The sequence below is a fragment of the Drosophila suzukii genome, chromosome 3 (assembly GCF_043229965.1).
Source record: "Drosophila suzukii chromosome 3, CBGP_Dsuzu_IsoJpt1.0, whole genome shotgun sequence".
Classification (NCBI taxonomy): domain Eukaryota; kingdom Metazoa; phylum Arthropoda; class Insecta; order Diptera; family Drosophilidae; genus Drosophila; species Drosophila suzukii.
This window is the reverse complement of record NC_092082.1, coordinates 61,950,739-62,093,057: the sequence shown is the minus strand read 5'-3', so window position 1 is coordinate 62,093,057 and position 142,319 is coordinate 61,950,739. Positions and strand designations below refer to the sequence as shown.

Below are 142,319 nucleotides of genomic sequence, written 5' to 3'. Positions count from 1 at the left end.
CCCATTCTTAAACTTTTTCATTTGTCTATCTCATCATCTGTTTTTCCTACTATCTGGAAAGATTCTTTTATTATTCCACTCCACAAAAAGGGTGCGAAGGTTAATGCTCAGAACTATAGAGGAATCTCCAAATTGTCTGCAATTCCTAAAACATTTGAACGCATTATTACCCCTCAGTTGCAACATTTGTGCTCCTCTTTAATATCGCCGTGTCAACATGGTTTTGTTAAGCGTAGATCGACCACCACTAACCTGCTCAAATTGACATCTTTTGTACTAGATGGATTTAACAAAAAATTGCAGACGGACGTTATATATAGAGATTTTAGTAAAGCCTTTGACTCTGTAAACCACTCTCTTCTTTTATTCAAATTAGATCAGCTCGGGTTTCCGAATAATCTGTTAACTTGGATTTGAAGTTATTTGAATAATAGATCTCAGAGGCTTTTATTCAAAAACGTTGTTTTCAAGATGATCAGCGTGACATCTGGAGTGCCCCAGGGCAGTCATTTAGGCCCTATGCTGTTTACTCTGTTTATAAATGATCTTCCTTATATCGTAAATCACTCTCGTGTACTAATGTATGCTGATGATGTTAAACTTTGTTTTTCATATAATAATATTGAATCTGGTTTCTGCTTGCAGTCAGACATTAATAGATTCCAGGAATGGTGTCAGTACAACCTTTTGAATTTAAACTATCTTAAATGCAACGTTATGACTTTGAATAGGGGTACGCCACATAACTCCACTTAACCTCTACTGTAAATAAAGCTATGAGTGTTCTTGGGTTTATAAATCGTTGGTCTAAAGAATTTGATGATCCATACACTACCAAATTATTATTTACCTCACTTGTCCGTCCTAATTTAGAATACTGTTCTTCCGTTTGGAGTCCTCAGTATCAAGTGCACATTGACCGTATAGAGTCCGTACAGAAACAATTTCTTCTTTTTGCCTTACGGGGTTTGAACTGGGATCAAAACGTCAGGTTGCCTTCTTACTCGAGTAGATTGCTATTAATTAATTTGCCTAGTCTAGTAAGCCGTAGAATTATGCTTGGTACTATTTTTATACCCGTTACTCGTAGAGTAAAAGGGTATACTAGATTCGTCGGGAAGTATGTAACAGGCAGAAGGAAGCGTTTCCGACCCCATAAAGTATATATATTCTTGATCAGGATCACTAGCCGAGTCGATCTAGCCATGTCCGTCTGTCCGTCTGTCCGGATGAACGCTGAGATCTCGGAAAAGATGAGAGCTAGGCTATTGAGATTTGGCGTACAGATTCCTGAGCTTCTTACGCAGCGCAAGTTTGTTTCAGTAGACTGCCACGACCACTCTAACGCCCACAAACCGCCCTAAAATGTAACTCCTACAGTTTTGATGCTAGATAGAAAATTTTAACTGAAATGTATTAGTCTTGTCAATACCTATCGATTGACCAAAAAAAAAATTTACGCCCACTCTAACGCCCACAAACCTCCAAAGAAAAAAGCTATGACGTCAGAGCCAGACAATGCGAAATGTTTTTACGCGTGTATGTGTGTGTATGTAAATAGTTGCCGGCCGAACTTAGCGGCAAAGAAAAAAGCCCTGCCGGCGCTCACAGAGAGCAAAGTGCGCGGCTATCTTATTCTATTGAATAATGAACGCTTTATCCATTTGTCCCATTGACGGGCAAAAGCCTTTAAAGATCTGTACATCTTTATTTATCTCTTTCAAAGAATATGAATTAGCTTAATAAATACCTATAGATTGTCCCAAAAAAACTTTTCCGTTTTCAGTCCAATGCTCTCAAACCAAAGTAGTTAGGACAAGCCTTGACACTAGAGCCAGAAAACGACATACATACATATGTACATATGTATTTATGCATGTGTGTGGACGTAAAAAATTGCAATCTAATATCCGCGGCAAATAGAATTCTTTTAAACAAAGCTATTCAACCAAATATTTTGAAATACAGAATGTGCCTTAAAATTGTGTATGTTTAGCAAGCATACATAAATATAAATGTTTTTTGTCTATTTTATGTGTTGCTTTCTCATTCTTGGCGCTGGCTGAAACAAAAGCAAAGCCGAGAACTGAGAGCAAGGGAGAGAGAACAAAGTGCGCGGCTAACTTATTTTAAAGTTTGTTATCTGAGTAACGAGTATCTGATAGTCGAGGTACTCGACTATAGCGTTCTTCCTTGTTATGAATAATCTTATCAGAGGCGATATTGATTCTGTAGATTTGGTAAGGCGCCTTTCAACGTTCCTGTTAGACTAATGCGAAACTACCATCCTATCAACTTGCCACGATGTTCATCTAATTTTAGTCAGCATGAGCCCTTTCGCGTTCTTTCTAATAATTATAACAACCTATATCATTTAATTTGTTCCTCAACTTCTATTCCAGTACTAAAAACTAAAATCTTAGCTCATTTGCTTTAGTCTTGTTGATCTATGTATGTTTTGTCCTGTCTTTATTTGTTCTATGTACCTTCCTCGCGAACCGTATTTGCCCGAAATAAAAATGGACCCGCGCGTAACAAGCACGTGCTTGGTGTCGTTTGGGCCATTTGTTTGTACTGCTCTTAGTGCATCAACGTTCAACAAATAGATAATGCACCAGAAGGCAGAGACCAGGAAAACGTTAGAATCAAGGCAGAACAAGGAAGAACGCTATAGTCGAGTACCCCGACTATCAGATACTCGCTACTCAGCTAAAGGGACCAAAGGCAAATGGAGATATGCAAGCAGCAAAGCGACATTAAAATGCGCCACCTACCGGCGGTAGACAGATTTAAGCGTTATGGGCGTTTGAGTGGGCGCGGCAAATTTTTTTTGGATCAATCGATAGGTATTGACGAGACCAATACATTTCAGTTAAAATTTTGTGGGCGTCACAGGCTTGGGCGGTTTGTGGGCAGGACAAACATTTTTTAGGTCAATCGATAGGTCTTGATGAGAACAATACATTTCAGTTAAAAGTTTTATTCTAGCGTCAAAACAGTAGGAGCCACAGTTTTGGGCGGTCTGTGGGCGTTAGACTGGGCGTGGCACATTGCTGAAACAAACTTGCGCTGCGTAAGAAGCTCAGGAATCTGCATGCCTAATCCCAGTATTGTAGCTTGTATAGTTTCCGAGATCTCAGCGTTCATACGGACAGACGGACATGGCTAGATCGACTCGGCTAGTGATCCTGATCAAGAATATATATACTTATAGTTTACGGGGTCGGAAACGCATCCTTCTGCTTGTTACATACTGTTGGGGCGGGGTGGCTTGATCGATAAAAATAGGTGAAGCATCAAGATCGAATGGTACCCAAAACACACGGGAGTACTTTGGGGTTTTTACGCGACGTGCGTAGATGTTTATTGGATCACTTTGAAATAAGAACTGCTTAAGCATAACTTAACTTAAGCGCTCCAGAGCAGAGCGGTGACTTAAGGGAGAGATGGAGAGGGAGAGCGGACGGCAGAGCGAGCGCGCGAGATGTAGACATCTGGATAATACTGCCGCTCGACACTGCCTCCTGAAATTAAACGCCCTTTTGACGTAAACACATACTTTCCGACGAATCTAGTATACCCTTTTACTCTACGAGTAACGGGTGTAAAAATCTAGATAAAATATGTTAAAAAATAAATATCATTACTTATAAGGAAAATTAATAAGAACTGCAACACATTTTGTAAATAAATAAACTTTAATTGATGTTCACAGTGATCAGGGGAGCATACAGTCAGGATGGCCTAGTTGTAGTATGACATATATTAATACGACACCCACTGTACTATAGAATAAGCGGGAAACCTAGTTTAAATTAACTGTAAACGTTATATTGTCATCCCTTTCTACCGAGTACTGCAGCGTAAGAGATCGCAGATACGTATACCTGCCTCGCTTACACAGATGAGCGAGAAGAAGGAAGAGGGAGAATCGTTGCGGCACTCTGTGTTATACGTTCAAGGAAAGCGGTTGTGAAATTACGAAATATAGAGTTTAAACTAAAGCTATCGCCGGAGTACATTTATTGCCTATTACACTGTTTCAATTTGTTTCCATTTATGTCACTGTTATTCAATTAGATATATTCATATTCACTTATTTTAGATTTTACCAACTTTTGAACCAATTTTGGTGCCACTTTCCGACCATGTCGCACTTTTTAATCTTTCTTTCACGTTTATGCCATTTTTATATTTTTAAGGTTTCACAGAAAAGAAAATTGAGATTCTTAACCCTTCTGGACTTCTTATGCCTACATATACATATAACTAATTTTTTTTTACACTACATTTTACATCGGCGTTACCCAATGTCACACATGGTTCACCGATTTTTGGGTATTTTTCTCCGCCGAACTCTTGATGCCGCTACTGCGCTTGGGGTTATACACGACTACGGCCTTTCGAAATTTCTGGCCCTGTAGCTCTCTCAATTAGATGTAGGAATGTATGAACAAAGCTCCGGTCACCTGTTCGCTCTAGCGTCGTTGGGGTGATGGATTTGGAGAAAGATGTAACTCGGAACATGGTTTCATTCTGTTTAGTGAGATTATTATTATGGATTAATTAATTACACTGGCACCAAAATAGATTGGTATATTTCCAAGCTCCGTGTTGCCAAAATGTAGGGGTTGTAAACGCACTGAAAATTATTTTAACTTTTATAGCAGCCATTTGGAAAAACACGCGAGAGCTGGATCTAACCTTTTACTATTTTTAAGAACTTTTGGAGCACGTCCGCCTTGATGGTAGTTCAAATTGAAAAGACGGGGTTGAGGATCTGGCGGGTATATATATCCCCCAAAGCCGGAAATTGGGGTCTCGTTGTTTTTTTGATTTCCCGTCTATAGCTTTCCAATATCGGATCCGACCCTGTTCGTCCCGATTGTTCCATTACATCCCCGGTCCAACAAAAACTAGCTAGACCATTATTATACCCGTTACTCGTAGAGCAAAAGGGTATACTAAATTCGTCGGAAAGTATGTAACAGGTAAGAGCAAGTGTTTCCGGCCCCATAAAGTAAATATCAAGCAGTAAATATCAAGCAGTCGTCTATGGGACGCAAGTTTCTTCTCTCCGGAACTTATCCAGGGGAGTGCCAAAGGGAACTGTGCTAGGCCCTTTATTGTTTTCTATATATGTGAATAATCTCCCTAGTATCCTGTCTGAGTGTGAAGTACATTTATATGCTGATGATGTCCAAATGTATGTTAGTAGGCCCGTAACTAAGTATAAGTAATAAAATTTTGTCACTAATGGAAAAATGGGCAAAGGAAAATGGCTTGGGTATAAATCCTGAGAAATCGAAGAGCTTCGTAATTGGTAAAAAGCAAATTTCAACACTTTCACTCCAAAAATTATTTATAAACCATACGCCGATAAGCTATGAAGTGAATGCTGTTAATCTGGGGATACCATTTAAAAATACCTTAGAAGGAGCAACCATATAGTCAAAGCGACAGGACGTACATATGCTCTGTTGAGAAAACTTTCATTCTCTAAATCGATACTAACTGAGGAAGTTAGATTATTAATCGCCAAAGTTGTCCTCATGCCCACTCTCTTTTACGGCGTAGACATTTTTGGAAATTGTGATGCGCTAGATATGCGCACATTAACTGTAGCTTTTAATTCAATGGTCCGTTATGTGTTGCATTTAATGCGTTTTGACCATGTATCACAACTGACATATAATACTTGACTTTAACTTGACCTCCTGGATCGATCTTAGAACTTTAATATTCTTTCACTAAACTTTCTTTTCAATAAACTTACCCCAGCCACATCTTTAAGAACCAAAAATTACATAAGCCCTCGAATACAAACACTTTGTTCGAGAAGGCAATTTTTCTAAATTGGTATCCGGTTATGAAACAATATACCGCACCAATACAAAACAATTAGAAGCGCATCTCAATTTTACAAAAAAAAAAAAAAATATTAAAAACAATAATTATAGTACCTAAGAAACTACGAAAATTTAATGTTGGTCATTAATATTAATTAAGAGAGTGAGAAAAATTGTTTTAATAATTTAAAAATAATAATAATTTAAAAATATCAACTCAATGTGACTAGCGCGATAATTATAAGTGTGCACTTGTAGCGCGGGGATATAAATATAATTAAAATTAAAATTAAATACAAACTATATATTGATGTCGGACCAAACCAAATAAAAATTGTATTGTTAATTATTATTTAATCATTTATTTAAGGTACTATTTTAAGAAAAATGAACTGAGCCGTATTATTACAAAATTGAACATTTTAGACCATATGTGCCCTAAAAGGTTGGTATTTTTTAAAAAATTTTAAATGTTTACCTTTGATATTAATACAATTAATTTAATTTAATTTATTTCCCTAATTTTCCCTAAATCTTAAAAAATCACTTTTGTTTTGTCCGCGGTGGGAATCGATCCGTGGTCTTCTGCGATGCGTTACTTATAAATCAATGCTTACTTGGCGCGATGCACTATGGGGACTACTTCTTTTGGCCAAAATCGATTTTTTAAAGTCGTTACAAATTGGTTTAGTTTCTCACAATGCATTACAATAACATCAATCTCCAATGTTATGTGGGAGTCAGTATATTCGGCTAAGTTGGCCTTCCTAGTTAGGACATTACCCATGGCAATTTACATAAATTGCCCAGAAGCAACCCTTCAGTTGCAGTTCGGGCAAAAATCGCACCGGCGTAATTTGGGCAAGACCGCGGGAGCACGATGACGCATCCCAATTAGAATTTGAGTTCCAATTCTGGTTTTCAGTTAATTTTGGCCGGAACTGTCAACTTGTTTTTGTATCGCTAAAGCGATTGTCGTTTAATTTTCTTATTCTAAATATTTGTAAGACAAGTTTCTAATTTAATTTACGATTCCTATTTAGCCATTATACTTGCGTGTGTGCTTACGACATAGTATGACATATATACACCTAAATTAAACTATTCTATAGCGCACATCGATCGCCGTCAGGCTTGCTGACTTCGTTGGAGAGTTCGTAAGTACTGCATAGCCGTAAATCATTTACATTCCTACATATATATATTAATTCTAGGCCGAGCCCACACACTTTTGGTACAAATATATACATGTACATTTTTAAATAAGAATCGTTTGCCTTTATATAATTTAACGTAATCCGCCTAAGTTCTTTTCTGTAACTTTTGAATAAGTTTAGTTTCGTAATAATTTAACGTAAACTAAATATCCATTTCTTTCCCTATTTGATAATCTTGTACTGACACACGATCATATAGAGAGTCGTTTGGCGTGAAGAATGCTTAGTTTTAAGGTTTTAGTGTTAGGACTTGTAGTATTAAGAACCATGAACCATATTTTCGCATTTGCCGTATAAAATGAAATTTAAGATGAATTAATTTGTGATCTTTTGAGGACACCTTAGAGGATGTAGCGCAGCGGTTGTTTTAAGGGTGGAGTCTAATGAGACTTCACAGGTAGGGTGGGTGTAGCAGGTGGCCAATATCATCTGGGCCTCCGTCTTTGATAGGTACAGTCTCTTATCCGAATCCTAATCGTTGAGTTAAAATCCTTATCGTTACCGTCTCTGTCTACTATTGTTAGTTCCGTGACACTCTTGTTTCATCTTAACACAAACTCACACCCATCTCCCTGAACAGGCCGGTCAAAGCGTAGACAGAGGTGTCGTTTCAGTTATTAACAGCAAAGTTTAACAGTCCGCATCACTGTTAAGTAATCAGCTGTGAAAGCCTGTTTTAATTTCAACGAGGTGGCAGCGCTAATAAATCGCAATGTTTTCTTAAAAGTTAAAAGTGGAAAAATGTGTACAATTGATCAATTTAAGGTTTGTATTAAGAGTTTGTGAACGTGAATTGTTGATATTGATTGTGGTGTCCCTATATTCTTGTGTAAGCTCTAATCTAAAAAAAAATGTAAAACCTTTAGCTTATTTTAATCTTTTAATAGAGCTACAAAGTGAGTCCATCTCTTTCTACCTCTAAAACTTGTTTTATGTTTATACCTTAATCTTTATGATTATAATCAATTTTTATTGTACCCTGTTTTTTATACTAACTGTTGTTTATACTACTAGGCGACAAAAAATGCTAATAAGATTGCCATCTTCAATTATATGAAATCGGCTGTACGCGGACCTCGTTTTGAGCACAATGAGGAACTTTAATCTGAAAAAGAAAATTATTTCGCTAAGGACCAAAAGAAACTTAAATCAATTCAAGCGAAGGCATTCTTCTTGGCAAACAAAAGTATCTCTTAAGAAACGTTTAGGATCTGTTGGATGGTTTTCTTTGTCTTACCTATTTAAAAGACATCGTTCATCGGGGAAAGAAGCGTCAGATCTAGCAGCATTCAAGGCAGGAATGCAAGTGCAGTTGATCGCCAGCGCGAACAACCTAACCTGGCATGTGTTAAAATTGCTAGCTTTGTCGCCGGAAAAAGCCAAGCCCATTCGTAAGGTTTTAAGTCACCCTATTGCAAAGCCAACAAAGGTTTCTGCTCTTCTTTTAGACCAGGGCCTAACAAAACAGCAATATGTCGCAATCAGGGAGCAAACGAAAAACCACATATATCCGCTGTACAAGGGGTAGCTGATCAGAAGAAAAATTTACGGCCCTTTGAACTGCAAATTTCCGAGACAAGGGCAGAGGTACCTCAACAAAACCTAATCGACCACACAGCAGCTCGCATTGCATCCTAGCAAGAATAAGTATTTCTAAGCATAATGAAAGAGCAAGGCACGGATGTTTTAGCAGCAGATTTAATTCTGAGCTACGGGCTTGATGGCAGCTCTGGGCAGTCAAACTACAAGCAAGGATACTTATCAGAGCAACCCTTCACTGCCGAATCGTATATTTTCGCTACTACAGTAACGCCCTGAGACTTATTGATGCCTTTAGTATCATATTGTGGAACAATAAGACAGTCTATTTGCTTTTGTAGCCCATTAAAATTAGCGTTTATGAAGGAAACTGAAGAGTCAATCCTTTATGAAAACGAATATTTAATGAGCCAGATAGGTAAATTACAATTGTGTAAAATTATTTTAAGTGACGGAAAACATTAAGTTCCGTCTATTCTATTTTAATATGTCTGTCAAGCCAGTTGCCAATAGACGTTACCAAATTTTAAAGTTTCTGCCACAAAACTGCGAAAATTATTGTGGATGAGTATTCTTGGTTACCGAGGACAGCGACGGTACACAAGATCCTTGTACACTCAGCTAATATCATTCAGAACACACTTCTTCCAGTTGGTTACTTTGGAGAAGAGGGTGCCGAGTCGCGGAACAAGATTTATAATTCCGACCGCCTGCACCATGCCAGAAAATGCTGCCGGTTATCAAATTTTACATACGTGTTCCAAAGAACAACCGATACGACAGATCCCATTATTTGCAGTGTTAACCTTAACAGGCGATTACAAAAAAAGCTGAACCTTCGGAGCGAGGTTATACACTTACCATCTTACGAACTCAAAAGACCAGGCGACTTGGAAGATGATGACGTGGAAAATAATATTCTTGGAAGCTCATGAGATATACAGCTGGAAAACGAGGACCACGATCAATAGGTGCGCAAAAAAAATGTATAAATCAAAACAAAATTCTAAACATCTATAGTTTATTACAGATTTGTTTTGCTCTGTGAATTTGTTCAGGAAAATGATCGTCATAATAAACAAAATTCGATTCCCAGTAAAAAAAATCGGTAGGATCACTCACATTTATTATTAAATGATATTATTTTACAAATCTAGTCACAATAAAAAGATGTTGTTCTCCTCAATACTAACCAAAAAAAAAAAAAAGTTTATTTTACCCCCACTTTTATTAAAATATATTCAATTTTTATTATTAACCAAATTCTAAAAACAGAACCCAAAAATATTGATCAATGGGTAAGGCGCCTCTGATGTGAGAGGACCCCGGTTCGGATACCCGCTAGGGGTAAAGTATTGAGCGATATATCAGATTTATATATTAAAAAAGAAAAAAAAATAAAGTGTGTTTTTTGGGCAGGACTCGAACTTTGAACCCCGAAAACAAATTCTACAGAATCCTCCTGGCTCTGCGGGGCTATCGATGCATTGATGCGCAGGCCCTGCCAGAAAATCTGCCAAGCCTGCGGACTAGCCTCCACGTCCGTGAGCCCGTCGTGGGTGATCGCCTGGTTCTGCGAGTTGGATCTGTCGATGGATTCCTTGGGCGATTGAGATGGCTGTGGCTGTTGCCGTTGCTGCATAGAGACTCTTGTCCGTTGTTGATCCTCGAGTGATGAACCAGGATCAGTACCTAAAAATTTTGAAAGAAAATTTGAAGCAGTTTGCCTAGAAAATGGTCATTGCCAACACTTTTAAGTTGTATCAGCACAACGACACGATGCACAGGGCCCCATTCTCTCACAAAGTTATGGTGCAGCACTCAAAAAAAATCACCCTTAATTCAAGAAACTCGCCGATGATTCAAGAAAATCGACTATGTTTTGATCCAACGGCGACTCGCCTTTATTTTAAGTATATACTTTTCTTGAATTTATGTAAGCACTTTCTGGAAATACCTACACACTTTTTTCTTAAATTCACGGCAAAGTACCTTATAAGTTGGAACAAGTTTCTAGAGTTAAGAAAGCTGTTCTGAAAAATAAGGAATTTTTTCTAAGGAACAATTACTACTTTTGTAATCATTAGGGAATTTCTTTCTTAAAATATAGATTGTTTTTCTATATATTACGCTCTTTTTTCGTATTTCAAGAAATTTGTTTCTATATTTAAGGTCAATTTCTTCTAAATCGAATAACTAATTTTTTCTTGTTTCTATATTTAAAGGCTATTTTTTCTAATTTGAATAACCAGTTACCAATCGTTAATCAATTAACCCATTTTCTTTATTTAAAGGCCAATTTTTCAATATTAAGAACTAATTTTATTGAAAATTAAATTTTGGTACATTATGGTTTTGAAATCGGCCAATATCTGTTGATTTAACAAATAAGTCAATAAATAAACATAAAAAATAAATAAATTGTATTTACTAGCTCAAACCCAAACGACTGCTTAAGGATTGGTAGGGTATCAAAAATATTTTCCAAGGACTCAGCGGTTTCAAAAAAGTTATTTCTATATTCGTAAGTCCTTTCCCATACTTCAACAACTGTCTTTATCGGCTCGACATTGAATTTTAACCAACATATATCAATATTATCGTCTATACTTTCCACTAACTCCCTTTTAGGAGCAGTTTGATTTTTGAAAACAGTTGAGGAATCTTTTTATTTCGATTGAAAATTATAATAATTGTTGTAAAGTAATCCTTTAGGCTTTTTTCCTTTTACTTGTATATAAAAAGAATCCTAAAACCATTTCAAATAAAAAAGGTAAATTTATGTATGTTCATGGTCAGAAATATTACCTTAATATCACACTCAAATAACAAGACAATTGTTTCGGAAATTTTTTTTAAACAGATTTTGTTTTGGTTGTATAATGCTAGCCACCAAATGCTCAATTATTATTTGGCTTAAAAGTTTTCTATATTTTGGGATCAATCGTTTCTCCTTAGACAAATAATTTAAAAGAACTTTTCCTTTTGAGCTGTTCAGTAGAATTTTGTTTAAATCAAATTTATCATCGGATCGGCAAATTCTCTGAAAAAATATAAATTTTAGTAAAAATTACACAAATAAAAATGGACTCGAATATCACCAACTAAATACAAATAACGCCATCGAAATTATTCGAAAAACCACGATGTCAAGTTAGCTACTCTATCTACAACTACATATGTACATTTTTAATTTTTAGTTTAAAGCTTTTTATGATAATCATGATGATGAGTAGTATTCTGACAATGTCATTTAGTTTTATTTTGTATTTTTGTTTAAGCTGCACGACCTCGTGTGTTTGTGCAATGTAAAACATTCCATAAATGCCTTGGCGTGTGCGCACGTCCATTAATGGATGTATAGCTGCGGTCAAAATAATAGTAGTGCCCACAGAGGCTTTTTAGTAACCTCGGCCTCCAAACAAAACTATTTTTGACTCATCCGACCACAAAATATTTAAACGTTTGGCGGCATGTATTTTTGTGAGTAAGGGCACTTTTCTTGGACTTCTTGATATGAGGTTATTATCTCTAAGTCGTCTTCTTACCGTTTCCAAACTTACATTTAAGTCTATTTTTATACCCGTTACTCGTAGAGTAAAAGGGTATACTAGATTCGTCGGAAAGTATGTAACAGGCAGAAGGAAGCGTTTCCGACCCCATAAAGTATATATATTCTTGATCAGGATCACTAGCCGAGTCGATCTAGCCATGTCCGTCTGTCCGTCTGTCCGTCTGTCCGTCTGACCGTCTGTCCGTCTGTCCGTCTGTCTGTCCGTCCGGATGAACGCTGAGATCTCGGAAACTATGAGAGCTAGGCTATTGAGATTTGGCGTACAGATTCCTGAGCTTCTTACGCAGCGCAAGTTTGTTTCAGTAGACTGCCACGCCCACTCTAACGCCCACAAACCGCCCAAAACTGTAACTCCTACAGTTTTGATGCTAGATAGAAAATTTTAACTGAAATGTATTGTTCTCATCAATACCTATCGATTGACCTAAAAAAAAGTTTGCCACGCCCACAAACCGCGAAAACCTGTGACGCCCACAATTTGCATGCTAGATAAAAAATTTTAACTGAAATGTATTGGTGTCGTCAATACCTATCGATTGATCCAAAAATAATTTTGCCACGCCCACTCTAACGCCCATAACGCTTAAATCTGTCTACCGCCGGTAGGTGGCGCATTTTAATTTCGCTTTGCTGCTTGCATATCTCCATTTTCCTTTGAGTAACGGGTATCTGATAGTCGAGGTACTCGACTCTAGCGTTCTTCCTTGTTTTTTTTGAGATGCAGCAGACGCGAAAGGCTCTATTCTTGCCTGTCTTGTTAAGCGATCCACTGATCTTTTGTCCAATAATTTGGGTCGACCACGCGTTTCATTTGCTGGCTAACCATTGTAGAAGAGCAGCCAATAATATTTTGCACTTCGATATAAGTCTTTCCAGCAGAAACCAATTTTTTAATCAGATCTCGCCTCTCGGCAGTACAGTGTTTGCCACGCCCCATGTAGCCAGAACTAACTTTAGAGAAAAAATCCAAAAATGCTGGGGACTATTAAATAACATCTAAATGTATTGTTAAACAACACAAACCTTGTTAAAAATGGAGTAAATTAAATTATTCTTGATAATTTCTCTGGCACTACTATTATTTTGACTGAGTCAAGCACGCGGGTCATTGCAAGTGAAGGCGAAAATAAATACAAAGAGGTATGAGAACCGAAATTAACTGCACATTCTTAGAGAGCAGATAATTACAGTTACTTAAGAGAAAAAATGAATTAGATTGGCGAAGACATAAAGAAAATAATGAGAAAAAACTCTCTGAACGAACGACACTACTATTATTTTGACCGCAACTGTACATCCATAGATATGTTTGAATGAAGAGGCATATCTACGCAAATCTACGCATTTACACACACAACACATATACACATACGTAAACTTGTGCGCAGGTGTAAAATTCCTGGAATGTTCTGGTGGGCAGCTCTTTGTAAGTATTTTAAAGCTTCAGTAACATACTTGAGACTGTCAATTCTCCAATTTCGAAAAAAATATAATTGCTGGCCCCACCATGCTTTGCGGAATAATTTTGATCATCTGATCCCATTTTAAAAATGGCAAACTTTCTTCATTTATACCATGCTCTGAAATAAATGTTTGTAAAGCACTTGCCAATATATAAACTCGAATATACATACATATAAAGGTACTTACCGATGAAAATTGATTTAAAAACTTCCACGTCCAATTGTTTTAAAACAACGTCCATTTTTCACAATTTTTTTTTCACTATTAAACACCAAGTTTTTCACGAGCCGAACATCAGAAGGACTGAAACCACGAAAAGCATTGTCATTGCCTTAGTGTGCCCGCTCACAGTATAAAAATGTACCAAAATTTTCCACCCTTTCTGTGATGAAAAATAATGTTTTGTCCAAAAACCAAGGGCGATTTCGCTATTATTTTAAGAAAAAAGTTAAAAAAATATTGTCATTAATCCAAGACAATATAGCCAATAATCCAAGAGAAAATGCTTATTCTTTTCTTCTTATTCATTATAAAAAAAATTAATAGCGAATTTTTCTTAGTTAAAAAAAATATTTCTATAACCAAGAAATATTTTCTTATTTTAATGGCGTTGTAAAATCACGGACTATTTTCTAGCATTTACGGTGAATTTTTTTTTTGAGTGAGGAAACAGTTAGTATTTGCGTGATTAAAGTCCTGGGAACAGTGGCAATGTCCGACTTCATCCTTTTTGTAAGGTATTTCCACTTAAACCCGCTGGCGACATACAACTTATTGAATTTCCTTGTTGGTTGCAGATGGCTCTTGTTCAGCGGTCGGCGTACACATACCATCAGAAGTTTGCCTTGCATTAGTGCCATGGCGCGCAGCGCGCTGAAGCGTGACGTTTCTTTGCTTTAAACTGAACAAAAACATTTTGCACAAAATAGAGGTATATTTTTTTTCAATTATTTTTAAAAGGTGGGAAAGAATATAAAACAAATAAAATACGAAATAACAAAAGAAAACCGAAAAATTTAAGACCATAGAATCAGAAAATATAATATAATTATAAAATAATATATAAAAATAATAATATGGAATTCATTTTTTTTTGTCATAAAATAAAAGATAGAAACAAAATAAAAATCCAAAAAAACATAAAAAACAACAAATTTAAAAACAAAAGGGAAGAAAATCAAATATTTTAGTTTTCTTCAGAACTTAAGAGTTGTTCAAAATTGACTTCCCCTTCCTTCTTTGATTCCGAATGTCCGAATGTTTAAGAGAATAATGTCTTTTTATATTAAATAATAAATAAAAAAATTAAATAAAAATAATAAAGCAAGCTGACAAGATTTCATATCAAACATAACATCGAAAAGTCTTCAAAAAAATAATATGACTGTAAATTCGTACTTTTTGGGTATATCCTGTATACAACGGTATAATAACGCTTTGTTTGTATTATTTACTGCATCAATTTTAGTTTCAGCATTAAAGCAGTTTAGCCAGAAGTATATTCACAAGAAGTCCTTGAAATTGTTAGTACTCTTAAGTTGTACAACAGAACTGAAGAAGATTGTGTAACTTTATGGGAAGCTACGACAAGTTATCGACAAAACTTCATCAAGCAGGGGTCAAACGACATTGAAGCAATCTTTAACGAGTTTCCAATATATAAGCAGTCTCTCGGACACACCTTTGTAAGCAAATTAGATGGTTTGGACGTAAACTCATGGACAATATAAAAGGTGTGTTTTTTTTCATTTTTAACTTTTTATTTCTAATTCTTATCATCTCTAATCTCAACAAAACAAACTTTTTTCAAAACTTATATTAATTGTCTTTAAACAAAAAGTAACAGAGGTTTCACAAACCCTTTCATAAACAACTAAATTAAATATTTCCTTAAATCCTCCAATTTTAGCTGGACACAATAATAGGTGTACAAAGATAAATGTTTAAATTAAATCAATATTTCACTATGTTTGGTCTTTTTTTATATTAAACTAAGTATCTGGCAGCTAATAGCCGGTATATCCTCCATTTTTTTGCAGGACTTTCTCCATTCGTCTTGGCATGGAGGATATTAGCTTGCGACAGGTTCCAATTGGAATATTGTACCATGCTCTTTGGACAATATGCCAAAGTTGACTTTTATTTTGACATAAAGTCTTTCCCATCTCTCTTTTGAGTTCACCCCAGAGATTCTCGGTGGGATTGAGGTCCGGGGATTGACTTGGCCACTCAAGAACATCCACATTTTGCTCTCGGGACCAATCCTTTACTACTCGAGAGGCGTGCTTCGGGTCATTATCCTGCTGGAAATTCCATAAAAGTGGCATATCATCCTCGGTATGGTAGCATCACCGTTTCCAATATATCTTTGTAAACAAATCTGTCCATTATTCCGTAAATGCGATGAATCGGACACCCAATAAAAAATCGTCATCAATATGCCATTATTTAGGTGTCAAAGTGATACTATTGAGTGTCAAAAAATCTCTGATACGAAGACACTATTTTGGTGTCATTTTAATATTTTCGAAAATATAAATTTGACACTTTTTGGTGTCAAATGGACATTACGCTTTGGCATTTTTTAGGTAGAATCTGTGGTCACACTGACACTATTTCGCAACAATTTGATACTCATTCATGTCCGTCAAATTAGCGTCGAAAAATATTAAATGCAAAATTGTTTAGAATAAAAATATCTATCGATCTAGATAGTTTGCAAACATATCCGACTTCTAGAAATTTATTAAAGATCTATTTGAAAAATCGGGTACTCACAATTTTGTTTATTGCTCCCCTCACAGAGGTTGTACCAATATGCACGGTAAACCTGGTTATTGGGCGTTAATTCAAGTTTCTTGTCAGGAAGTATCATTGAGCTAAAGCCGTCAGTTTTTGAGAAAATAGCTTAACAGTGAAGGCACCTCGGATTTTCCCCATACAAAAAAGGGGGGCAAATAGTAAATTGCAAAGGGCTCCACTCTCAGACGTTGTACCAATATGCACGGTATATTGGCAGATTGGGGATCGCCTAAAGCAAGTTCAGTGCAAAAATCATAACGATAAAGCCGTCAGTTTTTGAGAAAATCGCTTTACAGTGGGGGAAGATAATAATTAAAAGAAGTGGCGCCAGATTAAAATTTGAACCAGTAAGTTCCAAGACATGAACCACTATGTAAAAAATGTATTCAGGACACTAACCATATGGCAAAAAATTATGTTTCGACGCTATCTCTATTTGTAATAATTTTGACTTTCACAGACGTTGTACCAACATGCACCGTACCTCGTTGGAAAGGAAATTCATTTTACTAATTAACAAATGCGGTTCGGCGAACGAAAAGCCGTCAGTTTTTGAGAAAAAAGCATAGTGCGTTGTGGGCATCTCATTTGTAACAAAATTGTTCCACCCTGTTCTAAGCTCCCAAGACACTAACCATATGGGAAAAAAATAATGTTTCGACGCTATCTCTATTTTTAATTAATTTGACTTTCACAGACGTTTTATTAACATGCACGGTACCTTGTTGGAAAGGAAATTCATTTTACTAATTAACAAATGCGGTTCGGCGAACGAAAAGCCGTCAGTTTTTGAGAAAAAAGCATAGTGCGTTGTGGGCATCTCATTTGTTCCAAAATTGTAACTAGGAACAAATTAACCTTATATGGATACCCTATATCGATACTTCGATAAAGGCAAGCTGAAAGTGTGGCATCACTCCCGATTCGCGGGAACTTTTTATTTCCCAAGAAAGAAGAAAATGTCGAGGATGCTGCTGGTCAAGTGCGTAAGTAATTTATATGTATTAATTAAAATGAACTGTTAATAATATATTCTTCCCATTTACAGAACGTAGACAAGTTCATCGTTGGAGAGAATCGCGAGGGGGGGTTCCCCCAAAGGCCAAAAGGCCACAGAAGCGCCGCAAGACTGCGAAGGCGGCAAATCAGGAGGCGGCTAGCGAGGAGGCGGCTAGCCAGGAGGCGGCTATCCAGGAGACGGCTAGCCAGGAGGCGGCCGTCGATAAGGCTGATGTAATAAATATCTTAATAAATAAATATCAAGAAATAAAAACATCAAAAGTAAATGCGTCGAATTTTTAGATTCGTCGAAAAGTATGTAACAGGCAGAAGGAAGCGTTTCCGACCCCATAAAGTATATATATTCTTGATCAGGATCACTAGCCGAGTCGATCTAGCCATGTCCGTCTGTCCGGATGAACGCTGAGATCTCGGAAACTATGAGAGCTAGGCTATTGAGATTTGGCGTGCAGATTCCTGAGCTTCTTACGCCGCGCAAGTTTGTTTCAGTAGACTGCCACGCCCACTCTAACGCCCACAAACCGCCCAAAACTGTGGCTCCTACAGTTTTGATGCTAGAATAAAAATTTTAACTGAAATTTAATGTTCTCATCAATACCTATCGATTGACGTAAAAAAAAGTTTGCCACGCCCACTTTAACGCCCACAAACCGCAAAAACCTGTGACGCCCACAATTTAACTGAAATGTATTCGTCTCGTCATTACCTATCCATTGATCCAAAAAAAAATTTGACACGCCCACTCTAACGCCCATAACGCTTAAATCTGTATACCGCCGGTAGGTGGCGCATTTTAATCTCGCTTTGCTACTTGCATATCTCTATTTAGCTGAGTAACGGGTATCTGATAGTCGAGGTACTCGACTATAGCGTTCTTCCTTGGTTTTTTATAAAATACACTAATAAAATAAAAAAAAAGTCCGATAAATACGGACTTGTGTTAAAGAATATTTTTAATGTATTAAAGACATGCCTGATCAATTTGATATATTATTTATTGAAATAGTAGTTTACTAGTTTACTAGAAATTCACATTTTAAGAGTTTCAGTAAAATATATTAATTATTTCTTCTCCAGCCCTCGTGCATTTGAGGGAGCTGCCCTTGCGCTCTGGCAACGTCTTGGCGCCATAATATATAAAAACGAAATTATGTTTAATAATATTTTTAACGAAATAAAGACATGCCTTCGATTATACTCGCTCACCTGATCAATTTGATGTAATATTTATTAAAATCGGGTCCGTAGTTTATTAGAAATTCCCATTTTAAGGGGGGAAATACAATTAAAAGGCCTAAAATGAGGCCTATCTTTGGGAGTGGATTGCAAGTAGGGAATTAAATGAATCTTAGCGATTCTTTTTGCATATTATTAGGAAATTATTGGGCAATGAAAATCAGTCAAGTTTTTTTAAAAATATTGTAATTAAGCCCATTTATGATCAATAATGTGGAGTCGTGTTTTGAGGGATGAACTTTGCGCCGTGCAGTCTCCAGGCCCAGGATCACGTCTAAGACAAAAAACAGCAACTGGGCATTAATCTTAGAGGTACAGCGCACAACATGAATTATTTCATATGTAAAAAAATGGTTTTTCCATGAAAAAATGTGAAGTTGGAAAAAAAAATTTCAAAAAACACACTTTTTTTCGACTTTGTTCGTAAAAAAAACATGTTATAACAAACAAATATGAAAAATCCTTTTATTCATGTTGTGGAAAATTTCATTTCAAACATAAAGCAAAAAACCGCATTCGATTAAAATGAAATCTCTGATCTGTACATTGCACGGCGACTTTGAAAACACGACTTTTCAGTAGAAGCGTTTAAAGTTTACCTTTGTGAAAAGGGATTTTCCACTTACACAAATTGGATGAAACTTCAGTCAGCTAGGTTATGTTTCAAAGCTTCAAAATGCGGTAAGAATAATTCTAGGAACCTACGTTGCCCGCAGTAGGTTCATATTCCTACTGCAGATAAAGGTAGATGCAGTACGAGGCCGGAACATGGTAAGCGCGCCTCACGCGCATTTCAGCTATTTGACACGCACTCACTAAATTGCGTATTACTTTGAAAATAAGTACCGGATGGCTTTATGATTTTAAAGGCTTATTCCCAGACATATTTAGAGTACATTAGGACAAAAAAAATTTTTAGAAAAAAATTAATTTTCAATTGTATTTTCCCCCTTAAGAGTTTTAGTAAAATATATTAATTATTTCTTCTCCAGCCCTTGTGCACAAGACAGGAGTTACCACCCTGTCAAGCGATTTCCCCGTTACTTTGGAAAGGCGGCGCAGAACGACAACAAAGTTAAAGCAAAATTCTCAAAAACTGACGGCTTTATCGTTATGATTTTTGCACTGAACTTGCTTTAGGCGATCCCCAATCTGCCAATATACCGTGCATGTTGGTACAACGTCTGAGAGTGGAGCCCTGTGCAATTTACTATTTGCCCCCCTTTTTTGTATGGGGAAAATCCGAGGTGCCTTCACTGTTAAGCTATTTTCTCAAAAACTGACGGATTTAGCCCAATGATACTTTCTGACAAGAACCTTGAATTAACGCCCAATAACCAGGTTTACCGTGCATATTGGTACAACCGCTGTGAGGGGAGCAATAAACGAAATTGTGGGGGGAATTTCTAGAATTCGGATATGTTTGCAAACTATCTAGAGCGATAGATATTTTTATTCCAAACAATTTTGCATTTAATATTTTTCGATTCGGCCTCAAAAAGCCGAGAAAAACAAAACATAAAAATTGGCCCCATGTTCCAGATTCCACCGGTCCGCCAGCGCCGCTAAGTCACCGACGCTAATTTGACGGACATACTCATTCGGGGTATAAAAGGGACATTATTAGGGTCAACTTGATACGATTTTAGTATCAATATGACACGAATTAATTGTTGATTTCACACCCAAAAATAGACCAATAATTTCATTTGCATTTTATTTAAATTTTTTTATTGAATGCGTATGAATGTGTATTTTATAATTTTTTTCATCTTATAAATTTGCTGCCGTCGACCAGGTGTACATACGTGGATAGGCGGGGCATCTGCATAGAATCGTTGTCCTCCCTAAATGAAAAAAAAATAATGCATTCAAAAATTGCAAGCGATGTCACCGTCAGTGATTACATGCTTACATACATATATATGTGCAGTGTTTATTTATGAGTTGAAAGATCGCTGTAACGAATAGATACACATTCCTGCTTAAATATGTATGTATGTAACCGCAAACTACATTACATATTACATATTATATTATTAGGAATGTACTTACCTGATTCAATAAACACTAGCTCCTTGCACTGAAATATTTGGCGTCTTTTACAATGTCGAGCTCACAATGATTTATCGATAACTACGCTTGCTTGCACGATAGGCGCAGTTCGAATTTCGAAAATAGCATACAATTATTGGTATCGACGAGACCTTGGATTTGGTCAAAGTGACACTAATTAGGATCAAAATAGATTTTTCATACAATGTAGTATACTTTTGACACTCACTTAGGATCAAATTGATCCCAAAAATTTGATCCTAGGTGTAGTGTCATTTTCACCCACACTTATCAAATTGACACTCGAAGATTTTTTTTTGGGTGGACCAACACCATACCATGAAAAGCAGCCCCATACCATTAGGCTACCACCTCCATGTTTCACAGTCTTATATGTGTATTTAGGATCAAATTCTTTGCCTTTCGGACGACGAACATTCCTTTTGGCATCATTTCCAAAAAAATTTATTTCGGTTTCATCAATCCAGAGGATATTACGCAATTTTTTCTCACCCTCTGGTCCGCACCAGGTTCTACGATCTAATGAAAATTTTTTCCTCATCTGTAAATTTGCCGAACGAAGCAAAGGAACCCTGCGAGCAATCCTACCTGGTAGGTTTGCTATTGCCATTCGTCGCCTAACGGTCCGTGATGACACAATATTCCCAATTTCATTGGCAATCGTCCTGGAAGACTTGAACGGGTCGCGTTTAACCAATTGAACAATGCGATCGTCGGTCTTAGATGATGATTTTCTAGGTGCTCCCCGACTTTCACCTATTTTTTCCGGTTTTAAGGCATTGGTTACGAAGTTTTGAGAACGTTTCATTAGCATGGCAAAAGATTTATACGTTTTTCTTTCATCTCGGAGTCGTCGAATGAGCCTTCTCTCCTCCGCACTGCAGTGACGCCCACGGCCCATCTAATACAATTTTAATGGTCAATTAAGTCCTTATTTAGGTATATTTTCCAAATACCTTACCTTGTGCAACCAAAGAATTGTACTAATAAGTAACAGGTTAATGATTTGGTTAATACACCTATTTCATTGACCAGCCGAGATTGCACTCTCAGCAATAAAACATTCCACAATTTTTCCCAAAAGCTTATTAATTCCGGGAATTCACCAAATTCGTACCGAAACAGTGTGACCATATTAAAAAGTATCGCTTCCATATTAAATGTTATGTTTATATTGATTTAAATCGATATTGAAAAAAAAATCTTCACACCTATTATATTGTCCATGAGTTTATGTGATTGTTTGTGATGTCCTCGTAAACGTTTGTAATGTCCCTTGGAAATGTTTGTGATGTTCGTAGAAATTTTGTCATTTTCTATTAATTGTATATATAAGACTCTAACACTTAATTTGGATGTTGCAGATCAACACTGATTTCAAATCGATTCACCAAGACAAAGCTTTTAAACTTACATGTTTATGGGAATCATCCTTTGTAAAGTTTAAGGAATAAAAAAAGAAAGACAAATTCTTTCTACAGCTTCTTCGGAGTTGCACCGAATCGTTGAATGACAGCAAGTAAAGTAAAAGTTTAAATATGGCATAAACAGCTAATATTTCGTATTATCTTAAAGATTCGAAACCCTGCATACTGTTTATGTTGCCATTAAACCAACAGGAAGAAGCGTATTGATGGAAAACAATAAGAAATTCTTACGGCGGCATACCATCCAGGACTTCATAAGCATTAGTGTTCTCCATATTAAAACTATCAACGACTTGCAAGCCCATTTAAAAAATAAGTCTCTAAGCGCCATCAAAGAAAATACTACAATTCAACCCTTTATTGTAGTATTTGGAATAGATTTGACTAGCCTAACCGATTTCTACATTATCATTGAAAAGCAAACATTGAAATTTAAATCATTTTTAAAGGCATTAGATTGTTGCTTCAAGAATTTTCACGTCCTTAATATTAAACTTGCGCTGCGTAAGAAGCTCAGGAATCTGCATGCCAAATCCCAATAGCCTAGCTCTTATAGTTTCCAAGATTTCAGCGTTCATCCGGACGGACTTGGCTAGTGATCCTGATCAAGATTATATATACTTTATGGGGCCGAAAACTCTTCCTTCTGCCTGTTACATACTTTTCGACGAATCTAGTATACCCTTTTACTCTACGAGTAACGGGTATAAAAATAAAAATTCGACGCATTTACTTTTGATGTTTTTACTTCTTGATATTTATTTATTCAGATATTTATTACATCAGCTTATCGACGGCCGCCTCCTGATTTGCCGCCTTCGCAGTCTTGCGGCGCTTCTGTGGCCTTTTGGCCTTTGGGGGAACCCCCCCTCGCGATTCTCTCCAACGATGAACTTGTCTACGTTCTGTAAATGGGAAGAATAAATTATTAACAGTTCATTTTAATTAATACATATAAATTACTTACGCACTTGACCAGCAGCATCCTCGACATTTTCTTCTTTCTTGGGAAATAAAAAGTTCCCGCGAATCGGGAGTGATGCCACAAATAAAAACATCAAAAGTAAATGCGTCGAATTTTTAGATTCGTCGAAAAGTATGTAACAGGCAGAAGGAAGCGTTTCCGACCCCATAAAGTATATATATTCTTGATCAGGATCACTAGCCGAGTCGATCTAGCCATGTCCGTCTGTCCGGATGAACGCTGAGATCTCGGAAACTATGAGAGCTAGGCTATTGAGATTTGGCGTGCAGATTCCTGAGCTTCTTACGCCGCGCAAGTTTGTTTCAGTAGACTGCCACGCCCACTCTAACGCCCACAAACCGCCCAAAACTGTGGCTCCTACAGTTTTGATGCTAGAATAAAAATTTTAATTTAAATTTAATGTTCTCATCAATACCTATCGATTGACGTAAAAAAAAGTTTGCCACGCCCACTTTAACGCCCACAAACCGCAAAAACCTGTGACGCCCACAATTTAACTGAAATGTATTCGTCTCGTCATTACCTATCCATTGATCCAAAAAAAAATTTGACACGCCCACTCTAACGCCCATAACGCTTAAATCTGTATACCGCCGGTAGGTGGCGCATTTTAATCTCGCTTTGCTACTTGCATATCTCTATTTAGCTGAGTAACGGGTATCTGATAGTCGAGGTACTCGACTATAGCGTTCTTCCTTGGTTTTTTATAAAATACACTAATAAAATAAAAAAAAAGTCCGATAAATACGGACTTGTGTTAAAGAATATTTTTAATGTATTAAAGACATGCCTGATCAATTTGATATATTATTTATTGAAATAGTAGTTTACTAGTTTACTAGAAATTAACATTTTAAGAGTTTCAGTAAAATATATTAATTATTTCTTCTCCAGCCCTCGTGCATTTGAGGGAGCTGCCCTTGCGCTCTGGCAACGTCTTGGCGCCATAATATATAAAAACGAAATTATGTTTAATAGTATTTTTAACGAAATAAAGACATGCCTTCGATTATACTCGCTCACCTGATCAATTTGATGTAATATTTATTAAAATCGGGTCCGTAGTTTATTAGAAATTCCCATTTTAAGGGGGGAAATACAATTAAAAGGCCTAAAATGAGGCCTATCTTTGGGAGTGGATTGCAAGTAGGGAATTAAATGAATCTTAGCGATTCTTTTTGCATATTATTAGGAAATTATTGGGCAATGAAAATCAGTCAAGTTTTTTTAAAAATATTGTAATTAAGCCCATTTATGATCAATAATGTGGAGTCGTGTTTTGAGGGATGAACTTTGCGCCGTGCAGTCTCCAGGCCCAGGATCACGTCTAAGACAAAAAACAGCAACTGGGCATTAATCTTAGAGGTACAGCGCACAACATGAATTATTTCATATGTAAAAAAATGGTTTTTCCATGAAAAAATGTGAAGTTGGAAAAAAAAATTTCAAAAAACACACTTTTTTTTCGACTTTGTTCGTAAAAAAAACATGTTATAACAAACAAATATGAAAAATCCTTTTATTCATGTTGTGGAAAATTTCATTTCAAACATAAAGCAAAAAACCGCATTCGATTAAAATGAAATCTCTGATCTGTACATTGCACGGCGACTTTGAAAACACGACTTTTCAGTAGAAGCGTTTAAAGTTTACCTTTGTGAAAAGGGATTTTCCACTTACACAAATTGGATGAAACTTCAGTCAGCTAGGTTATGTTTCAAAGCTTCAAAATGCGGTAAGAATAATTCTAGGAACCTACGTTGCCCGCAGTAGGTTCATATTCCTACTGCAGATAAAGGTAGATGCAGTACGAGGCCGGAACATGGTAAGCGCGCCTCACGCGCATTTCAGCTATTTGACACGCACTCACTAAATTGCGTATTACTTTGAAAATAAGTACCGGATGGCTTTATGATTTTAAAGGCTTATTCCCAGACATATTTAGAGTACATTAGGACAAAAAAAATTTTTAGAAAAAAATTAATTTTCAATTGTATTTTCCCCCTTAAGAGTTTTAGTAAAATATATTAATTATTTCTTCTCCAGCCCTTGTGCACAAGACAGGAGTTACCACCCTGTCAAGCGATTTCCCCGTTACTTTGGAAAGGCGGCGCAGAACGACAACAAAGTTAAAGCAAAATAAGCAGCTAATTTATTTTTATTAAGCATAATAGAAGCGATCATCATGTGTAAGTATATTTTCGCTTGATACGTACATAAGCAGGATAAATGTTATTTACACGGATTTTTATTGCAGCTCAAAACGTAATTACAGTATCCAGCCGTTTAACAAGTGGAAAGTATACGCAAAAAAAGGAAGTCTGTAAGTCTTACATACATACATATGTATGTAAATATTGTAGTTATTTTATTAATATACAACGTCGGAATTTGCGGAATTTGTACAAAATACACGAATTTGTCATACCCTACAAAAAATGAAATTAAAAAAACTCGATATTTTCCTTAGTGTATTTTATAAAAAAATAATTATTATGAAAATCGGTGGGAAACAGCATTGTGTAGCTGACCCCGTTTAAGGAACTCGGAATTTGTACAAAATACACGAATTTGTCATACCCTACAAAAAATAATATTAAAAAAACTCGATATTTTCCTTAGTGTATTTTATAAATAATAATTGTTATGAAAATCGGTGGGAAACAGCATTGTGTAGCTGACCCCGTTTAAGGAACTCGGAATTTGTACAAAATACACAAATTTGTCATACCCTACAAAAAATAAAATTAAAAAATCTCGATATTTTCCTTACTTTTAATAAACGCTGCTGAAACAAACTTGCGCTGCGTAAGAAGCTCAGGAATCTGCATGCCAAATCCCAATAGCCTAGCTCTTATAGTTTCCACTACTACGCACTTGACCAGCAGCGCCCTCGACATATTCTTCTTTCTTGGGAAATAAAAAGTTCCCGCGAATCGGGAGTGATGCCACACTTTCAGCTTGCCTTTATCGAAGTATCGATATAGGGTATCGATATAAGGTTAATGTGTTCCTAGTTACAATTTTGGAACAAATTAGATGCCCACAACGCACTATGATTTTTTCTCAAAAACTGACGGCTTTTCGTTCGCCGAACCACATTTGTTAATTAGTAAAATGAATTTCCTTTCCAACGAGGTACCGTGCATGTTGGTACAACGTCTGTGAAAGTCAAAATTATTACAAATAGAGATAGCGTCGAAACATAATTTTTTGCCATATGGTTAGTGTCCTGAATAAATTTTTTACATAGTGGTTCATGTCTTGGAACTTACTGGTTCAAATTTTAATCTGGCGCCACTTCTTTTAATTATTATCTTCCCCCACTGTAAAGCGATTTTCTCAAAAACTGACGGCTTTATCGTTATGATTTTTGCACTGAACTTGCTTTAGGCGATCCCCAATCTGCCAATATACCGTGCATGTTGGTACAACGTCTGAGAGTGGAGCCCTGTGCAATTTACTATTTGCCCCCCTTTTTTGTATGGGGAAAATCCGAGGTGCCTTCACTGTTAAGCTATTTTCTCAAAAACTGACGGCTTTAGCCCAATGATACTTTCTGACAAGAACCTTGAATTAACGCCCAATAACCAGGTTTACCGTGCATATTGGTACAACCGCTGTGAGGGGAGCAATAAACGAAATTGTGGGGGGAATTTCTAGAATTCGGATATGTTTGCAAACTATCTAGAGCGATAGATATTTTTATTCCAAACAATTTTGCATTTAATATTTTTCGATTCGGCCTCAAAAAGCCGAGAAAAACAAAACATAAAAATTGGCCCCATGTTCCAGATTCCACCGGTCCGCCAGCGCCGCTAAGTCACCGACGCTAATTTGACGGACATACTCATTCGGGGTATAAAAGGGACATTATTAGGGTCAACTTGATACGATTTTAGTATCAATATGACACGAATTAATTGTTGATTTCACACCCAAAAATAGACCAATAATTTCATTTGCATTTTATTTAAATTTTTTTATTGAATGCGTATGAATGTGTATTTTATAATTTTTTTCATCTTATAAATTTGCTGCCGTCGACCAGGTGTACATACGTGGATAGGCGGGGCATCTGCATAGAATCGTTGTCCTCCCTAAATGAAAAAAAAATAATGCATTCAAAAATTGCAAGCGATGTCACCGTCAGTGATTACATGCTTACATACATATATATGTGCAGTGTTTATTTATGAGTTGAAAGATCGCTGTAACGAATAGATACACATTCCTGCTTAAATATGTATGTATGTAACCGCAAACTACATTACATATTACATATTATATTATTAGGAATGTACTTACCTGATTCAATAAACACTAGCTCCTTGCACTGAAATATTTGGCGTCTTTTACAATGTCGAGCTCACAATGATTTATCGATAACTACGCTTGCTTGCACGATAGGCGCAGTTCGAATTTCGAAAATAGCATACAATTATTGGTATCGACGAGACCTTGGATTTGGTCAAAGTGACACTAATTAGGATCAAAATAGATTTTTCATACAATGTAGTATACTTTTGACACTCACTTAGGATCAAATTGATCCCAAAAATTTGATCCTAGGTGTAGTGTCATTTTCACCCACACTTATCAAATTGACACTCGAAGATTTTTTTTTGGGTGGACCAACACCATACCATGAAAAGCAGCCCCATACCATTAGGCTACCACCTCCATGTTTCACAGTCTTATATGTGTATTTAGGATCAAATTCTTTGCCTTTCGGACGACGAACATTCCTTTTGGCATCATTTCCAAAAAAATTTATTTCGGTTTCATCAATCCAGAGGATATTACGCAATTTTTTCTCACCCTCTGGTCCGCACCAGGTTCTACGATCTAATGAAAATTTTTTCCTCATCTGTAAATTTGCCGAACGAAGCAAAGGAACCCTGCGAGCAATCCTACCTGGTAGGTTTGCTATTGCCATTCGTCGCCTAACGGTCCGTGATGACACAATATTCCCAATTTCATTGGCAATCGTCCTGGAAGACTTGAACGGGTCGCGTTTAACCAATTGAACAATGCGATCGTCGGTCTTAGATGATGATTTTCTAGGTGCTCCCCGACTTTCACCTATTTTTTCCGGTTTTAAGGCATTGGTTACGAAGTTTTGAGAACGTTTCATTAGCATGGCAAAAGATTTATACGTTTTTCTTTCATCTCGGAGTCGTCGAATGAGCCTTCTCTCCTCCGCACTGCAGTGACGCCCACGGCCCATCTAATACAATTTTAATGGTCAATTAAGTCCTTATTTAGGTATATTTTCCAAATACCTTACCTTGTGCAACCAAAGAATTGTACTAATAAGTAACAGGTTAATGATTTGGTTAATACACCTATTTCATTGACCAGCCGAGATTGCACTCTCAGCAATAAAACATTCCACAATTTTTCCCAAAAGCTTATTAATTCCGGGAATTCACCAAATTCGTACCGAAACAGTGTGACCATATTAAAAAGTATCGCTTCCATATTAAATGTTATGTTTATATTGATTTAAATCGATATTGAAAAAAAAAATCTTCACACCTATTATATTGTCCATGAGTTTATGTGATTGTTTGTGATGTCCTCGTAAACGTTTGTAATGTCCCTTGGAAATGTTTGTGATGTTCGTAGAAATTTTGTCATTTTCTATTAATTGTATATATAAGACTCTAACACTTAATTTGGATGTTGCAGATCAACACTGATTTCAAATCGATTCACCAAGACAAAGCTTTTAAACTTACATGTTTATGGGAATCATCCTTTGTAAAGTTTAAGGAATAAAAAAAGAAAGACAAATTCTTTCTACAGCTTCTTCGGAGTTGCACCGAATCGTTGAATGACAGCAAGTAAAGTAAAAGTTTAAATATGGCATAAACAGCTAATATTTCGTATTATCTTAAAGATTCGAAACCCTGCATACTGTTTATGTTGCCATTAAACCAACAGGAAGAAGCGTATTGATGGAAAACAATAAGAAATTCTTACGGCGGCATACCATCCAGGACTTCATAAGCATTAGTGTTCTCCATATTAAAACTATCAACGACTTGCAAGCCCATTTAAAAAATAAGTCTCTAAGCGCCATCAAAGAAAATACTACAATTCAACCCTTTATTGTAGTATTTGGAATAGATTTGACTAGCCTAACCGATTTCTACATTATCATTGAAAAGCAAACATTGAAATTTAAATCATTTTTAAAGGCATTAGATTGTTGCTTCAAGAATTTTCACGTCCTTAATATTAAGTACTCTAATGAATATATTTTTTGTTGGTCATTTTTACAAATTTATTTTTATAATATTACTACAAGCTACGATAAAAGAATGCCAATATTATCAAGTCTATTGAATATTTAAATCAGTAACACATACTCTTTAGTTAAATACATATTTTTTACCACTGTCCTTTGAATACACACATTTAAGCGTTAAGCTTCTTCTATATTGGAATATATTTTGTATCTTTTTTTCCTTTATAAGTTTGTTTTATTTAAATCGTGGAATGTTTTAAGTGCTGTAAACCCTTTGATGTGCTTACTGAATTATACCACCATGGTAAATATTTTCATGGACTTTGTGAGGCTGACATATACAAATGTGAACTTTCTAAATGTAACTAAGAGTTCACAAACTTTCCTAATTTTAAGAGACATGTTACGCGACAAAAACCCAAATAGTTCCCTGAATCGAAACCGGTTCAAAAAATAAGTGTTTTAGCTCACATAGAAAATTCAAATCAGTCATTCTAAGAAGAAGACAATATTTTTGAGGAAGCTTCAAATTCGTTACATAACTTACAACAACCGTCAAGGAAACAAGAAGTTAGCTTTTCAGATCTTGAGCGAAGGATAACATTATTATGTCAAAATATATTGTTAGAGTTCGCCTCAAAGAGTTCATTTTGTAGAAAAGATACAGCTTGTCAAATAATTCTTTGCATAAGGAAAAATGTCATTAAAATTCATTTTAAAGTTGTATTTTTATTAACAAGAATAGGACTTATTTAATTTTTTCTTTTATATTATGGTTAAGGTGCTTAATATCTACAACTATGAATAAAAAACAGAACATATTTCAGCATGAAACTTAGGAAAAAACAACAAAAACAAAAAGTCAGAACATAATCAGTTGTCAATTAATTCTTTGCAAAATGTAAACAGTAGCTAAAGAAAGACACAAAACAAAGTAACGGTAACTAAATTTCGAGAAAAATGAACACGTTCGTTTTTGTTATGTTCTTATCTCCCATGATCATTACGAATTCACTATTAACAAGTGCACAAGTGATCCTAATCCGCTGTTTAAACAATGCCTGGCAAAAGAGTTGATGAAAACCTTATTCAATTAGTTTATTACAACTATTACAATAATAAAACGGCAAAGGAATTATCAACTATGTTTGATATTAAACTAAGGACAATTTACAACATAATTAATAGAGCGGAAAAACAAAACCGTCTGCATTTAAACAATTCTCCAGGCAGGCCACCAAAGCTTACCAGACGAGACCATTCAAAAATTTTGAAAAATATTAATAATAATCCGCAAACTACACTTAGGCAGTTGGCTCTGGACTTAAAAAATGATTGCAACAAAACAGTGAGCCACAAGACCATCAGAAAAGTTCTCAACACACACAAATACTCTTCCCACGTAGCCAGAAAGAAACCTTTGCTTTCTGCTATTAACATCGATAGGCGGCTAAAATTTTCTATTGCCAATGCTAACAGGCCGGCGGAGTACTGGAATGACGTGATTTTTTGTGATGAGACCAAAATAATGTTGTACTATCATGATGGACCCAGCAAGGTTTGGAGAACAGCCTTAAAACAGAAGAATATCATACCAACAGTGAAGTTTGGAAAGCTATCCGTAATGGTTTGGGGATGTATTTCATCCAAGGGCGTCGGAGAACTCCGAATTTTTAACGACATTATGACCAAAGAATTTTATTTGGATATTTTGAAAAAAGAATTGACCAAAAGCGTCGTTGATTTTGGCTTCATTAACCCTCAAAACCCAAATAAGCTTCAGTACAAGCTTTATGAAGACAACGACCCCAAGCACAAATCGTGGATTTGCAGGAACTGGCTGCTGTATAACTGCAGCAAAGTAATTGACACTCCTGCCCAGAGTCCTGACTTGAACCCCATCGAAAACTTGTGGGCTTTATTAAAGAAGAAGGTGGCTAAACGCGGTCCGACCAATAAAAATGCTTTGATCAAAGAGATCCATGAGGAATGGAAGAAAATACCTGAGTATTATGACTTAAATCAACTTATTCAATCTATGCCTCGTCGCCTGAATGCTGTCTTGGATGCCAAAGGACACCACACTAAATATTAGAAAAATAACGGTTATATTTTATATGATTTTGTTTCGAATTTAACCAATGCTTACATTTTGCAAAGAATTAATTGACAACTGATTATGTTCTGACTTTTTGTTTTTGTTGTTTTTTCCTAAGTTTCATGCTGAAATATGTTCTGTTTTTTGTTCATAGTTGTAGATATTATGCACCTTAACCATAATATAAAAGAAAAATTAAATAAGTCCTATTCTTGTTAATAAAAATACAACTTTAAAATGAATTTTAATGACATTTTTCCTTTTGCAAAGAATTATTTGACAAACTGTATATTGTTTATTCAGGACAAAATTTCTAAAATAACTTCAGACATTATAGATGCAGTAAAACTTGCAATAATTCCCAAAAGTATAAACGAAGATGCTTAGCAATTTCTTGATTTTTGTTAAAAAACTGAAAAACATAGATAGTTTTGCCAATCCAGTTTCCTTTAATGTAAACAATGAGATTTCACCAGTTATAAAAAAAAAAAAAAAAAAGTTAATATTTGCTTGATGGACATTACCTTTTAAATTCGCAAGTTCTTTGAAATGCCAAATGTTTTGGATAACACCATACAAGAAATATCAAAACAAACATTAAGTCCTAAAACCGATCATTTCGTCAACTCGATTTCTTATAAAAATAAATTATCTTCCTACTTTCAAAATAAAATCGTTGTTCCAATTTTTTTGTACCTGGATGGTTTTGAAATCAATAACCCATTAGGCAGCCATGCTATTGTAGACAACATATGCGGTGTTTATTAGACGTTCCCCACAATACCGCAGCAAGTGCTTTCTAAGTTAGATTTTATATTCGTTGCTACCTATTTCAAAACGACTCTAGGTAACGATTTGGGATAGATTTATTTCATCAACCGCATTGGCACTGTCATTAGCACTGGTTAAGGTCCCAAACGGGTTATTTATGTAACATATTGAAAGACAACTTAGGTTTAAATGAAGTTCTTGGGAACTAAGCAAAACCTCATGAAAGATGCATCCCCTGACCAAGAGTGTACAAAACTATGAACAAGCCCTTTTGCAGGATGATCCTAAGTTAACAGGTGTCAAAAGAAGTTGCGTTTTTAACCAGTTAACGTACTTTACTGCAACTGAAAACTACATTGCTGACATAATGCATGACTTTTTCGAGGGCATTTGTAAATATGACATTTCTGAGATTTTACTTAATTTTAATACCGTTAACAAATTCTTCACACTTGAAAATTTTAATTTTAGAAAAGAAATGTTTAACTATGGCGAAATTGAGATCGGAAATATTACACAGCCTTTCCAAGTTAGCCATCTTAAATTAAAATCCATTCGTGCTTCGGCTCGAGAAATGATGAACATAACCCATTTTCTTACATTAATAATTGGAGACTTGGTTTTTCCAAACAATCAAATTTGGAAATTCTTTTACGTTTCTACGCAAAGTAGTCTATCATTGTTAAAGCTATCGGGCTAAAACTTTCCCAAAAGTATTATTTCTTTTGCAGGTAGTATATAAGTCGGAACCAGCCGGATCGGAAAACTATATCTTATAGCTCCCATAGGAATAATCGGGAAAACAAATTAAAACAAGGAAGAACGCTACAGTCGAGTACCTCGACTATCAGATACCCGTTACTCAGCTATATGAAGATATGCAAGATGCAAAGCGAGATTAAAATGCGCCACCTACCGGCGGTATACAGATTTAAGCGTTATGGGCGTTAGAGTGGGCGTGGAAAATTTATTTTTGGATCAATCGATAGGTATTGACGACACCAATACATTTCAGATAAAATTTCTTATCTAGCATGCAAATTGTGGGCGTCACAGGTTTTCGCAGTTTGTGGGCGTTAAAGTGGGCGTGGCAAACTTTTTTTTGGGTCAATCGATAGGTATTGATGAGAACAATACATTTCAGTTAAAATTTTTATTCTAGCATCAAAACTGTAGGAGCCACAGTTTTGGGCGGTTTGTGGGCGTTAGAGTGGGCGTGGCACTGTGCCGAAACAAACTTGCGCTGCGTAAGAAGCTCAGGAATCTGCACACCAAATCTCAATAGCCTAGCTCCCATAGTTTCCGAGATCTCAGCGTTCATCCGGACGGACAGACAGACGGACAGACGGACATGGCTAGATCGACTCGGCTAGTGATCCAGATCAAGAATATATATACTTTGTGGGGTCGGAAACGCTTCCTTCTGCCTGTTACATACTTTCCGACGAATCTAGTATACCCTTTTACTCTACGAGTAACGGGTATAACAAGGAAGAACGCTATAGTCGAGTACCTCGACTATCAGATACCCGTTACTCAGCTATATGGAGATATGCAAGCAGCAAAGCGAGATTAAAATGCGCCACCTACCGGCGGTATACAGATTTAAGCGTTATGGGCGTTAGAGTGGGCGTGGCAAATTTTTTTTTGGATCAATCGATAGGTATCGACGAGACCAATACATTTCAGTTAAAATTTCTTATCTAGCATGCAAATTGTGGGCGTCACAGGTTTTCGCAGTTTGTGGGCGTTAAAGTGGGCGTGGCAAACTTTTTTTTGGGTCAATCGATAGGTATCGACAAGACCAATACATTTCAGTTAAAATTTTTATTCTAGCATCAAAACTGTAGGAGCCACAGTTTTGGGCGGTTTGTGGGCGTTAGAGTGGGCGTGGCACTGTGCCGAAACAAACTTGCGCTGCGTAAGAAGCTCAGGAATCTGCACGCCAAATCTCAATAGCCTAGCTCCCATAGTTTCCGAGATCTCAGCGTTCATCCGGACGGACAGACAGACGGACAGACGGACATGGCTAGATCGACTCGGCTAGTGATCCTGATCAAGAATATATATACTTTGTGGGGTCGGAAACGCTTCCTTCTGCCTGTTACATACTTTCCAAAGAATCTAGTATACCCTTTTACTCTACGAGTAACGGGTATAAAAACTATACCTTTGGTGTTTTTTAACACATAACCTCCTAAGCTGGGAAATATCATTTTTATACCCGTTACTCGTAGAGTAAAAGGGTATACTAGATTCGTCGGAAAGTATGTAACAGGCAGAAGGAAGCGTTTCCGACCCCATAAAGTATATATATTCTTGATCAGGATCACTAGCCGAGTCGATCTAGCCATGTCCGTCTGTCCGTCTGTCCGTCTGTCTGTCCGTCCGGATGAACGCTGAGATCTCGGAAACTATGGGAGCTAGGCTATTGAGATTTGGCGTGCAGATTCCTGAGCTTCTTACGCAGCGCAAGTTTGTTTCAGCAGAGTGCCACGCCCACTCTAACGCCCACAAACAGCCCAAAACTGTGGCTCCTACAGTTTTGATGCTAGATAGAAAATTTTAACTGAAATGTATTGTTCTCATCAATACCTATCGATTGACCCAAAAAAAAGTTTGCCACGCCCACTTTAACGCCCACAAACCGCGAAAACCTGTGACGCCCACAATTTTCATGCTAGATAAAAAATTTCAACTGAAATGTATTGGTCTCGTCAATACCTATCGATTGATCCACGCCCACTCTAACGCCCATAACGCTTAAATCTGTATACCGCCGGTAGGTGGCGCATTTTAATCTCGCTTTGCTGCTTGCATATCTCTATTTAGCTGAGTAACGGGTATCTGATAGTCGAGGTACTCGACTATAGCGTTCTTCCTTGTTTTAATTAGTTTTGAATTTCTAATTTAATTTTATTAAAATCGGACGACTATATCATATAGCTGCCATAGGAACGATCGGAAAATTGGTTGGAAAGTAATATGAAACAAATTATAGCTTTGTTGTTTTTTTAACATATAACCTCCTACCCTTGGAAATAACATTTTTTAATTAGTTCTGAATTTTGAATTTAATTTTATCAAAATCGGACGACTATATCATAAAGCTGCCATAGGAACGATCGGAAAATTGGTCTTAAAATAATATGAAACAAATTATAGCTTCGGTGTTTTTTGACATATTATCTTATACTATTGGGAATATAATTTTTTGTATTTTTAAACTTAATAATTATAACTGCAAGGTATACATTTTTCCTTTCATACATAATTTCCTTTCTTGTTTTACTTTAAACTATGTCATTTTGGCAGAAAAGCTTTTTCGATTGTTAGCACATGCGATAGTCGCAATATCTTACTCAAGTATCGGTTAACTAAACAACCGCGGGAAACGTTGTGCGATAGACCAATTGGTAAGGTGTCTGTCTCTAATGCGGTTCAAGTACGCCTCGATGCAGAGTACGCTGTACGATTTTAAGAACAATATCTAACATCTTCTTGTACAAACTGCACTCGTTTTAGGAAAAACATGTGAAATGTGAACTGAAAGTGACTATTTTTTACTCAAAGTGAGAATTTATGTACATGATTAATTTTTGAGTACATTTCTTAATATAAGTTCAAATTATATGAATAATTATTTGAGCTTGTACTTACTTTTATTTTTTTTGAAGGTGACCAAAGAATTTGTATCTTGGTAAAGAAAAATAACTTATTTTTATCCGGTTCATATTTATTTAAAAAGTTTTAAGATTCTGGTTCTTGAACAGTTGTTAATTACTACGGAAAGACACAAAGTGTGAACTAAAAGAACACCAATGCACTATGGGGAATTTGACCACTTTTTTTGGCCAAAACCCCTTTTTTAAAAGTCGTTAAAAATTGATTTTGTTTATCAGAATGCATCAGGATAACATCAATATCTAATGCTTCTAACAGAAAAGTTTAACAGTGCGCACCACTGTTAAGGTATCTCCTGTGAAAGCCTGTTTTTATTTCAACGAGGCGGCAGCGCTGGTAAATCTCCTTTTATTCCTAATAGTTTAAATTGTTAAAAAGTGTAAAACTAATCAAAGCACTGCAGTTTTTGAACTACCATTCAATCAGAGGGATTAGTAACTTGTGTTTGTGACCTTGATATTGTATTTATTGATTGTGGTGCCCGTATATTCGTGTTCTAATTCTAACCTCAAAAAAAACCAAATTTTTAAGTTAATTTGTATTTTTAAATGGAGCTACAAAGTGATTTCAGCTGTTTTCACCTCTGAAACCTTTTATGTCTTGTAGAGTATTTAGTTCTTATTGAGCTCGGTTAGTATAAAAGTGCACTTTTGCACACTTTCTCTAAAATTTAGCTTTAAAGGCCTGCACCTAATATTCTAAATTTCTCGCATTTTTGTCTGGTAAATGCCAGTTTCGATGTTATCTTAAAAAAAACAGTGTGCATTTATATTTCTTATTAAATAACGATTCTTTTAACCCTTTCATGCCCACTGTTGCCTATAGGCAACATTGACTTTACATTTAAATATCGGTTACGATTCAAAATTTTTGTGGACTTTTTTTTATGGGGGATTCCCCCTATTAACGTTCTTTCATTTTTCGTATTTTTTGCGAACGCAGTTGCAGCGTGTGCTGAGTTATCGATAATTCTTCGAAGCGACCACAGCTGCCGAAAAATTTTACCAAAAAGTGTCCGTGAAAATAGTGCGATTAACTAAAACTAGTGACAAAGATTAGAAAAATAAGAACGCACAATTCTTTAAAATAGGTTAGACTATGATAAAAGTATAAAGTTGGGCTTGAAAATTGTTTTATAAAGAGTTTGAATTTTTTCAAAAGTTGATGTTGCCTACAGGCAACATTGGTCATAAGAGGTTCGCATGTAATAATTTCTTTTTGCTCATTTAGGCATGCGTCCGAAGGGACTAAACGAATTGGAAATTCAAAAAATTTGAATTTGATTGGGAAGATTCAAACGACGAAGATGAAAATGAAGAGCCAGAGAATAAAATTGATGTTTTGGAGGCATTCATAGAAGAAAGTCTGCAGGACATAATACAGCAAGGTGGAACTATTGAAGATGAGCTTATGAAAAGCACCGTGCTTAATTCGATGCAAAGCGACTTTGATGAAACAGTCCAACAAATTTATGAAAAAATCGATTTGAATAGTTTGAGATGGAGACATGCCTCAAAAGGAAATGAGATAGACACAGAATGGAAAAACCATGTGACTGCTGGCATCATAAAAAGTCCCGTTGAATATTTCAATTCATTTTTTGATGATGACATTTTGGAAAAGATATGCATGGAAACTAATAAGTGCGCATTTCAAAATAAAGAAGTGGAGCTGAAGTGTGAGGTATGGGAGTTGCGAAGATATATAGGCATACTGCTCTACCTAGGCGTAGTCAAAATTCCAACAATGCGTATGGCATGGTCAAATAATTTTAAATTATCCGCAATATCAGACGCATTGCCACGAAATAGATTTGAAAAAATAAAATCATATTTTCACATAAATGATAATTTGAAGCAACCCGGAAAAGGTGAAGATAACTATGACAAACTTTATAAGATCCGTCCCTTATTAAATAAATTAAAAGAGAAATTTAATGAAATATCATAAGAGGAATATCAAAGCTGTGATGAACAGATGATTTCCTTCAAAGGTAAAAGTAGTATAATTTATTTTGCAATATATGAGTTTTTAATTTAATTTATATTTCAGGTCATCATAGTTTAAAGCAGTATCTCCCTAAAAAGCCGCACAAGTGGGGCTTTAAAATGTTTTCTAGAGCTGGGGTGTCTGGCATTATATATGATTTTTGCCTTTACGTTGGAGACGGAACTTGTAAGTCTTATGGACTTGGATTGTCTTCAGATATTGTTTTGCATTTAGCTTCAAACATTCCTGACAATCAAAACTTTAAACTATTTTTTGATAACTGGTTTACTTCAGTAAGCCTAATGATAGCATTAAAGGAAAGGGGTATCTTAGCAGTTGGCACAATTCGCAACAACCGTCTAAAAATTGCAATCTTCTTAATGAAAAACAGTTAGCTGGCAAAGGCAGGGGATCTTTTGACATAAAGGTCGAAGCAACTTATAACTTGATCTCGTGTCGCTGGTATGATAATAAATGTGTTCAGCTTATTTCAAATTATATTGCTGATACACCAGTTTCTGAGTGCATGCGTTGGTGCCGCAAAGAGAAAATCATGGTTAAAATACCTCGTCCTGCTATTGTAGATAGGTATAATAGAAACGTGGGGGGTGTTGATCTATCAGATTTGCTATTAGAATTGTACAAAGTAAATCATCGCTCAAAAAAATGGTACATGCGAATCGTTTATTGGTGTATAAATGTGACAGTGGTGAATAGCTGGCTACTATACCACCGAGATCATAAGCAATTATTTGAGAGAACAAAACATATGCCACTTATAATTTTTCAACTAGATATTGCCAAAGAGCTACTTAATGCTAATGTGGTTCAATCCCGAAAAAGAGGTCGGCCTGCATTTGCTTTATTAAATTTTAACTCTTCAAGCTCATCAATAGGTATTGCAGAGCAAAGTTCTCCAGCTTCTTCCAAAGGGATTGATTCACCAAAATCTTCATTTCCAAAGAGGTCTTATATTATGACTCCAGCAAAGGCAATAAGATACGACCAAATTGGTCACTGGGTTCAGTGGGAATCAAAAGGTAGATGTAGAATGTGTACTACAGGCTTTCCCAGGTCAAAATGTTCAAAATGTAATATCCATTTGTGCTCAAACCCAAATAAAAATTGTTTTTTACTGTATCATACAAATACTAACACCGAAAAATAAAGATTGTTAGTAAAAATCTCATAATTGTATTTACTTGTAAAGGTAATATTACTCATACGTACGTACTTTTTTATATATATGGATGGAAAAATGTTGCCTATAGGCAACATTGCAGTAAGGACATACCAAAGGACTTAGAGTATCGAAAATCGGAATGAAAGTTACTTGGGGCTCCTATAAATCATTTATAGCATTAAATATTTTCCCAGTTTAATTTGGGCATGAAAGGGTTAAAATTATTTTACAACATCATTTCACTTACTTAACGTTGATATAAAGGATTTTAGGATTTTTGTTAAGAATTATAGTGGTAACAATATAAATATTGCAATTTGTGGGAGTCAGTATTTTCGGCCAAGTTGGCATTCCTAGTCAAGACATTACCCATGGTAATTAACATAAATAGCCCAGATGCAACCCTTCAGTAGCAAGAATTCGATCCTCGCTAGAATACCAAAAATACCAGTTTTATGCATCCTACATCCACTCTAGACGCCATGATTTCCTCCTCTTTGTCGCAAGCTTATCCCGAGATCGGTTCGTTCTCTGCAAAAAGTGCTATAATTTTCAAACCCGTCCGCATCCACACATCCGCGTGTGAAATTCTAGGAATTTTGGTTGAGCAGTACGACCTGTTATCATTCCCAATATTGGTGGTAAGATTATTCGACGATATATTGGAAAAATCTAATTGTAATTCCCGGAAAACAGCAGTGACCAGACCCACGTGCAAATTCTCGGAATTGACAGAAGTTTTACAGTCCTCCCTCTGCGCACAGCAAGGAGCAGATGCCGCGTGCAGCGATTCATCAGCGGAACCATACATTTCTTCAGCGCCAGGCCATAATCGCCATTTGGGATTCTTATACCGCACACCGCGTGAAAGGAATCTGTCTTCTTTGCCACACCTGGATTAATTTCATCATCGGCAAACCATAAGCGGCTTCAAGGATCGCCGCAGTCAACCCGCGGGAGGTTTTGACCTTGCCAAGCCCGCACCACGATCTACAAGTCAGATCAAGTTGCAGTTCTGGCGAAAAACGCACCGGCGCCGATTCGGCGTAATTCGGGCAAGACAGCGGAGGCGGACGCCGCATCCCAATTGGAATTTCAGTTCCAATTCTGCTTCCAGTTAATTTTGGCCGGGACTGCCAACTCGTTTTTGTATCGCTAAAGCGATTGTAGTTTAATTTTCTTATTCTAAATATTTGTACGACAAGTTTCTAATTTAATTTACGATTCCTATTTAGCTTTTATACTTGCGTGTGTGCTTACGACATAGTATGATATATATACACCTAAATTAAATTATCCTACAGCGCACATCGATCGTCATCAGGCCTGCTGACTTCGTTGGAGAGTTCGTAAGTACGGCATAGCCGTAAATCATTTACATTCCTACATATATATTCATTCTTGTCTGAGCCCGCACACTTTTGGTACCAACATATACATGTAATTTTTCCACATTCGCGTATTGATATAAATATTAAATAAGAATCGTTTGCACTTATATAATTTAACGTAATCCGCCTAAGTGATTTCCTGTAATTTTTGAATAAGCTTGCCGCATATCGATAAAATATGTAATCAGTTTCGTAATAATTTAACGTAAACAAAATATCCATTTCTTTTCTTATTTGATAATCTTGTACTGACACTCGATCATATAGAGAGTCTTTTGGCGTAAAGAACGCTTAGTCTTAAGGCTTTAGTGTTAGGATTTGTAGTATTAAGAACCATGAACCATATTATCGTGTTTGCCGTATTAAATGAAATTTAAGATGATCTAAGTTGTGATCTTTTGAGGGCACCTTAGAGGATGTAGCGCAGCGGTTGTTTTAAGGGTGGAGTCTAATGTGACTTCACAGGTAGGGTGGGTATAGAAGGTGGCCAATAACATCTGGGCCTCCGTCTTCGATAGGTACAGTCTCACGTCCGAATCTTAGCCGATGGGTTAAAAATCCTTATCGTTACCGTCTCTCTGTCTACTATTGTTAGTTCTGTGACACTCTTGTTTCATCTTAACACAAACCCACACCCATCTCCCTGAGCAGGCCGGTCAAAGCGTAGACAGAGGTGTTAGGATGGACAACGCTCATAGAGTGTTCGTTACAGAATTAAATGGCGCCCAACAATGGAGCAAGCCCGATGCCTGATCAGGCATCTGTCGTTTGACAGCCGAGCTTCCCGAAAATATTTCAATCCATCCATTTTTGTAAAATTGTAGTTTCAGTTAGTATTTCATTTTTGACTTGGATTTGATGGTACTCTGGATAGATTCGGAACCATACCAGCAGAAATGTTATACTTTTGTTACATGTTTTTCTATCAGTTCGGTCATACTCGGACATTATAGTTTAAAATATTCCATTTTGATTATTTGATACTTCGGAATTTTAGTTCTGATTTAAGGTCGGTTCTTTACCAAGTTTTCAGTTTTCAAACCACATCTTCTATCCAATTAAAATCGAGATTTGTTCTAGCTGGAAAAATTCGGCTAGTCCCTCTTTTGATTGGTTAGACCTCAAAATACTATTTTTATATAATTAATTCCGCAAACATTTTCAGTTAATAATTAGTACCTATCGAACGAAAATCAACCTGCTGCTACATTACTCCTCAGGATAAGCCCCTCGTATTTTTATGATACTACCGCATTCCGTATTTCTCAAGGATCTTTCTCGTCTTGTCATTGTTGAATGATTATCGTATACTTCTATCGCGTATCGTACATATCTATCGCATATCGTATATCTTCCATTTCTCTTTTTAAGTTTTTGAGATTAGTTGGTTGTTTAGTTAGGTTTTAAAAATGTCGGTTAGGCACAGCAACGAGAACCTAGTTTCTCTAGGTGATGATGACTCAGTGATGTGCACCCTCTGCAACGCCGTAGTTTTCGAATTGGATTTAATTGAAACTGCTTGTAAACATTGCTTTCATAAGGCTTGCCTACAAAACTGGCTGCAGGATAGCAACACTTGTCCAACATGCTCTCAACCATGTTCTCAGTCCCAGACGGTATCTAATCCGGTATGCAAAATCGAATGATGACCAGATCTAGGTCTCGTAACGCCGATAATCAGAACATTATTATCGTCCCTCAGAATGGCAACTTGAATCCCCAGCAAGACAATAGGCAAACTATTGACTCAGATGTAACCGAAGACCCAGATCAGCAAAGTCTTGCGAATCAAATGCGAGCATTTCAAAAAAGCATGTTAGAGAACCAGAGAACATTTCAAGTAACCATGACAGATTCAATCACAGAAAAAATGACTCAGATGTTTAGCCAATTGAATAGGTCTACGTTTGTGGATAACAATACGCAGCACGAATTCCGTAACAATTCAGGACAAGTCGGTTTCCAGAACAATCAAGGTCAAAACAGTCAGCGAGTTAGGAACTCTCCGGATGTGCGAAGCGATCGCAGCGATCTTTCTTTGGATCGTCCTGACAGAATTTCAAATGTGATTTCCAACTGGCGAATCAAATTCAGTGGGTCAGCTGACGACATCGCAATTGAGGATTTTATATACCGAGTAAACTGTCTCACTACACAAAGCCTAAACGGAAATTTCGATTTGTTGTCGCAGTTTGCAAATTTGCTATTTGCAGGTCCTGCTCTATCTTTTTACTGGCGTGTTCATAGGTCGGTAGATGACATGAACTGGCATGTATTATGCAGACGCTTAAAGGAGAGATACTCAGATCAGAGATCAGACCGTGAAATAAAAAGTGCCATGCGTCGTCGTAAGCAGGGTTCTTGACGCAATGCTTATCATAGCTAATTCCCTCCGAGAACCCATGCATGATAGTGAGCTAGCCAGCGAAGTGCGCCACAATCTTAAGCCAGACTTGAAACTTGAGTTACTGCATGTTGACACCCCTTCTTTGGAAGCTTTGCGTAAAGCGTGTCACCGCCACGAAGAATTTTATCGCGGCACTAAGTTTTAAAGAGTTGACTTCTCCTGACTTTTTTTTCAGTTTTTATTATTAGTCACAGGGACTAAAAATCCAAACTGTGGTTGTGGGAGTCAGTATTTTCGGCCAAGTTGGCATTCCTAGTCAAGACATTACCCATGGTAATTAACATAAATAGCCCAGATGCAACCCTTCAGTAGCAAGAATCCGATCCTCGCTAGAATACCAAAAATACCAGTTTTATGCATCCTACATCCACTCTAGACGCCATGATTTCCTCCTCTTTGTCGCAAGCTTATCCCGAGATCGGTTCGTTCTCTGCAAAAAGTGCTATAATTTTCAAACCCGTCCGCATCCACACATCCGCGTGTGAAATTCTAGGAATTTTGGTTGAGCAGTACGACCTGTTATCACTCCCAATATTGGTGGTAAGATTATTCGACGATATATTGGAAAAATCGAATTGTAATTCCCGGAAAACAGCAGTGACCAGACCCACGTGCAAATTCTCGGAATTGACAGAAGTTTTACAGTCCTCCTTCTGCGCACAGCAAGGAGCAGATGCCGCGTGCAGCGATTCATCAGCGGAACCATACATTTCTTCAGCGCCAGGCCATAATCGCCATTTGGGATTCTTATACCGCACACCGCGTGAAAGGAATCTGTCTTCTTTGCCACACCTGGATTAATTTCATCATCGGCAAACCATAAGCGGCTTCAAGGATCGCCGCAGTCAACCCGCGGGAGGTTTTGACCTTGCCAAGCCCGCACCACGATCTACAAGTCAGATCAAGTTGCAGTTCTGGCGAAAAACGCACCGGCGCCGATTCGGCGTAATTCGGGCAAGACAGCGGAGGCGGACGCCGCATCCCAATTGGAATTTCAGTTCCAATTCTGCTTCCAGTTAATTTTGGCCGGGACTGCCAACTCGTTTTTGTATCGCTAAAGCGATTGTAGTTTAATTTTCTTATTCTAAATATTTGTACGACAAGTTTCTAATTTAATTTACGATTCCTATTTAGCTTTTATACTTGCGTGTGTGCTTACGACATAGTATGACATATATACACCTAAATTAAATTATCCTACAGCGCACATCGATCGTCATCAGGCCTGCTGACTTCGTTGGAGAGTTCGTAAGTACGGCATAGCCGTAAATCATTTACATTCCTACATATATATTCATTCTTGTCTGAGCCCGCACACTTTTGGTACCAACATATACATGTAATTTTTCCACATTCGCGTATTGATATAAATATTAAATAAGAATCGTTTGCACTTATATAATTTAACGTAATCCGCCTAAGTGATTTCCTGTAATTTTTGAATAAGCTTGCCGCATATCGATAAAATATGTAATCAGTTTCGTAATAATTTAACGTAAACAAAATATCCATTTCTTTTCTTATTTGATAATCTTGTACTGACACTCGATCATATAGAGAGTCTTTTGGCGTAAAGAACGCTTAGTCTTAAGGCTTTAGTGTTAGGATTTGTAGTATTAAGAACCATGAACCATATTATCGTGTTTGCCGTATTAAATGAAATTTAAGATGATCTAAGTTGTGATCTTTTGAGGGCACCTTAGAGGATGTAGCGCAGCGGTTGTTTTAAGGGTGGAGTCTAATGTGACTTCACAGGTAGGGTGGGTATAGAAGGTGGCCAATAACATCTGGGCCTCCGTCTTCGATAGGTACAGTCTCTCGTCCGAATCTTAGCCGATGGGTTAAAAATCCTTATCGTTACCGTCTCTCTGTCTACTATTGTTAGTTCTGTGACACTCTTGTTTCATCTTAACACAAACCCACACCCATCTCCCTGAGCAGGCCGGTCAAAGCGTAGACAGAGGTGTTAGGGTGGACAACGCTCATAGAGTGTTCGTTACAAATTTCACTTAAAAAATAGAAAAAAAACAAACACCAAAATTTTTTTTTAATTCAGTTTGGTTTTCTTAAAAAAAAAATATGGAAACAAACATTTTATTTAATTAACAAGAAAAAAAATATTTTTTTTTTATAAGGCGGGATCACGCTCTCTTATTTATTGTATTCCCTTTTAATTTGATATACCTAATTTAAGAAACAAAAAATTTAAATGTTGCTTCGTTTTTAAGTTATTAATTAATGCCACAAAAAGTAGAAAAATTCCCCATAGTGCAACGCTGTCTGAGCAATGTAAATGAGATAAGGGGTAATTCCTTTCCAATCGAGTTTATTTTGGGGTTCGAGTGTTGTATTGGCTACCAAGCACAGTTTCAATAGTAAATTTCTCTAATTTTTTCGTGTAATTGATTATACCACTACTCATAGTTATACCGTTACTCGTAGAGTAAAATGTTGTATTAGGAAGCGTTTCCGACCTTATAAATTATAGGGGAGTGTTGGGAAATTGGAAGAGTAGGGTAAGGTGACGAACTCGTAAATTTTACATGATACGTCATGTCATAAATTCCATATAAATGTAGTCGATTTCATTTATCGTGACGTCAATCTATTTACAGTAAAATTAATACTAAGTCAAGTAATTTGCATTTGAGATAATTAAACCCGTTAATCGTAGAGAAAAAGGGTATGCTAGATTCGTCGGAAAGTATGTAACAAGTAAAAGGAAGAGTTTCTGACCCTATAAAGTATATACACTGCGCGTCATCAGATTAGCGCCCCCCTTTTGGTTTTACTTTATTGCATCTACCTCTGTTTCTATTGCACGCAACTTCAAAATTTTTGTTGTTGCTTTTAAAATGCACAAATTGTCGCTCTCTGAGAGAAATACCGTTAGGTGAGAGATTCCGTTATCCATTTTTTCTTTATTTTGTTTTACTTTCGCTGCAAAAGCTTGCAATGATTTTGCGTCATCAGATTAGCGCCTGTAAATTCAAATTTAGTTATCTCGCGTAATTTTTGGCGTACAGTTGTGAAATTTTTTGTGCTGATTAATTAAATAATTGTTTATAAACTGAGAATCAAAATGGGTAAAGGAACTGTCCTTTCTTTAGAAGAAAAATTTAAGATCGAAGCCTTTAGTGAAAGTGGCTTATCTTTACATAAAATTGCTGAAAAAATGGGAAGGCATCGAAAAACTATAGCCAGTTTTCTTAAAAATAAACAAGGCTATGGTAAAAATATGAAAGGCGGTAACAACAGAGTTCTTTCCGAAGCACACATTCGGTCTATAGTTAGACATGCGTCTAATTCACACGACTCTTCTACCAAAATTAAAGAAAAAAGCGGTGTGAAAGCTAGCAAGTCCACGGTATTACGAGTCATAAAAAAAGCAGAACACTTGAAAAGACTAAAACTAAAAAAAAAACCACAACTAAATAAGTTACGAAAGGAAATGCGCCTAAATTTTGCTCGCTCGCATATGACATGGTCGAAGGAGTGGCGCTTTGTAGTCTTTTCCGATGAAAAAAAATTTAATTTAGAAGGCCCTGACGGCTATAATTATTATTTCCATGACATGCGTAAAGAAGAGCATATTTTAGATCGTTTACATAGCCGGGTAGGTGGCGTAATGGTATGGGGAGCCATATCCTATTATGGCACCTATGAGTTACAATTTCTCACCCCGAAAATTGCGTATAATAATCTTTTAAAAAAAACTTCCTCTAATCTAAAAAAAAATTAAAACCTTAAGTTTATTTTAATCTTTGAATAGAGCTACAAAGTGAGTCCATCTCTTGTCACCTCTAAAACTTGTTTTTAAATTTATGATTATAATCAATTTTAATTGTACCCAGTTGTTTATACTAACTGGACTTTTGCGCACTTTCTCTGAAATTTAACTTTTTAGATCCTAACCTCACCCTTGCAATCAGCAATTTGTTTAAAAAGTGGGTGTCAGAGGCGACAAAAAATGCTAATAAGATTGTCATCTTCAATTATATGAAATCGGCTGTACGCGGACCTCGTTTTGAGCACGACGAGGAACTTTTATCTGAAAAAAGTAAAATCATTTGGCTAAAGACCAAAAGAAACTTAAATCAATTCAAGCGAAGGCATTTTTCTTGGCAAACAGAAGTATCTCTTAAGAAACGTTTAGGATCTGTTGGATGGTTTTCTTGGTCTTACCTATTTAAAAGACATCGTTCACCGGGGAAAGAAGTGTCAGATCTAGCAGCATTTAGGGGAGGAATGCAAGTGCAGCTGATCGCCAGCGCGAACATCCTAACCTGGCATGTGTTGAAATTTTTAGCTTTGTCGCCGGAAAAAGCCAAATCCATTCTTAAGGTTTTAAGCCAGCCTATTGCAAATCCAACAAAGGTTTCTGCTCTTCTCTTAGACCAGGGCCTAACAAAACAGCAATATGTCGCAATCAGGGAGCAAACGAAAAACCACATATATCCGCTGTACAAGGGGTAGCTGATCAGAAGAAAAATTTACGGCCCTCTGAACTGCAAATTTCCGAGACAAAGGCAGAGGTACCTCTACAAAACCTACTCGACCACACAGCAGCTCGCATTGCATCCAAGCAAGAATAAGTATTTCTGAGCATAATGAAAGAGCAAGGCACGGATTTTTTAGCAGCAGATTTAATTCTGAGCTACGGGTTTGATGGCAGCTCTGGGCAGTCAAACTACAAGCAAGGATACTCATCAGAGCAACCCTTCACTGCCGACTCGTATATTTTCGCTACTACGGTAACGCCACTGAGACTTATTGATGCCTTTAGTATCATACTGTGGAACAATAAGACAGTCTATTTGCTTTTGTCGCCCATTAAAATAGCGTTTATGAAGGAAACTAAAGAGTCATCCCTTAATGAAAACGAATATTTAATGAGCCAGATAGGTAAATTACAATCGTGTAAAATTATTTTAAGTGACGGAAAACATTAAGTTCCGTCTATTCTATTTTATGTCTGTCAAGCCAGTTGCCAATAGACGTTACCAAATTTTAAAGTTTCTGCCACAAAACTGCGAAAATTATTGTGGATGAGTATTCTTGGTTACCGACGACAGCGACGGTACACAAGATCCTTGTACACTCAGCTAATATCAATCAGAACACACTCCTTCCAGTTGGTTACTTTGGAGAAGAGGGTGCCGAGTCGCGGAACAAGATTTATAATTCAGACCGCCTGCACCATGCCAGAAAATGCTGCCGGTTATCAAATTTTACATACGTGTTCCAAAGAACAACCGATACGACAGATCCCATTATTTGCAGTGTTAACCTTAACAGGCGATTACAAAAAAAGCTGAACCTTCGGAGCGAGGTTATACACTTACCATCTTACGAACTCAAAAGACCAGGCGACTTGGAAGATGATGACGTGGAAAATAATATTCTTGGAAGCTCATGAGATATACAGCTGGAAAACGAGGACCACGATCAATAGGTGCGCAAAAAAAATGTAAAAATCAAAACAAAATTCTAAGCATCTATAGTGTATTACAGATTTGTTTTGCTCTGTGAACTTGTTCAGGAAAATGATCGTCAAAATAAACAAAATTCGATTTCCAATAAAAAAATCGGTAGGATCACTCACATTTTTTATTAAATGATATTATTTTACAAATCTAGTTACAACAAAAAAAATGTTCTCCTCAATACTAACCAAAAAAAAAAATTATTTTACGCCCACTTTTATTAAAATATATTCAATTTTTTATTATTAACCAAATTCTAAAAACAGAACCCAAAAATAATGATCAATGGGTAAGGCGCCTCTGATGTGAGAGGACCCCGGTTCGGATACCCGCTAGGGGTAAAGTATTGAGCGATATATCAGATTTATATATTAAAAAAGAAAAAAAAATAAAGTGTGTTTTTTGGGCAGGACTCGAACTTTGAACCCCGAAAACAAATTCTACAGAATCCTCCTGGCTCTGCGGGGCTATCGATGCATTGATGCGCAGGCCCTGCCAGAAAATCTGCCAAGCCTGCGGACTAGCCTCCACGTCCGTGAGCCCGTCGTGGGTGATCGCCTGGTTCTGCGAGTTGGATCTGTCGATGGATTCCTTGGGCGATTGAGATGGCTGTGGCTGTTGCCGTTGCTGCATAGAGACTCTTGTCCGTTGTTGATCCTCGAGTGATGAACCAGGACCAGTACCTAAAAATTTTGAAAGAAAATTTGAAGCAGTTTGCCTAGAAAATGGTCATTGCCAACACTTTTAAGTTGTATCAGCACAACGACACGATGCACAAAGCCCATAAAGTAAAGGTCCGGGTTGCTGCATAACTGCCCAAACGCTTGGAAACGCCTCCCCAATGCACAGTGATTGCTGCCATAGGTCAAAATTTAAAAAATTTGATACTCAGCCTTTCCAGGGAAAACTGATTCTATGATCAGCTGACTGTTGTGACACAATCGATTTTTTTAAATTTCTAACCGGACTTTTCAACACTGGAATGAAAAGAGCGAGGACGTGCTTACTTGCAATTTGGCCGCACTGCAGTGCAATGCAGTGAATTAAAAAAACTCAAATAAATTATAAAGCACTGTTTAACCCAATAAGGAAGGTTTCTGAGGTTGCAAATAGGACGAAACGCGGCTTTGTGGATGTCTGATTTCCAAGAAAATAAATCCATTTCCGAAATAAAAATTGAATAAGTTTAACCACTTTTCATGGAGTGTCGATTAACTAAACACTTAAATATATCGACCAATTATTGCCCAGCTATGATCAAGTTCTGTGTGCTAAACAAAAAAGCTATCCGTTCCACTGCAGCAGGCGGATCGGCCGGAACTGCACCACGTCGCAGCAGCCTTAGACTGTGGGCCCAGAACAACCAGGAGAACACCGAGCCAAGCAGCTCTCCATCTTAGACTGGCAGGCGTTCTTTGCGCTCCCGTCGCACAATGCCCGCCAGAATGCTAGATTCAGACGATGAATCTGATACACCCAGAAAAAAAGAACGAAAAAATCAAGAATATTTTTCATGAAATGCGAACAATCCGTTCTCCATTTTTAGTTCTCACATTTCGAACGGTTGTTCACGAAAATCGAACGGTGTTGGTAACAATTTCTACCGACGAACAACTTGGTTCCAAATTGCGAAAAATGTTCTCAGATATCGAACGCCGTTCATGAAAAAGCTGCGATAGACGCGTTAAAGTCTATCGAAATCGATAAATTATCAACATCGGTCATAAAAACATGTATGTAGGTCTAGTGTCCCGATTGTCCGCGCTCGAAAAATTCGCTCGGTGGTCCAGCTGCTAGACCGTCCGCCTTCGACACATGGTAGCACAGGTTTGAGTCCGCGAGAAGACGGTTGTGAATTGTAAGTTTTATTAAAATATTATTTCTAATGTTTATATGTACTTCTATTAATAAATAAATTCTTTGTCTTCAGCAAAATATCCAAAATACATTGAATTCTAGCAATAACAAAACATAAGGTGGGAAATTAAATAAATCTCTACCAGGCGTCCAGAAAGTCTAGCGTGTACACAAACCTCCTTTTTTTTTTAGATTTTTATGTTCTCAGGTTAAGCACGAAATGTTCTTAAACCGACACCATTCGTTCGGAGTCCGACCCTAAAGTTTCGGTCACATTTTACGAACGACCGTTCATGAACTGTCAACAAACGGGCTCACGCACTTTTTGACAACGTTTGGTCTTGATTTTTGAACGTTTCGAACGGATTTTTTTCTGGGTGTACTGATGCCGAAAAGAGGAACGAGCGCAAGCCGAAGAAGCGCGCCGTGTCGCCTTTCCACCTGCCATGCCAACTCGTAGGCGCTACTTCGGCACCATCACGCCGGAGCCTAGCATGAACGGCTCCATCACTCCGGAGGCCGCCGCCAGTCGTTCCAAGGGCCAATCGCCATCAGGCAGAAACTTGCGCCGCAGGACCATGGCCAGCTCAAATCCGACTCGCAACATGGATCTGTCTTGCGTGGCGAACAGAACTCGCAACCCTCTGCCTAGCTACAGGGCCCATCGCAAGTAGGGTTCGCAATCCTATACTCTACAGAAAACATTCCATGTACAGAACATTGACTATGCAGCGGATCCCAATGCGTGCGTTCCATCCGCTGCTGCTATTTTAGTTTATGTTTTTTTACATCGTTTACACTACACGTACCACAAAACGCTAGTGGTAGGTGAACCCTGATCTCGAAACGAAATGTATTACTAAGAATTGGGGATACTTTTTTTAAGTCATTCAAAAACGTATTTATTTGAAATTCATTTAAAAAATTTTTTTAAACTAAATTATCTGCATTTCAGTTAAAAACTAATGCTAAACAATGCTTACATCACATTAATTGCAACTTATAAAATACCTATTCGATTGGCTTATGGACAACATTCAACAAAATTTGTATGTTGCCCTTTTTTTTAAACTCACATTTTCGTGTTTCTGTCAGTCAACAAAATATCTATGTAACTAAATTATTTTCTGTTTGTATGAAACTTACATCACTTTTGAAACTGATAAAATACGTATCTAGATAGTTACGAAAATATATTCAAACATATTTGTATTCAACTAATTTTTTTTTTCCCTTGTATGAACTCTGTCCAATATTTTTATACCCGTTACTCGTAGAGTAAAAGGGTATACTAGATTCGTCGGAAAGTATGTAACAGGCAGAAGGAAGCGTTTCCGATTCCATAAAGTATATATATTCTTGATCAGGATCACTAGCCGAGTCGCTTTAGCCATGTCCGTCTGTCCGTATGTCTGTCCGTCCGTATGGACGCTTTGATCTCGGAAACTACAAAAGCTAGAAAGTTGGGATTAGGCATGCAGATTATTACGCAGCAGGTTATTACGCAGCGCAAGTTTGTTTCAGCAGAGTGCCACATCCCACAAACCAAAAACTGGCTCCTTTTATGCTAGACTACAAATTTTAACTGAAATACATTGCTCTCGTCACTCAGCCCCACAAACCGCCCACAAACTTCAAAAAATCGTAAATATGAACGCGGATATCTCGGAAACAATCAAATAGAGAATTGGGATTTCAGATTTAGATTCCGAATAGTCAATATTTTCATATACTAGCTGTGTAAATACATAAAATGTTCTAGTTCTTTTACACCAAAATAAAATCATTTTTCGTATTCTACAGAATCCTCCTGGCTCTGCGGGGCTATCGATGCATTGATGCGCAGGCCCTGCCAGAAAATCTGCCAAGCCTGCGGACTAGCCTCCTTCTGCGAGTTGGATCTGTCGATGGATTCCTTGGGCGATTGAGATGGCTGTGGCTGTTGCCGTTGCTGCATAGAGACTCTTGTCCGTTGTTGATCCTCGAGTGGTGCTTTGGGCGAGTGACCACTTGCGCCGTTACAAATTTCTTGCGTTGAGACCTCCGAGGACATGCATTTACGGTCACTATGTTCTGCATACCTGGGCCCGAAATCAGATTCATGACGAGATTCTCTGGTGTATCCGACCTTCAGATGCCAGCAGAAGTACACAATCTTTGAGCACCGCTAAGATATTGGATTCTTGCTTTCCTCATCGATGTAAAGTTCGATCATCTCGTTCGGACAGAGGTCCGTAACGAGATCGGGATCGCAAGGATCCACAGGGTTGCGATTAACGATGGTGTGTCGTTTTTTAGGGAAAAAGAACCACATATATCCGCTGTACAAGAGGTAGCTGATCAGAAGAAAAATTTACGGCCCTCTGAACTGCAAATTTCCGAGACAAAGGCAGAGGTACCTCAACAAAACCTACTCGACCACACAGCAGCTCGCATTGCATCCTAGCAAGAATAAGTATTTCTGAGCATAATATAAGAGGATTTTTTAGCAGCAGATTTAATTCTGAGCTACGGGTTTGATGGCAGCTCTGGGCAGTCAAACTACAAGCAAGGATACTCATCAGAGCAACCCTTCACTGCCGAATCGTATATTTTCGCTACTACAGTAACGCCCTGAGACTTATTGATGCCTTTAGTATCATATTGTGGAACAATAAGACAGTCTATTTGCTTTTGTAGCCCATTAAAATTAGCGTTTATGAAGGAAACTGAAGAGTCAATCCTTTATGAAAACGAATATTTAATGAGCCAGATAGGTAAATTACAATTGTGTAAAATTATTTTAAGTGACGGAAAACATTAAGTTCCGTCTATTCTATTTTAATATGTCTGTCAAGCCAGTTGCCAATAGACGTTACCAAATTTTAAAGTTTCTCCCACAAAACTGCGGAAATTATTGTGGATGAGTATTCTTGGTTACCGACGACAGCGACGGTACACAAGATCCTTGTACACTCAGCTAATATCATTCAGAACACACTCCTTCCAGTTGGTTACTTTGGAGAAGAGGGTGCCGAGTCGCGGAACAAGATTTATAATTCCGACCGCCTGCACAATGCCAGAAAATGCTGCCTGTTGTCAAATTTTACATACGTGTTCCAAAGAACAACCGATACGTCAGATCCCATTATTTGCAGTGTTAACCTTAACAGGCGATTACAAAAAAAGCTGAACCTTCGGAGCGAGGTTATACACTTACTATCTTGCGAACTCAAAAGTACAGGCGACTTGGAAGATGATGACGTGGAAAACAATATTCTTGGAAGCTCATGGGATATACAGCTGGAAAACGAGGACCACGATCAATAGGTGCGCAAAAAAAAAAATGTATAAATCAAAACAAAATTCTAAGCATCTATAGTGTATTACAGATTTGTTTTGCTCTGTGAACTTGTTCAGGAAAATGATCGTCAAAATAAACAAAATTCGATTTCCAATAAAAAAATCGGTAGGATCACTCACATTTTTTATTAAATGATATTATTTTACAAATCTAGTTACAACAAAAAAAATGTTCTCCTCAATACTAACCAAAAAAAAAAATTATTTTACGCCCACTTTTATTAAAATATATTCCAATTTTTATTATTAATCAAATTCTAAAAACAGAACCCAAAAATATTGATCAATGGGTGAGGCGCCCCTGATGTGAGAGGACCCCGGTTCGGATACCCGCTAGGGCTAAGGTATTGAGCGATATATCAGATTTATTTATTAAAAAAGAAACAGAAAATAAAGTGTGTTTTTTGGGCAGGACTCGAACTTTGAACCACGAAAACAAAAACTAACGGGACTAACCACTTATCCCCCTGAGTCAAGTCATAGAGTAAGAATCTATATAGAGATTGTTGCTTCGCACTTGTTGGGTGTGTTGAAAAATCGAAGATAGCTTCAAACTTGACCTTGAATTGGCTCTCAGCAGAGGTTGGGCAGACGTTCGGGCAGAGCAAATGGTGTCTCTATATAGATTCTTACTCTATGAAAAAATCCCAACCGTTTCGAACGGATTGACTCTATGGGAAGGGGGTATAAACGTAAGAGCTGAGCAGAGAAAATAAAATACCAAAACTGGTCATCAATCGGGTATATTTGCATATCAATTGTGATCCCTTATGTTGCCATATCATATTCATATTTTCGAGCATGTCAGTTTGGTATTTTTATGTTTATATTTATATTTATGTTATATATTTATGTTTTATATTTATGTTTTATATTTATGTTATGTGCTAAACGACAAAAATATGCACAAATTGTGAATTTAGCAAAGCTGTTTACATTAAGACTGATAACGATAGGCGAAAAATCGATACACGACTATCGACGACTCGTGAGCTCAGGGAGTCGTGCAGCTTAGTCAAGTCATGGAACTGGTTCCTTAAACCGGAAAACTCCCAAATGAACCAAGATTTAAATTCGAAAAGTTTGAGTGGTTTTTGGCGGAGAGAGGCTTGGAAAAGTGAAACAAGCAAGGGTGATTAAAGGGCAAAAGTAATTGGTCGCAGACGGTTCTGTTGGAAAAAAATATAACATTAGCAAAGTCAAGTTCCTACCCAGTGAGTGATAAAAAAATACTTGTTGATGAGAGTGGAGTTAAAATATAAATATATGTAGTATATTCCGTGGGGGATAAGCCTGGATCAGGAAAATAGACTTACGTAAGGAGAGTCGAAGACCAGCCACCAGGAAGAGATCTAAATTTTCGACAAGAAAATTGGCCACTCATCCCCGGGTGGCCACAGGTTTTTATTCGCCCCTTAAAATTATATTTCCCACCAAGAATTAAAAAGTTGTTCCCGAAACTGCAAGCGGCAAACCCAGTCAGCAAGCCGAATTTTAAAATAAAAAAATTGAGACTGATATCTCTGATTATGTAACCCGCACAAACGAATTTATTCCTACTTATATCTATTTAAATTATTTATTTATTTAACCTATTTATTTACACAACCCCAAAACTATTGGAATATTGTTTATTGTTATTTATTTATTGATTCATATATATATGTATTCCCTGTAAAAGTTCGGTACCGTAGGTAGGATTATTAAATGTTAAAATTGAAGAGAATATTCTGAATTATAAGGTGAAAACGAAATGAAGTCGTGTGAACAGAAATTCGTGTTGGGGGGTGAGATGAGTTAGGCGAGGTAGCACGACCCACAAGGCAGAATTGGGAGATGTGTCCAAAAGTATGTTGAAGGATGCACTCATGGTTGGGAGGGACTCCAGGACCACGATAAGAGCTGTGTTGTCCAGTCCAGAGGTTCAAGAAAAATCCGTAGTGAAGATTGCCGTTATCCGAGTTTGAATTTCCGTTTTGTTTTTGTTGTGTCTGCTGCGTAGACAACATTGTTGGTTGTTCCCCTCCCTGGGACGGTCGATGACTAGCCGGCATCTACACTGCGCAAAAAGCAGGACACAACACATATCAAACTGATATGCTTTCATATTTTTGAGATATACCGTTCAACTGTTCAGTCCTTTATCAGCTTAAATAAGAACACCAATGTTAGATGGATATGTTTTATGATCGTTGTTTTAATTATTAATTTATATTTCTTGTTTTCTGCACACAACCAGCCACTTGTACTCGAGGATCAGAAAGAGAAGGATAAACAGAAAGTGTGGCCGAATATTCAAAAGTACACCCAAAAAAAAATCTTTGAGTGTCAATTTGATAAGTGTGGGTGAAAATGACATTACACCTAGGATCAAATTTTTTGGATCAATTTGATCCCAAATGAGTGTCAAAAGTATACTACATTGTATAAAAAATCTTTTTTGATCCTAATTAGTGTCATTTTGTCCAAATCCAGGGTCTCGTCGATACCAATAATTGTATTTCTATTTTCGAAATTCGAACTGCGCCTATCGGGCAAGCAAGCGTAGTTATCGATACATCATTGTGAGCTCGACGCAAAGAAAAAGACGACGATTTGCCGAAAGTGATTAAATTTAAAAGTTTTAGTGTTAGTGTTCATAAAATCAGGTAAGTACATATCTAATATCATATTTGCACTAAGCTAAATATTTAGAAAGTACGTGGGTGCGCAATTCGAAAAAAAGTGTAGGCAAAGTACGCAAAAGGAAAAATTAATTACATCGACGTGCACATATGTACATATGCAAAAAAACACAAGACAGATTTAACAGGACTATTATGCTAAGTTTAAACTAATCTTATAGGAATTAATATTCATATTAATGGTTTAATGCCATTCTCAGAAACAACACATGTGTATACATTTGTATGTATATTTACAACGCAGTTTCCGAGAATGTGCAAGAATGTAGTTTGTGGTTACATACACACCTATTTACGCAGGAATGTGTGTTTGTTCGTGACATTGCTTGCAATTTTTGAATTCAATATTTTTTTTGTCATTTAAGGTCACCATGGAGGACGTTTCTATTCAGAGGCTGCTTAAATTTCTTAAAGAATCTAATTTGGACGAAAGCTGTCTATCAAATTTAACTGGTTAGTTTGATTTTATCAATCATTTAAAGTCGGCGAAAAAGACACGGACTTAGAATTAAATAAAATCGATGTATTTACTGGCCCGCCTATCCACGTACACCTGGTCGACGGCAGCAAATTTATTATTAACAAGGAAGAACGCTATAGTCGAGTACCTCGACTATCAGATACCCGTTACTCAGCTAAATAGAGATATGCAAGTAGCAAAGCGAGATTAAAATGCGCCACCTACCGGCGGTATACAGATTTAAGCGTTATGGGCGTTAGAGTGGGCGTGGCAAATTCGCGTAACAATTCTCTATCTTTGATAGTTTCCGAGATACCCACGTTCATATTTACGATTTTTTGAAGTTTGTGGGCGGCTTATGGGCGTTAGGGTGGGCGTGGCAATCTTTTTTTGAGTCAATCGATAGGTATTGATGAGAACATTACATTTCAGTTAAAATTTTTATTCTAGCATCAAAACTGTAGGAGCCACAGTTTTTGGCGGTTTGTGGGCGTAAGAGTGGGCGTGGCACTCTACTGAAACAAACTTGCGCTGCGTAAGAAGCTCAGGAATCTGCTCGCCAAATCTCAATAGCCTAGCTCTCATAGTTTCCGAGATCTCAGCGTTCATCCGGACAGACAGACGGACAGACGGACATGGCTAGATCGGCTCGGCTAGTGCTCCTGATCAAGAATATATATACTTTGTGGGGTCGGAAACGCTTCCTTCTGCCTGTTACATACTTTCCGACGAATCTAGTATACCCTTTTACTCTACGAGTAACGGGTATAAAAATGTTATAAAATAAACATATAACCACATTAAAAAAACAAATTTGTATTAAAAAAAAATGCAAAAGAAATTATTGGTCTTTTTTTGGGTGTGAAATCAACAATTTATTCGTTTCATATTGATACTAAAATCGTATCAAGTTGATCCTAAAAATGTCTCTCTTATACCCCGAATGAGTATCAAATTACTGCGAGATATTGTCAATGTGACCACATATTCTTACTTAAAAATGCCAATGCGTAGTGTCCTTTTGACACCAAAAAGTGTCAAATTGATATTTTCGAAAATATCAGAAGGACACCAAAATAGTGTCAATTAGATGTTCTTCGTATCAGAGATTTTTTGACACTCAATAGTATCACATTGACACCTAAATAATGGCATATTGATGACGATTTTTTTTTGGGTGTAGGGATTTCTATAATGTTAATTTATGTGATGTACATAAAAGTAGGGATGGCGTATAAACTGTTATGTTCAACACATATCAAACTGATATACTTTCATATCAGATTTATATGTTTGTAATATCAATATTAATCCGTTTTGTTTTTACTTTTTTGCATCTTATAAACAAATAAATATTGAACACCCACAAGATCGCTGCAAATGTTTATTTTTTATATATTTCGGATCAATTATAAAAATAACTCACAATTATTCAAATGATTACACGCTGTACTCGGATGCCTCCTGTAGCTTTGCCATAGTGCCAGGAAGTCTTCTTCTGTCCTCGATAGAAGTTTTCCTGCGAAGTTGTGGGCGCCAACTTGCCCAGTTCGGCATCTTGGCCAGCCATTTGACTTTGTGTAGTGCAGTGTGTGTAGTCAGCCACCGAAAAGCACGTTACAGTGTCCAAGAAATAAATATTTTAGAATAAGACAAACAATTGAAAACAATAAAGGAAGTTAACTTCGGAAAGCCGAAGCTTGTATACCCTTGCAGCTATAATTATTAAATTTAAAAATACAAAAATGATATTCCCAATAGTATAAGATAATATGTCAGAAAACACAGAAGCTATAATTTATTTCATATTATTTTCCCACCAATTTTCCGATCGTTCCTATGGCAGATATATGATATAACCGTCCGATTTTGATTAAAAAAATTTGAAATTCAGACCTAATTAAAAAGTCTTATTTCCAAGCGTAGGAGGTTATAGGGTAAAAAACACCGAAACTATAATTTGTTTCATATTATTATCCCACCAATTTTCCGATTGTTCCTATGGCAGCAATATAATATAGCCATCCGATTTTTTAAGATTTATAAGATATATTTGTCCGATCCGGCTGGTTCTGACTTATATACTAACTGCAAAAGATATAAGTTTCAGCCCGATAGCTTTAAAACTGAGAGACTAGTTTGCGTGGAAACGAACGAACAGACGGACATGGCTAGATCGATTCGTCTAGTCATGCTGATCGAGAATATATATACTTTATGGGGTAGAAAACGTCTCCTTCACTGCGTTGCAAACTTCTGACTCTGCCCTCTGCAAGGGTGTAATGAGATACTTACCATTTGCTCAAAAAATAAATATTTAATGTTTTACTTTTGTACACTTTCCTTTTCGTCGAATTTTAGAGTGACAGCGGCAATTCAGTCAGAAAATATCTTTAGTACCATCCTAAATACCATAAATACACAAAAAACTCGAAGGCACAGTCATACTTTTTTTTCGAACACTTTTCGATGTTTCGTTTGATATGAAAAACATATCAAATTAACATGAATTTATATTTATATGATGCAAACTCATATCAATTAGAAATGTTGATATGAATCCGTATCATATTGATATGAATTCGTATCAATTTGATATGTCAAAGGTGATATGTTAAAATTGAGGAGGCAATATCAAACGGGTATGGTTCCGTTTTTTCTCTGTGTGCCAATACACGTCCGGTAACCGTTTGGCGCCGCAGAGAACCAGCATTGGTTGTTGATGGCTTGTTTAAAAATACCTACAGGACAGCAGCGGCGGCCAACCTTTCGACGACTATCGGAAGGAATCGGCCAGCCATAAGAATTACGTAAGAAAAGACAGTCTAGATCATGAAAGTTTTCTTTGCCAGTTCTCTCACAAAGTTATGGTGCAGCACTCAAAAAAAAGGACAATTTTTCAATATTAAAACTAATTTTATTGAAAATTAAATTTTGGTACATATAAAAAATCATTTCATTTTTGGTTTTGAAATCGGCCAATATCTGTTGATTTAACAAATAAGTCAATAAATAAACATAAAAAATAAATAAATTGTATTTACTAGCTCAAACCCAAACGACTGCTTAAGGATTGGTAGGGTACCAAAAATATTTTCCAACGATCCAGCGGTTTCAAAAAAGTTATTTCTATATTCGTAAGTCCTTTCCCATACTTCAACAACTGTCTTTATTGGCTCGACATTGAATTTTAACCAACATATATCAATATTATCGTCTATACTTTCCACTAACTCCCTTTAAGGAGCAGTTTGATTTTTGAAAACAGTTGAGGAATCTTTTTACTTCGATTGAAAATTATAATAATTGTTGTAAAGTAATCCTTTAGGCTTTTTTCCTTTTACTTGTATATAAAAAGTATCCTAAAAGCATTTAAAATAAAAAAGGTAAATTTATGTATGTTCATGGTCACAAATATTACCTTAATATCACACTCAAATAACAAGACAATTTTTTCGGAAATTTTTTTTAACAGATTTTGTTTTGGTTGTATAATGCTAGCCACTAAATGCTCAATTATTATTTGGCTTAAAAGTTTTCTATATTTTGGGATCAATCGTTTTTCCTTAGATAAAATAATTTGAAAGAACTTTTCCTTTTAAGCTGTTCAGTAGAATTTTGTTTAAATCAAATTTATCATCGGATCGGAAAGTTCTCTGAAAAAATATAAATTTTAGTAAAAATTACCCAAATAAAAATGGTCTTACATATCACCAACTAAATATAAATAACGCCATCGAAATTATTAGAAAAACCACGATGTCAAGTTAGCTACTCTATCTACAACTACATATGTACATTTTTATTTTTAGTTTTAAACTTTTTATGATAATCATGATGATGAGTAATATTCTGACAATGTTATTTAGTTTTATTTTGTATTTTTGTTTAAGCCGCACGACCTCGTGTGTTTGTGCAATGTAAAACACTCCATAAATGCCTTGGCGTGTGCGCACGTGCATTAATGGATGTACATCCATAGATATGTTTGAATGAAGAGGCATACCTACGCAAATCTACGTATTTACACACACAACACATATACACATACGTAAACTTGTGCGCAGGTGTAAAATTCCTGGAATGTTCTGGTGCGCAGATCTTTGTAAGTATTTTAAAGCTTAAGTAACATACTTGAGACTGTCAATTCTCCAATTTCGAAAAAAATATAATTGCTGGCCCCACTATGCTTTGCGGAATAATTTTGATCATCTGATCCCATTTTAAGAATGGCAAACTTTCTTCATTTATACCATGCTCTGAAATAAATGTTTGTAAAGCACATGCCAATATATGAACTCGAATTTAGATACATATAAAGGTACTTACCGATGAAAATTGATTTAAAAACTTCCACGTCCAATTGTTTTAAAACAACGTCAAAATTTTCCACCCTTTCTGTGATGAAAAATAATGTTTTGTCCAAAAACCAAGGGCGATTTCGCTATTATTTTAAGAAAAAAGTTAAAAAAATATTGTTATTAATCCAAGAAAATATAGCCAATAATCCAAGAAAAAATGCTTATTCTTTTCTTCTTATTCATTATAAAAAAAATTAATAGCGAATTTTTCTTAGTTAAAAAAAATATTTCTATAACCAAGAAATATTTTCTTATTTTAATGGCGTTGTAAAATCACGGACTATTTTCTAGCATTTACGGTGAATTTTTTTTTTGAGTGAGGAAACAGTTAGTATTTGCGTGATTAAAGTCCTGGGAACAGTGGCAATGTCCGACTTCATCCTTTTTGTAAGGTATTTCCACTTAAACCCGCTGGCGACATACAACTTATTGAATTTCCTTGTTGGTTGCAGATGGCTCTTGTTCAGCGGTCGGCGTACACATACCATCAGAAGTTTGCCTTGCATTAGTGCCATGGCGCGCAGCGCGCTGAAGCGTGACGTTTCTTTGCTTTAAACTGAACAAAAACATTTTGCACAAAATAGAGGTATATTTTTTTTCAATTATTTTTAAAAGGTGGGAAAGAATATAAAACAAATAAAATACGAAATAACAAAAGAAAACCGAAAAATTTAAGACCATAGAATCAGAAAATATAATATAATTATAAAATAATATATAAAAATAATAATATGGAATTCATTTTTTTTTGTCATAAAATAAAAGATAGAAACAAAATAAAAATCCAAAAAAACATAAAAAACAACAAATTTAAAAACAAAAGGGAAGAAAATCAAATATTTTAGTTTTCTTCAGAACTTAAGAGTTGTTCAAAATTGACTTCCCCTTCCTTCTTTGATTCCGAATGTCCGAATGTTTAAGAGAATAATGTCTTTTTATATTAAATAATAAATAAAAAAATTAAATAAAAATAATAAAGCAAGCTGACAAGATTTCATATCAAACATAACATCGAAAAGTCTTCAAAAAAATAATATGACTGTAAATTCGTACTTTTTGGGTATATCCTGTATACAACGGTATAATAACGCTTTGTTTGTATTATTTACTGCATCAATTTTAGTTTCAGCATTAAAGCAGTTTAGCCAGAAGTATATTCACAAGAAGTCCTTGAAATTGTTAGTACTCTTAAGTTGTACAACAGAACTGAAGAAGATTGTGTAACTTTATGGGAAGCTACGACAAGTTATCGACAAAACTTCATCAAGCAGGGGTCAAACGACATTGAAGCAATCTTTAACGAGTTTCCAATATATAAGCAGTCTCTCGGACACACCTTTGTAAGCAAATTAGATGGTTTGGACGTAAACTCATGGACAATATAAAAGGTGTGTTTTTTTTCATTTTTAACTTTTTATTTCTAATTCTTATCATCTCTAATCTCAACAAAACAAACTTTTTTCAAAACTTATATTAATTGTCTTTAAACAAAAAGTAACAGAGGTTTCACAAACCCTTTCATAAACAACTAAATTAAATATTTCCTTAAATCCTCCAATTTTAGCTGGACACAATAATAGGTGTACAAAGATAAATGTTAAAATTAAATCAATATTTCACTATGTTTGGTCTTTTTTTATATTAAACTAAGTATCTGGCAGCTAATAGCCGGTATATCCTCCATTTTTTTGCAGGACTTTCTCCATTCGTCTTGGCATGGAGGATATTAGCTTGCGACAGGTTCCAATTGGAATATTGTACCATGCTCTTTGGACAATATGCCAAAGTTGACTTTTATTTTGACATAAAGTCTTTCCCATCTCTCTTTTTAGTTCACCCCAGAGATTCTCGGTGGGATTGAGGTCCGGGGATAGACTTGGCCACTCAAGAACATCCACATTTTGCTCTCGGGACCAATCCTTTACTACTCGAGAGGCGTGCTTCGGGTCATTATCCTGCTGGAAATTCCATAAAAGTGGCATATCATCCTCGGTATGGTAGCATCACCGTTTCCAATATATCTTTGTAAACAAATCTGTCCATTATTCCGTCAATGCGATGAATCGGACACCCAAAAAAAATCGTCATCAATATGCCATTATTTAGGTGTCAAAGTGATACTATTGAGTGTCAAAAAATCTCTGATACGAAGACACTATTTTGGTGTCATTTTAATATTTTCGAAAATATAAATTTGACACTTTTTGGTGTCAAATGGACATTACGCTTTGGCATTTTTTAGGTAGAATCTGTGGTCACATTGACACTATTTCGCAACAATTTGATACTCATTCATGTCCGTCAAATTAGCGTCGAAAAATATTAAATGCAAAATTGTTTAGAATAAAGATCTATTTAAAAAATCGGGTACTCACAATTTTGTTTATTGCTCCCCTCACAGAGGTTGTACCAATATGCACGGTAAACCTGGTTATTGGGCGTTAATTCAAGTTTCTTGTCAGGAAGTATCATTGAGCTAAAGCCGTCAGTTTTTGAGAAAATAGCTTAACAGTGAAGGCACCTCGGATTTTCCCCATACAAAAAAGGGGGGCAAATAGTAAATTGCACAGGGCTCCACTCTCAGACGTTGTACCAATATGCACGGTATATTGACAGATTGGGGATCGCCTAAAGCAAGTTCAGTGCAAAAATCATAACGATAAAGCCGTCAGTTTTTGAGAAAATCGCTTTACAGTGGGGGAAGATAATAATTAAAAGAAGTGGCGCCAGATTAAAATTTGAACCAGTAAGTTCCAAGACATGAACCACTATGTAAAAAATGTATTCAGGACACTAACCATATGGCAAAAAATTATGTTTCGACGCTATCTCTATTTGTAATAATTTTGACTTTCACAGACGTTGTACCAACATGCACGGTACCTCGTTGGAAAGGAAATTCATTTTACTAATTAACAAATGTGGTTCGGCGAACGAAAAGCCGTCAGTTTTTGAGAAAAAAGCATAATGCGTGGTTTGCATCTCGTTTATAACAAAATTGTTCCACCCTGTTCTAAGCTCCCAAGACACTAACCATATGGGAAAAAGATAATGTTTCGACGCTATCTCTATTTTTAATTAATTTGACTTTCACAGACGTTTTATTAACATGCACGGTACCTTGTTGGAAAGGAAATTCATTTTACTAATTAACAAATGCGGTTCGGCGAACGAAAAGCCGTCAGTTTTTGAGAAAAAAGCATATTGCGTGGTTTGCATCTCATTTGTAACAAAATTGTTCCACCCTGTTCTAAGCTCCAAAGACACTAACCATATGGGAAAAAATAATGTTTCGACGCTATCTCTATTTTTAATTAATTTGACTTTCACAGACGTTGTACCAACATGCACGGTACCTCGTTGGAAAGGAAATTCATTTTACTAATTAACAAATGCGGTTCGGCGAACGAAAAGCCGTCAGTTTTTGAGAAAAAAGCATAGTGCGTTGTGGGCATCTCATTTGTTCCAAAATTGTAACTAGGAACAAATTAACCTTATATGGATACCCTATATCGATACTTCGATAAAGGCAAGCTGAAAGTGTGGCATCACTCCCGATTCGCGGGAACTTTTTATTTCCCAAGAAAGAAGAAAATGTCGAGGATGCTGCTGGTCAAGTGCGTAAGTAATTTATATGTATTAATTAAAATGAACTGTTAATAATTTATTCTTCCCATTTACAGAACGTAGACAAGTTCATCGTTGGAGAGAATGGCGAGGGGGGGTTCCCCCAAAGGCCAAAAGGCCACAGAAGCGCCGCAAGACTGCGAAGGCGGCAAATCAGGAGGCGGCCGTCGATAAGGCTGATGTATTTACTGCGTCAATTTTCTTGTAAAACATGAGAAGTGAAAAGTTTAAAGTGGTTATAAATGTAATTATTTGGTAAGTATGTATAATTTTAACTAAATTACTTTATTTGTGCATTAGTTTCTCGAAGTACCATGGAGGATCCACTTTTTCTTCAATTCCTTCAGGACCACGAGGTCGATTTGGTTGTGCTTGACCTGCTTTTAGGTTTTTGTAAATCAACATAAGTGTGTAAACCATTATTAGTTGAGGCTTATTTTTGCAATATATTCCTATGCTTCAGATCTTGTTATAATATTTTCCAAGAGAGAACATCTTGGGGGCCGTCCATATACCACGTGGACAAATTTTAAGCACTTTTAGGGAAATCAAACCCCAGTGGTATTCTATTTATTAAGCTTCATATTTTAAATAGAAAAAAAAACTGGTTATGGGATTTATTAGTTCCAGCATTAAAGCAGTTTAGCCAGAAGTATATTCACAAGAAGTCCTTGAAATTGTTAGTACTCTTAAGTTTTACAACGGAACTGAAGAAGATTGTTTAACTTTATGGGAAGATACGACAAGTTATCGACAAAACTTCATCAAGCAGGGGTCAAACGAGTTTAACGAGTTTCCAATATATAAGCAGTCTCTCGGACACACCTTTGTAAGCAAATTAGATGGTTTGGACGTATTTGATGGTTTGTGATGTCCTCGTAAACGTTTGAAATGTCCCTTGGAAAAGATTCGAAACCCTGCATACTGTTTATGTTGCCATTAAACCAACAGAAAGAAGCGTATTGATGGAAAACAATAAGAAATTCTTACGGCGGCATACCATCCAGGACTTCATAAGCATTAGTGTTCTCCATATTAAAACTATCAACGACTTGCAAGCCCATTTAAAAAATAAGTCTCTAAGCGCCATCAAAGAAAATACTACAACTCAACCCATTATTGTAGTATTCGGAATAGATTTGACTAGCCTAACCGATTTCTACATAACCATTGAAAAGCAAACATTGAAATTTAAATCGTTTTTAAAGGCATTAGATTGTTGCTTTCACGTCTTTAATCTTAAGTACTCTAATGAATGTATTCTTGTCTTGTCATTTTTGCTAATTTATTTTTATAATCACTGTGAACGGCACGTCGTGGCGAAGCGCGCAAAAGAGCGTGCGAAGACAACTACTGTATATCGAAAGGTATCGCAAAAACTAAGAAGATTGCATACCAAGACTTTCGAAATATAGATTTGTTTGGGAGAAAAAGCGGTGAAAGTGTAAAAGTAAAAATTTTGAAAATTGGAGCTGCTGGATACGGTGGGGATAAAAGCCGTCGGCTTTTTAGATATTTTTATTCTTACTAAGAATACGCGTCGAATGACACCTCATTTGTTGAAATCCGATGTCCCGTTCAAAAGTAATTAAAAAAAAAAGATTTTCTTCTTCCCAAAATGAAAATGCTTTTCCCTTTGTTTGTGGGTTTGTATGCATCCCATCTTAGTTTTAGGGTTTTGGAAACCCTATGGGTGTATAAAGTAGCTTGAATTAGAAAACGTTTGTTCTACGACTTTTGGAAAAACCCGCTAGTTTAGCGGAAAATCAAAAAAAAAGCCAGATTTAAAAGTGCTTATAGTATCTTATAGTATCAACTAATGCTACAGAAACGTGCTATATATCGCTGAAAAGATAATTTAATTTGCTAAATACCCTTCATATAGTAAAGTTGTCTAAATATAATAGATTTCGAGTTATGACAAAAAGTTATTTTTTAAAACCACTATTTTCTCAAAATTGAGTCGAACGATTTTTTTTTTAATTTTAAATCATATAGCCCTTGAGATTCCTCTACTTTTGATATATAACACTTTTTGCCCTAAAAATTACCGTTTGGAAGATATTAAGCGATAAAATCGGCACGCTACAACAGAAATTTTACGAGTAGGTAAATAAATATTTACTGTTGCGGGCCGAAATCATAAATTTAATATAGTTTATTTATTTTATAGAATGTAATATCATTTTTCGTCACAATTGTTGATATCAGAAATTTTTGTTAAAGGCGCGTTCGCCACTACTTTTTACCTCGTTAAGAGGTGTTTTTGTTTGATATTACTACAACCCAGTCGTAAATGACAGCATTCCATCATTCCGGAAGTGATGAGTCTGTCCGTTCTTTTTACACGGGTGCGGGACAAAAAAGAATGCACCCGTTGCATGCTTCTGGAAGCATATATCTGGAATGCACCTGGAAGCAACATACTAAACTCCTTCTGGGTGTACTCTTTTTTAATGCACCTGTAACATGTACCCAGGAATGCACCTAGAAGCATTCAAAAACCAAATATCTGGAAGTTTTCCCCAGGAATACATAAAACTGGATTTCAATTTCATATTTATTTTCATTTCAATATTCAAACACGCAACTAATTTTTAATCGGAGTAACTCCCCTTCTGTACCGTGCTTTGGTGCTTCCTTCTTGTTTATGTACTTTTGTCAATTACGCAGTTCAGTCCTTGGTGTGCCCATTCATTTTTTGCGATACTGAAAAATATAAAGCAAATTGAATATTATATATTTTGAAATATGTGTATATACATTACAAATATACAATATGTTTATTTTGTATGTACAATTTACATACAAATAGTTATTATTTTATTTGTTTAATATGTTTTTAGTTTGAATGTTCAGTGTACATGTACTGTGTTATTTCATTGTGTTCATATTGAACTAAATTATCTACACTTTACTTACCTGTGAAAATATTGATGTAAAATTAGTCGCAGAAAGCAACAAACTTTTTCAAAACACGTGGCACGAACTTCACTTTTCAGAACTAAAAATGCAACTGACGAGAAATGCAAGAGACAAGAAAAACCGCTCGTTTCCTTGCATATTCCCTTTTGTCTTTTTTTTTGTTTGTCAAGAGAACAGTTCCGAAAAAAGACGATTGTAAAAAAATGCGCATCGGCAACCTTCGGGTTTGAGTTTGGTTTTTTTACATTCCCACTAAATACACCCAGATGGCACCCAAAAGACTGCCCCCAGCACATTTTGCTGGGTAAATTTGCATGCGTGCTGTTTTGCGTAAAAAAGATACGACCCAGAACTATTTCTTTCGGAATACGTTCCCGAAACGGGTGTTTGGGCATGCTTCTGGATGCATTAACCTGAAACACTTCTAGAAGGCACCGCAATAGAATGCACCCAGCACGCACATTTGCCTTGGAAAATTTGCATGCGTGCTGTTTTGCGTAAAAAAGGTACGACCCAGAACTATGTTTTTTTAAAACACGTTCCGCAACTTACGACTGGGAAGCTACGATGTAAAGAATGCCAGTATTATCAGGTTTATTGAATATTTAAATCAGTAACATATACTCTTTAGTTAAATACATATTTTTTACCACTGTCCATTGAATACACACATATAAGCGTTAGGCTTCTTCCATATTGGAATATATTTTGTATCTTTTTTTTCATTTATAAGTTTGTTTTATTTAAATCATAAAATTTAAACCCTTTGATGGACTTTGTGGGGCTGACATATACAAATGTGAACTTTCTAAATGTAACCAAGAGTTCACAAACTTTCCTAATTTTAAGAGACATGTTACGCGACAAAAACCCATACAGTTCCTTGAAACGAAACCGGTTCAAAAAATAAGATTTATTTAGCACACAAAGAAAATTCAAATCAGCTATTCTATGAAGAAGACAATATTTTTGAGGAAGCTTCAAATTCGTTACATAACTTACAACAATCGTCAAGGGAACAAGAAGTTAGCTTTTCAGATCTTGAGCGATGGATAACATTATTTTGTCAAAATATATTGTTAGAGTTCCACTCAAAGAGTTCATTTTGTAGAAAAGATATATTGTTTATTCAGGACAAAATTTCTAAAATAACTTCAGACATTATAGATGCAGAAAACTTGCAATAATTCCCAAAAGTATAAACGAAGATGCTCAGCACTTTCTTGATTTTTGTTAAAAAAACTGAAAAACATAGATAGTTTTGCCAATCCAGTTTCCTTTAATGTAAACAATGAGATTTCACCAGTTATAAAAAAAAATAATCCAAAAGTTAATATTTGCCTGATGGACATTACCTTTCAAATTCGCAAGTTCTTTGAATTGCCAAATGTTTTGGATAATACCATACAAGAAATATCAAAACAAGGAAGAACGCTATAGTCGAGTACCTCGACTTTCAGATACCCGTTACTCAGCTAAATATAGACATGCAAGCAGCAAAGCGAGATTAAAATGCGCCACCTACCGGCGGTATACAGATTTAAGCGTTATGGGCGTTAGAGTGGGCGTGGCAATTTTTTTTTTGGACAAATCGATAGGTATTTTCGAGACCAATACATTTCAGTTAAAATTTTTTATCTAGCATAAAAATTTTGCACGTCACAGTTTTTCGCGGTTTGTGGGCGTTAGAGTGGGCGTGGCAAAATTTTTTTTGGATCAATCGATAGGTATTGATGAGAACAATACATTTCAATTAAAAATTTTTTTTCTAGCATCAAAACTGTAGGAGCCACAGTTTTGGGCGGTTTGTGGGCGTTAGAGTGGGCGTGGCACTCTACTGAAACAAACTTGCGCTGCGCAGGAATCTCAGGAATCTGCGTGCCTAATCCCAGTATTGTAACTCTCATAGTTTCCGAGATCTCAGCGTTCATACGGACAGACGGACAGACGGACATGGCTAGATCGACTCGGCTAGTGATCCTGATCAAGAATATATATACTTTATGGGGTCGGAAACGCTTCCTTCTGCCTGTTACATACTTTCCGACGAATCTAGTATACCCTTTTACTCTACGAGTAACGGGTATAACAAACATAAAGTCATAAAACCGATCATTTCGTCAACTCGATTTCTTATAAAAATAAATTATCTTCCAACTTTCAAAATAAAATCGTTGTTCCAATTTTTTTGTACCTGGATGGTTTTGAAATCAATAACCCATTAGGCAGCCATGCTATTGTAGACAACATATGCGGTGTTTATTAGACGTTCCCCACAATACCGCAGCAATTGCTTTCTAAGTTAGATTTTATATTCGTTGCTGCCTATTTCAAAACGACTCTAGGTAAACAATTTGGGATAGATTTATTTCATCAACCGCATTGACATTGTCATTAGCACTGATTTAGGTCCCAAACGGGTTATTTATGTAACATATCCTTTAATTCCAATTCTTATTGTCGATTTTGTACAAAAACTAAGCAAGACCTCATGAAAGATGCATCCCCTGACCAAGAGTGTTTTAGAAATGTACAAAATTATGAACAAGCCCTTTTGCAGGATGATCCTAAGCTAACAGGTGTCAGTTGCGTTTTTAACCAGTTAACGTACTTTACTGCAACTGAAAACTACATTGTTGACATAATGCATGACTTTTTCGAGGGCATTTGTAAATACGACATTTCTGAGATTTTACTTAATTTTTTTACCGTTAACAAATTCTTCACACTTGAAAATTTTAATTTTAGAAAAGAAATGTTTAACTATGGCGAAATTGAGATCGGAAATAGAAAAAAGCCTTTCCAAGTTAGCCATCTTAAATCGAAGTCCATTCGTGCTTCGGCTCGAGAAATGATGAACATAACCCATTTTCTTACATTAATAATTGTAGACTTGGTTTCTCCAAACAATCAAATTTGGAAATTCTTTTACGTTTCTACGCAAACTAGTCTACCAGTTTTAAAGCTATAGGGCTAAAAAGTATTATTTCTTTTGCAGGTAGTATATAAGTCGGAACCAGCCGGATCGGACAACAATATCTTATAGCTCCCATAGGAATAATCGGGAAAAAAAATTAAAAAAACTATATCTTTGGTGTTTTTTAACACATAACCTCCTAAGCTGGGAAATAACATTTTTATACCCGTTACTCGTAGAGTAAAAGGGTATACTAGATTCGTCGGAAAGTATGTAACAGGCAGAAGGAAGCGTTTCCGACCCCATAAAGTATATATATTCTTGATCAGGATCACTAGCCGAGTCGATCTAGCCATGTCCGTCTGTCCGTCTGTCCGTCTGTCTGTCCGTCCGGATGAACGCTGAGATCTCGGAAACTATGGGAGCTAGGCTATTGAGATTTGGCGTGCAGATTCCTGAGCTTCTTACGCAGCGCAAGTTTGTTTCAGTAGAGTGCCACGCCCACTCTAACGCCCACAAACCGCCCAAAACTGTCGCTCCTACAGTTTTGATGCTAGAATAAAAATTTTAACTGAAGTGTATTGTTCTCATCAATACCTATCGATTGACCCAAAAAAAGATTGCCACGCCCACTCTAACGCCCACAAACCGGCCACACCTGTGACGCCCACAGTTTTCATGCCAGATAAAAAATTTTAACTGAAATGTATTGGTCTCGTCAATACCTTTTGATTGAACCAAAAAAAAAATTTGCAACGCCCACTCTAACGCCCATAACGCTTAAGTCTGTCTACCGCCGGTAGGTGGCGTATTTTAATCTCGCTTTGCTGCTTGCATATCTCCATTTCCCTTTGGTCCCTTTAGCTGAGTAACGGGTAACTGATAGTCGAGGTACTCGACTATAGCGTTCTTACTTGTTTTAATTAGTTTTGAATTTCGAATTTAATTTTATTGAAATCGGGCGACTATATCATATAGCTGCCATAGAAACGATCGGAAAATTGGTGGGAAAATAATATCATACAAATTATAGCTTCGGTGTTTTTATACCCGTTACTCGTAGAGTAAAAGGGTATACTAGATTCGTCGGAAAGTATGTAACAGGCAGAAGGAAGCGTTTCCGACCCCATAAAGTATATATATTCTTGATCAGGATCACTAGCCGAGTCGATCTAGCCATGTCCGTCTGTCCGTCTGTCCGGCTGTGTGTCCGGATGAACGCTGAGATCTCGGAAACTATGAGAGCCAGGCTATTGAGATTTGGCGTACAGGTTCCTGAGCTTCTTACGCAGCGCAAGTTTGTTTCAGTAGACTGCCACGCCCACTCTAACGCCCACAAACCGCCCAAAACTGTAACTCCTACAGTTTTGATGCTAGATAGAAAATTTTAACTAAAATGTATTGTTCTCATCAATACCTATCGATTGACCTAAAAAAAAGTTTGCCACGCCCACTCTAACGCCCACAAACCGCGAAAAACTGTGACGCGCAAAATTTACATGCTGGATAAAAAATTTTAACTGAAATGTATTGGTGTCGTCAATACCTATCGATTGATCCAAAAACAAATTTGCCACGCCCACTCTAACGCCCATTACGCTTAAATCTGTCTACCGCCGGTAGGTGGCGCATTTTAATCTCGCTTTGCTGCTTGCATATCTCCATTTCCCTTTGAGTAACGGGTATCTGATAGTCGAGGTACTCGACTATAGCGTCCTTCCTTGTTATACCCGTTACTCGTAGAGTAAAAGGGTATACTAGATTCGTCGGAAAGTATGTAACAGGCAGAAGGAAGCGTTTCCGACCCCACAAAGTATATATATTCTTGATCAGGATCACTAGCCGAGTCGATCTAGCCATGTCCGTCTGTCCGTCTGTCCGTCTGTCCGTCTGACCGTCTGTCCGTCTGTCCGTCTGTCTGTCCGGATGAACGCTGAGATCTCGGAAACTATGAGAGCTAGGCTATTAAAATTTGGCGTACAGATTCCTGAGCTTCTTACGCAGCGCAAGTTTGTTTCAGTAGACTGCCACACCCACTCTAACGCCCACAAACCGCCCAAAACTGTAACTCCTACAGTTTTGATGCTAGACAGAACATTTTAACTGAAATGTATTGTTCTCATCAATACCTATCGATTGACCTAAAAAAAGTTTGCCACGCCCACTTAAACGCCCACAAACCGCGAAAACCTGTGACGCCCACAATTTGCATGCTAGATAAAAAATTTTAACTGAAATGTATTGGTGTCGTCAATACCTATCGATTGATCCAAAAATAAATTTGCCACGCCCACTCTAACGCCCATAACGCTTAAATCTGTCTACCGTCGGTAGGTGGCGCATTTTAATTTCGCTTTGCTGCTTGCATATCTCCATTTCCCTTTGAGTAACGGGTATCTGATAGTCGAGGTACTCGACTATAGCGTTCTTCCTTGTTTTTTTATATTTTTATACCCGTTACTCGTAGATTAAAAGGGTATACTAGATTCGTCGGAAAGTATGTAACAGGCAGAAGGAAACGTTTCAGACCCCATAAAGTATATATATTCTTGATCAGGATCACTAGCCGAGTCGATCTAGCCATGTCCGTCTGTCCGTCTGTCTGTCCGGATGAACGCTGAGATCTCGGAAACTATGAGAGCTAGGCTATTGAGATTTGGTGTGCAGATTCCTGAGCTTCTTAGTGCCACGCCCACTCTAACGCCCACAAAACGCCCAAAGCATTGGCTCCTACAGTTTTGATGCGAGAATAAAAATTTTAACTGAAATGTAATGTTCTCATCAATACCTATCGATTGACACAAAAAAAAGTTTGCCACGCCCACCCTAACGCCCATAAACCGCCCACAAACTTCAAAAAATCGTAAATATGAACGTGGATATCTCGGAAACTATCAAAGATAGAGAATTGGGATTTCAGATTTAGATTTCGTAGCCTTATACGCAGCGCAAGTTTGTTACGCGAATATGCCACGCCCACTCTAACGCCCACAAGCTGCGAAAACCTGTGACGCCCACAATTTTTATGCTAGATAAAAAATTTTAACTAAAACGTATTGGTCTCGTCAACACCTATCGATTGGTCAAAAAAAAAAAATTTGCCACGCCCACTCTAACGCCCATAACGCTTAAATCTGTATACCGCCGGTAGGTAGCGCATTTTAATCTCGCTTTGGTGCTTGCATATCTCCATATTCCTTTGAGTAACGGGTATCTGATAGTCGAGGTACTCGACTATAGCGTTCTTCCTTGCTATACCCGTTACTCGTAGAGTAAAAGGGTATACTAGATTCGTCGGAAAGTATCTAGTCGATCTAGCCATGTCCGTCTGTCCGTCTGTCTGTCCGGATGAACGCTGAGATCTCGGAAACTATGAGAGCTAGGCTATTGAGATTTGGCGTACAGATTCCTGAGCTTCTTACGCAGCGCAAGTTTGTTTCAGTAGACTGCCACGCCCACTCTAACGCCCACAAACCGCCCTAAAATGTAACTTTTACAGTTTTGATGCTAGATAGAAAATTTTAACTGAAATGTATTAGTCTTGTCAATACCTATCGATTGACCAAAAAAAAAATTTGCTACGCCCACTCTAACGCCCACAAACCTCCAATGAAAAAAGCTATGACGTCAGAGCCAGACAATGCGAAATGTTTTTACGCGTGTATGTGTGTGTATGTAAATAGTTGCCGGCCGAACTTAGCGGCAAAGAAAAAAGCCCTGCCGGCGCTCACAGAGAGCAAAGTGCGCGGCTAACTTGTTCTATTGAATAATGAACCCTTTATCGATTTGTCCCATTGACGGGCAAAATCCTTTAAAGATCTGTACATCCTTATTTATCTCTTTCAAAGAATATGAATCAGCTTTATAAATACCTATAGATTGTCCCAAAAAAACTTTTCCGTTTTCAGTCCAATGCTCTCAAACCAAAGTAGTTAGGACAAGCCTTGACACTAGAGCCAGAAAACGACATACATACATATGTACATATGTATTTATGCATGTGTGTGGACGTAAAAAATTGCAATCTAATATCCGCGGCAAATAGAATTCTTTTAAACAAAGCTATTCAACCAAATATTTTGAAATACAGAATGTGCCTTAAAATTGTGTATGTTTAGCAAGCATACATAAATATAAATGTTTTTTGTCTATTTTATGTGTTGCTTTCTCATTCTTGGCGCTGGCTGAAACAAAAGCAGAGCCGAGAAATGAGAGCAAGGGAGAGAGAACAAAGTGCGCGGCTAACTTATTTTAAAGTTTGTTATCTGAGTAACGGGTATCTGATAGTCGAGGTACTCGACAAGATTTAACTCAACCAATTTTTCGGTATATTTTGACATTTTATCAACATTTTTTCGAACCGAAGTTGTATATAAAAATCTATTATTTGTTGATGAACTAGATATTGAAGAACTATATTGACATGTTGACATTTTTATTACCGTTTCTAGTAGAGTAAAAGTAAGAAGGAGGCGTTTCCGACCCTATAAAGTATATATATTCCTATCAGGATCACTAGCCGAGTCGATCTAGCCATTTGCGTCTTTCCGTCTGTTTCTATGAACGCTGTGATCTTGGAAACTATAAAAGCAGCTATACTGGGATTAGGCATGCAGATTCTAGAGATTCCTGCACAGCTCAAGTTTGTTTCGTCAGAGTGCCACGCCTACAAGCCGCACAAATCTGTGGCTCCTACAGTTTTAATGCTAGAATAAAAATTTTAATAGATATGTTTTGTTATCAATACCTATCGATTGATTGAAAAAAAAAGTTTGGCACGCCCACTTTAACGCCCACAAAGTTAAAAAAATCGTAGATATGAACGCGGATATCTCGGAAGCTATCAAAGATAGAGAATTGGGACTACAGATTTAGATTCCGTAGCCTTGTACGCAGCGCAAGTTGGTTACGCGAATATGCCACGCCCACTCTAACGCCCATAATGCTTAAGTTTGTCTGCCGCCCACATAACCATACATATATTAAGATCCCGGGTGGGTGCCGCATTACAATCTCGCTTTTCTGCTTGGAAATCTCCATCTCCTTGTTTTAAGTGTAAAGGTAAATTTCTTCTTCTTCGCCACCTTAATCTACAACTTTTAAAAGCGCCCAAAGTTTTGAAGATTTCATAATAGTTTGAATGGGATTTTCTTCCTATTATCGACATGCCGATTTTTTTTTTTAAATCGGAGCTTTCATTTAAAAGTTATAACTTGATAGTAATGACTATATAGCTATTTCCGATATTTCACACCACACTAACACGCCACCCAGCGTTTATTCCAATATTCCTGTGTAATCTCGGATACATCCGACTTGCTGAATGCATATATCCTTCTCTCTTGCACTGCCTTTAGCTGAGTAACGGGTGTCTGATAGTCGAGACCATCGACTTATCATTTTCCCTTGTTTTCGTTTACTTTTGTTCAATTTTATTTTTTGTATACTTTGGAAAAGAGACTGAAACTAGATTTTTAACATGAAAGTCATAGTTGTCGTTTATTTTTGAAAAGTTCCTTTTTTTGTAGACTCGCTCTATTGAGCGATGACTAAAACTAGTATACTAACATATGAGCTAAACACAATCATCATTAAACTCTATGTTTCTATATCTATTTGTAAATTCTTTCATGGGGTGAGCTTGCAACGATGGTAAAGAGCGGTAAGGAACGATCGGGATCAGACCACTATATCCTATAGTTCCCATAAGAATAATTATAACATATGGGAACAATATATTAGGCATATTTTTAGAGTTTACAATAAAAATAAATTTTTATAGTCCTAGGATAGTCGTCATGTTATTGCAATAGAAAGTAAAGGAAAGTTAAAAATAAAAAGGGAAATTACACAAAACTTTGTTTTTACAAATACACATATATGTGTATAACTCAGAATAGTATATTCTTTGCAATAAAACAATAAAATATTAAAAAAAAATGGTAAAAACAAATCATATAGCTGCCTTAGGAACTATCGAAATATTTATGTACACATTCTTACTCTTATATGTATATATAGTTTCTGTTATGTAGGGGAGTGTAGGGTAATACGGAAAGAACACGGTAAGGTGACTAACTTGACAAGTCTCACAAGTCACGTCACGTCAAAATTTTCAAATAACTGTGGTCAATTTCTTGTATCTGGTCGACAATGAATTTACAAGAATAATAATAAGATGTCGCGAAACTAGTACGTAAGATTATTTTGACTAAAAGGGTGGAGCAAACACACCAGCTTACAAAACTTTATTTTATTTTGTAAACTGTTTATATTAGCACACCTATTCAATTTATAAGTGTTTTAGCAGTGCCAGGGCAAAGAATTGTTGAAAACCTAGTCAGTTAAATGTATACAGTTAACGTATACATAAGATCTTTAGAAACAAAAAAGTACCAATGTCATATTTCCAAAAGTACCTTGTACAAAAGTCATAACGCTAAAACCCTTTTAGCGCCTACATTTTTGAAGTTTGTGGAAAAAAACAAATGAAAATTTGTTTTGATTATTAATATGCATCTATGCCAAAAGTAAAGTAAAATCTTTGTTTCGGTCGCTTTGCTGCCTGCAGTCGATAGCGTTCTCTCTTGTTTTATGTGGTTTTTATTAGTTAAATAAACATAAATTTGAAATAAAAATTCAATTCGACAGAGTTTTATCGATGTATCTTGACATTTTAGCTTTATTTTTTTCTTTTCCACAGTCAAAATTAATTTTATATACTAAACTATTATTTTGTTTGATGATGCTTGTCAACTAGATATTGAACAACCTATTTTGTTCAAAATGTACTTTTTTTATTTTAAAATTATATTTGTGTTCTATAAATGAACATTTTCAATCTTCCGTAAGGAAAATAAATATATATGTTAGCATATGCACAGGGTTTTAGTTTTTTTCGAGAAACCTAAATCTATATGTTTCTTCTAAAAACGAATCGTTCGCTCTTTACCCTACACTCCCCACGTATTGATAGTTATGATTTTAGCTGCAAGGGGTTTCTAATGTTCGGCTTGGCGATGTTATCTTTCTTTCTCGATTTTATGATATGTGATGAGCTTTAAGTGTAGTATTTTGCTTCGTAGTTCCTACTTAAGTCGTCAATTTGATTGTGATTTCTTATTGGAAAAGTTAGCATGAATCTCCCTGAAGCTATCGTTTTCCTTTGATTAGCAGCTAGTAAGTACAGATGACTCCGTTTGATTTTGCCGTTTCGACGTTATAAATTCGTAAAAGAATGGGGTCCCTGTGGCTCAGCACTCGTCATCGGTAATTGTGTAGCTGCCTCGGAACTCGCTTAACGGCGTCGCATTCGCTGTGGATGGCGTCATCAGTGGCGCCCCATGGAAGGATATGGCTAGCGGCAAGGCCGAGGGGGCGCACAGGCTCACAGCGCCACGTCCCTCCGTCACGGAGCGGTATCGCAGCGGGCGGCCGGACCTGGAATTGGATGGCAGTAGTTAGGTCAAAAGGATTATAGTTACAAGTAAAAGGCAAAGTCTTCTTATTTAAACATTGGGCGGCATTTATATGACAATTTTAAAGGTCCTACTCTCTAATCTAGTTAGGGTACACCAATAGCAATATTTTAAAAATAACGCGATTTAGGGTCTTCAAGGTTTCAAAGTTTATAACTCGAACGCCTTTGCCTTTGGTCATATGTATTATTTTCATCTGTTACCCGTATAGAAAGAGGTATACTAGATTTGTTGGAAAGTATGTAAGAGGTAGAAAAAAGCGTTTCCGACCCCTTAAAGTATATATATTCTTGATATATTCAGGATCACTAGCCGATTCGATCTAGCCATGCCCGTCTGTCCGTCTGCGTTTTGCATTTTGTCACTAAAAATAAAACTAATTTCAAAACTTGTCCGGATTTTCGTAGTCCTATTAACCTAACGGAAAAGTACATGACAGGAAAAAATGTTTGATATTACTTATAACATCAAATATGTACCTCGATGGCTACTAGAAAATCTACTTCGCTATGAATCGGCATTTTGAAGTGTTCACCAAAAAGTTCGCCTACGCAATAATCTAAGAAAACAGAAGCCAAAGTTGGAAAAAGGCAGTTGTTTGTTATATTTGAACCGCAATTACAGACGACCGAATTCTTGGTTCGGTAGTTCGTCAAAGTATTCGAAAAGCGCCACTCTTAATCCTTAGATTTTTTTAATAATCACTTATTTGCTTCAGCAGATTCCCACGCCCACTCTAACGCCCAAAAATCTCAAAAGCTTGTGGTGCCTACTTTCTTGAAGATATTTTTTGAGCGTACATTTTATATTTTCTATCGACTTGCCAAAAGTTATTTAAATGGTCAGCTGAGTAATGCGCATATGAAAATTGATACAGTGTTCGTTCTTGTTTTTTCCCAGGTCAACAATATTCCCCTTAATTTAGTTTGACAGAGCTGGATTTCACATACTGATAGTCATTCCCTCTCTCACTTGGCCTAATACCTCGCCAAAATAAAAACCCCTGAAAGTCAATTATACGTTACGTTGGACTTTAATTCCCATCAGAGTGCACCCGCTATGCAATAAATTGGGTCTGATTCTCTTTTTTCCAGATTAAAGTCCCCGACTCACCGTTCGCAGTTGCACTTGAGCAAGCGGATAAAGGCCGCCCGGAACGTTCTATTGAATATGGTATAGATGATGGGATTGATCGTCGAAGATACGTAGCCCAGCCAGAGGCAGGTGTTCACCACGTGCTCGGGCACCTTGCACTCGGGGCACGCGGCGAAGATGATGTTCAGGATGAAGAAGGGCGACCAGCACAGAACGAAGGTGAAGAACACCAGTCCAAGCACCTTTGTTGCCTTCTGCTCTGTGGCGACAGCGTTAGCCGATAAACTGTTCCGTTTGCTGCGATTGTTTAGGAAACTGCAAGAAAGAGGTAATAAAAACTATAAAAGCAAGAAGGAAAATCCACGGTGAGATAAGAGGACTTAGACTAGAGTCGTGCCCTTGTTGGCCATAAAATAGAGTCGATCTAGCCATGTCCGTCTATCGGTCAAATATGGTAATATCCTTCTGCGCTGCGACTCATCTTGATTTATTTGAATGTATATATTCATTCTTGAACGCGCCCGGGAGAGTGTGATCATAGCGAACATGAATAATTTCAATTAATTTTGGAGAAAGTGTAAGAAAGAAAATTTTGAAAATTGGAGCTGTTGAGAATGGTGGTGAAAAAAAGTGTATTTATTTAATTGAATTTTCCAGCATTTTTCGTCACAAAATGTAATATTAGAACTTTTGTTAATTAAAGGTGCAATCGTCACGACCTCTAACCTTGTTAAGAGGTGCTTTTATATTATCTCAAACATGAAAGAAAAAACGTCGCAAAACCGAAGTTTATATACCCTGGCAGTTATAAGAAATAGTCAATGTTTTGATTTTTTAAGGACTGTTTTTAAAAAATGAATAATATAAAATTTATAACATAATTATTACACATTATTACATATCTCGAGTTATATGAGGATTTCATTGTCGTCTTATGAATTTATTCGTTATTTTTTGTTGCATTCTTTTTATATCAATATTAATATTAATATATTATTAAGATATCGACTCCTTTCATTTTTCAACAGAGAGGGGAGATACCCGTCGATCTGCGGTTGAAGGATTTGTTCAAATAAAATTTAAACTAAATTTCATAATTTCACTATCTATACCCGTTTCTCGTAGAGTAAGAGTAGGTAGAATAAAGCGTCTTCGACCCCATAAAGTTGATTTATTTATTTCAATTATAGAACCTTGATTAACTCTTAAAAAATACTATTTAATAATGTTACATATTTATACTCTTGCACATATAAAGTATATATATTCTTGATCAGCATCACTAGCACAGTCGATCTAGCCATGTCCGTCTGCCCGTGTGAACATTGTAATCTCAGATACTATAAGAGCTAGAGGGTTGAGATTTCAGATTTTGAATCCTTATCTTCATAAACAGCGCAATTTATAATGACTGAAAAAAATATTAACTGAACGTCAATACTTATTGATTGACCTAAAAAAAGTTTAACACGCTCCCTTTAACGCCAAAAAAGGTCTTCCGCCCACATAGCCATATATTGAAATCGTGGGTAGTGGCGCTTTACAATCTCGCTTTGCTGTTTGCATATCCCCATCTCCCTTTTGCTTCCTTTAGCTGAGTAAGATACCCGATAGTCGATGCACTCGTCTATAGCGTTCATATTTGTTTTTTTATCATTCCGCTGGAAACTTGTTCCTACTAATATACTACCTGCAATGTAAAATACCCATTTGGGAAGGTTTCATCCCGATAGCTTTAAAACTTTTGGTCTATGGGGTCGGAAACGTATCCTTAAAACTCTGCAAGAGTATACAAATATAATATTAATAGATAGGATCTTTTAAGAAATATGTAAAGTTTCCATAAATAAAATACAATTTAAAAGTCCACCTATTAACTGCGAACTATCTCTTATAACTTAGTTTTCAGTTTATTAGAATCCCTTTATATTTAACAATATTACTACGTATATAGCATGTTTACTCACCGTAAATTTAAAGTGGGCGTGGAAACTCGGTTTAAAGAAAACTTAAAGGTCCGCATTTTCTGGCGCTGTCGTTCGTCGGGCTTTAAATCTGTGGGCCTCACCTGCTCCAGCGAGTGATTGCCTCCAGCTCCCTGGCCCTGGCTCAGAGTGGGTCCCTGGATGGTGGCGATTTTCATCATGCTGGTGCCTCCAGGAGTCGAGCAGCTCGTTGTCGCAGCTGATGAGCCATAGCCACCGCCTCCACCTTCCGACGATTTGCCAGCGCCAGCTCCATTTGTCGGGTAACCCAGTTGTGGCTGAGACATACTGACACGCACAGAGGCCCGTCGATTCGGATGGCTGTTGGATGATTGCGAACCAAAGTTTTTCATTAAAAGGGAGCTTAATGAAAAAGCACTGAAAAACATATTCTTCTCAAATTCGCTTAAAAGTCATTATGGAGGTATATTAACTCAAACTAGTATGTGTACTTAATAGTTGCAAATATAAACTTATACAATGAAATGCATATGTTATTGTAGAAGTTACCCTATATTAAAAACCATGTCTAAAACATCTTTTGGACCCAATTTTCGTTGTATATTTTAAACCAAAGTGTATGGAAAGCAATATCTTCTTTTGAAATAATAATAATTTGTTGAATGCAAGTTGCAATCAGCAAAGCGAGATTGCAATTCATTATTTGGTAATAATTTTGTATTGAATAATAATAAAAATACCTTTTCGTTTTTTTCCTTTATAAAATATTTTCGGTTTCTCATATCGCTGTTCGAGTGTTTGCTACTAGATTTAGATCTTCTGATTACTGTTGTTCTTCCATAACCGACACCCTCAAAAGTTAATAAAATTACTTTTTAATGTTATGATATTTGGGAGGGGGAAGGTATGAAACCCAAAAGCCAACAGCAACGAATTTCCGTCGTTTGGGATAAACGACTCCTGAACCATCTCTACCATAATCAGTTTACATCTGTATTCTCGTTGAGCCGAAGATCTAGCCCTTTAGCTAAAAGCATTATTTGGCGGATGGGTAAATGAAAAGAGAAGGAAGCTTGTGCTAGCAGAGAAGAATAATTTTTCATATTCTGTTCCGAAATATATGCATATTTGTATACCCTTGCGGAGGATATTATGATTTCAGTCAGAAGTTTGCAACGCAGTGAAGGAGACGTTTCCGACCCCATAAAGTATATGAAATAAATTATAGCTTCGGTGTTTTTTGACATATTATCTTATACTATTGGGAATATCATCTCTTACATTTTTTAATTTAATAACTATAACTGCAAGGGTATACAAACTTCGACTTGCCGAAATTAATTTCCTTTCTTGTTATACCCTTGCAGAGGGTATAATGATATCAGTCAGAAGATTGCAACGCAGAATAAAGAATATATATTCTTGATTAGCATCACTAGGTGAGTCCATCTAGCTATGTCCGTCTGTCCGTATGAGCGCTGAGATCTCAGAAACTATAAGAGCTAGGCTATTGAGATTTGGCGTGCAGATTCCTGAGCTTCTTACGTAGCGCAAGGGTGCTACGCCCACTCTAACGCCCACAAGCCGCCTAAAACTGTGGCTCCTACAGTTTTTATGCTTGAATACAAATTTTGACTGAAATGCATTGTTCTCATCAATACCTATCGATTGAACCAAAAAAAGTTTGCCACGCCCACTTTAACGCCCACAAACTTCAAAAAATCTAAAATATGAACGCGGATATCTCGGAAACTATCAAAGATAGAGAAGTGGGATTTCAGATTTGGGTTCTGTATCTTGTACGCAGCGCAAGTTTGTTAGGCGAATATGCCACGCCCACTCTAACGCCCACATACCACCGAAATCTGAGGCGTCCACAATTTTCTTGCTAGATAAAAAATTTTAACTGAAATGTATTAGTCTCGTCAATACCTATCGATTGATCCAAAAAAATGTTTGCCACGCCCACTCTTACGCCCAGAAACCGCCTAAGCCTGTGGCGCCCACAATTTTCATGCTAGAAAAATATATGCACACCATTTGGTCTTTTCGAAACGTCACACAAACACTTCAAAGACTTATGGATAATGTTCTTGGTGCCACTGACTATGTTTATTGTTTTGATTATATAAAGCAGCACGAAGAGCATCTTGGCAATGTTCTTCAAATTGTACTTTGCGTCAACGTAGACAAATGTCAACACTGTAAATCAGAGGTACGTTTTCTCAGTTATATTATTAATCAAATAAAAACATCTCATAACGAGGTAAGGTGTCGTAAAGATCGCACCTTGAACTTACAAAAGTCCTGATATCATATTTTGTGGCGAGCAATAATTGTAAACTCGATTAATTAAATACACCTTCTCGCTACTCTATTGCATCGTGCCGAATGAGTAAATTTTAAAAATTGTATTTATATAGACGAACTTACGAGCATTTTTTGTCATAAAATTTGGTCTGAAGTTGAAGGTTCAATCGAAAATATGGATAATAACGTTGGGCATTCATCCTCACCTGCCCCAAAAGCTCAAATTTTCTAATTTTCTCTTTTAAACTTTCACTGCTTTTTCTTCTTCTTAGAAAGCAATATCTTTAGCTTTCGCAATACCTTTCACTCGTTGTGATCGGACCATACCTGCAGGTTTTAAATTCTGCGAATATATATAGTAGTCGCCACCACACACTCCTATGGTGCGGGTTCGTCACTACGTGGAGTGCCGTCCACAGTGAAAGTGATGGAATAACTTGGACAGATAAAGGGAGGATTTGAATGTGTCGTAATGTGGGCGGCAGACAAATTTTTACAGACAGATTAGCGTTATGGGCGTTAGAGTGCACGTGACAAACCTCGTTTAAGTTAATCGTGGGCGTGAAGAATTAGCGTAACAAACTTGCGCTGCGCAAAATATTGCAAAGTCATATGTTGATCATTGACGGTCACGCCAGTTCTTAAAGAACATTAATGTAGGGTATTACAAATTAAGATGTTTATTTCGGTTATAGTTAAGTAAATTAAAGAAAAATAGGTTTTTATTTAAACTCCACGACTTTCGCACTCTATGGATGATACGACCTCCTCTGACCAATACCCAATATCGACTGACTTGCTTAAATTTATAAGGCGAAATTTCTGTTAGAAAGATGGTGATGGATATATGTAGATTACTTTGAAGAAAAGGGATAGGAACTGGTTTGCGCTTTTGGCTGATGAAATATGCTATGAGGTTGTGGAAATCTTAACAGTGTGTCCCCATATGAAGTTAAATAGGCTGCTGTAAGTCCCTCTATATATATATATCCCACATTAAAGAATTTAATTTGTGGTTGTGGGGACTGGCCTGCTATAAAAACAATTCAAGATTCTTATCGAATTTTTAAAAATGCCAACACAGAGAAAATAAAAAACCAAAACTGGTCATCAATCGGGTATTTTGGCATATTAATTTTGGTCCCTTATGTATACAACAAATATATATTATATTATTATATATTCTTCCCAATTTAAATCTTCTTTTATGGCGATTTCCCAAATAACGGCGAAAAGTCGGATTTTTAGGGAGATTAAAGGAATTCTTTCTATGAGTGAAAGAATGGGATTTTTTCGACACGACTCATATTGACCCGAATATAAAAATGGTTGTTCACTTTATTTATTTTGAACGCAACACAAAATAAGAACGTAATCAAAACCTCACATCGCAAAGAAGCGTCGCCAAGCCGAGTCCCGCGCCTAAGCCTTCTTCTGGCTGATGGGTAGGAGATCTAAGCTCCCAACGTCATCGAAGCTCCTGGTATATAAGACGATCATCAGGCCGATCTGGACATATGGGACCCAATTATGAGGCACAGCCAGCAAATCCAACGTGAGCATCATCCAGGCGTTCGAAAATAAAATGCTTCGCATCGCCTCCAATGCCCACCTGTTCCACTACAACGACAGCATCCATGATATACTCAACTTCCCGTGGGTGGAGGAAGAAATCCAGAGAACGAGTAGGCGCTACGTCCATAGGTTGCATGACCACCTAAAGACTCTTGCGATAAACCTGCTGGACAATAGAGAGCGGACCAGGAGGCTGCGAAGGACCCACCCCCTGGACCTCCACTGAATCCAGACGAACCATCGATCCACTCTCCTAGTCTGCCATAGATGAAAAACCTAAGTTCCAAGTTTTATATTGTATTATCACATTTATTGGTTGCCCACGTTAGGATAGTATTAAATAAAAAAATTCCACGTTATAAAAAATAAAAAAACAAGAAAGGAAGTTAACTTCGGCGAGCCGAAGTTTATATACCCTTGCAGTTATAATTATTAAATTTAAAAATACAAGAAATGATATTCCCAATAGTATAAAATAGTATGTCAAACAAGGAAGAACGCTATATTCGAGTACCTCGACAATCAGATACCCATTACTCAGCTAAAGGGACCAAAGGGAAATGAAGATATACACACAGATTTGGGCTGTTTGTGGGTGTTAGAGTGGGCGTGTTAAACTTTTTTTGGGTTCAATCGATAGGTATTGATGAGAACAATTTCAGAACATTTCAGTTAAAATTTTTATTCTAGCATCAAAACTGTAGGAGCCACAGTTTTGGGCGGCTTGTGGGCGTAAGAGTCGGCGTGGCACATTGCTGAAACAAACTTGCGCTGCGTAAGAAGCTCAGGAATCTGCACGCCAAATCTCAATAGCCTAGCTCCCATAGTTTCCGAGATCTCAGCGTTCATCCGGACAGACGGACATGGCTAGATCGACTCGGCTAGTGATCCTGATCAAGAATATATATACTTTATGGGGTCGGAAACGCTTCCTTCTGCCTGTTACATACTTTCCGATGAATCTAGTGTACCCTTTTACTCTACGAGTAACGGGTATAAAATCACCGAAGCTATAATTTGTTTCATATAATTTTCCCACCAATTTTCCGATCATCCTATGGCAGCTATATGATATAGTTGTCCGATTTTGATCAAATTAAATTCCAAATTCAGAACTAATTAAAAAATGTTATTTCAACGCGTAGGAGGTTTTGTGTTAAAAAACACCGAAGCTATAATTTGTTTCATATTATTTTCCCACCAATTTTCCGATCGTTCCTATGGCAGCTATATGATATAGTCGTCCGATTATGATAAAATTAAATTCGAAATTCAGAACTAATTGAAAAATGTTATTTCCAAGCGTAGGAGGTTATATGTTAAGACACACCAATGATGTAATATTTTTAAATTTTTTTTTGGATTATTTCTATGGGAGCTATAAGATATAGTTGTCCGATACGGCTGGTCCCGACTTATATACCACCTGCAAAAGAAATAAGACTTTTGGGAAAGCTTCAGCCCGATAGCTTTAAAACTGAGAGACTAGTTTGCGTAGAAACGGACAGACAGACGGACAAGGCTAGATCGACTCGTCTAGTCATACTGTTCAAGAATATATATACTTTAAGGGGTCGGAAACGTCTCCTTCATTGCGTTGCAAGCTTCTGACTGAAATCATTATACCCTCTGCAAGGGTATAAAAACTTGACACAGAAACGTAACAACACCGTTCAACGTTTTGAAGGTCATATTCGAGTCTTGCCCCTTCTAATTTGACCTGAAGCCAAGAGAAGTCAAAAAATAAATAACAAAGTGACGTCAAATGCTTAACATATAATTTTACACGTACTTTTACCGCCTTCACTCCTTTTTTTGGTATGTACATTGTCATATCTTACTATTTTTAACATGGGACTGGTAGATCATTAGGAATTTATACATTTATCTGGCGACTTGTTTGTTATACGAAAAGTACAAAAGTCGCAGCGAATAATCGTGACATTCATCACATTTTTCCGGGCCTTAAGTCGAGAACGGACCTTGCACTTCCTTTTAGCTGAAACGAAACGCTGCTGACAATCAGCAGGAAAAGTCATCTGCAATTTGTGTGGCACTTTTGACTGCACTTCCCTTTTATTTTGAATGCTTTTAGGGGTTTCTCCTGCATGTTTGGACTGCTGGCAACAATGTTGAATGCGAAATTTGTTTCTTTTTTCGTGTTTCACTATTTATGGTTCCAGCAACTACAATGTGGCAGCAGCTGAAGTTGTGCGACAAACGGTTTCGTGTTTATTTTGTGTCCCGCTGCACCACATGACGTATGAGTGATTTATGTCCGAGCCGCCATACGCGCCAGATTACGTATACGTCGTGTTGTGAGACTGTTGTTAATGTGCATTTAATTGCTTAAAGATATATAATTGATTGCCCTTAGCAATAGGACGGGAATTAATTAACCCTTGTAACTTGGAGAAATGTATGAACTGGGCTATCTGACACCTTTTGTGGGTATATCACTGTGGCATCACATTGGTAACACGGCAGTACACGTAGTGACGAATCGCACAGTGAGTGTGCTTGAGGAAATTACTAAAAAAAAGCCGCAAAATTAAAAATATGATCCGATAGTGCTGAAAGTACTGTCCATTAAAACTTTCACATTGTTGTTAAAACAATACTAAAAATCACTAGTACATTAATTTCGTACCCAAATTCCAGGCTTTAAAAAAAACCGTCTCACATTCCTTACGTGATTGGAACTATTGACGGTAAAAAGCTTTTAAGTAGTAGTAGTTCTGAAAAATTAAATTCGGTCATCAAAAACTAGTTTTACAGGTAATAAAATGCCCTTTAACTTTCTTATACACGTCATTGAGTTACGTTCATTAGTTTAGAAGCTACACTTCGTCAAAGTTGAATAAAATGCAAAAAGGCTGGCATAAATGGCTTCTTTAAAAACACACGCATAAAAACCGAAATTAGTTTTATGTTGTTTTCTTGAAGGCTGAACCTTAACGGAGAATATGCGCCGTTGATCACGACAATCCGTTGGTAAATCGATTTTTTACACATTTTTATATGAATATACCCAAGTTCAGTACTCGGGAGCAGCGGCCGTTAAACATTATTTTAAATTTTCAGTGTTGGAAAAGGTAAGAATTTGGTGCAAGTTGTTATGCATAACGTCAGTTTCCTTGCTAAAAATATATGAAAATCATTTCCTCGTAACTGCAATCGCATACTTTTTAGCTTGCCCAGCACTAATAGCAAGGAAAAACGTTTTTTACACTTAAAAAAAAATTGGTACCATTGAAAAAATTTTAGGTGCCCTTTTCTTAATCAGGGAGATGTACCTTACCGGAAAACAAAGGTTTCCTTTAAGGCGTATTTCATCAATTTTTGTTTGTAAACTGGTGTTGTTCAGGCACACATTCCTGTTAAAGCCCCAAAGATTGGCTATATGGATTTTGTTAATCGAAAGGGATGGACATCGAAGGTCATACAAGCTGCGTCTGACAACAATGACTCGTAAGTAAATATTTTGATATTGGTTTTAAGTACAATATATTTATACATTTTTAATAAAATATATTTGTAAAATCAGAGAAGTAAGCACTTCCTGGAAACTGGAAGTGTCCACCACGCCACGGTCTTTAAGGAATCTGGAATTTATTAAGATCGCACCCGAAATATTCCGGACTTCCAAAAACTGCTGTGCAGCAAAGAGATTCCCTTTCTTATCCTGGGAGATCATGCATACCCATTACTGCCGTGAATTCTAATCACTGGACACCTTACTCCGGAGATAGAGTCCTTAAACTGCTACCTTAGGTGGGAAGAATAGTAGTGGACTGAAAGGACGCTGGAGATGCCTGGCCAAAAGAATAGACATTGGCCACAAATTTGTTCGGTTGTTGCTTTGGCTTGCGCCGCACTTTGTAACCTTGTGCGAATAAGAAAGGAGAAGTTTACGCCAAGCAACGAACTTGAAAGTAACCATCAACCATCAGACTGGCCGATGCCGACCGGTAGAGATCCCCTGGGAGTTGAGTGTAAAAAAGCATAGCCAACACCGAAACAAGAATAACACAATCTTGTAGCGTTCTGTGTGTTCTGTTTTTATTCTAGTTGAAAAAGTACATGCTTTAGATTTAACCTTATCTTAACAATAAGTTTACGTACCGCAGTCTTGTTTCCCAGTCTCTTTGAATCCCTATCAGAATAAATTAAAGCGGGAGATTTGTGCTTACAATTCACCATTTCATGTGACCGCATTTAGTTTACAACACAATCCCTCTAGCAAGTTACAACATCGATACAAAATACTGAAATACTGAGCGCTACATTTAAATTGCTATAGCATTGAGCGATACGTTAATCCGTTCCACGACAGTGGCATTGTAACCAAGCCATAGATTGTCCTGAGTGCGACTTCTCTGATCTAAGGGTGCTTCTTAAGGAATACATTGTATCTAACTTTCTATTGAGAACCAGTTCTAAATAAAAAAATATTTCTTTGGTACAAAACTTTTATTGAAATGATGTATAGAAACAAAATAGCGCATGAAACTTTGGGTCTCGGCCCGATCCTCCGACAGAACATCATGCATGGTCTGCACAAAGGAGGCATCAATTTCCCTTTGAGCCCCAGAAGTTCCGGTTCTGCATCTCCAGTCTGTGTTTATAAACACAAGAATTAAATGAAAGCGGGAAATGCCCATCCAATAAACACAATATATTGGTTTAAGCGGCTTGTGGTTGTAACACTTTGCTAATTCCAACTTGCGCTGCGCAGAAATTTTTAGAATTCATGCTTAATGCAAACTTTGTAGTTTTTATAGTTTTCGAGATATTCGCGTTCATACATAGCATTTTGGCGTTAGACAGGCGTTAAAACTTTTATTCTAGCGTTAAAACAGCGTTCGGCAAAATCCCATTGAGCGGACATAAGGAATAGCTCTGCTCAGCCTCTGCCATCGTAGAACAGTAGTTTTAACATACAAACATAAAAGTTCAGCGCTAAAACCACATTTTCTAGGCATATTTTGGTTTCCTGTACACGCTGGTATCACTCAAACCTTTTTTTTTGAAGAATAGTTCTTGAGATTTTTTCGATATTAAAGAGCTAATATCTCCGAAACTATCTTTAAAACTCGAAGAAATCCGACAAGTTTCGATGCCAGCGCCATGGCCCTAAGCGCGAGCGGGGCTTTGTTTAGCCATAACTTTAAAAATAACAATGCAATTAGTACGATTGTCAGCATCTAGACAGGAATTGATCAATGTAATTAATTTAAATTTACATTTAAAAAAAATCTTGAAATATGTGGGCGCAAGACAGAGTTTAGCGTTTATGGGTTTTAGAGAGGGCGTTAGGTTAGGTTAGGTTAGAGCGGCTGCCAAATCATTGACACACTTAGTCCTTAAAAGGTCCATTGTGGTACCGCGTGGATCTGTATCCCCTTTCCTAAAAATCTGCTGCCTTTATTGCAGCTGGCTTAGCATAATTCCCATCCGCTTGCTTTAATGAATTTTATTATTCGTTTTAGGCTTATGTTCGCCAGTTCAGATAGACTGCTCATAAAGGGATTCCCTAAGTGGTACAGTCTAGATCTGCTCAGGGCCGGGCAGGAACAGAACAGGTGTTCCACCGTTTCCTCTTCCTCCTCGTCCCTGCAGCTAGAGAGGGCGTTACACTCCGCTGAAACAAATTTGCGCTGCTCAAGAGCCCCTAGACTTTATGCTTAAGCCCAACCTTCCCATTTTTTATAGTTTCTGAGATCTCAGTGCTCATACGGACAGACGAACATGCTGATCAAATAAGTATATATGTGTTCTTGATCAGCATCACCACACATTGGCAAAAACACCGTGCTAAAATCAAGTACAAACAGACTTGATTTAAGAACGATTTCATGCTTACCATTTTAAAACCGTCCGTACTAAAAAAAAGTATTACATTAAACAAATTTTGGATTTAAATTTCTGTCAACTCTAAAAATTCCCAACTATTTGTTTTGAAAGTGCTCGGTATATAAGGCGCATAAAATACACCGTGTTAATGCCCGTGAGCGGCAATTTGTAAGTATACTTATAAAATTCATGTAATTTATTTTGTTTTTTTTTTCATTATTATTTTCAAATACTTATTTCTCTTTCTAGCATATAATTAAAACCCAATTTAACATGTATAACACTTTATTACTTAATCGTACTACTTTTTAATAAAAATATGACTAGATTAAAAAATGTTGCTTACTTGATTGTAGACCGAAAAGTTCTAAAAACTTACTGAAACCGAATTTCTTGTCTTAAATTTTTTTCAATGCTTAGCCATATTTTGACACTAAAAATACTTGATTTTCTCTAAATGTAGGCGAGTCGATTTAGCCATTTCCGTCTGTCCGTCCGTCTGTCCGTTTCTATGCGAACTAGGCTCCCAGTTTTAAAGCTATCGCGATGGAACCTCCCCAAAAGTCTGTTAGTCAAATATAGGCTACAGCTATAGGAACTATATCCATATATACACCTGCAACTGAAAATAGACTTTTGGAAACCTTAAAACTGTGAGACTAGCTCGCGTTGGAACGGACGGACTGACTGACTTGGCTAGATCGACTCGTCTAGTCATGCTGATCAAGAACAACATATACTCGTACATAAAAAAAAATTGCATGCTTAACATTTAAGAACGTTCGTGCTCAACAAATTCTCATATTGAGCACTTTTTAGATTTTTAATATCTGCCAACTCTAATAATTCCCAACTGTTTATTCTGAAAGTACTCGGTATATAAGGCGCATAAATTAGACAGTGTTAGTGCCCGTCAGCGGCAAGTCGTATGTAAACTTAAAATTTTAATATTATTTATATATATCTCGTTTATTTCGTTTCAGTTTTCAATACTTATTTCTCTTACTAGCATAAAATAAAAACTCATTTTATTTTCATAATATTTATATATTGATTTAAGAATTATTCGTCCTTAAATCATGCCTGCCACTTTCTTACTTTATTATTAAGTCGTTCTTGTTTTTAGTCCAAATATGACTTGATTTAAGAATTATTCATACTTGATTCAAGATCGAATGGTTCTTAAATCTAGTATTTTTGGTCTTGAAAATTCGTACTCGAAAGTAGTATTTTGTTCTCGCGTTCTGTATTTTCCATGCTTGGCGAAGTTTTGAGACCGAAAATACTAGGTTCAAGCACAAAATACTTGATTTTTTTTCTGAGTGTATGTATTTTATGTCGAAAACGTCTCCTTCACTGCGTTGCAAACTTCTGACTGAAATTCGATATTTAAAATCTAATGCTTGAAACAAAAAAAAGTGCCATCGAGAAAAATGTTACTGACATTTTCAGCACAATCAGAATTTACCGTCACAGGCTTAGGAGCGTTTCATGGATTTTAACTTGTTAGCAAGTGTTATCCCACTCACCTGTCCATTAGGTTGGGATTGCCTCCGTGTTTGCTCCAGAAGCTGCTCGAATGCGACTTGTTGGTGGAGTGGCAGCTCGAGGCGGGTGACGAGGAGTGCCGCAGGATGCCGCCTCCGGAGAACCGGAAGCTGCTGCGGGCAGGGGCTGCTCCCTTAGACCCACTTCCTCCAGCTCCTCCACTGCCATTGGCCACATTGCGGAAACTGGCCGGGCCAATGCTCCTGCTACTCGTCGTTCTCTGCTGCATCAAAGGTCGTTCTGCGGGCTCCACGCACCTTTTCCTGGCATCAGCTCCTTCCTCAACCCCTCGTCCTCCATTGTTAAAGTTGCGAATGCTGTCGCTCATTGACAGAAATTTGCTATTGCCTCTGGAGAAGCTGCTGTGCACCTGCAACTGTTGCTGGCTGTGCTGAGGTCTTATGGTAAAGCGCCCACCTAGCCTGAAAAATATATATGTGTATATAATAAAGGACTAAAGCGTCTTGACAGTGATTTTAATTTTTCCATAACTTTTATTCAAAGTCCCTAATTTTTATTCAACTAGTAACGGATCTTTGCCATGATAATATTTTATTCGACTCTACGGTAGAGAATTTTGTAAGATTTTTGAGTTCATTTCATTTTATAAGAAATCTGACCATATCATATTGCTTTTATACGAAAGTAAGATGGGATTTTGTTCTTATTATCAGTACCCCTCTACATGCCAACAATTGTTCAATTTGGACCATACATTAAAACGTTATAAGCAACTAACGGAATAGACGCTAGGTGGTTTGTTGGTGTGGTGTTTAGAATCAAGGCACTCGACGACTTAAGCTGACATTTCTCAGTGCAGAGATGTGGTAGAGAAAACGTGATGGCTGGACAAACTGGCGGTTGATTATGTTAAGGATAATTTGCCACGCTTAGTCGGGCTTCGATTGACCTTAGGCAACCAATCAGTACCGGAAATGTCCGTAATGTCTGTGAGCCGGCCAACCAAAGAATGACTTTTTAAAGATGAAAAAGAGAAAACTCTTAATTAAAAATTGTTAATTAGTTTTCTATCCAAGGTCATTCCAATAAGCTTTCATTATCGACTTTTTCTCATCTAATATAAAAAGTTAGGTAAATTAATAAAATATGTATGTACAATGTACATTGTTCATGGTACATTGTACACCCAGAAAAAAGATAAACAAAATTTTAGGTCATTCCTAATCTAAAAAATTAAAAATAGACGAAAGTTAATTTTTAGGTCATGTACTACCTAAAAACACAATTTTTGCACTATTTTGCCTTCTTTTGAGATTAGGAATACCCTAATAGCCTTAAATGGCATCTTACCTAGATATATTTGACAACTAAAAACCTTTTAAACTATATATGTCTGTTAGATATTAATGTTGAACCTAGTCAAACAATAATTGCATTGCTTATAATTATTTAATGCACTGTTTCAAGAAAATCAATGTTTTAATGTTATAAAGTGAGCTGAAAAGGTCATGCTATCGTCGCACAGAACATGTGCATTTTGAATATAATGAAGTTGTAAAATATTGCATTTAAATCTTGAGGAAGTTAGAAATTGGCATGAACTTACACGCTCCTGCGTTACATAGTGCGGAATTTGTAAGGCGCTTGCCTCTGATACGAGGAGAGTTTTTAAGAAACATATTAAATATTTCCTTAATAACTTGAAATATAATATTGAATTAAAAAATATATCAGACGTATTTAGTCCGCATCAGATTCTCGCGCGGAAGACCGGGGATCGATTCCCACCGCGGGCAAAATTAAAATGTTACTTTTTTTGGAAGATAAAATATTACCTTATATGAATTCACTATAATAAACAAATATAATAACATTATAAGTAAGCATTAAACATTATTTGAAAATACCAAATTATTAGAACCTATATCTGACCAATTTTGCAATAATATGGCTCAGCTGTGGATTTGTTTTTTCAATCGGGTTTCGTCAACCTCTACAGCTTATTTTGTAATATTAAAACATAATTTTCTTAAAATAGTAATTGTAAGCAATTGTTATATTATTTGGTTATGTCCAACATCAACATTTTACATACATATTTAGTTAAATAGGTTTGTAGCTGTCAAATATTTTTGAGTAAAATACAAAAATTTAAGGCACACAATGACCCTAAATATTAGGCCATTCGTGACCTAAAAAGTAGGGCAAAAATACAATATTTTAATTTTTGGGTAATGCACGACCTAAAAATTAACTTTTAGTCCTTTTTTATTTATTTTTTAGGACAAGTATGATTTTATTCATAATTTTTCTGGATCGCTTTCTACTACTTGAGTAAAAACATTTAACCTTTTCAAATCTTGATTAAAATCTATCCTTCACAGGGTTCTGTTCTTGCTTACTGTAAACAAGAAAGGAAGTTAACTTCGGCAAGCCGAAGTTTGTATACCCTTGCAGTTATAGTTATTAAAATTAAAAAAATAAAAAATGATATTCCCAATAGTATAAGATAAAATGTCAAAAAACACCGAAGCTATAATTTGTTTCATAAAATTTTCCCACCATTTTTCCGATCGTTCCTATGACAGCTATATGATATAGTCGTTCGATTTTGATCAAATTAAATTCGAAATTTAGAACTAGTTAAAAAATGTTATTTCAAGCGTAGGAAGTTATATGTTAAAAAACACCAAAGCAATAATTTCTTTGATATTATTTTCCCACCAATTTTCCGATTGTTCCTATGGCAACTATATGATATAGTTTTCCGATTTTGATAAAATTTAATTTGAAATTCAAAACTAATTAAAAAATGTTATTTCCAAGCTTAGGAGGTTATATGATGAAAAACACCAAAGATATTAGTTTTTTAATAATTTTTTTCCGATTATTCTTATGGGAGCTATAAGATATACTCGTATACTACCTGCACAAGAATTAAGACTTTTGGGAAAGTTTCAGCCCGATAGCTTTAAAATTGAGATACTAGTTTGCGTAGAAACGGACAGACAGACGGACAAGGCTAGATCGACTCGTCTAGTCATACTGTTCAAGAATATATATATTTTATGGGGTCGGTAATGTCTCCTTCACTGCGTTGCAAACTTCTGACTGAAATCAATATATCCTCTGCAGGGGTATAAAAATACGTCAAGGAATCGTATATACTTTTAGAAAATAAAACAAATCGAACTGAAATCATTCTTTTAGACTTAAAATATGCTATTGAGTGCTCATCTATGGCTAAATAAAATTCACTTTTTTCTTCGTAACCGGCCATGTAGTAAATAATAAGTTGTAAATACAACTGCTTTTGATTTTTGTAAATCGTGTCTTTCGTTTGCCAGACATAATAGTTCTAGTGTAAACTTCCTTTACGTTGATATTGCTTTAATCTCAAAACGGTGCTGTGCACCTTAAAAAAAAACGGGGGTGGCCGGGTTGGTATGAAACGTCCAATATATGTCCTAAAAATAAGGTAGTTTATGACCTAAACATTAAAAAATGTTAACTTACTCATAGTATTACAACTTATTTATTTTAATTGTTTATTATAGTGAATTTGGCTAAGTGAATATTTTATCTTTCTGAAAAACAATCATTATACCCGTTACTCGTAGAGTAAAAGGGTATACTAGATTCGTCGGAAAGTATGTAACGCATCGCAAGTTTGTTTCAGCAATGTGCCACGCCCACTCTAACGCCCACAAGCCGCCCAAGCCTGTGGCGCCAACAATTTTCATGCTAGATAAAAAATTTTAGCTGAAATGTATTGGTCTCGTCAATACCTATCGATTGATTCAAAAAAAAATTTGCCACGCCCACTCGAACGCCTATAACGCTTAATTCTGTATACCGCCGGTAGGTGGCGCATTTTAATCTCGCTTTGCTGCTTGCATATCTCTATTTAGCTGAGTAACGGGTATCTGATAGTCGAGGTACTAGACTATAGCGTTCTTCCTTGTTTTTTTTGGACATATGGACTTATTTTAAAGCACTCATTGGAATTTAAATTTTGTCTACTATTAACCTTAAAAGTAGGGTAAGCCATTACCTAAAACTACAATTTACAATTTACATTTATTACAAATTTTTAAGTACTATTTTTTTCTGGGTTTATCCACACCATCAAGAGTTTTGAATAAATAAGAGGCACATGAATTTGTATAGTATACTATACGTACTATATAAAGGTTATCGAACAAAATGGAAATTATATATTTGATTAAAGTTCATTCTAAGTTTGATTAAAAATATATTTACTTTCTTTTAAAAAATCCGCAATTACTTTTTGGGCAACCCAATATTACATACTCTTACCTGCGGAAGAGTTCACTTTCCGGATGCTCTGCGGCAAAACGTGCTTTCTTGCGGAGGAGGGGAATGGTGAGTGCGTAGGTAGTGACCATCATGAGCATGGGGATATAAAATGCCACCAGAGATCCAAAAACGAAGAAGGCGCGGTTGTTTATTACACAGACGTTGTGCTCAGGCATAATGTTCTTCTCGTTGACCAGACCTGAGTACACGAGATAGTGATGTAAAAACAACTTTCATTTTACAAACTTTTTTTATTATACCCAGGACTGTTATCGAGCTGGATACAATCATGGCCATTACCCAAACAATGGCTATCTTAATACCAGCCAATCGTTTCGTAGACCGATGTCTCGAGCCCAATGGATTCCGTATTCCCAGATAGCGTCCCAAACTTATGAAGCACATATGCAGGATGCTGGAGGAACAGGCCAGCACATCACAGGTCACATAAATGTTGCACCAAGTAAAGCCAAGTGGCCAATAACCTGAAACACATATGTAAGTTTTGTGGATGATTAATGAAACCGAATTTAAATCTTAATATTAATATTTTAAATAGCCCTTGACACAACAATAAGTAACTAACAATAAGTATGCGACTTTAAGGATCCATATATTTATTTGTAAAAGCTATATGATTGTGTTGTTCATTTGTATACCCTTTACTCCTAGAGTAAAAGTAATGGGTCTCTGACTAGAAAGTTCCAAGAAAAACGACACTAAGGGCAAATGAATGCTGACCATTCTTATCTTGATTGGTTAATATTTTAAAGACAGATAAAATATTTCTCTTTTTTAGTCATAGCAAGGGAGAACGCCACAGAGTATGCGTGGCACTCGGATAAGGAACATGGGCTTAGTAGGCACTAGTAGAATCTTAATGTCAAATTTGAACCCTATGGAATAATTGAATAATTTTTGACGTGTAGATTGGTATTGATAAGCGAAACAAAATGTCAAATACACTATTTCAAAGTCTTTACAACTGTGGAAGCTATCCAAGCTTAACGTTGTGGGCTCATTCAGATAATAAACTAATCAGAAGCTAAGGCTCTAAATATGAAATTCCAACTCTCTAGCTAAGATAGGTCTAGAACTAGATCGACATGGCCTGATCGACTCGGCTAGTGATCCTGATCAAGAATATAAATACTTTATAGGGTCGAAGACTTATCTCTATCACTCATTAAATAAATGATTTTAATACATTTTATTAAACATTTTTAAAATCCATAAAAAAAATCCTAAAAAAAATAAAACAAATGTAAAGCCAACAAAATTTTTGAAGCCGCCATTAAACTGTTGGTGTTTTTGCTCTGTGTCGATCTAATTCGGATTTATTTCGCTTTGTGTGGTAAGTGCCTATCACTCGACTGACCCATTCACCTTGACATCAATTGACGGCTTCCATTCAAATGGGCTGAAGCTCTTAATGGGAACACCACTACAGAAACTCAATTGCTGCCCTGCCGGGAGTCGAATTCAGTATTAATTAGTACAAATTGCGCTTAAATGTGTTGGGTGTTGGATGTTCGGCCCTCTGGTTTGGGGGTGTTAACCTTTTACATGCTCCTTGGCCAGAGCCCCACATATGAGGGTCCTTTTCGACAAACAATGGCAGACAACCCGGAGTTGGGGCACTGACACTGGGGGTAAATATCATGTCGTATTTACTTTTATGGGCTTGTCACTGTCACACACAGACGAACAATTTGCGAGGAAGTTGTCAGTGTACGGTGCTCCCATAGAGTGATGGAACAGATCAAGTGGCGGACGCACACGCAAATACAGTTTTGGTCAAAATAGTTGCTTAAGAATACTAAAAACCAGCTTAAGATTTATTAGAGCGTACATTCCTAGGCCCCTTTTTCAGTCCTCATGTTAATCTGTAAGAATGTTTTGACATTCAACATTTTTCTAGGTCTAAATTTTACTCTACTTTACTTGATTCTCGTAGTATTTCACACATTATTGAACATAATCGTCTAAAATTTACCGACGTGTAATTTGTAACCATCACGGGTATGACCTCAACACATGGCTCGATTCATAATATAGTTCCTGTCAAAATTTCAAGTCTGACTGTGCGTTAATCTCTGAAGTATCCATTAAAAATTCATATGATGTGTTAAGTCAATATTATTTGATAATATTTGTTTGATTTCTATCTTAATTATGTACATTACTGCAGACTTTTCATACACGATACTCGTAGAGGAAAAGAGTATATTAGATCGTCGGAAGCATTTTCGACCCCATAAAGTATATATATTCTTGATCAGGATCACTAACCGATTCGATCTAGCCATGTCCGTCTGTCCGTTCATTAAAAAGTTATAACCAAACAATAATTATACCCGTTACTCGTAGAGTAAAAGGGTATACTAGATTAGTCGGAAAGTATGTAACAGGCAGATGGAAGCGTTTCCGACCCCATAAAGTATATATATTCTTGATCGGGATCACTAGCCGAGTCGATCTAGCCATGTCCGTCTGTCCGTCTGTCCGTATGAACGCTGAGATTTCGGAAACTATAAGAGCTATTGAGATTTGGCGTGCAGATTCCTGAGCTTCTTACGCAGCGCAAGTTTGTTTCAGCATAGTGCCACGCCCACTCTAACGCCCACAAACCGCCAAAAACTGTGGCTCCTACAGTTTTGATGCTGGAATAAAAATTTTAACTGAAATGTATTGTTCTCATCAATACCTATCGATTGACCTAAAAAAAAGTTTGCCACGCCCACTTTAAAGCGTTAGAGTGGGCGTGGCACGCTGCTGAAACAAACTAGCGCTGCGTAAGAAGCTCAGGAATCTGCATGACAAATCCCAATAGCCTAGCTCTTATAGTTTCCGAGATCTCTGCGTTCATACGGACAGACGGACAGACGGACATGGCTAGATCGACTCGGTTAGTGACCCTGATCAAGAATATATATACTTTATGGGGACGGAAACGCGTTCCTACGGACCGAACGCTGAGATCTCGAAAACTACAGGAGCTGGAGTGTTGGGACTACATGCGCTATGTGGCTCTATAGAAGAAGAAGATAGGTGGCGCTAAAGGCTAGGTGTGTTAGTGAAAAAAGCAGTTTTGCTTTAAGCATATCTCCATCCCTCTCGCACTCCCTTTAGCTGAGTAAGGGGTATCTAATAGTCAAGGCCATCGACTATAGCGTTTTCTCTTGTTTGTCTTCCTTTCTATCATTTTTTCCACTTCTAGAAGTCATTTGAAAGACAGTTTTTTTCACAATAACTTTGTTTTTGTACAAATTTTTCTATCGTCGTTTTAGCGCCCAGAAATGCATCAGAAGATTGTTAGCTTTCCCGACCGTTTATGATTTTGTAAAATGTGTATTATCGTCTTTCCATCACACAGAAGTGTCTCAGAAGTTACATTTTCGCGATCCCGACCCTTTTTGTTTCTGTAAAATGTGTTGTATAACCTTTCTATCGTCCAGAAGTGATTTGTAAAATGTGTTCTGTCGTGTTTCTACTAGGCTCTTTCCTTGGCTTTTGAACAACATTTTAAGAGATCCTGGAGCCAATTCTAGATCCAGCACATATAAATCACCCAATACTGTCGTGTACGTACAAAACAAAAATTCGGACGTTTATGCACAGGGCAACACGAATAATATTGGCCGCGGCAATCGGAAGGGAAAAACCAGTATGCAAACATCAACCGGGGAATCAAATCAGGTGTTTTCACACACGGCATCACCATCGGATCTGAACACATTACCCGACAATCCGGTACTAAGATCCTTGAAAACCCAGGCAACGGTTCCATTCCGACCAGCAACGCGAATAACGTGGGTCAGGGCAACCCGGAAGGCCAACTCATCTTTAAACAGGGCAGTACAACCGCAACGGGAAACACCCTTATGTACGCAAACCCGGGCTACATGGGCAACTGCAATAAAGGAAGTTATAACACCTTTGGAAACTATAACCAGGGCAACAATATAAATACAAATACAAGCCCGTACGGTTAGGAAAATAGCGTTGCTCCCAGGTATAGCACTGGATGTACATAGCTTACCATGAACCCGGCCACGTCTCCATTCCGGACAACAGCGTAAACAACATGGTTAGAGCTAACCCGGTAAAACATATCATGCCTGTTAGTATGAACCCAGGAAATGGTTCCTGCCGCACTAATAACCCAATGAAACATATTCTGCCGGGAAAAATATCTGGCAACACAAACCACCAGTTCGGTCAGGGAAACATTGCAGCACCTGGACACGGCAATGGAGCGAACACCCTGGTAGCTACGAACACGGAAATCAACTTCGATCCCAACCAGCGCTTTTCCAAGGCCAAAAATAGCCAGGGCATACCGGTGACCAAAGAAAGACAGCACAAATTATTCGGATGAGGACGAATCCCTTGGCACAGTCAAAAATATAACATACCTGCATATTACTCATACTTATAACTGATATACTCTTACGCCCTCCATAAATAGCTCAAATACTGTTATACTTATAGTTGTAAGACATACATAAATAAATAAAAAATATAATAAGAATTAAAATCATTACCACTAACTGTGTCTTTTAGTAATGTAGAATTCATTTTTTAAGAACTCCTAGGCGTTTTAGTTATCTATTACTCTATTTATGCGATGGTCATTTCGCGCTTTCATTTCATGAAATGGACTGATTCGTGTTGACATAAGCCCCATTTCATGAATTCGACAACACTCGAAAGTTGACAATGAATTCAACCTCAAAGTGTGATATTCGGGGGTGTCACAGAAATCCCTTCCAACCCAATTTCTCCCGAAAAGCCAATCTCGGTGTCACAGACGTCATTTTTGACGGTTTCTAATCCCCTGTATTTTGACAAACGTTTTGATTGAATAAACCAACTTACAAATGCTTGCCAAGAACAAAACTTTATTAAAGGCAACACCAGTGAAAACTATAAACTATCTGCATACGACAATTTTTTTGGGTACAAATATCAGCAGCGAAAATGTTTAGTTTTATCTCGCAATCCCTTGTGCTGAGTATCGGGTATCTAATATTTCCTTTTATCTTGTTTTAGAATAAAGAATCTATGGCGTAGTGGTGGTAAAATTTTTTTCGCAACTGTATATTTCTTTAATCAAAGCTATCAGAGGCGGCGTTTACCCGTTTAGACGGGACGGCTAAAGAAATCTTCCTCCAATTATTTGGTCCGGTAGTAACTTAACGCACAAAAACGAAAATAAACTAAGCTATTCGCCACAATATTTCATTGAGATTCATTGAGATGTTCAGCAAACATATGCACACTAATATAATACAATGGTTTTTAGTTTATTATACCTATTTCTCTATTGGGTAAAAACCAAAGTTGCCAAAATATGCTCAAGCATTTTTTTCAGCCCGTCAGAACAGCTTACGTTTAGTAAGTGATCAATCAATCAAACTTCAAATAGAATTTCGAAGTGTTTTTTCTGTTGTTGTTCTATATATTTTTCCCTTATTAAACTAAAATAAGAAACAATATTTATAATTATACTATGGTTTTTTTATATAAATTAAGTTTTACAACTAACAAAGAATAAAGATTTTTCAGAGTTAAGTAAGACCGCTTTTCGTTTAAAATGTAGTTAAGGGCTGAAAAGAACCTCTCCACTGACACCTGAGTAGCCATGTGGCCAACCGCTTAGCTTTGGTGATTTAAACTTCATTTGGTGAATAAATACTTGAATATCACTGTTCAAGGCTAAACGGCTGTTTACGGATGGAAAATTTTCAATTTTCACGTACAATTCGGCCAGTTGCTCTGAAACGCATTCTTCGTGAACGCGTGGGACTTTTAGTATCTCATCTAAAATGACGAAAACAATGAATTCTCCTTGCTAGCATCTATACGAGCACTACTCGCTGAGACATCGGATGCAATTATTGACTCTTCTTTGCTCATATAGATTTTTTTTTTGGAACGCGTTTACCATCAGATTTTATTCCTTTCTCAAGCAATCCCTGTAAGATATGTCGGCGTTTTGCCATTAAATGGCGCCTTCTGTTTATAATGGGGCGCCTAGACAGTTTGAAGCCACACAGGATACACAAAAACTTATAATTCACTTTCATATTGAAAAAATGAACATTAGTTTTCACTTTAAAACTCATGTTTATACACCTTTTAACTACACACAAAAGTAAAGTACTGAATCAAAACAGTTTTAATATCAAACGACATTTTTGTCAGATTCTGAACACAAAAGTGTCTCTAAAGCAGGTTCCTATATAGAGCAAACAGAAATGCTCAGTGTCTGAGCGGGACACTTTGAAACAAAAGACGCTTTGTAAGTGTCTTTTCGATTCCATTTTTCAAAGGGTTCTAAGGTTACTGATCTTTTTCTGACACCTAGAAAAATGGGGACACTTTTTGGGAGCTCTGGTTGCAAATCTCTGACTGAAATCATTATACCCTCTGCAAGAGTATAAAAAGCCACCACAATTTAGTAAAACCGCTCTGAAATCGAGACCGCTATGAACGGCTTTTTCTCGGTGTGTAATTGTAGAGAGAACAATTTAAATTATTTAAAGTCTTTTAAAACTAACTGCCCCGACCGAAGAATAGGCGTTGTTTACAAACGTAAACTAAAATAAGCCAAAGAACTGCGACCCATTTTCGGATTAACTTTTGGAAAGGCAAGGGGCGCTGTTTTTGTTATTATATCCGCTGCAGCTGAAACCACACTTAAGGCTTTTAGTAACATTTAGTTTACAGTTTTCGTCGACTTTTCAACACAGCACTCACGCGAAAAAACACAAATGTGAAATAACAGACCTTTCCCCCAGTCCTACAACTTTAAATGGGTCTTTACTGTGGCGAAATGACAAATACCACGTTGTGGTTCGTGAGTGCCATGACAACTATTCCCTAAATAGAAATATAATCATTCGATGAAGAAGAGATTTGTAAAACAGAAATTGTAACTATAAGATTTGTACGTTTTAGAACCAAAAATTTGCTAGGGATAAAAAATAGTTTGGCTGTGATTATTGTGATGCTACTATTCAACGGTCCATTGATATAATTTCCTCAGTTTTCACAATTCATGTGTTTCATATTAAAATAGCTTGGCAAAAAGGACTCCCTGGCGCTGGTGCAAAGCTACAAGAGGGGCCGAGTTCAGACTGCTCTCCTTCCATTTATTGCTAGTTCCTTAAAACATGTTTATGATGGACCCAAAAATATTTAAATTAAATAATTTATGAGAACGCTTTTTGTACAAGAAGCAACAAATTAAAAGCATAGCTATTTAATTTTGATATTACAAACATTGAAATTGATTGATAGAAAATAAAACACTGCACGGTGTTGAATGTTATTGAAACACATGTTTTGTCAATAATTTAATATTGCTATATGATATAAATTGATATGCTGCACAACAATTTAACATGAAAAAACCCCATTGATATGTGCAAAAATATAATTTTGATATGGCCATATAAGGACCAAAATTGATATGCAAACATTGTGACGTGACTGTGACTGTGTTCTTGCTAGGTACGGTCAGGTTAGGTCGTTACTTATTAACTTATGGTCCTAATTTAAGAATTTTCGAAGTGACATTTATAAAATACAATTTATTTCAATTCAACTAAATTTTTGAAAATGTGGGCACCGCAGTTTTGCGAGGATTGTGGAGAGTTATACATTTATCCGATTAATATGAAATCGATCGGACAAGTCGTTTTTGTGATATCGTGGCTACCAGTTAAAAACAAGAGAAAACGCTATAGTACGGCCTCGACCATCAAATACATGTTACTCAGCTAACAAAAAAGCGCCACATATCTTTCATTCCTATCGGATGTTCACGAGATTACACTAACATGCCAAATAACATGAAACCTAGGTGGCGCTATTAAAATTTCGTAAGCAAACGATTTGTTCTATGTTACTACTACTATTAAATTTGCTGATTATTATTTGTTGGTAATGACATTATAATGGATGTTCCGATTTAAATAATTTTTGCCATGTAGATGGGTATTGATAATATAAATTATAAATATACACTGGTTGGCATAAGTATTTTGACGAAACAAAAGTTAAATATAGTCATAATTTAAACTTACTTCTTGTACACTTTGGCATCAATGGAAAGGTAATTTAGATGCCGTTAGAATGATGCAATACTTTTCTTAACCCATTCAGTACTTATTAAAAATTTCAAATTTGTGTGAAAATCTACTTTTTGAAATTTTTTCCTCGTCTTGAAAACTTAAATTTTTTGATGCAAAAAGTTTCTTCAAACAAAAATAATAGTAACTGCAAAAATAATTTTTCAAAAATCATTTTTTTTTAAGGTGACAATGTCGGAAATTGTATGTAAAAGAGAAAAATATGGCTAAACATTATTAAAGAATCATAAAAAATATAAGCAAAATGATTTTTAAAAAATTGTATTTTTGAAAAAACTGTATTTGCTTTCGGATACGGCATACTTATGCTGTGTGCAGAGGGTACAACGGCGTTCGATATGACTAATATTCTTTCATACCATACTGATATTCTTTCATATCAAATTGATATGTTTGTAATATCAATATTAATCAGTTTTGTTATTATATTATATTTGTTTTGTTACTATATTAAAAGCCCATAAGTTCGTTTTAACTATTTTTTTTTTTAACTCTAGAATAGTCGAGTGTCTCCACTGTCATATGCATATAATCTAGGTCTAAATTCTCAATTTTCTAGCTCTTAAAATTTCCGAGATCAAAGCGTTTATAGGAGCAGACAGACAGACATGGCTAGATCGAGTAGGCTAGTGATGCTGATCCAGAATATATATATACTTTATGCGTTCGGAAATCTTCCTTCTACATGTTACATACTTTCCGAGGAATCTAGTATACATGTTTACTCTACGAATAACGGGTATAAATAGAGTGATTAAAAAACCTTCTTGAATGTTTACCTTGTTTCTTTTCGAAAGGACAACCAATAAGCAGAAAGTAAGAACATAAATCCTTTAATTTTGGCATTTAAAATTATTTACCTTTCTTCTTCTTAAAAAAAATGTCTTTGTAAAGTTTTAAGCAAGTGAATTCATTTGACCTATGGGCACGTTTAAGTATGCTTTACAAAATAGTTGTTAAAACATATGTAAGCCATAGATTCTGCACACGCCTGCAACAACTATTTTGTGGGGCATCCTTCGAAGCGAGTAAATTGCTTAGCTTGTATATCCTTACACACCTTTAAATAATTTTTCTTGAAATCCTTGAATTATGCTCAGAAACGTTCTTTAAATACATACTTTTTCGTAAACAATATTAGGTCTGGCAACGAAACTATACCTCGCCTCCCTATTCCACATTGTTAAAGAACTGATACCATAACTTTCCCCGATGCTGTTAAACTGTTTGTTTCAATTTATATACAATGGGTACGGGGCTTGACTAAGGGTTTGTTTTCGGCTTCTTGTATAGGATTCATGTATGATGATAGATGCACACTTAATTTATGCGAACGTTTCATCTGTTTTCGCTACGTTGGGTTCACTTCTGGCCAGGATGAAAAAGGTAAGAGGTGGGTCTGACTTTGTTTCTGGTTTTTTCAGGGTCGTACGCAAATTAGTCAAGCCACCTAAGATTTTACGTATTTTTAAAATTTGTGCGCCGACAAGTTCTAGCTTTATGGACATCGTCTGTCGTCTTTCCCTTTTCATATTTACAAATTAAAGTTAGGAGGCTTTATATGGTCAGTGACGTCATTAAGAGTAGAGGCGCTAGCAACTGGTGGCATCTAGAGGTTAACAGAGTAAGGGGTATCTGATGTCGGCGCATTCTTCTGGTTTCTGCGTGGTGAAGCTTTTGTCATCTCTAGCATTTTTAGTTCCCACAAACACGACTTTTATTTGGTCGTATCTCATTTAGACTGTTAGTACTGATCCGGAAAATGTATCCCGACTTCCTTCGTTTTGTGTTTTATCGCTCTGTATATTTTAGATGGTGTTAAACAGCTGCTTACAAGAAACTTAAGTTTTACCACTTTTGGAGAAATTTGATTACAGCATCCGTTTTTTGTGGCAGTGAGGATTATAAAAAGGAGAAGGAACATAAAATACTTAGGCATTTAAACACCATCAAACTGAGTCACGCATTTGTCATTCTAGTTTAAAGCTGTGCCACTTTGGCTTCTACTTCACTGAGAAAATTGCAGTGAGAAAAATAGATTACCAAGAGTATCTCAAAAATGGTATCCCTTTATTACAAGCCATTGTATTTAACGACTAAAAACCAATTTTTCTTTATTTAAGTCTAATTTAATATTAAAAAAAAGGATTTAAGGGTATAAATAAAGTATCGTGTTCGTAATAAGGATACGTTGAGATCTCAGAAACTATTAGATCTAAAGAGTTGAAATTTTGCATGCATATTGATAAGATCAATTCAAAGATAAGAAATGCTTGCCCGAAAAGAAAGTAGTAAATTCAGTACAGTTAATTTACTTCTTGTAGCCCAACAATTGGTTTTCTTTTCCCAGTGCAGTACTGCTTCATTTTGCCATGAGTGCAGCTGAGCCAAAGCGGAAACAGCCAGCGAGGCTGACAACTCGTGACAATGGGAAAGGCGGATGCAAAGGATGGGTGGGCTTGGGAGCCGGCTGGAGATGAGCAGGAGCCGGAGGAAATGGCGTCGAAATAATTCATGTGCAAATGCATTAGTCGCTGACTTGCATGGGCACTTGATTGCTGGAGTACACTCAAAGAAGCCAAGCGAAAGATAAAAAGTTTGCTTAAACGAAGTCGGCATAATGGCCATTTAATACGTTTCAAGGGGGTACAGACTATGGGGACTGTTGACTATAGTTATTTAATAGTATAATTGGAGACATTTTATCTACTTATAATCACTTATCATTTAAGATCGCTCGAGCCATAACGTTGACTTACCCAAGAAAGCTGGTATGGCACCCATGGGCATCACGAACAGACTGACCAAGAGATCGGCTATGGCCAGGGAAAACAGGAAGTAGTTGGTGACGTTCTGAAGCTTCCGGTCCAAGGCCACAGCCAGGCAGACGAGGATGTTGCCCAAGCCCCCCGCAAAGATGAAGAAGACCACGAACAGGAAAAGCCAATCGTAGCCGTGGGGACTGTAGTCCAGAAAGCTCTTCGTAACTCCGATATCGCTCGACGTGGCTGCAGTGGAGGCGACTGTTGTTGTGGTAAGGGCCGTGTAGTTGGCCAGAATCATGTCCAAACTACTGCTGGTGGCATTCACGATGCCAGAGGTGTCGTTGCCGGCTTCCATTAGCTCGCTCAGGTTGAGGAAGGACCAGAGTCCGTCGTGTTCGTTGCCCAGCTCGATTGGATAGGCCTCCAGTAGGCTGCCGTTCGAGAGGGGCTCCGCCTCCCCCAGGCCATCCAGCTCCCCAAATGGCTCCTGCTGCGGCTGCAAATGACAAAGAAATAGTTCCTGGGTCAGCCCCAGCTCACATTGCAAAACATCCTCTCCCTCCACGCAGCTCGAACTATCACTAAGTATATCACTGGATGCACTGAGTTCCCCGTTGATTGCCAGTCGAAATTGCTCATACGCCTCGTACGGCACTTGCAACAGTCGCGCCCTCAGCCTCAACGCGCAGCTTTCAGACAATGGGCCCTCCCCATCGCATCTGTAGAGGGCCGTCTGCTCCGCTTTATCGAAGGCTTGCCGGGCACACTGGAATGAGCTGCTGCTGCCGTTGACGAGGATGTTGCTGGTGGGCAGGATGAGGTTGCTGTTGCTGCTGGTGCTGGTGTTGCTGTCGCAGCCAATAAAAGGCTGCCAGACCTCCGGCCGGGCCGCCTCTTCCAGTCGACAACTGAAGTGTCGTTGTGTGAATGTTGCTGCTGGGACTGCTGCAGTTGCTGTTGCACTTTCCGCTGTGGCTGAAGTTGTTGTCGTTGGTCCATGACCAGAGTAGCTTTGCATCTCCATTTCATTCTAAAGCTGTTTGGCCCCCTCGACGACAACAACAACTCAAAAGAGTAGCTGTTGTTGAGTGCAAAGTAATTGGCTGCAACGAAAAATGGGAAAGGTTGGTTGGTTAGTTGCAACTTATTTAATTCAGGTTTTCGGATTTGGCTTTTGGTTTACCACGCGGAATATGCGCCCTCAGCTTTTTTTAGGTCAGTTCTGGGAATTAGCACTGCTTCTGCGTTAAAAATAACCATCAACCTCCATAAAAGTAACTAAATTCTCTAATCATGAGCATGTAGATTTCTCAATTTGTAATAACTTTTTCAAGGCATGTGGATGAGTATTAATAATCAAACAAACCTGCGATGCGCAGGAAGCCCTAGAAGCTGCATGGGTATTCCCAACATAATTTTTGAGATCTCAGCGTTGATATGGACATGGCTAGAAGGACTCGTCGAGGGATCTGACTCTCCGTGTGAACGCTGTGATATTGGGAAATTTATAAGCAGATTCCGATTCAGATCACGTTTATAATTCCAAGATCTCAAGCTGTTTATGAACGCCAATCTAATATAATCTCTCCATTTCCCCTTTCTAGATCCGCAGATGATCAAAGAGCCAGTCTTTAACAAAGCCAAAAAAAATGTTTTCATGTTACACTGTAAACTAAAATAAAATAAATATTTTGAGAAAGTAAGGTATGGCAACAATTCGTCAAACCATTTATTAATTTTAAAACCAGACATTTTTTTGCAACGCTTGTCGAAACCACTGTTAGAGCAATTATCGCAATTTCCCATGTGGCCATTTCACGAACAACCTTCATTAGAGAGACCTGAACAAAACGAAGAAAAAGCGACCATATTTTCCAATATGTGTTTGTGTGCTCCTGTCAATAGATGACAGCTGAAGAGTTGAGCTCGATGGGATACATCAGATGATGATGATGTTGATGTCGATAGCGCTGATGCCTGTGACGATGGCAGTGTCAACAAGAGCTGGCGACTCGATTTGAATTCGCTTTAAATGGCACGGCCAACAAAGGGTCGCGCGCTCATGGGTCCCCCTTTGACCTTCTGCCAAACATCCGCCCACTTCCCGCTCCAACGGCCTTGAATGCAGCTTTTGTGCTTGTGTCAGTGCCAAATTCAGCCGCCAACCGCGTGCTTCTAAAATGTGGTTTTAATTTTCTTTTAGGGCTTGAATATTTTCCGTTTTGTTGTCACCACTGATAATGGGTTGCGCCCACACACACAAATTGATTAAAAATGCTGCAGAACCATCAGATTTATGCAAACACTGCATTTGCGATTCGTGCAGTTTATGACAAATCATTTGGCCAGCTACTTTTTATACCCGTTACTCGTAGAGTAAAGGATATATAAGGTTCGTCGAAAAGTTTGTAACAGGTGGAAGGAAGCGCTTCGACCCTATACAAAATATATTGATCAGGATCACTTGGCGAGTCGAATAAATCGGTCGACTATATCATACAGGAACGATCGAATAATTGATGGGAAAATAATAGGAAAATACTTGTTGCTTTGTTATTTTGGATCATATTCTTATTTACTCCGATATATAGCATTTCTTAATATTGAAGAAATATGAATTTAATTAAATAAAACTCGGGTTACTTTGTCATATAGCTGCCTTAGGAAGGATAGGAAAATTAATGTTATGGTATTACAAAAACAGATATATCTCTTTTTCGCTTGTAAATTGAAATGAAATATTATTGTAATATTTCTGTAATTATTTTTTGTTTTCTAAAAATCGGAAAGGTCTGTACATACATTGCTCCCATAGGAAAGACATGTAAGGGTGTAGAAACTTCGGCTTGCGAAGCTAAGATGTTTTACTAAAATTTAGATTGCAGTTCAAAAACTACATTTCGGTAGCATGCTCTGATTGTTCCCCATACTGCTTCTTTTCTCGCCAGCTAATGTCTCTCTCTCTCCATACTGTAAAAGTACTACCTAGATGTTTCGAAACATATATACAATTGACATAAGGGACTCGTATCCAGGGCTTTATTAAGCATGTAGATTCTAAAGTTTTAATGCTGGCATACAATTTGTTATTGACATTTGTTGGCTCCTTGAATACCCATTGCTTTACATACAAGAAATTTTCCCACGCTCGCTCAATCCCCAACAAAAGTTCATAACGCTAAAATCTGTTGTAAGTCCAAATTTTTAGAGACTTTGAAAACGTTTTATTGATATATTGTATTGTATATCAATAGATTTGTTCCAATTAACTAATTCAAATGTGACCTTTCATTAACAAGTTAAGAGCCAGTAATGTAATCGCCACTAGGTGGCGCTCTGCAATTTAAAAAAAATTTTTTCGCTGGTGGCATATCTCCCTTGCGCTTTGAGTTTAGTAACAGGTATCTGATAGTCGAGGCATTTATAATTAAAGGAAACAGTAACAGTGAGTAATAAGTTATAACAGCACTTTCGAATAGTTACGGGAGATTATGATACTTAAAGGGCCCGTGAAGTAAACGAAAATACGGGTATTTCTTTATTTTATTTTATGAGTTTACGAGTTATGTTTTCTTTTAGAGAGACGTCGAGTAGAATGCAACCTTATGTTCCAGTAAAACAAAATTATTCGACAAGATTTGCAGCCTGGGTTAAGCTTGCCCCAAGATCGCCCCAAAACTGGGCCAACCACATACATGGTGATGGGTAGAGACGCAGGATGGTCCCTTATGCATATGAAATGCGCTTTGACAGTGCACTTTGCCGACTTAATTTGAGTGGCGACGTGGCTGCAGCAGCAACATTAGGGCGGGTCGATTTCTATGGGGCCGAAAAAAGTGACAAATCGTATGAGTGGAACAGAATCTTTAAAATGTTTAAAACAATATTTTTTGGGAAAAAATATCGTAACGCGCTCCAGATATTTAAAAATTGTTACTGGGAAAGTAGGGACCTAAAATGTTGTAACACAAATGTGCTGACTACGATATATTTGTCCAAAAAACAGTATTTTTCACTTGCGTTTGGGGAGTTTAAACGCCATTTTAGGCCATACGTTTGTTTGCCAAAATTGCTTGGAATCCTTCAAAGATTACGTTTTTGGCACCCAAATCGAACCACCCTTTTGCACATATATCCCCGTAGCGAAAAGCTTTAATGATGTCGCTGCATTTTGAAGTCGAGGGTTGGCACTTGAGGAAGGAATCACTTTAATCACACACAACGCCTTTGTTTCAATGTGAGTGTTGGTGGGTCCCTGAAGAAGATACATTTATGTAGCAGACAATGATTTGAGTGTCGCAGAGTAAAGACTCTGTTAGTTGATGGTAAAAATAATGATGTTGTTCTCTGGCTCTTGGAAAGCAAGTGCTTAGAACAATGTCGAATTTTCCAATTCGGAGCTCCAAGTTTACGGGTTAAAAAATAACCAATCCTACATAAAAACGGAAAATTTACAAAAGTCGAGAAAGGAAGCTAACTTCGGCGAGCTAAACGATATAGGAGTCCAATTTATAAAAATTAATTTAATTTCAAATAAAAAATGATTTGCTTGTACGTTAAAACATACAAATCCAATCGGGTTTTATATTAATTTTTTAGTCATTTTAATTTTGCATATGCATATTGCATTTGCATATAAATTTGGTTCTTAAACTTTTTAAAACTTACTTAATAGTGTATTTACTTTGTTGTCATAAATTATTTAAATCGGTCCATTCACTAAAAAGTTGTAATCAAAAAATAATTAATTAACAGCTGATAGGGATGAACGATAGGTGGTGCTTTTTTGTTAGCTGAGTAACGGGTATCTGATAGTCGGGGCCGTCGACTATAGCGTTTTCTCTTGTTTATGGTTACGGAACTATCTGCATTGGTAAATTTTTTGTGTGTAGATAACATTTCTTCAACCCGGACAAAGCTACGGCCGGGAAAGCTAGTACTTAAAATTTTGTATAAAAAATTCGATCATCACGACTTTATTACCCATTTTTGTCAGAGGCTTATCAAGGGCTAAAAGGGGAAGAGATTATTTGGCACGCCAAGTTTGCTGGTGTATGACTGCCATAAACAATGCAAAGCAAGTTAGAAAACGGCATGGCAAGCCAGGAAAAATAATATTTGCTTGAAATTCAATATTTGTTTTATGGGCCTCCTCGTTTGAGTGATGTGCAAAGTATCGATTAGAAGAAAAATAAAACCTTTCCAATTGATCTGTGACAAGCGACTGGGGTCTTTCTTATTTATTTCTCCGAGTGAGTAACCAACTGTGTTAATATTGCTTTTTTTTGTTTTGCCAGTGCCATTATCCATGGTTGCTGTGGTTGCTGCTGTCATCACTCGTGTGTGGCTTAATTTGCGGTTCATTATGCAACTAATTATTAACGGGGCGTTGCATTTTGCGTTTTTCCGTATCTTCATCATCTTTTTGTTCAAATTTCGCTTTATTTATAGACAACACTTGATGGCTGTGTTTACTTATTACATGACTCGTTCCTGGACGGTGATATTCAAGCAGCCGTGTCGTATACATTACAAATCCACTTTGTTGTCACATCAGAAAGCCTGATCTTCTTAAAAACATACTTTTAATATCTTTGAACATACACACAACAAAATTCAGCTATTCAAATTGTATTTCTTGTCACTTTGTTTACTATTTAATGGTTAACCCACAATTAACATAGTTACGTGTGTATTTTGCAATGTGTTGTTTATAAAGCCCAACTGGGTCTTGCGTCTCGTACACCTAGACTCCAAAGAAAAAGGCCTAAAAAGTTAAGACTTTACACAAAACATAATATATTGTCTAAAGTCTTTAACATACTTTCACACTAGCTGGAAGTCTCCTTTAAAAAGTGCAATTTAACAACAAGAAATAGCGGTATAGTCGAGTGTCTCGATAGTGTCAGATAAATGTTACTCAGCTTTTAAATTGAAAATTGATAAAAGTTAATTAAAAATGTTTAAATGACCGCTTTGAAAATTTGAATACGGATCGCAGATTCGCAAGAAATCGCATTTGGCACACGGGTCTTACCATACGAGAGTATGGTTACAGTGTTACGCGCACAAATTTTCGGGCCTTTTACTGCCTTTAAGTGCTTTTCAACACTGGGCGAACGATCTTCCGTCTTCTTCTTTTTCGCTTTTGTGAGTTAGTTAGAGTGGGCGTGGAAAAGTTTTTTAGGTCAATCGATAGGTATAGACGAGATCAATACATTTCTGTTAAATTTGTTTTCTGGTTTTCTGTGGGCGCCACAGTTTTGCGCGGCTTGTGGGCGTTACAGTGAGCGTGGCACATCAGCGTAACCAACTTTCGCTGCGTACGAAGCTAAGGAATCTAAATCTTAAGTACCAACCCTTTTTCTTTGATAGTATCCGAGATATGCACGATTTTTGTAAGTTTGTGGGCGTTAGAGTGGGCGAGAAAAGATTTTTTGGGTCAAGCAATAGGTACAGTTTTGGGTGGTTTGTGGGTGTCATAGTTGGCGTGGCACCCTGACGAATAAAACTTGCGCTGCGCAGGAATCTGTAGAATCTGCATCTGTAATCCCAGTATTGTAGCTTGTGTTGTTTCCGAGATCACAGCGTTCATACGGGCAGACGAACATGGCTAGGTTGACTAGTCGGCTAGTGATCCTGATCAAGAATATATATATGTACTTTATGGGGTCTGAAACGCTTCCTTCTACCTGTAACCCTATTACTCTACGAGTATCGGGTATAATTACTTGATTTATTTTCCATATAAATTACCATGCTGCCGTGACGTATCTGTGAGTTTAGTTAAGAACTTTGCCAATTTTAGGGTTTATATTTACATAAAAACAATTTACTAACTGTATTTTATAATTGGATAATTATAAAAAAGTTATTTAACTACAATCAATGGGTTGCGTTTACTCTACCCTTTTTATAGTTACACAACTATTTTTGTAGTTACTCTAACGCTTGCGTACTAAGTGAGAATTACTGTTTAATGGGCAAAACTAACAATTTGATGGTTGGGGACCGTTTTACTATTATATTGGTCAATTTTACCAATAGTTTCTTTTGTGTGTAGTAAGCAAGAGCAGCAGCTGTTACAACCCAAGACTAATTAGTAAATGTTATTCGTTTTGCGATTTGTATTAATGTTTGTATATAATTAATTGCGATTCCGCATTTTGCGGCTATTTAAAATAGTTTCCTGGCGGACACTCAAAGTTCGATTCGGCAACGCGTGTACTGGTTCGATACTGGCAATAGGAATACAAAAGTGATAAAATAAAAAAAGGAGGAAATAAAGAAATATCAACATAATAAAAACCGTCATAAATTTTATATAAAAGTGAATTTTTAAACTTATATCCATTGGGATCAATGCAAGTTTATATTCGTTCCTAACTTCTCTCCATTCAACACTACTATCTAACAAATAAATATGTTGATGTTATTAAGTTTTCAAATATAAAAGTATTTTCAGAGCCGTCATAAAACTAGTAATGAATTTTTAACGTGGTGCTTTTGGTTGAACACATATCCCCTTGTTTGTGGGGTTATCTTGCGGCTTTTTGTGGTTGTTTGCGGAAGTGCGCATAAATAAAAGTTCGTTTATTACACTTTTGCGGCATTTCGGCAATTTTTTGAGACTAGACCGCGTCTCACGCATTTTTCTAATAGCTGGCACGCTTTAACGGCGATGCCAGCTATTAGATATGGACCAATAAAGAATACGGCCTTCTGCCCGACCATAAATATAAAGTGGGAGATATATGCTTGGCCATTAATCTGACTGGCCCAATAAGTAAATAAACCTAAAGAGTGCATCGCGTCGAAATAATTGGGTTTTTCTCTTGTTTGGATATAAATAATCTAAGCACGTTGCACACTAAAAGAGTTGAACGTGAAACCGAGACGAACACGTCGAAGATGAAACATTCGTCAATTATGCAACGTGCATTGAACCATCTGGCGACCCTTAGGGAAAAATAACTTCTAGTGAATCGTCAGTGCATTAAAAACAAAGCTTTTTTAAACTCTAAAATTTTAGTTTTCCGTTAAGGAATATTTGCAGTAGAAACAGTTAATTCAGTTATATTCGTTAGTTGGTTGTAGCAAACTCCTGTCACTTTTAATGTGAAAAACTAACAAACTAATAACGCAAGTTTGGATTGCCTACATAATTTCACTGCCTTAGGTCCTATTCATAGAATTCGCTAGAGCTCTGCCCGAGTGTACTTGGATAACTCTTTGGCTCAACCTTTCCGAAAAAACAGAACAAGTCAAACAGCTCACAAAAAGGTTATTTTCATGTCAGGAACCGTAAATAAAACTGTGTTACAAAATTTGACCATTAAATATTTAGCTCAATGGCTGCTAAAAAATCTTATTCGCTTTGATTCCCCATTTTGAAATGTGTTCGCCAAAAAATTGCCCTACACAAGGATTTTAAGAAAATGGACTTCAAAGTTGAAAAGTGCTGTTATCGGTTTTTTTTACAAGCCGCTGTTTCTTGATTTGTTAATAAAAAAAAAAACAAAAAAATTTTAAGATATTTTTAAGGGAGATCTAAACGACAGATGACATAGTCTTTATAGTAGTACCCCCGCCCTTTATTTTTAAAAGTGACTTGGTGTCATTTATCTTATCCAATTCGTCCAATAGTATAATATTATAATAAATTAATAAAATTTAAACAGATGAAGATACATTACAAAAACAATGTTTGTGCCTAACCGAAGTAGACACTTCCGGGTCACACCGCGGGACAAGGGGGTAATGAGCACTTCTCGCTGGCACGGGGACGCTTTGACGGCAGGACGATCGCGTCGCGGCAATGGTAACGATGCTGGAGCTGCGCTGAGGGTGAGCTAAAGTGGTTAGCTGCTAGTTGAGATAGTGTATTACGAGCCCTATTCCCAGATGTAGGAAGTAGAACCGCGGAGTTAAGAGGTGTGTTGATAACTGTTTTATTCTTCATTTGGAACATGTTTATATACTACTTGGAACACGGAAGTTTAGTGTAATGTTTAGTGAAGTAAGCTATATTGTAAAGTTGGTCAGGGAATTATGATTATGGTAGCAGTTTGCGTAGTTGGCTTTGCGTAGTTGGCTGACACTGCAAAATGTGCTGACTGCATTGGCCGGTCAGTGTGCCGTTGAGTCGGTGAGACGGTGAGTTAATGAGACATATAATATGCTGATCAGCAATTCTCATATGCAGTGAGTGCTACTGAGCGCCTGGTACTGTTCCCAACTTGACTACTGCTTGATTTGTTGGGTGTGGTCATGTTGAGTACCTTTGGGTACGAACAAACAAACTTCTAAATATGAAGGACTTTGGCACTCCTATTATATTGACCGCAGCTGTATGTATATGACAATGTCTTCTTTCGTTAATAGCTCCCTTCAAAAAATTCTACAATTATTTTGAGTATTTTGATCCAAGAATTCGTTCGTCTGTAATTGCGTTTGAAATATAGCAAAAACAGATTTCTTCCAACTTTGACATCCATTTTCTCTGAATCCCTGGCAAGGGGAACTTTTTGGTATGCACAGTTTAAAATGGCGATTCAAGGCGAATCAAATTATCTTGCAGCCATCGGAGTAAATTTTTGATGCAACAGTACATATATTTAATATTAACATACATTTTTTTTTCAAACAAAAACAATTAAGGAAGTCCACTTCGGCAAGTTGAAGTTTGTATACCCTTGCAGTTATAATTATTAAATTTAAAAATACAAAAAATTGTATTCCTAATAGTATAAGATAATATGTCAAAAAAAACCGAAGCTATAATTTGTTTCATATTATTTCCCACCAATTTTCCGATCGTTCCTATGGCAGCTATATGATGTAGTCGTCCAATTTTGATAACATTAAATTCGAAATTTAGAACTAATTAAAAAATGTTATTTCCATGCTTAGGATAAAAAACACCAAAGATATAATTTTTTGAAATTTTGAATTTCGATCTACATTTTATCAAAATCGGCCGACTCTATCATATAGCTGCCATAGGATCGATCGGAAATTTGGTAAGAAAATAATATGAAACAAATTATAGCTTCGGTGTTTTTTGACATTTTATCTTATACTATTGGGAATATCATTTTTTGTATTTTTAAATTTAATAATTATAGCTGCAAGGGTATACAAACTTCGGCTTGCCGAAGTTAACTTCCTTTCTTGTTTTGATTAAAAAAAAATTCGATTTCCAATTTCTACCTATTTAGGACCGATGCCTGTGAAAATGATCAGGAAATAACTAAGTCGACCACGGCCAACACTTTGAGACTAATGATAATAACTCTGCAGCTCTACAGCTAAATGAAACCCTTATAAATCCCCTACGGCGACGCTGGATGCAAACGAATCATCCGCAAGATTTAGCGATCTTAAAAAAAGCTGATTCTCTGATTAAGAAAAGATATGTAAGAAGCTAAGTCGAACTTTTTACTGCTAACAAATTTGCTGATTTTCTGGTGGAAGGATTGCATATCAAGACTTAAAAAAAATAAACTGTTTTGGGAGAAAGAGCGGGGAAAGTGTAAAAGTGAAAAATAAGAAAATTTGATGTGTTAGGGATAAAAGCTCAAGTTCATTAATCTAGGTGTATTCTCAATTAAAATACGCTTCAAATGATTTCTTAAAATCCGATGCTCCGTTCACGGCACGCTGCAGTTCAATAAGTCTGTGTTTTGTTGTATGATTTTAATAAGGCGTGTCTAATGAGAAATATTTAAAAAGTGTATTTATTTAGTAAATCACTTAATACATTTTTGTCACAAAAGTTAATATAAAAATTGTGGTTTGTTAAAGGTGCGATCGTCACAAGATTTTTACCTTGTTAGGAGGTGTTTTTGTTTGATAAAATTATAGCTTTGACTTTTTTTATACCCTTGCAGAGGGTATTATGATTTAAGTCAGAAGTCTGCAACGCAGTGAAGGAGAGGTTTCCAGCGCCATAAATTATATACATTCTTGATCAGCATCACTAGACGAGTTGATCTAATGAACATACAGCTGCCATAGAAACGATCGAATGATTATTGGGAAAACAGAGAAAATAATGATTGCTTTAATATTTATGATCATATTCTCCTTCACTTCAGTATGAAGCATTATTTAATATTTAAGAATTATGAATTCAATTAAAGAAATATCGGACTACTATGCCTTAGGAAGGATCGAAAAATTAAAACTAGTAAATTGAAGTGGAATATTATTTTAACATTTCTGTAATTATTTTTTAGTTTTCTAAAAGTTGAAAAGGTCTGTACATACATTGCTCCCATAGGAACGACCTGCAAGGGTATAGAAACTTTGGCCTGCCGAAGCTACGGAAGCTAGCTGGTTTTTGAGATGTTTTTAAAATGTTTAACTAAAATAAAGATTGCGGCTCAAAAACAAAATTTCGGTAACATGCTCTGATTGTTTCCCATAGTGCTTCTGTTCTCGCCCAGCAAATGTCCTTTTTTTTCCATTTTGTAAAAGGTTTGCCTTCCCCACATTTCCAATCCTACCTAGATGTTTTGAAACATATACACAGTTGCCATTAGTGACTCGTATGTTTCGTTTTGTGAGTGAGATCACAGTGGCACTTAATGTTTTAATGCTAGAAAGTCGGACTTTTTACTGCTAACAAATTTGGTGATTTTCTGGAAGAAAGATTCAATCCTTTTGGTCACAGATGAAAAGACTACTGTTAGAAAAGCTCTAAATTACATTTCCTCAGGTTCTGCTAAGGAACTAATAAGGCGACTAAGGCCGAACAAAGCTCCTGGGCATGGCAATACCGACTGATTTATTTAAAAAAGTCCACTTACAGTGAGCTGATCTTTTCCACATGCCCGCTGAAATATAAATTCTATCGCCTCTGATAGCCTTTAACCAGTAAGGAAATTTGATCGAATGGCTCAATTAAGAGCGAATCTGATACCGCCGGAAATCACCAACAATTCGGACATTGTTCGCTCACTACTTGTGCATTTGATCTTGCACCCAGATCTTTGTGAAGAATGGACATATTTTGATGTCAGGGTTTCCATTTTGTTCCCTTCACTGAACGCTAATTTGCATACATTTCCCTCGGAACCAAAAAATTCTGGCACTTTGTAACTTTTCTTCCTCTGGTCTAGTTTGTAAACATTTGTTGTGCAGATTTATGGTTGGATATGTGGAACCGCATTACCACGTCAGCGAAGCTAAAAATAAAAAACCAAGCCAAAAAAACTAAAGAGAGCAGAGGATGGAATTTGATTTAAGGCCTTACACTGCATGTAGGATGTTTTCATATTGGATATGCTACGTGCACATGCATATGCCACTACCATATACCCTATAAGTTCGAAATAAATATACTACATTGTTATTGGTTATATAACATTACAAAAACTGTAATGGGGAATCGAATATTAAATAAAGCCTTGAACCTTATACACTAAAGACGCTGAGTTTAACAGTATCCTTTCTTCTAGATTAGGACTTCTAAAATATTTCATGAATTGTATACTCATAAATGTACCTGCGAGTACGGAAAGGGTAAATCCCTTAAATCCAAGCCGCGTAATTGCTTGTTTGGCAAGTGTAAGTTACACTTTTGCACATTCGGCTAGACATTGTGGCGCAATGTAGTTCAAGGCAGCAGTTTACTTAGCCTATAAGTCTTGTGCTGGGATTTCCTCCACCTTAAAAGACCTACCTGCCCAGAGCCACCCTGTTCCATTCTCATTCTGGGCACTCACTTAGCAGAGCATTTTCACCTGCGATGCGTTTATAATGGAAGGCGGGAAGGTATGAAAAGCTGCGAGCGACACATCGCGTATACGCCACGTTGTGCATAGTAGTTTGGAGGATGAGCAGGTGGGCGGGTGAAGGAGCATTGCGTGTTTGTTTTTTGCGTATGCATATTCCACTTGCTGGCTTTCCTGCTTTTCATGTTGTCATTCATTTGTTTGACGACTTTTGTTTGCTGGCAATCAGCCAAGGCTAATAAAAGAACAAAATAAGCCAAATAAAACGCTTCACCAACTAGTTTCAGTTGAATTGTGTTGACTAAATATCATTTTATTTTATTTAAGGTTCCGTCAGTTAGATTAAATTGAGAACTCTAGCCTTGTGGTTCCTGAGAAAGGGAAAGTAATGGAAATTGATTGAACTGTGTGACTAGAGACTCTTTGTGGGAATTAACAAAGTATCTTTAGGTAGGGTTACTATTCTTGCCAGTTTTCCTAGTAGTCGACGGTGACTTGGAATCAGCGGAGCCAGTGGGACTCATCTGTTTGGAAATTTCATCGGTCTGCCTGGAAAACACGAAGCGATGATATTGTCTGGCCAAATTTGAGCACTGCAGAGGTTCGTTGGGATACCGTTGATAGCAGTGTATCAGTTCCTCCTCGAACTTTCCGATCTCGCCTTCACAGTCCTTGGCCCATTTTACGGGCTTCCCAAAGAGGTCCTGAACTCGCTGCAAGGACTTTCCAAACTCAGTTTCCTCAACCTCAAGGGAGCGCTTTTTCCAGGACTTGGCTACTTTTACAGGATGCATATCCTGCACTTCATTCGGCTTGTGTTCCATGGTAGTGGGAGAATCGGAACGCGCTTCTACTGTGGGCCTTTGACTGCATTTTTCGCAGATGGTAGTCCCCTGTTTAGGTGATTTGGCGGTGGCCTGATTGATCCTATGCACCACATCCCGAGTAATCTCAAAGGGCATCGGATTTGCAATCTGCACAGTCTGCGGCTTGCTGTTGCTAGCACCCATTTTTTAATATTTTCTGAGAGCTCGCTTAGACTTTTCAGTTTATATTTATTGCTCCTTTATGGAGTGACAGATAATTTGAAATATTTGACCTCAAATGCGAAGCCTTACCTTTGGTTTCTTCCCTAAACCGTTCGTTCTATCTTTTTGTAATTAATGCGACTCAAATGCATTCGACCAACAAAAAACTTAATTTCCTAACCTTTTTTATTCGGCCAGCTGTCAGATTAAATCATTTTGGCTGTACAAGTATTCAACATGCTGAGTGTCGATTTGTTTAGTCGAACTATTTATCATTTTGGTCAACAAAAATGTATACGAATGTAACGATTTGGATTATCTCGTAGTGCTCGTAAAGTGGGTCACTAAGTTCTAAGCTTGAGACACAAGCAAAGAAGGCTAAGATTTTTTTTAAATTCATGCCAAATTTTACTTGTTGCATTTATTTTTACACGATGTTTTGATTTCATATTTAACATACGTCATAAAATTTCTTATATAGGATACCTCCGATGTCGACTAAGTTGTTAATTAGGACACTCTTTGTCATATATTCGGATCTGCAAAGCGGCGTCAACTTTTAATATATTAATACAAATTGGGTCATTGAGTTCTCGTTGAGAAGTGAAATCTCGACTGGCAGCATCACTAGCACCATGAAAACTATATATAGTTAAACAAATATATATCAAATATTACCTTCAATTATCCATGCCCCACAAGGAGTGTTTTGAGTGTTTTAAAATATCACAAAAAGTAGAGAATTTAAAAAAATGAAAAACGATTACTCGTTTAACACAAGATTTCGCTTCAGAAAAAAATTACATTAAAAATCTCGTGAGCGACCAATGTCCAATTAATTCCTAATTCTTCAATTAATGGCGTTCAAATCTTAAATTTTTAATGTCGTCTCTTAGAGTTTTAATGTGTCTAAGTTAGCCGTTTAGCCGCTAGGGTCAAAAACTATTCTTGACCGTTAACTATATCTGCCCCCTTTCCCCTACATGCTTTTTAAAGAATAAACTTAAAATAATGAACAGGAAAAAAATGTGTTTCCTCTAACTTTAAGACCCTGTAACTCGAATATTCAACTTGGCAGATGGAAGTTCGAAGCTCGATCGACTTGACTAGCTGACTGGGTTAAAATGTAAGCAAGTTGTAAAATATTTTTACCACCTTTGCCCACTGCACCACGTGTTCTGCGAAGTTCATTGTTTTTCTGCTGAATAAGAACGAAATTGTAGCTGTGGCAGCCATATAAGGTTGCAGCTTCTGGCACGTGCCCCTGTCATTAGCCCCTCCTCACCTCAACTAACACTCGTTTGCGGCATCTTAATTGTGCTGTCAATCATTTTGCATATTTGCACAGATCCAACAACAAATTTATACGGGTTAAAAGATAAATAAAATGAAATAAATTTGTGATGGTCAAGCGGAAGCACAGTAAATTGTAATGGGAAATGAATTTAAATATATGCAAAATGAGCTCAACGAGGATGCTGAATGTATGGGTGCTGGAAAATGACAAATCATGCGAAATGGCTGAGAGGTCGCACTAACTGAATAATATTTATTGATTGTTGATACTCGATTGCTCGTGAGCAATTTACACAGCAGCCAATTAAATGATTTGGCAGAAAGGAAGGAGAGATTTTCCGAATGCCAATTTGGCATAGGAATGTTTCATCAATTGCTCAAAGTCAACGGGCAAAACGATTAATTACCAGCGCCAAAAATCTTCTTGTTTTAGGTATTTCGAATGGCGGACCAAGCACACATTTTTAACATTAAACAAATTTTCAAGGGAATAAACTATTGTGGATGGTGTGATTGCAGACCATCGGCTGGTATACGCCATCCAATGCTTTAAAGAGTCGAAAAAGCTTAAATCTCCAAGGCAGGTGATATCTTAGCAAGAAATTGTGTACTTGTATGAGATTATAATGTATTCATTTTTTACAGTCCGAAAGTAAGATTTAGTTAGTTTATAAGACAAATGGAAAGCTGATTGAATTTAAAGTGTTTGCAGAAAATCTATAAATCTACATGAGCAAAAAAATAGAAATCGGTATCAGCCCCGGGAAAGATATATGCTAATACTAAATAAAGCATGAAGACAATGATGGAGTGGTCAAAATATTTAAGCTATTTGATGTCCGAACAAAATAAAGACTGTGTTGATTGAGTCTTTTTACGTATGTATCTAGTAAGGGCGCTGATCAATTGCCATATGAGAGATCCGGATTTCTCATCAATCTTAAATGCTTTTGTACATTGCCTGCTGTTTTTGAATAAAATAGATCTTTAGAGAAACATGGTACGAAAATAAACTCAATGGATGTACATAACATCGACCGAATTAAAACCACAAGCTTTAATAAACAATAGAAGATCAGAAAAGTGTTTTTATGGGACAGATTAAAGGGACGAAACGTAAAAATGCATTCCAATTTTATTACGAAATTAAATTACCCATATTTAATAAGTAACAGCGCATTTTGATTTGCGGTTAGCCATAGACTTTGCCAAAGGTCTTGATTTTTATGCCATCCCCTCTGAATCCCTGCACACTTTCCACAGCAACGTTAATGGCTTACAGTTGAGCCAGAGGCATCATAACCTCTGTGCCTGTTGCTGACAGGCCCTCGAAAGCGGCTTAAACACCTTGGTGGCAGAAGGGCGACAAAGAACCAAATTACCTCCAGGTAATCAGCGGCAGTTTACGTTTGTTCGGTCCACTAAACTTTTACGGCCGGTCCACTTATCTTGTGAATTTATCTGCGAACCGCACGGAAGATGACTTTCGCTCCGTCTTAATGACAGCTGGTCTGATAGCAGGATCTGGGCCTGAGGCCGGCATATTTGCAGCGCGTCCTTTATGTCTCATTAAAAATTTACGCACATCAGGAGCAGCAGTGGCAAAAAGCTTAATAGTTTAATTTCCCGACAGGAGACCCAAGACCTCAGAATGGGTCAAATGAAAAAGGTAGTTGAAAGGTAAAAACAAAAGGTAACCAAAATAAAGAGAAACGGCCAACATTTGGTTTTGGGTTTCTTGGTAATAAATCTTCTTTTTCTGCTGACATGTGAGTAATCATGTGCGAGGTGGGGTTGGACCCTTGAAAGCAGAAAAAAAGAGTGGAAACAGGAAGAGGTTGGGGTGTCTGACTTTACGTTCCTTTTTCCTGACTGCCCTTAGATTCCTTAGGTTTGCGTGTTCTACATTTTAATACTGTTTGCTTTTCGTTGAGGTTTAAAGAGGGAGTCAAGAGAATTGAAAAAATACATTTTTAATTACGTAATCAGTGCTATGTCTTTTACATTTTTATGCTTAACCCGAAGTATGCTTGTACGCTTTGCTACGGTTTCCGTTTCCCCTTTCTTTCGGTGGACCTAATTTACTCATAAATCGCTTTTAAACATTTTTAAAAATTACATTTTCTTTGTTAAGAGTTCTGTTTTCCTTGCACTTAACTTACGCATTGTTGTCTTCATTAAATAAACTGACCAATACATTTACCTTAAAAAATTAAATTCTATGGCCATAGTATCTACTATGAATAAAACATTTATACTAATAATAATCATTTGTAACAGACATTCATCCGTCTTACTTACTTGTTCTAGATCTACAGATTTTTGTGAGTTTCTAAATCCATGTGGTGCACAACAATATTAGTTTTTCATTATTAACACGTACTATTTTTTCATGATTTTCATTAACACACTCAGTGGTTTTACTCATTACTCCACATTTTTTACTTTTAATAAGCTACAACTGCATATATAACTTTACTGCTTTTGCAATAATAACTTCAACCTAAGCCCGCATATTGCAATCGTTCTGCAACGCCAAATGTAATTCTTAAGTACTTGTACATTCGAGTATTTTACTTATATTGTATGCTATATTTTACGATTGATTTCTGTATTTCTTTTTTTTTCGGTGACACTTAAAGTTTTGTTATTTCACATTTAATTAATGAAACTATTTATTCTGCTTGAGTACTTTTAGTTGAGGAGAGCGCTTTGGAACGAACGCATCGCGGCAAAATTTCAAAACAAACTGATTGTGTGAATTTTCCAAACTGGTCCATTGAGTCAGAAAAGCAAGTGGAAAACAGCAGCAGCGACTTCGTAGTCGGCATCATCTCAATTTGCTCTCTTCGGCGCTTCATTCGCGAACCGCTCTCTTGTGCGAAACAGTGGGAAATTTTCCTGGTTTTGTTTGGGAAATTTAGCGTGGAAATGCTGCTGTTTCTGCTCGCTGCGATGGGCGGGAAAAGTGGCACGTGCTTCTGCTTTGGGCCGTCAACGTCTGCTACGTGATTCTGGCGGGTCCTCTCCTTCCCGAGTCTTGTGTACTTTATGAATGAGTTACATATACGCACACATGCCCTCAGAAGGCCAGAACTGAACGGAACAAATAATCACTGGTCGCCCACTTGACAGCCTTCTAAACAGAACCTATTTATATGTATACCCTTTCAGAAGGTATTACGATATCAGTCAAAAGTTTGCAATGCAGTGAAGGAGACGAAACGAGCCGGGTCGAACAGTCATGTTATTTAGCCGCCATATGAACGATCGGAAAAATAAGGAAACTTAATTGGTGTACTAAGAAGCTCGAGATATAAATCTTTTTTACGACTTTTGTAAAATCCGATAGTTTGGCGGAAAATCCAAGGAATGACACAGATCTTTAAGGCCTATATAGTCAAAATAAATTTTACCCTAGATTTTAGAAAATCGCCATTAAAATTTATTTTCTCTAAATGCAAGAAAGTTATTTCTAAAGCTAGGGAAATTTTTTAAAATCAAAATAGTTTTTCTTAAATAATGAAAGCTTATCTTAAAAGTTTGTTTGAATGGTTACCATCAACTAAAATCACCCTAAAAATAAGAAAAAATGGATTTAAATAAAGAAATTATTTTATAAAAAAAAAAGGCTGTCACTAAAATAAAATTGTTTTGCAGTTCCTTTTATAAAAATGAATAACCTAAAATTATACCCAAGCCCTAAAATGATTCTTACCCAAAAAAAATAGACAAATTTCAATCAAAAATAAAAAATTACTTCTAGAAAATATAAACGTTTTCTAAAAAATAGAAATACTTTCTAAATAATAGGAACACGTGTTAATTCTTAATATTAACATTATATGTTGCGTGAGCATCACCACAATTTTATTGGAAATTGTATTCTGTTACTTGCGACTGTTTATACATATGTGCACATGCATATAAGGTAATAAACCTAGAAATGGCCAAATGAATACTCCTGTTAGTTTCAGAATTTTTTTGTTTACGAAATTAAGTTCATAGGGGTGGGAGAGGTGAGCGGCAACTTATCGATAACACTCACGGTCTTTGCCCAATTCCACAATATTTAAATTAAGTCTACGAATATATGTATAATGTTTAATGATTACTGATGAATGGGACTACAGTGTATTTGTTTATGCTGTGCTTAGGTTAGGTTTGGTTTGGGCGGCTGTCTGACTATAGTCCGACACACTTAGACCTCAATGGGTCCGTTGTGATACCGCATGATCTCGTTTCTTCCTTCTCTAGGGTCCCGTTTCTAGTAGTTTCGGCTTGTGTTAAGCTGATCAGCATGTCTTCCACCCGGAAGTTTTAATAAAGGCACTTATGCTTTTGAGATTAATCTCCGATATTTCGGTAAGATCGTCGATGAAGGGGCTTCCTAAGTGTTTCAGTCTGAGTCTGCATAGGGCTGGGCAGAAGCAGAGAAGGTGTTCTACCGTTTCCACTTCTTCCTCATCCCTACAGCTTCTGCAGAAATCATTTTGCGGGGCTTTTAGCCTGCCGGCATGCGCGCCAACAAGCCAGCGGCCTGTAAGAGCTCGGATCAACATGCCACACTCTGTGCGGCTGAGCTTGAGTAACTCCGAGGTTTTTTTGTTGTTTATCACAGGCCATGTCTGGTGAGAGATGCGACACTGTGGTGCGTTTTGCCAATGGGTGTTGGCTAGTGTGTTGAAGTGGTTTTTTATGTTTAGCTTGCAAGTAGCCATGGGCATACCGACATTTTCCTCTCCTGGTAGGAGAGGCTTGGTGGTGCCCTGCCTGGCTAATTCGTCCGCTATGCAGTTGCCTACGATGTCCCGGTGACCCGGAACCCATATTAGGCTGATAGTAAACTGATTTGCCATCTCGTGGAGAGATCTGCGACAGTCTGCTATTGTACGAGAATTGGTGTTTGTCGAGTAGATCGACTTAATAGCCGCTTGGCTGTCACTATATATGTCTAGGTGTCCTCTCTGGAGGCTAAGGTTCCTTAAACAGGTTAGTGCTTCTTTTATAGCGTGGACCTCCGCCTGAAAGACGCTACAGTGGTTCGGGAGCCTGAATGACTTCCTGATATCTAATTGTTCGGAGTATACACCTCCGCCGACTTGTCCTTCTAATTTGGAGCCATCTGTATAGAAACAGATTGCGTCCGTCGTGCCCGGTCGGCCCTGTTCCCATTCCTCTCTATCAGGAATCAGGGCCTCAAATGGTGTGTGACTATATTCAATAGATTTGCATAGATCCGTGATTTTCGGAATCGATTTATCATGCTGGAGAATTTTAGCATGGCCATATAATTGGGCTTTCCACTGCCCTGTGTCCCTCAGTCGAATAGCTGCCGATTTGGCCCTTTCCATGCCTGCTAAGTCCAGGCTTGGGAGGTTCAAGATCGCATTCAGCGCTTCATTCGGGGTGGTTCGAAGGGCTCCACTAATACACAAAGCCGCCATTCGCTGAGCCACTCCGTACAGTAGGATTGGCTTGACTACCGCTGTGTATATCCAGTTAACTATTCTTGGGGACATGCCCCATCTTAGCCCGATTGCTTTTTTACAGGAGTAAAGTGCAATGGTCGCTTTTTTAATTCTCTCTTGGTTGTTTAAGCCCCATTTGAGGCGTTTATCTAGTACTAACCCCAAGTACCTGGCGTGATCGCTAAAGGAGAGATTACAATTGTTTAAAATGGGTGGGTTAAGTTGAGGAATTTTGTACCTATTCGTAAATAGAACAAGTTCTGTTTTCGAGGGATTTACCCCGAGTCCGTTCGCTATCGTCCATTCCGATAGCAATTTAAGTTTAGCGGTCATAAGATCGCAAAGTGTTTGTGGATATTTTCCATTAAAGTTGATGGCGACGTCGTCTGCGTATGCCACGACCTTACAACCTCCTCCCTCCAGAATCCGCAGTAGTTTATTTACAGCGATATTCCACAAGAGGGGTGATAGTACACCTCCTTGCGGGGTGCCTCTGTTTTCTAGTCTAGTCTGGGTTGAGGTCCCTAGTGTGGCTGTGACCATTCTGCTTATCAGCAATTTATGGATTAGCCTCACCATTGGCGGCTCAACCCCTAGTTCTTCTTCTGTTATAGCGGTGGGAAGCACGTTATTGAAGGCTCCCTCTATATCCAGGAAGGCGATCAGTGTGTATTCCTTGATGTTGAGTGATTTCTCGATGCTGTTTACCACCAAGTGTAGCGCCGATTCGGTTGACTTACCTTTGGTGTAAGCGTGTTGTGCTTCTGATATTTGTGTCGGGTCTACGGTGGCCCTTATGTGTAGGCTTATCATTCTTTCAAAGCTCTTAAGCAGGAATGATGTTAGGCTTATTGGCCTAAAATCCTTTGCTGTGGTGTGAGTGGCCTTCCCTGCCTTGGGAATGAAAACCACCTTTGTTTCTTGCCATGCTGTTGGTAGTTCTCCTACCGCCAGGATGGATTGGAAGATTTTTTTCAACCAGTTTATGGCTATTTGTCCTGCTTGCTGGATGTGAGCCGGTGTTATCCCGTCCGGTCCCGGCGATTTGTATGGTTTGAAACTATGAATGGACCATTTCATGTTCAAGCACATTTCATAAACATGTTTTTTTTATTGATTATAATTATAAGCGAAAACATGATTATAAATTAAAGTTAAGAACCAGTTAAGATAAAAATAATTATAATGAAATTAACAAAGGAGAGATCATCCGTTCCTCGGGAATTACATGACATTGATATAGTTGATTATAAATTAAATAAAGTTAAGAACTACTTGAGATTATAATGAATATAATGAGATTAACAAAAGAGAGATCATCCGTTCCTCGGGAATTGTTGTTGATTACGAATTAAACATTTTCACCATTTTTCACTTTTCATAAATTTTTCGTTTTTCCTGGAACCACGCTTCTGCAACTAGTGATGTTAAATAAACGCGATACATCGATGGTGGAAAAAAGAATCGAGGTATCGCGCAGCCCAGCCACTCGATACTATCGATATTACTATCGATGTTTTTACAGCTCTATCTTATGGATACTTAGCTCCAAAGTCTAAACTGAGAAGCGTTAGCTTCTATATTCTCGGGTAAGTAGTTTAATTTAACTAAAAATACAAACTTAGTATTAATTATGAACGCATGCTATATCTGAATTTTGGAGAAGAAAGCTTAAGATCGTTAAGCAGGGAGCAATTTAGGATGGAAATTCCGAAAGAATTAGTAGGGCAAGCGGTAGTTCTTTTCCGAGCTGCAAAATTGGAAACGCCGAGTGAGTAAATATGTACACTTTCTCGAAAATCTCTGCTTACACCTCCAAACAATTTCAAAATCAAACTTTGAACATTAATTGTTCGGTCATTTATGCATTAATTTTATTCATTCTTTTTTTAACGAAATTGTCTTTAATGAAGTTTTCTTTCCAGAAATATTTAAGAGGGGGTTGTATCTTATTTTTAATTTAAAACTTAACACTACGAAAAAGTGTACGTTAAAAAGTCTGCGTACAGCTGTTTAAAGTCAAGTGGAATGCAACATGGTGCGACTACAGTTAAGATTTCTGGCGCCGATCTATCTTCTGCAGATTTTCTATGCATGTAGGTATTGAGCAGTTGAAACTTTATTTTTTTTAAATCAAGTTCAGAAGAATTTTAACATTTATATTACATTTATTTATTTAACACCAATATTAATTTTAAATATTTTTATAGAAAACATGTTTCATAAAAAATTGTTGGCAAGCAACCAGGAGGTATTTGATAAAGTAAACTCTATAATTTAAAAGCCAAGGCAAAAAAGCAGTCTGCTGTTCAATTCAGCGGCACTTCCAACGTGAAAAATACTTGCTCGAATCCAACTGATCTGTACGAGGATGTTCAATATAGAACCACGAAACGAAGTTGATGAAAAGTGGGCTCTTACATTTGAGTGGCGTCAAAGTTTCCGGTCGACGACTGCTACACTTAGCAAAATTATTGAAAAATTTAAAACGGTCTTTTTTTTATTTTTGTCAGAGTATAAATTTAATCAAAACATTCTCTAATCAAAGCGAAGGTAAGAAAACAAAAAACTTTACAAGACTAAGCAAACTTTTACTTTACGAGAAAATATATTTAGTGTCGTTTTCTAGTCCGCATGTTAAATTTAAAGTAGTCTTTAAACCTTATAATCGTATGGGAATTCAGTGTTTTACACCAAATTTTTATAATTCAATCTCTTGTTGTTAATTACACTGTGTTACTAAATAAACAGTTTACATATTTACCTCGATGGATACCTTAAAATTGTTATACCCGTTACTCGTAGAGTAAAGGGGTATACTAGATTCGTCGGAAAGTATGTAACAGGCAGAAGGAAGCGTTTCCGACCCCATAAAGTATATATATTCTTGATCAGGATCACTAGCCGAGTCGATCTAGCCATGTCCGTCTATCCGTCTGTCCGTCTGTCTGTCCGGATGAACGCTGAGATCTCGGAAACTATGAGAGCTAGGCTATTGAGATTTGGCGTACAGATTCCTGAGCTTCTTACGCAGCGCAAGTTTGTTTCAGTAGACGAGACCAATACATTTCAGTTAAAATTTTTTATCTAGCATGAAAATTGTGGGCGTCACAGGTTTTCGCGGTTTGTGGGCGTTAACGTGGGCGTTGCAAACGTTTTTTTGGGTCAATCGATAGGTATTGATGAGAACATTACATTTCAGTTAAAATTTTCTATCTAGCATCAAAACTGTAGGAGCCACAGTTTTGGGCGGTTTGTGGGCGTTAGAGTGGGCGCGGCAGTCTACTCCTCCAGCGCTTCATCTATTCTGCGGACTTGCCCCGTTGTGGTGCTGCTTCCTGTCGGTCAAGTTCCACAATAACAGGCAACAGCTTGGATTAGGCGTCTTTTTTCATCTGCACTGAATTTTAAATTCCCCACCGCTTCTGCACGAACACCGCCAAAGATCAAATTTCTTATTCTTTGGGCCGCGGCTAACGGCGTTCATCGAAAATTCACTGGCCATATCTGGTATTCTTTCTGGTATTTCCTTAGCTCATCTGAGTACCGCGCTGAAAAACAGACCCGACAAAAACCTTTAGCCGCCTGTTTGCCTCTCGCTCACTCCTATGGTTAGCTCGCGGTTTTCGTCGATGTGAGTACTAGGCCTAAGGTACATCTCCCTGATTAAGAAAAGGGCACTTAAAATTTTTTGTATGGTACCACTTGTTTTTAAAGTGAAAAAAAAGTTTTTCGCACTTTTTTATTTTATAACTCGAGTTCTGATAAACCGAATTCGGTCATTAAAGACTCATTTTACAGGTAATAATGCCCTTTAACTTTCCAATACAGACTATTGAGTTCCATTCATTAGTTTACAAGCTACACTTCGTCAAAGTTTAAAAAGTTGGAAAAAATGCAAAAACGCTGGGACAAATGGCTTTTTATACCCGTTACTCGTAGAGTAAAAGGGTATACTAGATTCGTCGGAAAGTATGTAACAGGCAGAAGGAAGCGTTTCCGACCCCATAAAGTATATATATTCTTGATCAGGATCACTAGCCGAGTCGATCTAGCCATGTCCGTCTATCCGTCTGTCCGTCTGTCCGTCTGTCCGTCTGTCTGTCCGGATGAACGCTGAGATCTCGGAAACTATGAGAGCTAGGCTATTGAGATTTGGCGTACAGATTCCTGAGCTTCTTACGCAGCGCAAGTTTGTTTCAGTAGACTGCCACGCCCACTCTAACGCCCACAAACCGCCCAAAACTGTAACTCCAACAGTTTTGATGCTAGATAAAAATTTTAACTGAAATGTATTGTTCTCATCAATACCTATCGATTGACCTAAAAAAAAGTTTGCCACGCCCACTTAAACGCCCACAAACCGCGAAAACCTGTGACGCCCACAATTTGCATGCTACATAAAAAATTTTAACTGAAATGTATTGGTGTCGTCAATACCTATCGATTTATCCAAAAATAAATTTGCCACGCCCACTCTAACGCCCATAACGCTTAAATCTGTCTACCGCCGGTAGGTGGCGCATTTTAATCTCGCTTTGATAGTCGAGGTCCTCGACTATAGCGTTGTTCCTTGTTTCATATCAAAATGATTATATACTCTATGGGGTCGGAAACGCTTCCATCTGCCTGTTATATACTTTTCGACGAATCTAGTATACCCCATTATTCTTCGAGTAACGGATATAAATACCAAATGAAGAAAAAGTATAAATACCTAGTGCCGGCTAACATTTCTCGAACAGAATAAATTCCTTGCTAGGCGATTTTGGCTTTCTCGAGCCTCAATGTGAGAGCTAACTTTGACAGGGACTCAGACTCCCTGTTAAGTCTTTTTCGACTCGATAAAGTGACAGCTGATTTCACAAAGCCAACAAAGAGGAAGAGGAAGGATGAAAAACAATAGAGTTTTGCTTAATTTGGACAGGGACCTTGAGTTTGGAGGTGAAGGCGATGTCAACTTTAATAATGATAGTGTTTAGGGAAAGAAAGGATTTTTTTGCTGACTTGGACGAGGACAGCTTTATACAACGTTTCCGATTGAATAAAGCTAAACGCAAAAAAGTATTAGCGAAAGTTAATAGCGTAATATCCACTTATACTTATCTGTAGTACCCTTACATCATGTAAAAATAGCCAAATAATGTATTCAAAATATGTATTAAAATCAGATACCAAATCCTTGTTGGCTCTACGATTCTACTCAAGCTCAATCTGAGCGACTATATAGTGAGTCACAAATACGAGCTCGGAATACAATCGAACGCTGCTTTGGAATTCTGAAAACGGTTTCCAGTTATATCTACGGGCATGCGGATTTCTTTAACCACGGCAATGGCAGTAGTAGTCTCATGCGGAGTTTTGCACAATATTGCCATTTTGGAAAATAGTCACTTACCTGATGAGAAATATATATAAGCCCAGAAGAAACTCCCAATATTTATGAAACAGTACAGGAAAACAGGAACGATGTGACCGGAGCACAAAGTCAAATTTTGATTAGTGAATACTTCGCTACGTAAAATTTGTATTTCTTATTTTAATATCAATAATAACTTATTTCAGACTATGAATTCAGCCTTTTCGGATTTCAGTATCACAAAGTATCAGCATTGGTTAAAAACAAAGAAAAAATATTAATCAGAATATCTTCCTAGCATTTGTCTGTTCTATCTCCACATCAATCAGATCGTTTTTTAAGTTTATGTTTCGGAGTTCAGCCAGCTACTTTTTCATATCCAGTTTGTGACGCTCGTTTTCATTCCTATAGTATTCTTGCTGAAGCTTAAGCAACGACTCCTCCACCAGTGCGATATCTTTTAAGTTTCTCGGCAGCAAATTCACATCGGATTTTCATTTTTTAGGTGGTCAACTTGTCGCTCAAAATTTTCCACGTCCGTTCTATTCCAGATTGGGCAGCGAATTTCTCAGCAAGACGTTCCCAAGCAACTTCTTTCTCCTTCCAGGTTACGGCATCACAATTTTTATTTTCCAAAAATGCTTCACATTGTTCACAAGATCATTGAGGATGCATGATAGAGCATTCCTACACCAATGAAAAGTTTTTTCTACGAACTTTCCTTCACGACATTTTACAAAGTTTTACAAACCAAACATGAACAAAAGAGCTGATACAAAACGTAAACAGCTGATGCAAGAGTCAATGCAACCATGTGTTTAACAGCACACTGTAATTGTTTCTCAATCAGACAAATTAAAGGCGTCGAAAAAACCGACCACTTTATCTGGTCTTTCAGTTTTTCGGACAGATAGCTATCAGGGACTTTGACAGGGACTCGAGAAACCGGCCCATAGTCAATTTGACACTGGGATCAAGCACAATAAAAACAAAAACAAAAGAACGCGTAAGATCTGAAAAAGCGAGAGAGCGCGAGACAGTTACTTTTCGACCGGCTTGCGAAACAGAAACATATATGCACGACAACAGTTTTAAATGAAAAGAAAAGGAATAGAGATTAGAGAGAGCTATGAGAAACAACACAGAAGCCAAAAGTTAATATTAAATAAACAAAGAACACCAAATACCGATATAAGACATCAACACGGCGACTAGGCTAGTTTTGGTTAAAAAACAAGACACCGGTCTCGCAGAGATCAACACAACCGGATTAAATGATAGAGTTGTCTCGTGAGTCCTGAGTTGTATATTTCAGTTTCAAGTTCCCCGAAAATCATATTTTTATACCCGTTACTCGTAGAGTAAAAGGGTATACTAGATTCGTCGGAAAGTATGTAACAGGCAGAAGGAAGCGTTTCCGACCCCATAAAGTATATATATTCTTGATCAGGATCACTAGCCGAGTCGATCTAGCCATGTCCGTCTGTCTGTCTGTCCGTCTGTCCGTCTGTCCGTCTGTCCGGATGAACGCTGAGATCTCGGAAACTATGAGAGCTAGGCTATTGAGATTTGGCGTGCAGATTCCTGAGCTTCTTACGCAGCGCAAGTTTGTTTCAGTAGACTGCCACGCCCACTCTAACGCCCACAAACCGCCCAAAACGGTGGCTCCCACAGTTTTGATGCTAGTTGGAAAATTTTAACTGAAATGTATTGTTCTCATCAATACCTATCGATTGACCTAAAAAAAAATTTGCCACGCCCACTTTAACGCCCACAAACCGCGAAAACCTGTGACGCCCACAATTTTCATGCTAGATAAAAAATTTAAACTGAAATGTATTGTTCTCATCAATACCTATCGATTGACCCAAAAAAAAGTTTGCCACGCCGACTTTAACGCCCACAAACCGCGAAAACCTGTGACGCCCACAATTTTCATGCTAGATAAAAAATTTTAACTGAAATGTATTGGTCTCGTCAATACCTATCGATTGATCCAAAAAAAAATTTGCCACGCCCACTCTAACGCCCATAACGCTTAAACTGTATACCGCCGGTAGGTGGCGCATTTTAATCTCGTTTTGCTGCTTGCATATCTCCATTAAGCTGAGTAACGGGTATCTGATAGTCGAGGTACTCGACTATAGCGTTCTTCCTTGTTCTCATTATGGTTAAGTATTTTTGCATTCATTCCTTGGCTTTGGTTAAAAAATGTTTTGAGTATATTTATACTCTCGACTTCATTAATTTAAAAAAAATATAGAGACCAATTCTTTTTAATGGTTGCCACTTTGAAATAAATGTTTCACTGTCCTTAAAAATGTATTTTTTAGTAGTCTGCAACCATTTAAAAATAACACAAATTGTTATTTTGAAATAAAGTTAGTAGATCAAATTTATATATAAGAATACAAGCAATTCGTGTCCGAATGTCTGCTTAAGAATAAGTGTAGAAGTCGAAGACAGGAAACTTTGACGCCACCAAAATGTAAGGTCCCACTTTTCATCAACCTCGTTTCGTTGTTCTTTGATAAATATAAGCCTCTTTTTTTTATCGGTCACCTTACCGTTGTCCAGATCAGTTCATTTTGGCAACTATTTACCTCGATTCTTTGCCTTGACATTTAAATTATAGATTTTACTATAAAAAGGCCTCACCTGGTTTCTTGCCAAAATTCTAAAAATAATATGTTTCCTACAAAAATGTATAAATTGGTATTAAGTAAAAAAATGTTAAATAATTATATTCCTTAATTTGGGATTCAGGAGCACAGCTTGATTTGGATGAATACACAAAATGTTCAAAAATGTATTCTTCTCAAAATCTTTTGAAATTCGTTGTGGAGTCGACCAGTTTCTTTGAAGTAATTTATTACTGAAACAGATAGCTTGCTTCACGGAAAAATTGATGCTATATCAATCTTTAAATATATAAAATTATAACTAGTAAAATGGTAACCTAAAGTTACAAGAAATTTACCTCACTGACTTTAATCCAGGATGCTTTGCCTTTATCGATGTGGTAATTATTCCGATGTAAATTAACAAAATACAATTTTACGTACACGAATTTTCGGTCTCTTACTGTCTTCTAGTGCCTTGCAACACTTACTAAATGATCTTCCGTCTCTTTCTTTTTCGGCGCATGTCGGACACGCTCCCCTTTACCTGTTACATATTCTCCAGCGAATCTAGTATACTTTTCTACTCGACTAGTAACGGGTATACACAATTGTCAGTGTCATCGATACTTTTACCAATAAAGGCATACTTGAAGCTGCCAGACTCAAACCTTAGGTGCAATCTTTTATAAAAACTATTTGCTTATGGTATTGATATTTGGGGCCCTGAGAATTTAGTATTTTCGTACAATCTAGTATTAAGAAATCCCACTTTAGGTGTTTTTATAAAAAAGAGGAACGGTCGACACAATGACACAACGGACACAAGCGAGTGACACGATGCAAAAGCGCGCTCGTGGAGCGAAAATTTTTAAAATAAAGAAAAAATTTAAAATTATATTTGAAAAATAAATGCTAAATAATTGATGATGTGATGCTTTTATAATATAAATTAACGATTCCTTACTTTTTATTCCCTTGCAGAGGGTATTGTGATTTCAGTCAGAAGTTTGCAACGCAGTAAAGGAGACGTTTCCGACCCCATAAAGTATATACATATATTCTTGATCAGGATCACTAGACGAGTCGACATATTATCTTATAAATTGGGAATACAATTTTTGTATTTTTAAGAATTTCGAATTAAATGTATTAATTATAACTGCAAGGGTATACAAACTACGGCTTGCAGAAGTTAACTTCCTTGTTGAAAATGTAATGACAATAAAAACTCAATTCATTACTTTAAAAAAGGTAATACTAATAGAATATCATTGCAATACTTTTAAAAAATATAATGCTAATGGCATAGCAATGGGAAAACAATCCATTACTTTCAAATTCAAAGTAAAAAGAATTCAATACTTCTGACAAAACTCATTACTATTGAAAAAAAAAGCTATTGGCATTTTTCTGTAAACGATTGGGGAACAATTTTCGAACGCATGTAACCAAATGTGTGAACAGAACGTTTTTATATATAGAACGGTTGGTAAAGAATTCTAATTGCCGTAATAAAAAACGTTTATAAAATTTCTGTTTTCTATATATTTATTGGTCTATAGATTTATATTTAGTTCTTAAAATTTCTTTGTTATTATTAATAGGATGAATGTTAAATGGGAAAAAATATATGACATCGAAAATCTTAAAACTAATGGAATCCTTTGCAGAAACAACTTCAAATGCCTGAAAATGGTCATCAAAACGATTAACATTAATTTTATTACCTGCTATATTTACTAGACTACTCTAAATTATAAAATATTTTGTTCTATACAATTATGTTATTTTTTTTACGGCAAAGTGGTAATTACATTTATAACGCGTTCCTTTTAAAACTGTATCATCCGTAATTTTTCAGCTGAAGAAACTAATATTAAAGACAGGTTTCGTGTTTTTAAAATATGTCTATTGCGTTAAGCCGAAAGTTTTGGAAAACTCAAAGTGAAACTGAGAGGGATGAATTTACTCTTGACATTGAAATGTTGAAATACATTTTCGCGGTTCTGTGTTTTCCCTCTAAGCGCGTACACCATAAATTCCGAAGAGGAGTACATTTCCTAATCGCCTTTGCGTAATGCACCAGGAAATGATGCGTTGGCTTCAGGGCTCCGTACAGATTTGTATACAAATTTAATGATGTTTCTTAATTAATAATTCCAAATGACTTAAATCTTTTTCTGAGAAACTTGGTTTTAAATCTTTTTCTGAGAAACTTGGTTTTAAAATAACATCAATGTTTTGCAATAACGATGTGAAAACTAACCAATGCTTGTTGTTTACAGGTATCAATCATCTAAAACGATATTTAAAAAATGTATATAAAACATTGATTCATTTGCTGACATGGCCAAGTTAAAATTAAGCCTAATAAATATTTCCAATTTCTATTTCTCCAAACAGGAAAAGAGATTTCCTACTTTTTGTGATATTTAAATGGGTTGCATAAGTCATATTGGCAAACCGCCTGCAAACATATCATGCCATATTATCGGTATAATTGAAGCCAGGTAAACCTTCAAACATGCAACTATTTTTAACTCCTGTTTCCATAAAAACAACAACGCTATTGAGACCTATGTAAATTCACCTACAATCAAGCCTAACACAAAATGGACTATGCATTTTTTACCTGTAGTATCTATTGCTACTCCTTCTTGTAACTCTTTCAGCATTTCTACTAAAGAAGAAAATGACTTCCACAAACAAGATATTTTAAATCTTTTGTCTGCATGAAAGCAACAGGACAAAAATATATTCTAATTTGGATAGTAAATATTGCGGCATAGTTGGAAAACTGATAAAAACAATATGTAAGTTTCGTGAAAATAATCTAGATAGAGAATAAACGGTATAATTCAGACCTAAGCTCTTGAACATTCTTTTTAAACAACTCTACACTAGCAAAGTTATTTATGGTTCTGCATTTCAAGTATATTTCGGTAATTTTTAAAGTTGTGTTTAAAAGTATGGGGATTTAAAAGATTGAGTTAAAAATAAACTTTAGTGGCATTATGCAAATAGTTGCCGATTTGGAAGATAAGGTAGGATACTGACTTTTTCACCAATTGTTGCTAGAATAATCTTATCGGTTGGTTCCTCGTACAACTGATGTTCCTTTAACATTATAAGCCCTCTATATTTCGTTTTAATGTCAATAAATTGTTCCCAATATTGTGAATACAATTTAAATATTCATTAATTTCAATATTGTTTAACGTTTTTATAATTGCAGTGGATGCTGATGAAAATAAACTCGATTTCATGTTCTAAATTTTAAAAACTTCCTAACTGTTCATGGAATTTTCTTGTTACAGGTTAAGGGATAAATGTAACGCTTGCTTTTTTAAAATTTGGATAGTATTGGAAATATTTATCCTTCTTAAATCGAGATCTGGAAAGTTATTTTGACTTATGTGGTCAAAGATATCTTGTTCTAACATAAATGTATGAAATGAACAACTGTGCTTTCATCGCATTTTAAAGGAACGCTTCTACATCTGTGCATTTTTTCAAGGTGCACTCTAAAGTTTCTCAAAGTTGTAAAGTTTTGACTACATATTTCTTGGTTACACTCTAACTTAAAAAAAACTAGTGGGTAATACATACATCTTTTAAGTCGCGTATAAATAATGTGGGAGAAATATCTTTATGACTCTTAAAACAAAGATAAATAAAACAAGGAAGAACGCTATAGTCGAGTACCTCGACTATCAGATACCCGTTACTCAGCTAAATGGAGATATGCAAGCAGCAAAGCGAGATTAAAATGCGCCACCTACCGGCGGTATACAGATTTAAGCGTTATGGGCGTTAGAGTGGGCGTGGCAAAATTTTTTTTTGATCAATCGATAGGTATTGTCGAGACCAATACATTTCAGTTAAAATTTTTTATCTAGCATAAAAATTGTGGGCGTCACAGGTTTTCGCGGTTTGTGGGCGTTAAAGTGGGCGTGGCAAACTTTTTTTTTTGTCAATCGATAGGTATTGATGAGAACATTACCTTTCAGTTAAAATTTTTATTCTAGCATCAAAACTGTAGGAGCCACAGTTTTGGGCGGTTTGTGGGCGTTAGAGTGGGCGTGGCACTCTACTGAAACAAACTTGCGCTGCGCAGGAATCTCAGGAATCTGCGTGCCTAATCCCAGTATTGTAACTCTCATAGTTTCCGAGATCTCAGCGTTCATACAGACAGACGGACGGACGGACAGACGGACAGACGGACATGGCTAGATCGACTCGGCTAGTGATCCTGATCAAGAATATATATACTTTATGGGGTCGGAAACGCTTCCTTCTGCCTGTTACACACTTTCCGACGAATCTAGTATACCCTTTTACTCTACGAGTAACGGGTATAACAAGAAAGAACGCCATAATCGAGTACCTCGACTATTAGATACCCGTTACTCAGCGAAAGGGAGATGGAGATATGCCAGCAGGAAAGCGAGATTGTAATGCGCCACCTACCCCTGATCACAATATGTGGTTATGTGGGCGGTACACAGATTTAAGCGTTATGGGCGTTAGAGTGGGCGTGGCAAACTTTATTAAGGTCAATCGATAGGTATTGATGAGACTAATAAATTTCAGTTAAAATTTTATTTCTGGCATGAAAATTGTAGACGCCCAGGCTTGGGCGGTTTGTGGGCGTTAGAGTGGGCGTGGCATATTCGCGTGACAAACTTGCGCTGCGCTCAAGGCTACGATACCTATCTTTGATATTTTTCGAGATATCCGCGTTCATATTTACGATTTTCTGAAGTTTGTGGGCGGTTTGTGGGCGTGGCAACCTTTTTTTGGATCAATCAACCCAAGAGACAAATACGTTTCAGTTAAATTTTTTTAGCATGAAATCTGTGGCTTGTGGGCGTGGCAAACTTTCAATCAATAGGTATTGAACATGCCAATTGTGGGCGCCACAGGTTTTGGCGGTTTGCGCTGCGTACAAGACTACGGAATCTAAATTCGAAAACACATTTTTGCTTATTGCCGATTCCTACTAACTTTAATTCGCAAAAAAGAAGAATATTTTGGACATTTATGATAACTGTAAAATTTATCAAATTCATTAAACCGATATAAACGTCCGTACCAGATTTAAAATTCTGAGACTAATTTTAATAGTTTTTGGGATAATGGAATCGGCACAGAAAGATGTAATCGAGGGTGACACAGAAATCGATCTGGCAACTCCGGTAGTTACAACTCCGATACAGAGCTACCAGAGTTTATTCGTCACAATTTTACGCTTTGAGGTTGAATTCATTGTCAACTTTCATATGTTGTCGAATTCATGAAATCAGGTTCATGCCAACAGGAATCTGCTCATTTCATGAAATGAAAGCGTGAATTCACCATCGCTTTAGTAGAGTAATAGATAACTAAAAAGCCTAGGAATTCCTAAAGAAATGAATTTTACATTACTAGAATACACAGTTATTGGTAATGATTTTATTTTTAATTATATTTTTTTTTTTGTAGGTCTTACATCTATAAGTATAGCAGTATATGAATTATTTATGGAGAGGGTAAGAGTATAGCAGTAATATATGTGAATAATATGCAGCTATGTTTTTTTTTTTTTTGGCTGTGCCAAGGGAATAAATTCGTCCTCATCCGAAGAATTCGTGCTGTCTTTCTTACTTTCTTTGGTCACCGGTATTATATTTTTGGCCTTGGAACAGCCCTGGTTGGGATCGAAGTTGTTGCCCTTTTTGCACGGGCTTGCGTAGAGATGGCCTTCGTGTTGCCCTAACCCACGTTGTTCGCGATGCTGGTCGGAATGGAACCGTTGCCTGGGCTTGCGAGGATCATAGTACCGGATTGTTCGGTAATGCGTTTAGATCCTATGGTGTTGCCGTGAGTGAAAACACCTGAATTGATTTCCTGGTTGATGTTTACATACTGGTTTTGGCCTTCCGACATTATTGTAAGCCTGGGTGATATTTCCTGTATGGTTTCCAAAGACATTACAATTCTAGTGCTTTGCAACACTGGTTAAAAATCTTCCGTCTCTTTTTTTTTTTGGCGCACGCACAGTGGTTCCGCTTGTATGGAAGCGCGGCCAAAAATGCTTTTAATGGCATTAGAGGGCTGAAAGTTTTACCAAGCTTCGTAAATAATGTTTGTAGTTGAAAAAATCCGCCAACCAATGA

At 36.9% G+C, this 142,319-nt stretch overlaps 2 protein-coding genes across 6 annotated transcripts; both read right to left on the bottom strand.

Moving 5' to 3' along the window:
* Window positions 1-76,105: 76,105 nt before the first annotated feature.
* On the bottom strand, window positions 76,106-125,453 carry 5-HT2A (5-hydroxytryptamine receptor 2A). Of its 4 annotated transcripts, XM_070996884.1 has the most exons (8): window positions 125,009-125,452; window positions 107,638-108,746; window positions 96,977-97,201; window positions 96,717-96,915; window positions 92,417-92,857; window positions 81,168-81,506; window positions 79,219-79,515; window positions 76,115-78,067 (listed from the first exon to the last, which is right to left on the bottom strand). In XM_070996884.1, the coding sequence occupies exons 2-8, from the start codon at window positions 108,665-108,667 to the stop codon at window positions 77,881-77,883; spliced, it is 2,718 nt and encodes a 905-aa protein (XP_070852985.1). In that variant the 5' UTR covers window positions 108,668-108,746; window positions 125,009-125,452; the 3' UTR covers window positions 76,115-77,880. The 4 variants fall into 4 exon arrangements, with proteins under 4 accessions (XP_070852988.1, XP_070852986.1, XP_070852985.1 ...); XM_070996885.1 differs by lacking the exon at window positions 107,638-108,746 and having other exon boundaries at window positions 76,112-78,067; window positions 125,009-125,453; XM_070996887.1 differs by lacking the exons at window positions 96,717-96,915; window positions 96,977-97,201; window positions 125,009-125,452 and having other exon boundaries at window positions 76,106-78,067; window positions 107,638-107,771.
* On the bottom strand, window positions 118,787-121,489 carry LOC118878013 (uncharacterized). Of its 2 annotated transcripts, XM_070996560.1 has the most exons (2): window positions 120,999-121,489; window positions 118,787-120,932 (listed from the first exon to the last, which is right to left on the bottom strand). In XM_070996560.1, exons 1-2 carry the CDS (start codon window positions 121,391-121,393, stop codon window positions 120,830-120,832), a joined length of 498 nt encoding a protein of 165 aa, XP_070852661.1. In that variant the 5' UTR covers window positions 121,394-121,489; the 3' UTR covers window positions 118,787-120,829. The 2 variants fall into 2 exon arrangements, with proteins under 2 accessions (XP_070852661.1, XP_070852660.1); XM_070996559.1 differs by having other exon boundaries at window positions 118,799-121,482.
* Window positions 125,454-142,319: the final 16,866 nt, after the last annotated feature.

Excerpts from the sequence above, each read along its gene's own strand:
- 5-HT2A (XM_070996884.1), bottom strand. The coding sequence starts at position 108,667 with ATGGAGATGCAAAGCTACTCTGGTCATGGACCAACGACAACAACTTCA. Across the intron at positions 92,858-96,716 it reads GAAAGTGAACTCTTCCGCAG|GCTAGGTGGGCGCTTTACCA; the intron begins GTAAGAGTATGT and ends TATATTTTTCAG. Across the intron at positions 81,507-92,416 it reads AATCCCAACCTAATGGACAG|CCATCCGAATCGACGGGCCT; the intron begins GTGAGTGGGATA and ends ATCATCCAACAG.
- LOC118878013 (XM_070996559.1), bottom strand. The coding sequence starts at position 121,393 with ATGGGTGCTAGCAACAGCAAGCCGCAGACTGTGCAGATTGCAAATCCG.